The 123,296-nt window shown below is 55.5% G+C and overlaps 2 protein-coding genes across 9 annotated transcripts; both read left to right on the forward strand.

Annotated features, from left to right (window-relative positions):
• The first annotated feature begins 9,727 nt into the window (after window positions 1-9,727).
• On the forward strand, window positions 9,728-38,565 carry KLHL26 (kelch like family member 26). Its single transcript, XM_045992320.1, has 3 exons — window positions 9,728-9,866; window positions 32,200-32,382; window positions 34,581-38,565. Exons 1-3 carry the CDS (start codon window positions 9,790-9,792, stop codon window positions 36,160-36,162), a joined length of 1,842 nt encoding a protein of 613 aa, XP_045848276.1. The 5' UTR covers window positions 9,728-9,789; the 3' UTR covers window positions 36,163-38,565.
• An 8,017-nt stretch (window positions 38,566-46,582) lies between these two features.
• CRTC1 (CREB regulated transcription coactivator 1) lies at window positions 46,583-121,106 on the forward strand. 8 transcript variants are annotated; one of them, XM_045990288.1, is made up of 17 exons: window positions 46,583-46,752; window positions 90,457-90,573; window positions 91,803-91,850; window positions 93,386-93,523; window positions 94,526-94,587; window positions 96,324-96,418; window positions 98,676-98,761; window positions 103,336-103,376; window positions 103,860-104,080; window positions 108,563-108,696; window positions 111,106-111,258; window positions 111,367-111,417; window positions 113,508-113,612; window positions 114,285-114,362; window positions 116,691-116,777; window positions 117,382-117,562; window positions 118,845-121,106. In XM_045990288.1, the coding sequence occupies exons 1-17, from the start codon at window positions 46,627-46,629 to the stop codon at window positions 119,054-119,056; spliced, it is 1,935 nt and encodes a 644-aa protein (XP_045846244.1). In that variant the 5' UTR covers window positions 46,583-46,626; the 3' UTR covers window positions 119,057-121,106. The 8 variants fall into 8 exon arrangements, with proteins under 8 accessions (XP_045846244.1, XP_045846241.1, XP_045846242.1 ...); XM_045990285.1 differs by having other exon boundaries at window positions 111,106-111,417; XM_045990290.1 differs by lacking the exon at window positions 114,285-114,362 and having other exon boundaries at window positions 46,584-46,752.
• Window positions 121,107-123,296: the final 2,190 nt, after the last annotated feature.

Genomic DNA, 123,296 nt, shown 5'->3' on the forward strand with positions numbered 1-123,296 from the left:
GCCCGGGTGGCTCAGTCATGTAAGCATTTGCCTCCCGTTCAGGTCATGATCTGAGGGTCCTGGGATTAAGCCTCGCACGGGGCTCCTTGCTGAGCAAGGAGCCTGCTTCCTCTGCTCCCTCTGTTGCTCCCCTTGCCTGTGCTCTCTCTTGCTCCCTCTGTCAAGGAAATAAATAAAAATCTTAAAAAAAAAAAAGAAAGAAAGAAAAAGAAAGGATGGGGACTCATGTCCTTCCCTCGGGGCAGGGGTGGAGGGACAGTTCAGGCTGGATCCCAGGTGGGGGTTGCCCGGTTCCTGCTCAGGGCCAGGAATGAGCCCAACAGGGAAGCTGAAGCTTGGCGGGGAGGGTCCTTTAGCACGTAACACTGCCCACCACCCCCTTCACACCCAGTGCTGCCAGGCTCCCCGGGGCTCCTGGCACTCTCCCTCCCCAGGATCCCCTCACAGGTTGTTCTCTCTGCCTAAAAGTTTCTGCTCTCTTCCTGGCCAGTTCTTCAGCCCAAATATCCCCCTCTGACCTCCGGGCTCAGCCTGGCACTCTAAGTCACTACGCCCCAAATCAAGCCTCTATCATGTTGACAATTAAGTTATTGCTTCTTTGCTTGTGTGATGATTGGTTTAATAGATGTTCCCCCTGCCAGATGCGACACACTAGCAGTCTCGGTCACAGCTGTGTCCCACACACCAAGGAGGCTGCTTTCAATACGTCATTGTCGACACTCTCCCTTCTCACTCTAAGCCTTGCCCACAACACCCCAGACAATGTGGTCTCATCTCTGTCCCTCAGGCTGTTTCTGGCACCAGGCTCAGACCCTACACATTACTTCCACCTGGAATGTTCTGAAACATTCTGGGCCCTTCTACGATGTTCTGGAATGTCCCAGAACATCTTAGACCATTCTGTCCCCTGCTTTTATGAACGCTGGGACATCACCTTCTCAAAGAGGGTCTCCCCAACCTCCTAGTTAAAGTAGTCCCTTGTCTACCTGGTCACTCTCAGCCCATTGCCTTTATGACAGTTACCACCATTTAGAAAGGCCCTCGTCACTGGCCCATTTGCGTGTCTCAGGTTTGTCTTTCTTCTTGTAATATACACAACAGAGTCTTCTGTTATGACCCCCATGCTATTGAATGGAGGGATCAGGGGTGAGACCAGGAGTTGGGACAACTCTGATGCTCTCCTGCTGGGACCTTGGGAGAGTTACTTACCTCTCTGAACCGCAGGGTCTTTCTTTTTCATCAAGGTGTAATCTGCAAATGGCTAGGTGTGCCCATTTCACAGTTCCACGAATGTTTATACTCCTGTGACCCGAATTCAGAGCACCCCCCAGCCCCCGGGGGACTCCCTCATGTCCTCTTCCAGTTGGTCACCTCCCTGAGGTAGCCCTGGGTCTGACCTCTATCACCTTGGCTCCATCTGACCAGTTTCATTTTTTGTTTGCTTTTTAATAAGTCGGCTTTAATGAGATGTAATTTACATCCAACAACAAAACCATTTTTAAATGCCCAGTTCAACGAGTTTTGACAAATATAAACCTCCCTGGTGCTCCATTGCCAAGACATAGAATGTCTCTATCACCCTAAGTGCTTGTGCCTCTTTGCATAATAGCCTTTCATCCCGGATGATCTGTCCCCTGTGGCCCCAACCTGTCACAGGTTAACATGGCCTGTGTGTGAACTTTACATAAACGGAGTCATATTGTGTGTCCTCTTTGTGCCTGCTTCTTTAACTCAACATTGGTGACATCCACCTGTGGGATGTACACGGTGGTGCTTGGTTCTTCTTCCTTGCTGTATAGTATTCCATTGTGTGATTGTGTCACCGCTTGCTTACCCACTGACCTGTTGACAGATCTCTGGGATATTTCCATTTGGGGCTCTTGGAACCACTTGAGTTCACATCTTTGGTAAAACCATACCTTCCTTTCTGTTGGATAAATACCTGTAGTGGGTTAAGTGGTATCCCCACTTAACTCATGTCCACCTGGAACATTAGAACGTGACCTTATTTGGGAATAGAACCCTTGCAGATGTAATTTAGCTAAGGATCCAGAGGAGATAGTAATAACGGTTTCCTTCCCTTCGGGGGTATGGGGAGAATACACAGTTTGGGGCATTGAAAATACTCTGTAAATGTAAATGATTAAAAAAAAAAAGCGACAACCAAGATGCAACTTGTCTCCATCTATCTTTATGATTTTATTTACTTGACAGATAAAGATCACAAGTAGGCAGAGAGAGAGAGAGGAGGAAGCAGGCTCCTCGTGGAGCAGAGAGCCCAAAGTGGGGCTTGATCCCAAGGCCCTGGGATTATGACCTGAGCCGAAGGCAGAGGCTTTAAACCACTGAGCCACTCAGGCGCTCCTCCATCTATCTTTAAAGTTGAATTTTTCTGCTTGTCCCCAGCTGGAGTCACACACAGATGGGGACCATCACCTCCCGTAGGAAGAGCCAGTAGAGGCTGGGTTCCGGGGTGATGGTGGGGATACTGGGAGGCCTGAGAAAGGCCACAGGGCTGAAAGTGACTAAGGTGAAGCCAAACATAATCAACACAGGAGAACCCCATTCATTCATTCATTCATTCATTCATTCATTCATACATTCATTCATTCACCAACAGATTTGCTGCCAGTTGATGTAGAATGCAGGAGGCTAGAATCCTGGTGAGGTCCCAACCTAGACACAGGCTAGGCAGAAGGAAAATAACCCTCCTCTGCTGGGCAGCCAGGAAGGCTCCCTGGAGGAGGAGACCTGTGGTGGGTGTGAAAAATGTGGGAAGATGTCCAGAGACCTCTGTGTCCCTCACCTCCCTGGAGGCCAGGAGTCTGAAAACAAAGTGTTGGCAGGCATGCTGCCTCTGTAGGCTCTCGGGGAGAAGGTTTCTTTGCCTCTTGCAGCTCTGGTGGACACAGGTGTTCTCTGGCTTGTGACAGCATCACCTCAGTCTCTGCCTCTCTCTTCACATGGCCTTCTCTCTGTTTGAATTTCCCTCTTTTTTGTTTTGTTTTTTTTTTTAGATTTTACTTTTAAGGGGTGTCTGGGTGGCTCAGTCATTAAGCGTCTTCCTTCGACTCAGGTCATGATCCCAGGGTCCTGGGATTGAGCCCCACATCGGGCTCCCTGCTCAATGGGGAGCCTGCTTCTCCTTCTCCCATTCCCCCTGCTTGTGTTCCCTCTTTCGTTCTCTCTCTCTGTGTCAAATAAATGAATAAAATCTTTAAAAAAAAAGATTTTTTTTTTAAATTTTAATTTTTAAAAAGATTTTATTTATTTATTTGACAGACAGAGATCACAAGCAGGCAGAGAGAGAGGAAGGGATGTAGGCTTCCTGCAGAGAGCCCAATGCGGGGCTGGATCCCAGGACTCTGGGATCGTGACCTGAGCTGACGGCAGAGGCTTTAACCCACTGAGCCACCCAGGTGCCCCAGAGATTTTATTTTTAAGTAATCTCTACACCCAACGTGGGCCTGAAACTCCCAACTCCGAGATCCAGAGTCAAACACTCCCGCTCCACCGACTGAGCCGCCCAAATGCCACCCTCCCCCCCCACCGCCCTGACTTTCCTTCTTTTTATGAGGATACCAAGTTATTGGGTTTAGGGCCCACCCTACTCCAGGAAGATCTCATCCTGAGATCCTCACATTAATTGTATCTGCCAAGACTCTTATTTCAAAAAAAGTCTTTTTGAGCCTCCAGGTAGATACGTCTTTGGGGGGACACCATTCACCCAGTATACTGAGAGTGTTTGTTCAATGTCTTTTCAGTGAGACTATTCCCCCCAGGGGCGGGACTCTCTTCCTTTGGTCTGGTATGAATGTCCCACGTCTGTCCGCTGCAGGGTCTGGTGAACAGGAGGCCATCAGTAAGCTCTTGCTGAATGCCTGATTAAAAGAAAGGAGAAAACAGAGCCCCAGCATGGGGCCCTGGAGAGGCCTTGAGCCTCAGAGTCAGAGAGTAAGGTTCCCATTTCTTGCTCCTGAGCCTTGGCAGCCTTCTTCCACTCTCTGTTTCTTCTTTCCCTGTTTTGCAAGGTCATCGTGAGGACCAGAGGAAAAGTCTGAGGGTCACCAGGCCCCAATAGGACCCTAGGAGATGTAGCTGTGGTTGTGGTAGGAAGGGACACAGGCAGGGAATCTTCTAGACTGCAGATAAGTTAGAGAAGGTGGACCTAGCTCAGACCTGCCTTGAAGGACGCACTGGAGGTGCTGCCAGCTGAAGTGACAGAGAGCCCAAGATCAAAGGCAACTGTGTTTATTCTTCATTGAGCCCACGCATAATCCTGGAAGGAAGTGGTCTATATGCTCCTCCTTTTTTTTCCCCATTGAGGCGAGATTCACATAATGTAAAATTCACCATTTCAAAGCACATTCACAATGTTGTCAGGAAGAAAAGAGAGTCCTCACCCCTTGGGGACCTGACATTCCAGGGGGAGGATGGATGGTAAACAAGAAAAGAAAATACAGGGGAGCCTGTCAATGGCTGGGTGGCTCAGTCAATGATGCCAGGGTCCTGGAATCGAGCCCTGCATCGGTCTCCCTGCTTGGTGGGAAGCCTGCTTCTCCTTCTCCCACTCCCCCTGCTTGTATCTTGCTGTATCTCTCTGTCAAATAAATAAATAAAACCTAAAAAAAAAAAAAAAGGAAAGGAAATACACGACAATTCCTTGGAAAGTTCCCCCAAAAGCTACCCTGTGATCTAGCAATTCCATTCCTACAGAGGCACCCAGGAGAAGTGAAAGCAGGACGGGGCTATCTGTACCCACAAGTTCACAGCAGCGCTGGTCACGGTCACCAAAAAGCGAACACCCCAAAGGCTCATCAATGGACAAATGAAGAAATGACACGTGGCCCATCTGCACCACAGGGTATTACTCAGTCATAAAACGGAAGGAAGCCCTGATAACGTGCTACGACGTGGAGGAACTTTGAAAACATGACGTTGAGAAGGTCACGTGCTGTAGAATCCCGCATGTATGAAATGTCCAGAATAGGCAAATCCATAGAGACATGGGGCGCCTGGGTGGCTCAGTCAGTTAAGCCTCTGCCTTCAGCTCAGGTCATGATCTCACGGTCCTGGGATCTGGGATCGAGCCCAGGCTCTCTGCTCAGCAGGGAGCCTGCTTCCCCCTCTCTCTGTCTGCCTCTCTGCCTACTTGTGATCTCAAACTCTCTGTTAAATAAATAAATAAAATCTTAAAAAAATATATTTTAAAAAATGCATAGAGACAGAAAGCAAACAGATGGTTGTCAGGGGGTGGGGGATGGGGAGTGACTGCCCCTGGGGACAATGGGACAATAAAAAAGTTTTTTTAAAGATTTTATTTGTTGGGGCACCTGGGTGGCTCAGTGCATTAAGCTTCTGCCTTTGGCTCAGGTCATGATCTCAGGGTCCTGGGATCTAGTCCTGCATCACATAGGGCTCCCTGCTCAGCAGAGAGCCTGCTTCCCTGCCCCCTCTCTGCCTGCCTCTCTGCTTACTTGTGATCTCTGTCTGTCAAATAAATTAAAAAAAATTTTTAAAAAAAGATTTTATTTATTTATTTGACAGAGAGAGAGACTACAAGCAGGGGGAGTGGCAGGCAATAGGAGAGGGAGAAGCAGGTTTCCCGCTGAGGAGGGAGCCCAATGTGGGGGTCGATCCCAGGACCCCAGGATCATGACCTGAGCTGAAGGCAGATGCTTAGCCGACTGAGTCACCAGGCACCCTTCAATTTTATTTCATTTTAATTTAATTTTTTAAAAAGATTTATTTATTTATTTGAGAGAGAGAGAGAGAGAATGGTGAGGGGCAGAGGGAAAGAATCTCAAGCAGACTCTGTACCGAGTGCAGAGCCCAATGTGGGGCCTGATCCCACACCCTGAGATCTTGACTTGAGTTGCAAGCAAGAGTCTTACTGAGGGGCACCTGGGTGGCTCAGTGGGTTAAAGCCTCTGCCTTTGGCTCAGGTCATGATCTCAGGGTCCTGGGATCGAGCCCCGCATCAGGCTCTCTGCTCAGCAGGGAGCCTGCTTCCTCTTCTCTCTCTGCCTGCCTCTCTGCCTACTTGTGATCTCTGTCTGTCAAGTACATAAATAAAATCTTTTTAAAAAAAGAGTCTTAACTGACTGAGTTCCCTTATTTTTCAATTATTTATTTACTTGACAGCCAGAGATCACAAGTAGGTGATGAGGCAGCAGAGAGAGAGAAGGAAGCAGGCTCCGTGTTCCCAGGACCCCGAGATCATGACCTGAGCTGAAGGCAGAGGCTTTAACCCACTGAGCCACCCAGGAGCCCCATATTTTTCAATTTTAAACAAAGGAAAACTGAAATACCATGCAATTATGGGGGAAAAATCAAGCAGGTGTTGGGGACAGAGAGTGGGCGTGGGAGAGGAAAAGGGCCGAGAGCCGCCGTGGACTTGGGGCTTACCACCTGAGCTGCCCTGAGTGCCATATGTTTACTTCATCCTGGCCTCGCTCTGTCTTGCAGGGATACTTTCCACATGTGGAAACTGAGGTATAAAAAGGTATAAGGTATATTTTATAAGGTATAAAAAGCATCCTGGGGGCGCCTGGGTGGCTCAGTGGGTTAAGCCACTGCCTTCGGCTCAGGTCATGATCTCAGGGTCCTGGGATCGAGTCCCGCATCGGGCTCTCTGCTTGGCAGGGAGCCTGCTTCTCTCTCTCTCTCTCTCTGCCTGCCTCTCTGCCTACTTGTGATCTCTCTATGTCAAATAAATAAATAAAATCTTTAAAAAAAAAAAAAAAAGCATCCTGCCCAAGGACTTGAGGCTTGCATGAAGTGCGTGCAGAACAAAGGGTAATAGCAAAGATAGTGGATGTTTGGGGCTCCTGGGTGGCTCAGTGGGTTAAGCCTCTGCCTTCGGCTCAGGGCATGATCTCAGGGTCCTGGGATCGAGTCCCACATCGGGCTCTCTGCTCAGGTAGGAGCCTGCTTCCCCCTCGCTCTCTCTCTGCCTGCCTCTCTGCCTACTTGTGACCTCTGTCTGTCAAATAAATAAATAAAATCTTAAAAAAAAAAAGATAGTGGGCGTTTGTCTTGTTGACTGTCTCGTTGACAGAGAAGCAAAAGGAGGTGCTGGAAGCATCAGCAGCTTTTTCTGAGGCCTCTCAGTGGGGAAGGGCAGACGGGGCACATGCTGGCCCCAGCGCAGGGCTAAAGGAAAACAAGGCATCCCCAAACTTCCAGGCCTCTATTTCCTCCTCTGTAACACCTGGGGGTTACAAGGAGGCCTCTGAGCTCTGACCTGGGGCTGCAAGGCCCACAGCTGGTGTGGAGCGGGGGAGCAGGTGGAGAGGCCCCCGCCTCTGGGAGAACAATGCCAGCTGTGGGCCAGATGGCGGCCAGACCTGTGGACGCTGTCTGCTGTGTCCCGCTTCCATGCTCTGCCAGACCACGGGTCAGCATTATTGGAGGAGGGTGTGCAGTAGCCTCCGTGGGCCCTCCAGGTCCCCCAACCTGCCTGTGTCCCATCCCAGGTATGACAGCCGCCAATCAGGGTTCAGTCTAGAACCCTGGGGGAGGTCCCCCGCCTCGCTCTGCTTCACCCTCACATCCCATCTGCTGCATCTCCTGTTGGCTTCACCTGCAAAGTACATCCCAGCTAAGACCCCCCCCCCCCAACCTCTCTCTGGCCACTACCTTGGGATGAGCCCCATTGCTTGGCCTGAATATTTGCCTCCTAAGCAACATCCCTAATTCAAGATATTACCCCTGACTGTTGGTGTTGGTTACACCCCTCTGCTCACAAGCCCCCCCCCTCCCCATTTCATGCAAGGGAAATGCTTCCATGGTGGTCCACAAGGTCCTCTGTGACCTGGAGCACACTACTCATCCCCACCCACCCCATCTTCTCCCCTTTCCCTCTCCCTCAATCTTCCCCTGCTAGGCAACACTCCTGCCTCAGGGCCTTCGCACTGGCTGTCCTGTGCTACATGATCTTGGAACACCTAGTAGGTCCCCTGCGCCATGCGTCTGCAGCATGCTACATGTAAGCACACAGCCAGGGGCCCAGGGAACCTCTCCTTGCTTATCTTCAGCTGTATGTCTGTGTGTCTGACATGTGGGGCGAATCTCGGTGTTTATGAAGTGTGAGTGCATATGGATGCCATTGACTGCAGCTGTATGTGTGGCAGGCGTGTGAGCTGTAGGTCTCTGCTCAGCGGAGTTGGATGCTTCCATGGAGTTCATTTGGAACAAAGGCTCAAGTGCCAACCTCGGGTGGGCAAGGGTATGTGTGCAGAGCTTGCCAGAACTTGAGCTGCTCATGCATGCACAATTCAGCATTTATAGAGTGCTTATTGTGTGCTGGAGAAGTCAGCGGGACCCCTCAGCACCTGATATCTGTCAACTTGCACAATGTCAACTCCTGAGCATTTAACACAAGCAATTGAGTATCTACTGTGTACCCACCTGATCCTTAGCGGCAGATGGATCAGTTGAGTCTGGTTCTAGCTGCAGGAGCCCACCCAGGCAGCGTCCTTGCTTCTTCCTTGTCCCATGCATGTCTACCCCTCTTTTCTAGCACTGATTGCAGGGAAAACTCTGAGCTTCATTTGGACACCTGGATCCTGCTCGAGGCTGCACGAAGGGAGGGTTTTCCAACTCAGAAGGTATAAGTATAAACGGGCACAAGGCTGGAGAGAGGATCCTGGGAACTTGGACCCTTCTAGGACGGAGATTTCAGGCTTTCAGTGGATTGGGGGTGGGGGTGGGAAATGTCCTTGAAAGGCTCTGAAAGCTTTACAAAGCACTTGCTGGCCCTGGGCTCCATGAAGTCCAGAGTGGGGAGCAATGAAAGAAGGGAAGGGAGGAAAAAAGAAGGAGGGAGGACAAAGAGAAAAAGGAAGAACATAGATGCACAAATTTAAGCATTGGCTGAAGATTGGGTAACTGAGGGACTGGAATTTGGGGAGTTCAACGCCGTTGGGTCTGGTGGAGTGGGCTTTGGAGGTATAAGTATGAAGGGCCTGTGGGCAAGGATTTGGGGGAGTGGGAGTTAGGATTGGAGTAGAGGATGGGGGAGATAATCTGAGGGGAGGGGTTTGGGGGTGTGAAAACCAGAATTGTGGGTGAAGCAGGAGGCTTCGGGATCTGAGGGCAGATGACTAGGGTCTGAAGGTGGAGGTTTTGGGTTTGAGAGTGGAGTTTTTGGGAGGGTAGGTCCCGGGAGGGTTAGGACCCAAAGCCCGGTTGGAAGTCTGAGGCCTGAGCAAGGGATGAATTCCCACATCCGAGGGAGGTCTTGGGGAGTGAGTGGTCGTGGAGGGGAAGGGAAATTTATCATAGCTCTTGGATCCGTTTCTTCTTGTTCCTCCCATCTCGGCCTTGCCCCTCCCCCTTCGTAGAACAGACTCCTCCCCAGACCTGCCTCACTTCACCTTCGAGCCCGCCCTTACTTTCTGAGCCCCTTCCCAGGTCCCATCAACCCCTCACAACTCGCCTTTGCCCCGCCCCTGCCCGGAGTAGGCCCCGCCACCTAGATAATGCCCCGCCCCTCATCACAGACTCCGCCCTCCACCTAGGCCCCGCCCTCTCCCTCAATGGAGCGGGCCCCTGCCTTCACAGCTCCCGCCCATCCTCAGACCCCACCCTTCTCCTCCCAGGCTCCACCCCTCGGTAGGCCAGGCCCCATCCCGCTCCCAGGGCCCCGCCCCCTGCAGAGCAGACCCGGTGCCGCCCCCCCACCTCCCCGCGTCTCTGTCTCCCCGGCCGGCGCGCGCGGCTCCCGTCACTGGAACGCGCGGCGGTGGCGGCGGCGGCTGCGGCGGCGGCGGCAGCGGCGGGAAGATGGCGGAGTCCGGTGGCGGCGGTGGCGCTGGTGGCGGCGGCTTCGGAACAGGCCCGGGCCCCGAGCGCCCGAGCAGGTGAGACCCGTCCGCAGGGTGGGCAGGCACCTGCCCCGGGGCCAGGGTGACGTGTGGGGAGTCCTGGGGGTCGTGAGTACTGAGGAGCCATCTAGGCCGGCTCGAGGGTCTTTACGGGGGATTGCGGGCTTTAGGGGGTCATGGAGTACTGGGGGGACCGAGGGCTGCTGAGGGGCAGCTGAAGGCGGGCTGGGGACCCCAGGACCTCGAGGTATCTGCATGCGGCCCTAGGGGTCCGAGGAGGCATTGAGGAGCATGGAAGTCTGAAGGGAAAGCCATGGACTCCTGACTGATGGGACCATAGGGGAACTGGGGATGCCAAGGGATCTGGGAGGCAGAGAGGGCCTGAGGAGGGGGCCATGGGCCATCTTGAGCTGTCTTGAGGACTCTAAAGGAGGGGATTGATGGAAGCTTGAGGGGCTGAGGCCTAAGGCTTCCTGGAGGGTGCTGTAGGACCCTGCCCTGAAGTGTCTAAAGGTGGTCCTGTGGGCATGCCGAGGGGTTCTGTGGAAGGCTGGAGGTAGGGCCTCAAGTGAATCTGAGGGCCTGAAAGAGGCCTAAAGGGCCGGAAAACCTGAAAGGGGAGGCCAAGGTCGCCCCCCAGGGGTCCCAATGAATCCTTTTGGTCAGGGAAGGGTCTGGACTTCCCAGGGGTCCTAAGTGCCTAGGGTGAGTCTTGGAGAGTGTGTGGTTGATGAGAAAATCCTGAAAGTCTAAGGAGAGTCCATCCTTGGTGCTCCTGTCTCCCATCCCCATGGGGTTCAAGCTAAAGGACTTGAAGCAAGGTCTTGCCCACAGACCAAGGGGGCAGAATTCACCCCCTTTGGTCAAAGGGAAGCTCCCTTTTCCTTTGTCCAAGTCCGGAGAAGGGTTGATTGAACCCCAGAATTGGTGTAAAAATTGAAGGTGTTGATATGCATTGTTATGGCTTTTCAGAGGGGAGGAACATCTCCCTTAGGTAGCACAATCTCCCTCTTCTCACAGGGCCATCATGGCCCAAATCCTCCCATCCTGGCCTCCCAGGAAAGCCTGCCACCCTCGATGGGCCAAGGAGGAAATCTGGGCTCTTCGTTGATGGTGAGCTTATGGGAACAAATAATTCCAGTGTGAAAAACGATGAAGTTGTTTACTACTTTTGTGCTGTGGAGGCAGTTCTCATTGTGGAGACTTGGGCTGGTGCCGACCTGAAAGACCTGATGGCTTGAGGCATGAGTTGGGCTTTAGAGGCCTACAGTGAGGAGTGAGGAGAGATCAGAAGATTTTAAGACTTTCAGGGGATAGAGTTGGCAGGGCTTGTTGACCAGGCCTGAGGTGACACGTAATGAACAGAAGGGGACAGCTAACCCCAGGTCCCTGCCTTGGGCCCTGGGATGGGATAGTCTGGGGGCAACAGCAGGGTATAACTTACTACATACCATATAATTCACTCATTCTAGCTAAGCATTTGATCGAGTTTTAATTAACTTATGGCATTATGTACCCTTTAAAACAATCCAGTTTTTTGAGAAGGCTTCCATCACCCCCAAAGAGTTCCCTCAAGCCCCTTGCAGTCAACCCTTAGCCTCATACATACCTTGATCTGCTTTTTCTCTCTAGTTTTGACTTTTTAGAAATTTTTTTATGCTGGCAACCCTACAATATGTGGCTTCTTATGTCTGGCTTCTTTCCCTTAACTGAATGTTTTTGGAAGTGCATCTAGGTTGTCACAAGTATCAGAAGTATGTTCTTTTTCATTGCTGCAGAGTATTTCAATGTATGGGTGGACAGTTTGCTTACTCATTTACTGGTTAGTGGACATTTGGGTTTCCATTTTGACAATTACAAATAAAGTCCCTGTGAATATCCAGATATGCGTTTTTTTATTCTCTTGGGTAAATACCTAGGAGTGGACTGACTGGGTCCTATGGTAGATTAGGTTTAGCTTTTTAAGAAACTGCCAAGCTGTTTTCCAGAGTGACTGTACTATTTGGACTTCTACTAGCAAATGTACAGGAGTTCCAGTTGCACTGCATTCTCGTCTACACTTGATGTAGCCAGTCTTTAATTTTAGCCATTTTAAGTATATACTGGTATCTTATTTTGGTTTCAGTTTCTATCTCCCTAATAAGTAATGAAGTTAGACACTTTTTTATGGGTTCATTGTGTATTCATATCTTTGGTAAAGTGTCTTTTCAAAGCTTTTGCCCATTTTCTAATTGAGTTGTCTTCTTATTGTTGACTTTTAAGAATTCTTTATGTATTCTGGCTACAAGTCCTTTATCAGATATATGATGCGCAAACCTTTTCTCCCAGTCTGTGGCTCATCTGTCTTTCATTCATTCATTCATTCATTCATTTTCTTTCTTTTTTTTTTTTTAAAGATTTTATTTATTTTTTTGTGAGAGAGACAGAGAATGAGAGAGGGAGAGAGAGCACGAGAAGGGGGAGGGTCAGAGGGAGAAGCAGGGAGCCCGATATGGGATTTGATCCCAGGACTCCAGGATCATGACCTGAGCTGAAGGCAGTTGCTCAACCAACTGAGCCACCCCGGCTCCCCTCATTCATTTTCATAGTGATATCTTTCACAGGGCAAAATTTTGTTATTTTGATGAAGGGCAAGTTTTTCAGTGTTCTTCTCTTGTGGATTATACTTTTAGTGTCATACTAAGAAATAGTTTCTTTTTTTAAATTTTATTTTAAGCAGGTTCTGTGCCTGGCATGGAGCCCAGCATGGGGCTTGAACTCATGACCCTGAGATCAAGACCTGAGCTGAGATCAAGAGTTGGATGCCTAACTGACTGAGCCACCCAGGCATCCCCTAAGAAATCTTTTCTAAATGGAGGCACTTTAAAATACATGTACTTTATTTATTTATTTATTTTTAAGATTTTTATTTATTTATTTGACAGACAGAGATCACAAGTAGGCAGAGAGACAGGCAGAGAGAGGGGAAGGGAAGCAGGCTCCCTGCTGAGCAAAGAGCCTGATGCAGGGCTCAATCTCAGGACCCTGGGATCATGACCTGAGCCAAAGGCAGACACTTACTTAACCAACCGAGCCACCCAGGTGACCTGGAAGCACTTTTTAAAAAGAAATTTCCCCCACTTCTGAGATTCCCATTTGCCCCCCTCCATCCATCCTAGTGAAAAATTACAGTTGTCCGGAGCAACTGATAGGAGAGGCGCTCTTATCCCTGTGGTGCTTGAGTGAGGCAAAGGGCAAGAATCCCTTAAATGGTGAGATGGATCATGTGGGAAGAGGAGCAGGTTTTTGTTGTTGTTGTTGTTTGTTTTTTAAGATTTTATTTATTTATTTGAAAGAGAGAATACAAGAAGGCAGAGAGGCAGGCAGAGAGGGAGGGGGAAGCAGGCTCCCCACTGAGCAGAGAGCCCGATGCATGCCTCAATCCCAGGACCCCAGGACCATGACCTGAGCTGAAGGCAGACTCTCAACCCACTGAGCCACCCAGGCACCCCAAGAGGATCAGGTTTTGAGGGGGATTGTGGCACACAATATTTTGCCAAGGATCCCTTGAGATATAGAGGCCCTTATAACGTCCATTGATTCCTTCCTCCATTTATTCCAGAGGGGTCAGCAAGGCCTGGTGTATCACTTGCCCATGCCTCATTCCTCTTCATGCTTCTACACTCCGGAGTCATGGTGTCTCAGAGCCATCTGCCTGACCACTGAGCTCAGTTAGCTCCCAGAATGCTTTTCCTGGTCACCTTGGATTGTTTGGTAAAATTTGTATAGCATAAAACTCACGTACTAAAACTGAACAGTTCCGTGACATTTAGTATGTTCACGATGTTGAGCAATTATCCCATCTGTCTAGTTCCAGAACATTTCCACCACTCCAAAAGAAAATTCTGTACCTATTGGCAATCATTCCCCATTCCTCCTACCCCAGCTCCCTACAACCATTCATCTCATTTCTGTCTCTATAAATGTACCTGTTTCATAAATGGAATCATACAATATGTGACCTTCTGTGTCTGGCTTCTTCACTTTGTATGTTTTCAGGGTTCATCCATACTGGGGTGCGCATTAGTACTCCATTCCTATTTAGGACTGTGTGATACCTCACTGTGTGGACAACCACATTTCGTTTAACCGTTTGACCAGCAGATGGACATTTAGGTTGGTTCCACCTTTTGGCTATTTGGATAGTGCTCCTGTGACCACGCATGTTCCAGTTTTTGTTGGAACACTTTTTTTTTTTAAAAAAGATTTTATTTATTTATTTGATAGAGAGAACACAAGCCGGGGGAGTGGGAGAGGGAGAAGCAGGCTTCCTGCTAAGCAGAAAGCCCGATGCGGGGCTCGATCCCAGGACCCTGAGATCATGACCTGAGCCGAAGGCAGAGTCTTAACCCACTGAGCCACCCGGGTGCCCCTTTTGTCAGAACACTTGTGTTCAGTTCCTTGGGGTGTGTATCAGGAGTGGAGTCGCTGGGTCATATGGCTGTTGTGTGTCCTTGATCATGCTATCTCAACCCCATGCTCCTTGGTGGGTTTGGTGGGTTTATCAGCGGAAATGCTAATCTGCCTCATGCCGTTGTGTGCCTGGAGCAAGGGTTGCACAGACAAAGTAAATGTTCGAGAAATATGGCTGGAGGTGGGGAGGGAGAGAGAAAGGGATGGATGAAAGGGGTGTGGAAAAGCTCTCTGGGGCTTGCATTCTGGCGGGTAGGATGTCCCTTCTATGGGATTCGGTCAGTCCTTCGCCTTTTCAGGGAGACTTGGGGGGTTGCCGAAGACTGGGGGAGGCTGGCCTTGTCCATGAGGTTGGTTTTGCGGTCTGCCAGGAAGCGCCTGCATCTGCCTTTTTGTCCCATGAAGGGCTTTGTCATTTGGCCAGGGATGGGGGCGGTTCCTGTCTTCCCCTTGGCCTTTCCAACGGTCCCACAACTCAAGAAACTGTCCTCAGGAGGGACTGAGTTCCTCCATCCCCCACCGCCCCCAGCGTTATATAACTTGTTTGTTCCAACTTCACTTTTCTGCAACCAAGGGGGGAAAAAAGAAAGAGAAAAGCTTATTCTCCTTCCTTCCCATCTCGAGGGATCAACAAAAAACTCGTTGCCTAGTAGAGATGGTTGTTAATAACCACGCCGAAGCTCCGGGATGGTGGGAGTGTGGCTGTCTCAGCCCAGGGCTTGCAGAGGGGAGGCGGGGTCCTAGCTGTAGGCTCACTCACAAGAAAGACACTTGTTCTCTAGTGGCCCCTCCCAGCTCCACCTCAGGCGTTCCACAAGGGTCCAGGCTCAGGAGGGAAGACAAGTTTATGGCCACGTTGGGGGTTGAGTTGGTGGGGGGAGTGGAGGAACTCTCCTGGGAGTTGGACGTCCCCAGCTAAATTCCGTCACTGTGAGGTACCTGGCTGGCTGAGTTCCGGAGGGACCTTCTTGCCACAGAGGCTTTTCAGATGTCCTTGTTGGCATCCTCACTCCTCAGCCCATCTTCCTGAAAGGTGTCTGGAGGGGGCACAGTTTCGCTGACTCATGCAGCTCCCGGGGGGCTGAGACGAAGGCATTGGGTGAGGGACGTGCTTGCCACAGGTGTTTTTTTGGGCAGTTAGGGCTCACAGCGTGAGCGGGTTCGGCACAGTTCAGCGAGGCATCTATCTGCTTCCGGCTTGGTGACCTTTGCTTGTTTAAACTTTCTTAACAAGCTCTCTCTGGCAGTGTCCTAGATTGTCGCCACTCAGCCCCGAGGCCCTGGAAGAGTCCAGTCCCCCAAACCTTGTGTGAAAGATTGGGGGACCTTTTGGCCTTCTAAGAAGGTTCTTGTTCCTTTGGCTTTGTCCTCTTTTCAGCCAGGAGGGAGGTATAGGGGTTTGTCCCTGCAGAGATGGGGCCTCAGCTCGTCCTCTTGAGAATTCTGGGAGATTTGGTGGTAGCAGGTGCCTTATCAGACCCACCTGTGTCTTTGGCCCCTCCTCTGGCGAGCAGGGCTGCCCCACATACTCAGTGTGCACCTTGGGCATGTCTGCAAGTCTCTGTACCTCAGACTGCTCATCTCGGAAGTGGGACCACAGGCCCACAGGACATGGTAGCTGGGATAAAGGAAGCTGGGGCCAGGGTGTAAATGTTAATACAGAAGTGGCTGCGTTAGCCTTCAGTCCTGTGTGCCGCGCCCGCATGGGGCCTGATGGGGCTGTGGGCTCTTGTTGGCAGGTCTTGCCTGCGAGTCAGTGCGGCAGGTGGGGAGAAAGAGAAAGTTGGTGTGTTAGTCCATTCTGGCTACGGAATACCCAAGACCGGGCGGCTTATAAACAAAGATGCATGTTTCTCAAAGTTCTGGAGGCTAGGAATTCCAAGATCGAGGCACTGGCAGGTTTGGTGTCTGGTGAAGCCACTTTCCGGTTCAGAGATTCCTGTTTCTTTAGTGTATCCTCACCTGATTGAAGGGGTAAGGGGGCACTCTGTGATTCCCCCCCACTTTTTAAAAAGATTTTAAAGATTTTTTTTTTAAGTAATCTCTACACTCAATGTGGGGCTCAAGCTTATAAACCTGAGATCAAGAGTCACATTCTCGGGGCACCTGGGTGGCTCAGCCATTAAGTGTCTGCCTTTGGCTCAGGTCATGATCCCAGGGTCCTGGGATCAAGTCCCACATCAGGCTCCCTGCTCCTTGAGAAGCCTGCTTCTCCCTCTCTCATTACCCCCGCTTGTGTTCCCTCTCTCACTGTGTCTTTCTCTGTCAAATAAATAAATAAAATCTTTAAAAAAAAAAAAAAGAGTCACATGCTCTACCAACTGAGCCAGGCAGGCACCCCGGGGTCCCTATTATAAGGGCACTGATCCCATTGATGGCTCCACCATCATGACCCAATCACCTCCCAAAGCACCCACCTTGGCCATCTTAATGCCATCACGTTGGGGGTTCGATTTTAACATGTGAATTTCATGCAGTTGGGAGGATGGTGGCTGCGTTACTGCGTGGTCATGAGAGAGGGTCAGTGGTAGGGGCGGGAGGAGAATGGAACATTCCCGTCTAAGTTGCTTCTGCAACGGATGGCTCCGTGCAAGCCTGGCACCTGACAGCAGTGCAGGGCACAGCTCTGCGGGTCTCTGCAGAGTATTGGGATGGGGGCAGCTGAGTCTGAGGCCAGCTCGGGGGAGCGCGGGGCTGGAGGTGCTAGAGGGCTGGGCCAGGAAGCTCAGCTCCTTCTCAGGGAGAGAGGCGCCCCTTTCCTCACCTTCTCGCCAGCAGGGCCCTGCGAGCTCATGATGTGCAGTTGCTCTGCAGACCGCTCACTTCGCCCCGATTGTGGAGCATTTGTCTCACAGCTGGACCGCTTCCACCTGGTAGCTGCGACTCCCCTGGGGGACGGCCTTCTTGTCGTCGGCCATTGGGGTGGAAAGGTTTTATTAGCCTCCGCTATCATAGTGCCATCTCCAGGGAGCCCGCGCCGTGTGTCATCCCACTTTTCTTCACGCCAGTTATTTTTTATTGCTGATCCGCATGGGAGAGCTTAGTGAGACCAGGTCGGAGGTTTGTGCTCGCATGCCCCCACCGTCCCAGATGCTTTAAAAATGGGGCTTTCTCTGCATTCCTGCCCTTTGGTCTTAGGGCATGTTGCAGACTTGGACTTGAAGGCCCCAGAGGAATAAGGGGACAGGGGAGGAAGGACCCAGAGAGAAACAATTCATCAACGGAGGTGACTTCTGGCATCCCTGGCTCCTTTCTCTTGTGGTCAGGACTCATTTGACACCTTTCTCTTCCTCTGGTGATCGTCGCATGGTTCCTTCGTGCCTGCTGCTGTGCTTGGTGCTGGGCATGTGGACCCCCAGGACAGTCAGGCCTTGCCCACGTGGGACATGCCAGCAGGGTTAGCAAGACAGTTGTGTAATCATTTCTCCATGCTTGCCGTAAATGATCCTGAGGCCAAGTGGGAGGTTCCTACCTTTTCTGGGAGGTTCTTAGAGCCTCCTCATAAATGAGGTTGAGCTGAGTCTAAGGGTTCGTGTCATCAGCTTGGGGGGATGTGGGTCATGGGAAGTAGACGATTTCCTGGGTATAGGCAAGTGGCATGAGTAGGTACTGAAGGACGAGCAGCCTGGCTTTTCAGGGGTCATGAGGGCAGAGAGGAGCTGGAAGAGGTGGGAAGGAGGAGGCTGGGGGCCGGAGTAGGGGATGTAAAATTTGAATGGGGGCACGTACCTGGGTCAGATTGTGTTTGGGAAGAATCCCTCTTTCAAGAGACAAGGGGGACCAGGCCTGGGTGGGAGTTGTAGAGATGGTAAGATAGGCATGGGTTTTGGGGAAGATTCAAAACTGAACTCATGCCATGTGCTGATCACCGGTGGAAGCCAGGCACAGGGTCACTGGCTTTCAGGTTTCCTCCAGGGACGGAGGAGTGAGTGTTGGGGAAGGACTCATCCAGCAGGGAAGCAGGCAGGAGGTAGGATGAGGCCCCCCTTGCCTGCGGCTGTGTTGCCTGTGAACATCCAGCAGAGATGGGAGGCAGAGGTGGACATCCGGCCTGGAAGGCTTGAGGGCTTGTCTCTGCTCTGGAAAGCCCTGTGCCTCTCCTTGCTCAAAGGCCTCAGGTCTTCCAGCGAGCAGTTCCTGGTCCCAGGAACATCCCTTATCCTGAGAAGAGGCTTTGGCCTAGCCTGAGCCAGCCTGGGAGGTCTCCCCAGTTTCAGTTCTGCCCCCCTGCTCTGAGCTTTGCCTGAAGAGCACTCACCACACTTACCATCTCCTCCTCTCACCTGCTGGCACATCGTGCTGGTTCCACCTTTGAGCCACATCCCTGTCTGGTCCCTTCTTCCATCTCTTCCTTATCCCTGCTCTGAGCCACCATTGGCTCTTGCCCTCTAGCCGCTGCCCCACACTCTGGCCAGTGAGTGGGTCCTTCCCAAGATAGGCATCAGACCCCGTCGCTCTGCCTGCCACCTGCCAGGGGGCGGGGTGGTTCTTCACTCTCAGAACAAATTTTACTTCTCCATGTGACCCCCGCTCCCACCCTCATAGTGAGACCCTGCCCACCCGTGGGGCCCTCCGTGTTTCCACAGCCCTGCTGTTGTCCCAGCAGCACTCCTCCGGCACCCCTCCTGGACGTTCGACCCGGCTCTTCCTTGGCTAGAGTGTCCTCTGTCCCAGTGCTTTGCACAGCTCCACCGGTGCCTTCTCGGGGCCTGGTGGCTCTGTCTACTGCATCCGCTGCCCTGTGCTCACAGTACATTCACAGGCTTAGAGACCCACGTCCCCTCGAATGTCTGCTCCCCGGGGCAGAGCTTTGCTGTGTAACCCTGATTTGCTCCAGCAAATATCCCACATATAGTCTGTGACAGGATTTTGGGGGGACCTGGCCTGACGTAGAGGCTTCTAGAAGAGGCTGCTGCACTCTGCTGGGTGGGGATCCCCCTTTTCCTCACTGTATTTAATGGTGTGATCTGGGCAGAGAAACAGAGGCAGGCAAGTTGGCAGTGAATCAGCCCATTAGAGAGAAGCCAGTGAGCAGTGCCCTTTTGCCTTTGCTTCGTGTTGTTAATGAACAGGATCTCAGCCCTGTGTGCTGAGGATGGGAAACGGCCAGCCGCTCTCCCTGTCCAGCTGCCTGCAGTGGGGAGTGGGGGCCAGGCCGCGGGGTCCCCACTGCCGGCAGAGCCGCCTCCCTCCTGTGGTAGCCGCTCCGCAGCTGTGCAGCCGAGCTCTTAACACTTGTTAACCCCGAGTCTCCAGTCTCTTCCTCCTGCCCCCTCCCCTTCCCCGTTTCCCTCCAGGGAGGGCTGCTCAGGATTCACAGAACTCGTCCCCCACGGCTAGGAGAGCGCTTCCCCAGCATTCCTCGTCTGCGGAGCAGGAGCGGGTGTTGGGGCGCCGCCAGCGCGGTTTCAGAGCCCCGGCCGACAACCGGCGAGTGGCTGATTCCTTTGCACACACCATCTCACCGCACACTGAAAATATTGTGATTCGGGAGGAAGTAACCGGCACCTTTGGGGAATCGCAGACCTTTCCTGTGAGGGAAGCGGCTTCCGGAATTGAACAGCTCAGCCTAGAGGAAATCTTGAGGGGCGGACCTTTGGGGTTTTAAAGGCCTCGAGGGGGGTCACCCGAGATCGAGATCGAGGCTGAAGATGTTTTCTGACGCCACAACTGCAGAATTCCACAGGGATCAGAGACGGATCGGGTGGGAGCGGGCTGGGCCGCATATCCGGAGAGCTGTCCTCTCCATGGGATGTTCGAGTTTGAAGCAGCCTGCTGGAGGAAGCGGGAGCAGAGAGACCCGATCTCCAGAATATACTGAGAGACCGGAGCTGCGAGTAGGACAGTCTCCCGAGGTGGAGTTCAGGAGGTGGCGCTGTATCCTGGAGGTGGCAGGCACATGAAGGAGCCCCCCCCACCCCGAAGCCCCCCGAGGCAGCCTCCACATAGAAAACTGACAGGACTGCGTTTGAAAGTTGTAACTGTGTGCTTGCCTCGGTGAAATCTGGTGGGTCCTGGGACGGTGTCTCTTGCTCTCTTTTCTCCCCCTCTCTGTCATGCAAGGCGGTGAGGCAGGGCAGTTGGGAGCACGCAAATGTTTATGCTCCACGTGAGTCACTTACGGAAGCAAGATGTGGTGTTTTTCTTGCTGAGGCTGATGGCATCGCACGGCCCTGCAGCCCCAGCTTGGGCTTACTTCCAGCATTTTAGCATTTAGAGTTGTTGAACTTTTGCAGTGGGGGACACGGGGAGCTTGCTGACCTTTCGTGGGGAGCCGGCTGTCTTGTCACAGGTGGGCAGGACTCAGGCTGGGTACTGCCACTACCCACTTGCTGCAGATCGCCCAGCTTGGACTTCCACCCTGCCCGCCCCCGCCCCCCGCTCCCCCTCCCATCCCCAGAGTAGAAAGCCTGTGTGCAGCGCAGGGAGAGGCGGCAGCTGGAGAAGCGGTAACTCCCTGGTGGATTTTTCAGAGGTTCATCTGGAACGTGGTGGACAGGAGCCCTGGACCAGAGTCTTCTGACATTGAAGGTCTCCTTTGGTTATGAGTGCCAGAAATTCAATTCTCTGCCTTCAGTTAGAAAATAAAAGTTCATTGTTCACATTAAAAAAAAAAGTTCAGGGAGAGTTCTAGTTTTAGGTACATTGAGATTCAAGGCTGAGATGATTCCCTTGGACTCTGTGACTCTTTTCTCTCAGCTCTGCCTTCCCTCCTGGCTCTGCAAGATGACCTGGCCTTGCAACCCCAGGGGAAACACTAATCTCCATTCTGGTCCCCCCAGCAAAAGTCCCAGGGAAGGCTCTGATTGGATCACATGAGTCACACCCCCATCCTGTGGCCAGGGATCTGGGAGGCTCTGATTGGTCATGAATCTCCCTTTTCAGCCCAGAGATGGGGTCTCCTGATTCCTACCCCTGGGGAATAGGAGGTTCTCTGAGGAAAACAGGAGGCCCTTATCAGAAGAGGGCAAGGATGTTGGCACTCCTAAAATGACAGTATTCATGACAGGCCTCTTCCCATGCCTCAATCTGTGCTGCTGTTGGAAGGGCCAGGCTGAGCCATCTCCATATCTGCATCTGCCTGTGCCTGGCCCAGCACCACTGGTCATGAGCATGTGCCGTTTGGTAGAACTGTCCCTTTTGGGGCCTCAGCCCCTGTCCTTGCAGGTGAGGTAGCCGAGCTGGACACTGAGATGCTGGAATTTGGCAGTGCTGGAATCTCACTGGGTTATTGATCGAGTGGTGGTTTGGGCCACGTAGTCATGTCCCTACTTGCCTGACCTGTAGAGTGAAGGGGTTTTGCTTATTCAAGCGGCTCCATCTCCAAGCCCAGTGCCGTGGAGGTAATGTGGGGGGATGGGCTCTGCGCGGGATCAGCCTTGTGTCAGTGGGTGTTAGCAAAATAGGCATAGCCTCAGCCCGAGCCTGGTTCATTAGCTTGTCCCTGCCCCCCCCTCACGTGGAGGCCCTGGCTGGGCTTTGAGGGGGAAAGAGAGGCTGTGGAGAACCCTGGCTGGGTCAGGAGGGCAAGCATGGCCATAGGGGAGACCTTCTCCTTTCCGAAGGCTTGGAGGGTAATGTGGCAGAGGTGCATGGAAGAGCTGGCGGACTTGGAAGTGTGGCATAAGGAGGAAGGTTGGGTCGGGGAACAGGCGGAGTCAGCCCTTCAATATGGGGAACAGTATGAACAAAGTGTGGAGGTCAGACATTCTAGAAAAAATCCTGCTGAGTGCTTCCTGGATTGAACCCAAAGGATAACATACCCAGTCCCAGAACCTGGACCAGAAGGTTGCATGGAGGGGATGAAGAGAGTAGATCTTTGCAGTATATATCTGCAGCGAGCAGAGATATGAGTCAGGCTCCAGCCAGCCCATGCTGCCACCTGGTAACCATCAACCATCTACCTGGCACCTCACCCATCCATCTACCCACCTTTCCACCCACCTATCCATCCGTCCATCCCTCCGTCTACTCACCTACCCACTCAGCCATTCAGCCATTCAGCCATCCAGTCAGTGGGCATGACAGCTCTGAGCACATGGTGCCAGGTGCTGGGACACAGCAGGAGACAGAACCTGCTCTGTCCTTCCCTGGTGAGGCTCCTGTTTCAGCCTTGGAGAGCTAGGCTGGAAACGGATGGTGCACCAGACGGAGCACTGAGAGGGAAGGCAAATAGAGCTGGGCTGGGGTCAGAGAGACACAGGGGCCTGGGTGAGGCTCTTGCAGGGTGACCTGGCAGAGTGGGATTGTGTCCCTCCTAGTGGCTGGAGGGTTGGTGGGATCGTCCACATCCTTGCCCTGCCCGCATCGGGGAGCCACATCCTGCCCTTCCTGCTGGCCAGCTTTATAGGCAGTCATGGCTCAGTGCCCTTCGAGAGTGGTCTCAGCCCAGCTTTGGTCTCCCCATCTGTATCACGGAAGTGATATGGGGCCTACCCATCCGAGGCTACAGAAAGGCCAGCACTAGCCAGGGCCTCTTGTGTGCTGTGTGGCCTTGGGTGGGTGCCCGAACCTCTCTGTGCTTCAGTGTCCCCATCTTGATAATAGTGGTATCCTCCTTTCCATATTGCCCACCAGGAGGTGAGCTGGGAGCCACATCTGTACAACCCTGGCCCACAGCCCTGCATGGAGTAGGTGCTCATTCTGCAGGGCAGGGAGGGGTGGAGGTACTGTGAAGGCAGAGAGCTTGCTGCTGGTGAGGGAGGTAGGGTCTGAGGCTCCACTTTTCTTTCTAGGCTTGAGAAGTGGCCAGAGTGGGGCAGGTTGGGGATTGGAGGAGTGCTGCCCCTGGGTCTTCCTGTCCATCAGCAGGGGCCAGGTCCCTGTATGTCCTAGGCTTGGTCAGAGGCTGGAGTGATGGCACAGGGCCCAGGCAGGAGGTCACAGCCCAGCTTGCGGGACACTGGGCTGACAGTGGCCCATGAAGAAGGAGGCTGTGGAGGACCATGGGGCACTGAGGTGGGAGAGTGAGGGGATTCAACGTTGTTGGCTTGCGCAGGTGGGCAGTGTCTGCAGAGTTCTGATTGTGACCCAGTGAATATTTGGGGAATGCAGGGTTCCATGTGCTTTGTTCCTGTCATAGAAGGGCAGGACAACCGAGCTGGCAGGGTTTGCCTTGAGTGGAACTGGCGCCTAGACTAGTCCAGGCTCTGTGGACATGAAATCTTGGGCGGGCTTCTGGGTGGGCTCGACGGGGCATCGTTGTGAGGCTTGTGCTGTGCGGGGGCAGACCCCAGCCACTACTCGCAGCCCTGAGGAGTGCACTTCTCCGGACGCCTGGGTGGCTCGGTTGGCTAGGGTCTTGCCTTCAGCTCAGGTCTTAATCTCACGGTCATGAGTTCAAGCCCCACAAAGCTTTACTTCTCTCACCATGCTGGGTTCTTGGTCCTCGGGAGGGTTCTGGATGGTTCTTTCAAGGTGGATGGGAGTTCCAGAACCTCTGCCTGCCTGTCTGGATGACCTTTCCACCCTTAAGCTCCCTGGCTGTCTCGTGGAGGCTCTCTGAGTTGCCAGCCCCCGGGGCCTGCAGGGGGCATGGTTACTTCCTCTTGGGAACTCTCTTCTGTCACCCTGTCACTGTTTGGCGAGCCCAGACAGGAGCCAAGGACATTCTCATAGGGAGATGGCTGCAGTGGTGATGCCATGAAGAAGGTGAAGTGAGCAAGTGTGGCCTGGGGCTCTTTGCAGGACCCTGGGAGGGCGTCTCCATAGGCAGCATGTTTCCAGGACGGACTCAGAGGGCTCTGGCCATGCCCACACCTCCGGCACTTGGAGGCAAAGTTGGGTGGTAGGGAGCGGATGAGACTCTGCCCCTGTCCATCGGCCTGGTGCACCTGCCCTCCTGGCACAGATCCACTCACGGGTGCACAGATAAGCTTTGGCTCTGGGCCTCCTCTTGAAAATTATCTCAGAAGATGTGGGGGAAAAAAATAGCATGATGAGCAGGAATGAGAAGTAAACAGCCACTGATGGCATAGAGAGGGCCCAGGCTCGGTGGGGCACATGGGATCCAGGGGCCCTGGCTGGATTTCTTCTCTCCCTTTCTAGGTCTTTGTCTTTTTCCCCCTGGCTGTCTGTCTTCATTTGTCTGGGTCTCAGTCCCTTGCTCTCTGAGTCTTTGTCCCCCTGGATCTCTGCTAGTGCTTTGTTGTCCTGGCCTGCAGGGCCACTGCAGTGAGGACCTTCATCTGCTGCTGGGCTCCATGCTTGTCCACTCAGAAGCCCTGGTCTTTTGTCTGTTCTCCTGGGAGCCCAGGGATCAAGCCCTTATCAGGAGGACAGCCCCAGGCATGGGCCTGTTGCCCTGCGAGGGGTGAGGAGGGCGGGCCTGCCTCTGGTGAGCAGTCCCAAGAGAGCACACTGACGTGAGCATGGGGGCTGCCGGCCAGCCTGAACATTTGAGGGCCCGTGCAAGGTGCCAGAACATGGTGATTCTATCCTTTGGGCTGGGAGCACAGTACCCGAAGCTGTGAAATATTGTGGTAACCGTGGCAACAGTAGCTGGGGGTGTCTGCCTTTGTGGGGCATGTGGGACTTCGGCTCAGATGCACTTTTACCCACGGAGCTGCGTGCCTAGGAGCCAGCGCCTGGGCCTCAGCAGTCAGCAGGTTGTGGTAGAGCAAGAAGTAGAAGCCAGTGCTGGAGCTGCTTGCGACTGGAGGGGCTGTCCTGGGCCTCAGTTTCCCTGTCTTGGAGTGGGATTCATGAAGTTGCATGTGAAGAACCACGCCTGGCCACCTGGCACGCGCTCAGTCAGTGGGCCTGCCTGGTTAAGAGTCAGAGGTGGATGGGAGGGAGAAAGCAGAGAAGTTTCCAGTATGGCTGGAGGACAGGGGGTAGGGGGAGGGTGTTTTGTGAAATAGGGCAGAGGGGTGGACCAGCTGGCCGCCGGAGCTTCTCCACCCACCCCGCCTCTGGGTTCTGTCTCCCTCTCTGGGTCTCTATTCCCCTTTTTCTGGGTTTCTGTTTGCCCCCCCCTTTTCTCCGGTCTCCCTCCCCACTTCATTCTGGGTCTCTGTCCCCTCTCTCTCCCGTGAAGTGCAGCATCTTCCCTGCTGATGCAGCCGGGACCCTCGGGTGGAGTGGCCTGGAGCTCCCTGGTACGACTTCGGCCGGGGTGTGAGCCAACCAGCTGTGCTGTGCTGCTGTGCTCCATCGAGCCACATGGACAATAAAACCAAAATTGGCTTTGAAAGTGGAAGTGCTCTCCGTTTTGAGGGGAAGTGAGGGAATTTGCATGTCAGAACAGTATGTTAAAGGGGCAATACTGTCAGACTCTGTTCTGGCCCGAGCTTTGGGCTCCATGTGGGGGTGGGAAAGGATTTTACAAAACCCCAAAGAAATGTTTCCATGAAATTCTTTCTTGTTCTTGCCTTGCCTTTTTTTTTTTCTCTCGACATTCCAATGAAAAGAACTGTTCCGGGGCTTCAGATCTCTCCTGTAGGGTTGGGAAACCAAGCATGGAGACCAGGGCCAGCAGCCAGATGAGGGCAGGAGTTGGGGAGCACCCACCCCACCAGGTGTCGCTTCCAGGGCAGCCCCCACTTCCACTGTGGGGCCCTGTCACTGGGGTACGGGAACCGCAGTTGGTGTGGCCCTGCACTTCCTGTGGCCTCCCCCACTTGGACATCTTCTCTTGGGCTGGGTCCCCCTAAAGCAGACCCTCAAACAAAGATTCCAGCCCATGGTGTTTTGGGGGTGACCCCACGAAGGACTGGTGTGTTGGGGGGAAGGAGCCCACACAGGGGTGCCCACTAGGAGTTGGAGACAACATGGGCAAAGGGCTTGGCCATCTGAGGACCCCCAGGGGACTGTGGTCATCTTGCCATGGGTGGTCCACTCAGGGGTCTTTACCCTACCCAGTCCCACTTTACATTAGCACTGGCGTAGGGGAAACTCCAAGGGACTCAGTGGCTGTGTCCCCACATCCAGCACAGGCCTGGACCTGGCCGGGGTGCCTAATGACAGTGGCAGGGTATGCACTATGGGAGTAGGGGGTCAGGACAGCTTTGAGCCCAGGCCAGGCCTGAGGGGGCACGCATAGCCCCTCAGAGGCCAGATCCAGGCCAAGGGTGCAGCTGGGGCGGCAGTAAGCGGCCTCCAGAGACGCCCTGACCCGGCTGCTGACGCATTGGCTCCGATGACTCAGTGCGGGTGACCGTGGCTCGGGTGGCCGTCTGGAGACTCGGACAGGCTCAGGGCTGCCGCCGCCGCCTTCCTGGGGGCCCGTGGCCCCGCCGCGCCGGCCGCCCCCTGTCTGGGCTGGCCTGAGTAATGGGTCCTTCCCTTAGTCATCGGTCCCAGGCCTCAGCCCTCCCTCCTCCTCCTGCCCACCTCCGCCCAGCCAAGCCTGTCTGTCCTGGGGACTCCAGCCCCTGCTGGCTTCCTTCCTCCTTCCCTGAGCTCCCCAGAGGCTGTGAGGTGTGTGTGGGGGTATTGATGGGGGCTTCAGGGACAACTGTGCCATCTGTGAGATGAGGGGGAAAAACAACCTCTTGGGTACTGTGAGCCTTGCCAGGGGCATGAGGAGAAGGGCCTGGGGGAGGACGAGGTGTGTACAGAAAGGGGCCATTTCGTCCCCACTCAGTGTATCTCAGGCCTCATACCTTGTAAGCAGCTGTGGAGTGGATTTGGTTGGGGGCTCTGGGTGAGGATGTCCTAACTCCTGGGTGGGAGCATTTTCATGCTTGGAGTGTGCATGGCCTCTGTGCTCAGCTGAAGGTCAGCCCTTTGTCAGAAGGTAAGATAATTCTTTATACCCCTTTGGAAGGTGTTTAGCTTGTTTCTCATCTTTGGCCCCCAGAAACCGTATTTGGTGAATATCCTCCTGGATCCATCATCTTGCATATCTAAGTATCCCTGAGATAAATCTCACCAGACTTGCTGGATCAAAGATGTGAGGCTTTAGAATTTTGCTAGCTCTGTTGAACTGCCTTCCTGGGGATTCTTCCACTTCACACTCCCACTGGGAACTGATGTGAGTGTCTACTGCCACACAGCCAATGCTTCTGCTCACTTAGGGGTGAAGCCACTCCCTTGCTGAGTGCCCTTCCCTTATTGTGAGCCATGCTGACTCTTAGGTCTCTTCAGCCAGGTGTGCTTCTTTTTCTATGTACCATCAGCCCACATCCTTTGTGTATCTTTCTGTGAGATTGCTGGTTTTATATTGAATTTTTGATGCTCTTTATATATGGAGGACCATGGCAGATATATGTCCAGGGACCAACCGGCTCCGGAATGAGGTTGCCCCTGGTATGAAATCTTTCTTCTAGTGGAAGCATGTGTGTGCATGCCATTCCCTGGAGCTTAGAGGAAAGCACATAAAGTCTTCTGGCCTTGCCTCATAATCAATCAGAAACTTCTAAGAAAAACATGAAGCTAGCTGAAAGCAAAATAGCAAAGACTGGGGTGTGGGGGGGGGCACATGTACAAAATCTATGAGGCAAGGTGTCCACAGAGAGGACCTGCCATGTGCCAGTGCTCCGTGGGTGGTTCCAAGCTTCAAGTTTCTAAGCACTTGGCACCATTCAGGGGCATGTGGGTGGCATGTATGGGTGGTGGCGGGATGCAGCCCCTCACTGGGCCATGCCACCTTCTCAGCCCAAAGGGAAGCCAAGGGAAGTATCTGTGGCCCCTCATTTACCAGGAGGTGATGGGGGCGAGGGGGAACCTCACAGCAGCCCTATGACATCCGTGCTTCTGCCTGCCCCATTTGACAGACAAGAAAGTGAAGATCCAGAGGATTAGGATATGTGCTGAAGTCACAAAGCTGACAGATGGCAGAGCAGGGGTTGGAATCCTGCCCTCTGCCTCTCATACCAGTAGCCTGATGTAGCAAGGGCTGTGGTGTGGCCCTGGCAGGCTTCCTGGAGGAGTGCATCTCACTCACTTAGCTGCATCTCCCCACCTTTGCATCCTGGAAACCTTGAAACACTCTGCTTAGGGCCAGGCTCTGGATGTCTGGGATTCTGAGGGATCCTGGTCAGGAAGGTGGGGTGTTGATGCTGTCTAAATGTCACCTTCTTACACCCCCTAGCCTCTGCAATGTGGAGTGGGGTCTATGGAGAATGGTACTGCCATCCCCAGGGTGCCCACACCTGCTGAGTCCAGATCCAGATCTTGATGTGGTCCCTGGTTATTCACACGCATGGTGAAGGTTGAGATACGCCTCTCTCCACTCCCTAGCCCTGCTGGGGAGGCCCCAAGAGGTCGCACCAGCTGTCCCTGGCCTCTAGGCCACTGTGCTTCACAAAGAGGTCGAGTGCCTGCCTTTGGCAGTAGGGGCCTGTGGCACAGGAGAAAGTGGTTCCCGGTGCTGTCTTGGTGTTGGCCGGGCCCCAGGTGGGGCTATAGGGAGAGGGTGGGCTTCTCAGGGTAGGCCTTTTGTGGAAGCCAGGCCTTTAGGGCCAACACCCAGGATGCAGCCAAGCCCTCTGCTCCAAGGAAGAGGCTGGGTGTCACTGTCTAACAGTAGGGGTGGCAGGGCTGGGGACACCCCAACTTTCTGGCCTCTGCACGTTTCTGCTCTAGACTCCTCTCCCCTCCCCAGCTGTGGGACGCTCAGAGCTGTGATGTGAAGCCCCTTCTGGACGTTTGACCGCTCTGGGTCTCCATTCTCCAGACTGTGCAGCCGGTGAGGGCAAGGCCTCTCCATCTCGTTCACTCTGTGTGTTCCCACCCATGGGAAAGGGGCAAGGGGCTGACAATGCCAGTGAAGTGAGAGGAGGGCAGGGGCAGGGGGTGGGGGCTCAGACCTGAGCACCTCAAGGGTCCTTAGAGGCTCCTATGGCATGTGGGCTTATCTCAGGTGGTCTGGAGGCCTGTTGGGGGGGTTGGTGAGAAGACCCAGTGGAAGCCCTTCTGGAGACATCCCAGTCAGGGCTGTACGCTGGAGGACAGCCCTGAGCAGAGGATGGGTGCACTTTGAAGCCTGAGGGTTCATGAACCAGCAACATTCCCTTTATGATCCACAGAACTTGGGTGGATTGTGGGAAACTGGAAGAACAGAGACTTGAATTTCCAGCAGCAGCCGGGTCAGGCACGGCGGTCTGGACGTAACAATATGGGAGGGGAACGGGGGCATGTGAGGTGGGCATCCCCTCCACCTGGCAGGGAGAGGCAACCAGACCAAACTAGAGACTTGGGCCTTCTGGGCCTCTGTGGCCTTCAGGAGGGCTGTATGCCAAATCTTCTGGGCAAACCCAGGCTCTGGCCACCGGCACCACCGGCGTCCCAGCATTACTGGCCCAGGGGAGCACGGTGCTGAGTTCTGAAGCATGCGCTACAGCCTCCCACGGGCGGGAGGTCTGCCAAGTGCAACCATGTTCCCCTGCCTTGTCCCGTGTCCCCCATGCCATGTCCCATGTCCCCTTCTCCTCCCACACCAGGACCCTGAGTACCTTGCAGGCCTGTGGTCAGCACCCCAGGGCCCTGCAGCTCCTCTGGCCCTTAGTTGGTTTGCCCCCCCTTTCCTGAGGCTCTCGTGGAGGAGCCACTGAGCTGGTGGTCTGTGCAGGTCAGGGACCATCAGCTGGCAGCAGCTGCATGGACTGAGCGCCGACAGTGTGCCCTGTGTTTGGCATCAGCTCTTCTATCCCCAATACTGTTTTGGGAGCTGCTGGACAGTGAGGGCTGAGGAGCCTTCTTTCTCCTGCTTTCTTGGAAAGACCAGTGCCCACATTCCTGGCCCTCATTTGTGGGCAGGCGTCAGTCCCAGGAATGGGAAAGCAAGTTCCAGAGAGCTGGAGGCCATGGGGAGAGAGCAGAGTACTTGGCCTTGGCCTGGAGTGGGTGAGGGATGGGCTGGGAGAGTCCTGGTGGGGGTTCTTGACCCCACGGTGGCCTGACCCTAGAGGTGATGGCATTGTTCCCTCCTGTTGTGTTCGGGGGGTGAAGTGATGTATTAGGGTCTCCTAAACCATTCATTCTTTAATATAGTCAACCAGTTTTTCAAGACAAAACAGCAGAGGGGACAGTGGTGCTGGAGGGGAGGGGATGTGGGGGTGAGTAGGGCAAGGGGGGGAATAGAAGTCCTCATATACTGTGAGGGGGCGGGGGCCATGGCGGGTGGCCACGGCAGGGTTTTATGCAGACCTGAGAAAGCTCAGTTATCCTTTTGTTTAGTCTTATTTATTTAGTCTGATGTGAAATTCACATAACATAAAATCTACCATTTTAAAGTGAACAATTCAGTGGCATTTCGTGCATTTACAGTGTTGTGCACACATCACCTCTCTAGCTCCAGAACATTTCCCTCACCCCCAGAAGAGACCCTGTGCCCATTAGCTGTCACTCCTTACCCGCCTCCCGCAGCCCAGCAACCACGAATCTGCTTTCTGTCTCTGTGGATTTGCTTGTTTGGGACATTTCATATAAAAGGAATCGTACAGTTTACGCCCTTGCGTGACTGGCTTCGTTCACTCAGTGTGATGTTTTTGAGGTTCATTCACGTTGTAGCGTGAATCAGCTTCATTCCTTTTTATGACAGAGGACTATTCCGTTGTGTGGATGACCACACTGTGTTTACCCATTTACCCTTCGGTGGACATTTGGGCTGTTTCCTCCTCTTCTCTTTTTTTAAAGTTCATTGTTTGTTCTAAGAAGACCTTTGCCTCCTGAAGGGTTATTTTGAGGCGGAGCAATCTCTGTTTAACTTGTCTCCATCCCCCACCACTGAACTACCCCGATAGGGAAACCCATCCTCTTAGGGTAGATATTCTTGGTTTTGCGGCTTCCCCACAATTTGCTGAGACTCACCCCCTGCCCGCTTCATTGGCCATGACAGATAGGGAGATCCCACCCACTCTGTCCCATCCTGAGCCTGAGTTCAAATCCTGCTGTTTGGTCTTACAGCTCTGGTCTTACAAGCTACTTCTCGTGTCCTTATCCTTGGGAGGTAGGACCAATGGGCTTTTCGCTTCCATTAGACAGTCAAGTAGACCCCAGAGCCCAAGTCTTTGGAAAATGACTTTGTGGTTCTGTGGCTGCCCTCCCCTGGGGTGCTGGCCACCAGGGGCTCATTGGGCAGGTGTCCGAGTAGCTGGGTCTCCAAGACGGTTGGCCTCTTTTGGCCTGTGACCCCCCCCCGACCCTGGGGACCAGAGCTGCCCTCAAAGCTGTAGGTTCCTCCTCCACAGACGCGCTGGGGCTCCGTGCCAGCACCTTAATCCCACCCTCACCCCCTGCAGGGGACAGACAAGGGCTTTGCCCTCGGGGGCAGCTTGCTAGGGCATGGGGGGCAGTGATGTGACACGGAGACTTGGTCTACCCACACTATGGAATATTACTCAGCCACGAGAAGGACGACACGACAACATGGGTGAACCTCGTGACATGCTGAGCAAGAGAAGCCCCGTGCGAAAGGCCACACAGTACCTGACTCCGTTTACGCAAAGTGTCCAGAAGAAGCAAATCCAGAGACAGAAGACACATTGGTGGTTGCGAGGGGCTGGCGGAGGGGGGTGAGGAGAGACTGCTGATGGGGATGGGGTCTTATTTTGAGGGGATGAAGATTTTCTGGAACTAGCTAGAGGTGGTGGTTGTGCAATGTTATGTATGAACTAAATGTCGCTGAATCGTTCACTTTAAAACGATGAACTCAATGTGACGTGAATCCTAGCTCAATTAAAAACCAAAATGGGCATTAGAGCCTCCTCAGATCCTAGGAGAAACCCTGCCCCTTTCACAGGTGGCAAATGGAAGCCGGAGAGGTGATGTCCCTTGCCAAGGCCAGTTGCCAGGCAGGTGGCTAATGAGATAGGGCCCCTGGTTTTGTGTCTGCTTCTCCAGGGCCGGTTCTGGTGATTTGCCTGTGCCTGGGGCAGCTTCAGAGCCCAGGTGGGCCAGCCCAATGTCACTGGGCAGAGATTAGACAGACCTCAGGCCTCTGAGCTCAGCCCCCACCTCTGCTCTCCTGCAGCATGGCTGACAAAAATGGAGCGCTCAAGTGCACCTTCTCAGCGCCCGGCCATAGCACCAGCCTCCTGCAGGGCCTTGCTGCCCTCCGTGCCCAGGGCCAGCTGCTGGACGTTGTACTCACCATCAACAGAGAGACCTTCCACGCACACAAGGTGGTCCTGGCCGCCTGCAGCGACTACTTCAGGTGAGCCCAGGTCTCGGGGGACAGGTTGGAGAGTGCCCCAACCTAAGAGGGAGTGACCTCAGCACCAGCCAGCCAGCCAGCCAGGATGGCTGTGAGGGAATGTGGCTGGTGTTGGCCACACATTCAGTAAATCTGAAGCTTTTTCTAGGTTTGTAACTTTCTCAGACTTTTGGGGGACATGGTGTAGGCAAGCAGAACATGCCTGGGGGCTAGAGGTGGCCCCTGGCACCCAATCAGCTGCTTCTGCCCTGGGGGAGTAGCAGGGCTTGGCCTTGTTTTCATTCTGTCTTTACTTGACACCTGTGTGTACCAGGCCCTGTGCTTGGCTGTGGGGATCCAACAGAGGTAAGACACACACAAGTCTCTGTCCCCATAGGTTCCTGTACTCAGGCTAAGGAATAGGAGGGATGCCCAGATGGGGGTCCCCATGCGTGCTAGGCTGTGTCGTAGTCCCTTCACAAAAGGTGAGGCCTTCCTGGGTGTACTGGTCAGTCTGCTGCGAGAGCCCTTTCCTAAAATCCCCTTCCCTGTGCTGGGCTGTGTGGGGGAGTGAGGGCCCCTTAGAGCAGGACTAGGGACTAGCCGTTCTCACCAGCTGGGGGCTGTCATGGGCTGAGGACAGTCTCCCTCATTTCCTCAGTGACCAGCTGGCCAGTTCCTCCTGCCAGGCTGTGACCCTGCCAGAGAGAGCTGGGGTGCTGTCCTGGGGTGGCTTTCTGACCCTGCTTTGCCAGTGGTGGCTGGGGTGCCCCTTCAGACTGTCTCGCAGAGCCCCAGCTTAGGTGCGTTCCAAGGGCTGCATGGCCCTCGAGGCTAGGGTGGCAAGGCTGGGACGGCTTGCCTGGTGCGCCCCCCCAGCTGCCCGCCCCCCAGGCTCAACAAGGCTGTTCTGGGGAGCCAGAGCAGCCAAGCCATCTGGGGCGCCGTGTCTATTTTTATTCTGGATTTGGGGACGGGTGGGCCGGCCCAGCCAGAAATGCCCTTTAAAGGCTCCTCTGCGCTGGCACTGCAGCCGGCGAGGCCTTAAAAGGCAAAGCTCCCTCCCGTCGCTGTGGCTGCCTCTGCCTTCGATGGGCTGATGGGACTCATGGGGACAAGAAGGGGCAGGGTCCGAGGGGCTGCCCAAGCGCTGCTCCTAGAAGGCTCCATGGTGCCGTTGCTCAGTGTTGGGCACTTGTTAGTTGGCAGCCCCACAGCAGCATCCAGCTCAGCTGTCCCTACTCTGGGACCTGAGCCTAGGCCGCACTGGGTGTGTGACTGGGGGACAGGCATCTGTTGGATGAATGGATGAGGGAAGTTCCTTCTCCAGGGTCAGCCATCACAATGTGTGCTTGCCCCATGAGAGGAACCTCTTATGAACTCCCAGAGGGTGTTGGGGTTCTTCCCCCTCTTCCTGATGGGGGCTCCCCCAAAGGCCAGGGGGTGCTGTGACCCAGGTCCTGTGCTCACGTTAACACCACTTGCCAGAGCAGGACAGAAAGGCTGACAGCAAGTGTCACTCACTCACTGGGGGTGGGGGATATCTCACAGTGAACTAGGGCTCCTGTAGGCCATTCTCGGAGGGCTTTCCTGTCTGGGCCTCTCTCTAGAGATGACAGTGACCTTGGTGGGGCCTCCTAGTGGGTGCTCTGACCTGGAGACCCTCACCCCTTCCCCATCTGTGGGTGATGGGAATGAGACTTGGGCTCGGGGTGGTGGAGCCACATGCCCACATGTGTCTGCTGGTGCTGGTGAGGGGCTGGGCTCTGAGAACTGTGGTGCACATTGTTCTTGGGGTCCCCACCCTCTCCTGAGCCTGCTGTGTATGTGGTCTTAACAGGGCTGGGTGCCAAGGTGGGGCTGGCACTTGCTTCATGGTCAAAATCAACATTTGGCCTTTTCCTGCCCTCCTATACCTGCCCTGCCATGAGTGGCCCCCCAGCCCCCTCCCTCTGAGCCAGTGCTCCACACCTCTGGGTAAGCTGGACGTACCCCCACACAGAGGGACTGAGGCGGGAGCTGCTGTTTGTAGGAAGACACATGGCTTGGGTGGATTAAAAATCCTTCTTTTCTTTTTTATGTGTCTTTAATGAGCATCTGGCCTCTTTCCCCTGGTTGGCTGTGCCCTGCTTGTGGTGTCCAGGGGCCAGTCTATTCCTGGGTGGCCATGAGGCCCCCTTGGCAATCCCGAGCCCACGTGCTGTGTTTCTGAACTTCAGGGCCATGTTCACGGGTGGCATGAGGGAGGCGAGCCAGGACGTCATCGAGCTGAAGGGCGTGTCCGCCCGTGGCCTACGGCACATCATCGACTTTGCCTATAGTGCCGAGGTGACGCTGGACCTGGACTGCGTGCAGGACGTGCTGGGCGCGGCTGTGTTCCTGCAGATGCTGCCCGTGGTGGAGCTGTGCGAGGAGTTCCTTAAGGCCGCCATGAGTGTAGAGACCTGCTTGAACATAGGCCACATGGCCACCACCTTCAGCCTGGCCTCGCTCAAGGAGTCCGTGGATGCCTTCACCTTCCAGCACTTCCTGCAGATCGCGGAGGAGGAGGACTTCCTGCACCTCCCGCTGGAGCGCCTCGTCTTCTTTTTGCAGAGCAATCGGCTGCAGAGCTGTGCGGAGATCGACCTGTTCCGTGCGGCCGTCCGCTGGCTGCAACATGACCCGGCCCGGCGGCCGCGCGCCAGCCACGTGCTCTGCCACATCCGCTTCCCGCTCATGCGCTCGTCGGACCTGGTGGACAGCGTGCAGACGCTGGACATCATGGTGGAGGACGTGCTGTGCCGGCAGTACCTGCTGGAGGCCTTCAACTACCAGGTGCTACCCTTCCGGCAGCACGAGATGCAGTCCCCGCGCACGGTTGTGCGCTCTGACGTGCCCTCCCTGGTGGCCTTTGGGGGCACGCCCTACACCGACAGCGACCGCTCTGTGAGCAGCAAGGTGTACCAGCTGCCTGAGCCGGGTGCCCGCCACTTCCGGGAACTCACCGAGATGGAGGTGGGCTGCAGCCACACTTGCGTGGCCGTCCTCGACAACTTTGTGTACGTGGCCGGGGGCCAGCACCTGCAGTACCGCAGCGGCGAGGGCGCGGTGGACGCCTGCTACCGCTACGACCCGCACCGGAACCGCTGGCTGCGCCTTCAGGCCATGCAGGAGAGCCGCATCCAGTTCCAGCTGAACGTGCTGTGCGGCATGGTGTACGCCACCGGTGGCCGCAACCGGGCGGGCAGCCTGGCCTCGGTCGAGCGGTACTGCCCGCGGCGCAATGAGTGGGGCTACGCCTGCTCTCTGAAGCGCCGCACTTGGGGCCATGCGGGTGCCTCGGCTGGGGGCCGCCTCTACATCTCTGGTGGCTACGGCATCTCCGTGGAGGACAAGAAGGCTCTGCACTGCTACGACCCTGCCACTGACCAGTGGGAGTTCAAGGCACCCATGAGTGAGCCCCGTGTGCTCCATGCCATGGTGGGGGCCGGTGGCCGTATCTATGCCCTTGGGGGCCGCATGGACCACGTTGACCGCTGCTTTGACGTGCTGGCGGTGGAGTACTACGTGCCTGAGACAGACCAGTGGACCAGTGTGAGCCCCATGCGGGCCGGCCAGTCGGAGGCTGGCTGCTGCCTGCTGGATAGGAAGATCTATATCGTCGGGGGCTACAACTGGCGCCTCAATAACGTCACGGGCATCGTGCAGGTGTACAACACAGAGACGGATGAGTGGGAGCGCGACCTGCACTTCCCAGAGTCCTTCGCGGGCATCGCTTGTGCCCCTGTCCTGCTGCCCCGGTCAGGGACCAGGAGGTAGCTCCTGGCACCCCTGGGAGCCAGGCCAGCCTCAGGCTGTCTCTGTAAGGGGTGTGCTGAGCGCACACTGGGGCTGAGAGCCACAGAACCACCCCTGGCCCGTGGGCTGACGGGGTGGGGCCTGACGCCTTGGGGCCTGCTGCATTGATAAGGCCCCCTCCTGGGGTCCCTCCTTCCTTCCCGGAACAGATCCTGAAGGGAGGCTACCCTTCTGAGGGAGGCTACCAGCGATGAGGCTGACGTGTGGTGGCAGCAGAGTCACACCTGAGGTTTCTTTACCTGCCCCATGTCCCCGCTCATGGAGGGAATCGGGGTCTCCTTTGAGATGTGGTTGTGTGGCTTTGCCCCACTTCTCTCCTCTCCTAGCTTGGGGGCCTCAGACATTTGGATACGAGCTCCTTGATGTCGATCCCCAAATCCCTGGTTTGTGCCCTGCCCCCTCCCAAGTTTCTTGCACCATCTATTTTTTAAAATAAACACCACCCCCAATCTCTAACACATGGACCTCCAGGAGCTGGTGAGTTGGCAGGGAAGCACCCAGCTCAGGGTTGACCTCAAGGGTGGACATGTTTCTGCCTCCAACAAGCCCAGGCTGCTGGGGTGGTGGGAGGGTGGCCTTGGAGGAGAGTTTCACACTTGTTTCCATGCCTGTCCTCAGTCCCAATACCTTCGGTGTGTGCGGTTGTCCACTTTCAGAAGGAAAAAACATACCCAGCTCTCAGAGACGGTCGTCACAATTGACCAGCCTTCCATTTGGCACTGGGCATCTCGTGGGGCCTTGAGGAGGAGCAGGCCGAGATGCCCCCATTCCTGTCCTCACCCCCTGGTTCAAGGGGGACACCTGCTTTAGAACTCACAGTGCGTCTGCATTCTCATACTTTTTATTTCCCTCCCATTCTCCAGCCCTCCGCTCCTGCCTTGTCCCGTGTGCTCATTGTCGTGCCTCTAGGCCTGCCTGGGCCCCCTCAACAAGGGAAGTCAGGCGGGTGGTGTGGCCTGTTCTTTTAAGGGCTTCGCGGCATCTCTGGCCACATTTGTTTCAGTGTCAAACCTCTAAAGCTGTTCATTTTTATTACTTTTTGGGGGGGGGTTCTGTTTTGCTTTTTTTAAGACACCGGCATTACTGTCTTATAAATGGGATTTGTACCCTCGGGGCAACTTAAAGTGTCTCTTGCTGCTAATGCACGATTGATGTCGAGTCTCTGTGACCCACTCACCGTGTAAAGAATTGACCTCCTATCTTAGCAGATGTCGTCTCCTAGTATTTTCCTTCATTTAATAAAAATGTTTTGGTGAAAAGATGGAGCAGGCCCAGCACTAAGCTTGTGGGGCCTGATGGGTCACAGATTCCTCATGTCCTCTATGTGGTTAGGGGCTCCCCTCCCCTCTTTGCCTTTTTCTAGCATTGCAGGGGAGCTGGAAGGGAGGCTGGCCTTCGGCTCAGGGTTGTGGGGCAGTGAGGGGTGTGGCCAGAACTCCTACTGGGTGCCTGGAAGATAGAGGGCAAATCTGCCGTGGGCTGGATGGCCTTTGGAGAGACTCTCTCCAGGTTGTTCCATGGGCCTGGTGGCTAGGCCCCTTGCCACCACACAGCCCCCAGCTCCTGGCAGGTTGTCTCCATCTACTCAGTCCTGGGGTGTGAGATGGGGGAGCTGGGGAGCCCCTCTCCCTGGAGGCCATGGTTGGGGAGACGCAGGGCAGGTCCTAAAAGAAACACGACATCATCACTGTTCCATATGGGCATAAGAGCTCTGTGAATTGCCCACAACCCCTGCTCCCGTGGCTGGCCTCGCCGCAAACTGGGCTGTATGTTGGTGGAGAAAGCCTGCTGTTCACGGACAGTTTTCTGAGAGGGGAGGTGTCCAGGATCACCCTCAAAATGCACCCTCAGGCCTGGTGCTCCTGTGCAGCGGCCATCGGGGCCCCAGAGGAAGGCTGGATGTGTGGGTGGGGGGCGGCGTTGAAATAAAAACTTGGTTGGGAACCAGGAAGGAGCCCATGCTGCCAGGGGCATTGAAATGAAAGCAGCAGCCCTTGGGGACTTACCAGAACATTCCAGTCCCTTTTCATCCCCCCCCCACAACCTGAGCTCCCCCGAGGAGAACCCTTCCCTGCTAGAGGCATGGCCCCTTCAGGGGGGCAGTGAGAATCCTTTGCCAGCTGCAAGTCCCCCCAGATCAGCTCACACCTCAGAACATCTTGTCCCCAATGAGCTGGCAGGGGTGCCGGCGCGGGGGGTGGGGTTTGGGGGGGTGCTGCCGTATCTAACCGGGTCGATTGTGCATAACCGTCTGGGCTGGTTCATGGAATGTTCTCAGGGGCCCCCTGCCCCTCCCTCTTCGCCCCCCCCCCCCGCCGGAAGAAAGGAAAATTATTTTTCGTATTGTAAACTTTAAACACGAAAAAGCTGTTTTTAATTTAGCAGAAACTGGCTTGAATCTTCACTTTGTGAACGTTTGTGTCCTTCAGAGAAAGGCGGAACATGCCTTTGCACACACACGCTTACACAAATGCACGCACAGGCGTAAGCTCACATGCACACCTGCACTCACGCACTGTGACATGCACACTCACATGGCCACACTGGTGCTTGCACGGAGCCTTGCTTATATGCCCAACGACATGCTCGCGTGCTTGCTCACACAAACACACTCACACTCACCCTTGGACCAGCCTGGGCCTCTCTGCAGAGCACCCTGAAGGGGTCTAGAGCCTGTCACCTCATCTCCTCCCTTTACCTTTCATCCTGGGCGCTGGGGCCATGAATGGCCAGCCACTGCATGTAGCGACTGAGCTTGGGGAAAGCCCGTCTGCTTCCAGATGGCCTGCTTCCCCACCAAAGCCCTGGATGCAGCCGGCAGGAGCCTCCTTCCACACCTGGGCCCGGGCTGTGGGAAAACACTGTCTCCGGGGACGGTGGGATTCAGGCCCGCTAGAGGCAGGCCAAATGTGACTTCTGGGGCCTCGCAGCAAGAGAGGCCAAGGGGGCCTCCGGGGAGCTGTGTGAGGTGGGAATCTGCCCCGGACCTGGCCAGCTTGGAAACCTGCCCCTGGCTTTGTCTCTGAGAACGTAGCTCCTTCTCCTGTGTTCTCACAGGCCCTAGAGATTTCACTTCTCATGGTGGAGACTCGGTGCACGGGTTTTATTAGGGGCACCTGGCCTTGGAGGCACGGTCCGAATGTTTACCACACAAGCAGGAGCAGAGCTTCATCCACTCCATGGTCTGTGGGTACCATCTAACTGTGGACCCCACGAGCAAAAGGGCCATGAAGCCGCACTCCTGCCTACAGCAAGGCTCCAGCTTACATCTTGTGGCTGACCCTGGTTATTGCCATCCCGGCAGCCATTTCTCCTTCCTTGCCAGCAGAGCCCTGATTTGGTGCCAGCAGCAGCGTGCCCAGCCTTGGGGGTTAATTTAGGATTTGGCTGAGCCATTCTTGGCAACGCCTTTTGCCGGGGTTGTTTTTGATTTGGGCGTGTTTCCCAGATCTGGCCAGCAAGCTTTAAGGGGAGGTCTGGGGTGGGGGTTTCTGGACAAGAGAGAGGCCTCTTTGCCCCCTTCTCTCCCTTACTGCTTCCTGTGAGGACACGATGCCAGGAGCTTCTGCAGCCATCTTGTGGCCATGAGGAGCAAGTTGAGTGAGGTGTAGAGATGCTGCCTCCCAAAGCCCCCAAATCACAGGGCCACCTGTCCCACCCTGGAAACTGACTGCCAGACTCCTTTTTATGAGAAATCACAATGCCTGTGTTGCTGAAGATACTAGTGGTCAGATATTCTGATACTTGTAACTCAAACAGTTTCAAAATTATAAATGTAATATGCCGGGGATTGCCCATCTTATATAAATCAGGGTTTTTATTGCAAGCAACAGAAACTGCCTCGGGCTGATTTAAATGGCAAAAATGTGCATTGGAAGGCTGTTCATTTCCTCACAAAAGAGGCAGGAAGGCTGGAAAACGAGGCTCAGAAAACAGTAGAAACCTAGGGGCGAGGCAGCCAGGGCGATCAGCTGAAACCATGCTGGGGAACTGGTTGGCCGGGACACTTTTGCCATCACCATGGACTCCAGGTGCCTCAATTGGCACTGCCACCTGCCCTTGGCACTCAGCCACAGCTGCCCCTAAAAACCAGATGCCCGTCTGGTTGCTACTTCTTTGCACCACTTGCTCTGAGCGCAAACATCCTGTTGGCCTAGCCCACATCCTGTGTCAATGCTGTAGCTGCCCAGAGAGTGGGGAAAAGGACAACCTCAGTGTGTTAGCTGCCACTGCTGGGTAACAAACAGCCCCAAGTCTCAATGGCATGCAAAAACGGATGTTCATTTCTCGTGTCTGTGACTAGGCTGGAGGGGGCTTGTTCTGGGCTGCCCTCAGCTGGGCGTGCTCTCTACTCCGGGTGGAGTAGCCAGGAGTCTCAGACCCACCTGTCCCACAGCCTCGGACTAGCAGCTGGCCAGCATGCTCTACAGTGCTACCAGAGGACAAGTGGAATCACGTGAGTCTTCCAAGGTCTCGATTGGGAAACCATGTGCTGTCTCTTCTGCCTGTATGCCTTTGGCCGAAGCAGATGACAGGGTCAAGTCCAGAATCAGGGCTGGGGACGTATCTTCAAACTTAAGAAGGTAGACCTACATAGGAGTGTTGCAAAGGCCGGGACACAGGAACAAAGGGGGACAGAGGACCATCATTTGATCAGTCATAACAGGCTTCTGTTGTTAGTGGGGCCTACTCAACACTGTGGGGACTCCCCAGACTTGGAAGGGGACTCAGATACTGGGCCACCAAAGAGAAAAGCCGGCTCCACGACTCCTGCAACCAATCTACCCCCTGGTGGCCGACCCCTTTTCTGTAATGTAGGTTGGGGCTATAAGTGTCCTGGGCTTTTGGGCTGCAGGGAAGGGGTCTGTGTGGGGAGTTCAGTTGGAGCATGTCCAAGTCTCAGGGTAACATGGTGTCATTGGAAGGCCTACCCCAGACATGCCCTCAGCGTAGGTGGTTTCCAGGGAGCCACTGGACTGTTGGCGCTGCCCCTGTCCTGCCATCCCATAAAGCTGTTCCCTGGTTCCCTGTCCCCTAGTTCCAGGTTCTTGTTACCCTCTTTGGCAGCCCCACCCTGTTCCCCCTTTAACCTACAATCAGCCTGGGATGGGGGGACAAGGGGCCTAGGTCCTCAGCAACCCCTTTCCTATTCTATGGTAAAGGGTGCGTTCCATGCCTGGTCATTTCTGACTTCCTTCAGGTTCTCCCCTTTTGCTTCATAATCAAACCTGGTTCTTGCTTCGCCTTTTCAAAACTTTGATGAGGGCCTGGTTTGGAAGTCAAGGACGGGCCCTGGATGGTTTTCCCCTTTGCCTTCCCGCTCCAATGGCCCGAATTCACCTCTATGCAATGTGGGTACCCCGGATTGACTAAGATTCCATATAAGGCAGTGCAGAAAAGCAAGGCACGAAAACTAACATCTCGAGGTAGGGTTTTCTTCCCTAACAGTTATTGAATGCTTGCAAGGAAGCAGGCGCTGAGCTAAGTGCTTTACATGCGTTATCTATTTAATCTTCCCAAGAGCCTGCAAGAAGGAGTACCACTGTTCTCATTTAATACCAGACAGCCTGGCTCAGAGAGGTGAAGTCACTTTTCTGTTGTCACACAGGTGGAGAATTGGTAAGGACTGAACCACAAAGGAATGCTCAGGAGTTTAGGTTTATTTTATTTTATTTTTTAAAAGATTTTATTTATTTTAAAGATTTACTTGTCAGAGAGAGAGAGAGCATGTGCACAAGCAGGGGGGAGCAGCAGACAGAGGGAGAAGCAGGCTCCCCAATGAGTAGGAAACCCAACACGGGACTCAATCCCAGGACGTTGGGATCATGACCTGAGGTAAAGGCAGATGCCCAACCGAATGAGCCACACAGGCGTCCCTAGGTTTATTTTATTATTATTTTTTAGGATTTATTCGAGTAACATCCACGACCCCAAGACGAAGAGTCGTGTGCTCCTCTGACTGAGCCAGCCAGGTGGCCCAGGAGTTTAGGTTTTAATTTAGAATGTATTTAGAAGCTTTTTGCTGAGGAGTGCTATAGTCTGGATGCAGAGGAAAGGCCTTCTAAGCAGGGAGAGAGCCTGTGGCAGAATGCAGCAAGGCTGGAGTGGTGGACACGAGAAGGGGAAAAGTGGGAGCCGATGCTGGGGAAGCTGGCCAGGAACAAAGGAAGCTAGGCAAAACTATGAAGCAGAAGAGAGAAAACCGTATCCTGCATGCAGCAGGAAGTGGCTTAAAAGGACTCACTTCTTAGCTCACACGTGGATGTGCTGTGTAATTAAAGTGGAACTAGTCAACAATTGGGCCCTCTCAGCCCCTTTGGGTCGGGATTGGCTGGAGAAGGACCCCGGGCTGGGTGACCCTAGAGGGAGGAACGCAGCTCTCCTTAGGGTTCGGGATGGACTTTCTGGATGTGGGGGCATTTAGGTGGGTATTGAGGGATGAATAGGAGTTTCCCAGTCAGAAAATTATTCACTTAACAAACACTTCCTAACTCTCCCTCTGTGCCTAGTTTTCTGTTAGCTCTGGGGATCCAGGAAAACGGAATGAATACGCAAGTATAAAATGAGGCTTAGGGGCGCCTGGGTGGCGCAGTCGGGTTGAGCGTCCAACTCATAATTTTGGCTCAGGTCATGATCTCATGTGTTGTGAGATCGAGCTCCTGTGTCAGGCTCTGAGCTTAGCAGGGAGTCTGCTTGTGCGCGCGCGCTCCCTCTCTAAAATAAATAAATCTTTTTTAAAAAATGAGGCTTAAAGTACACAAAAGCTTCAAGGGATAAAGAATAAGCCTTAAGGCTAAAGAATTGGTATGTCTCTGTCCTTTGTGCATCACACAGGGAACTTAAGCCCAGGAATGTTTGGGTAGGGTGAACATACTTTCAGCTTCTGGTCTCAGTTGGTCTAGCAGGGTGCAGACAAGACCCTGGAAACAGCTGCCTTCAGAGAGTGGGATGCCCAGGTCATGAGACACACACAGGGACAGATTTCAGATAGGCCCTCAGGGAGGGTCTCTCAGAGGAGAGACCTGAAAGATGAGAAGGTGGAGGGTGCCACAACGATGCAGAAGCAGTCACCAGAGGCAGCAGTGCATGCCGAGATCTGGAGGTGGTACAGCAAGGAGGTTGGACTGGCTGGAATGAGAGGCCAGGGAGGCGGAAGGGGGATGAGGGCCTCCTGAGTCGCCAGGAGGAGGGTGGATTTTTTTCCTAAGTGTGATGGGGAGCATGAGATCCACCCTGATTTACAGAGACCGTGGGCTGCTCCGAGAAGCCTGCCCGGGACACACTAGCGTTAGCAGCTTTCTTTGATGAGCGAAGAAAGCAAAAACAGCCAGGGTTGGGTTCTGCCCTGGTCACCAGACACTTCAGCCTCGCCTTCCTCGGGACTGGGGGTCAATGGAGCGGGAGGAGGGCTTGGGTCACTGTCCGGCCATTGCACAATAAGCAGGCTCACAGCTTCCTCTGACTCATCACCAGGGTTTAGGACAGATTGAGTTACTGCCTGGGTGTGGGGTGAATGGGGGTGAGTAGGGTGAGCACTGGCTCTTCACCTCTGCTCTGCGGGCATGGCCCGGTTCGGTGACCTGATAACCCCTGCTACTACCAAATCTTTTTTGTTTTCTCTGCCCAGAAACTGGCTTAGTGCAGGCATATGTAAGTGATCAGGATAACCAGCAATTTCTGAGCACTTGTGAGCCAGGCACCAGACATGTATTAGCAGCATTTAAACCTTACAAAATCCAGTGTGGAGAAGGAAGCCAAGCTCTGCTTTCAGACCTGAGGTCTAGTCCTGGCTCTGGCACTTAACTTGGTACAGGCAACTGCCATTCCTGCTCTGTCTCTATTTCCTCTCTAATCTTATAGGATGGTGGCTGGAACTGGAAGTCGTATTTGTAGAATGCCCAGCTCTGCACCTGACTCCCAGAAGCTGTGGTCTTAGTCAGCACCAGAGACAGAAAATAGACCTCAAGCCAACTCCAGCAAAAAAAAGAATAAATTATTGGCTCCTATAACTGAAAACTGAATGTTGACTTCAGGTATGGCTGGATCCAGGAGCTCAGTGTCTCTCTAACTTTGCTTCTTTTTCTCTGTGTAGGGTCACACTCTTGGGACATCTCTCTTAAGTAGTGACATCTGGCACTGCAAATTTGTGTTATCCTTCAAACCAGCCATCCAAGCAAAAAGGTGCTTCGCTTTCCAGTGGTTTAAGCAAAAATTCCAGAATTGCATCTCACTGGGCAAACGGAACCACATGCCTGCCCTAGCCAATCGTGAAAGCAAAGCAATGGGCTCTGATGATTGGGAAAGACTTCCAACTTGGGAAGGCGTGTTTGTGGGGAGAGAGGGTAATGAAGCCCATGCCATCTACATATCATGGACTGAAAATTGCAGGATGTTCCCTGAAGGGCAATTGGTTGTTGGCATCCAAAAGAAGAGGGCAGATGCTTGTTAGTCAAAAAGGTTAGAAGACCACAAAAGTACTCAAAACCATTAGAACAAAAAGGATAAAATAAAGTAGGGTAGTACCCAGGACAATCCAAATTAAAAAAAAAAAAAATATATATATATATATATATATATATACTTAATATGGACATTTCAGCAAATAGTTGTAAAGCGTGAATAAAAGCATGTTCAGAAAATACTGGTGATCCCTCTATGATCACCACTAGCAAATAGTTGTAAAGCGTGAATAAAAGCATGTTCAGAAAATACTGGTGATCCCTCTATGATCACCACTAGCAACCCCTCCAGCCATCCCTTACCCTAATAAGAAGTATGTTTTTAAAAAATGAATCTTTCTTTCCCTTCCTTCTTCCCTTCCTTCCAGTGTGCTTTTTGTTTAATTAGAGGTGTCCTACTATTCCCTAGCTGCCTCTCTTGGCTTCCACCCTGTCTGTGCCTGGAAATCCCTGGAGCCTTCTGAATATAAACCTTTGATATTGGTGGTCATGGTCCCTCTGCTTGGGAAGGAACAGTTAGATGTCAGAAGCTTTTTATTTCCCTGGGTCACCCTCCTGCCACTGGGAAGACCCTGCTACCCTTTTCAGTGCTGGATCTAGTCTAGGTGGGGTTTCTGGACCTTTCCTATAGCACCCCATGGCAAACCTGTGGTCCTTCTGCGTTAAGGATCCAGAAAATAGAAACTGGTCAAATGTAAGGTGATAGGGAAAGCAAGGTGTTAAAGATGATGCCTGGGATTTGGGACCGTGGGGGCTGCTGACAAGGTTCAGGCTTCAGCTCAAATGCCCCCCACCCCCGCTTCCCTGACAGTAGTGGCCCAGAGCCTCCCTCCCTATCATCGATGTCCTGCCAGTCCAGGGGCATCTGGGTGGCTCAGTTGGTTAAGCATCTGCCTTCAGCTCAGGTCATGATCCTGGGATCCTGGGATCAAGCCCCACATCAGGCTCCTTGCTAAGCAAGGAACCTGCTTCTCCCTCTCCCTCTGCTGCTCCCCCTTCTTGTACTCTGTCTGTCAAATAAATAAAATCTTAAAAAAACAAATCCTGCCAGTCCATTACTAGTTTTCTTTTTAAAAAATATTTTATTTATTTGACACACACACAGACACACACACACAGCACAGGCGGGGTGGGGGGGGGGGGGGAAGCAGGCAGAGGAGGCTCTAGAGTCTCCCGGCTCTAGGGAGCCTGATGTAGGCCTTGATCAGAGGACCCTGGGATCATGACCTGAGCCGAAGGCAGAGGCTTAACCTACTGAGCCACCCAGGTGCCCCTAGTTTTAGTTTCCACATCACAATTATTTCCATCAGAAATGTTTTTGGGTCATTTTTTGGTTGGTTGTGTTTGTCCCCCTCCCTAACTGCGCACCCTGTCAGGTCAGGGAGCATGTCTCCTTGCTCACGCCTTTCCCCCACTGTGCCTGGCACATACAGGCGCTCAATAAATATTGTTGAATGAATGAATGCATGAATGAGCATCTCCCTGAATTGGTCTCAAAGCTAAACTAGTCCGAGTCCCAGCTCAGCATCGGGGTGCTACCTGTCCTTGTGGGTTGCTGGCCCCATCCTTGTAAATTGGAAGGTTTTGGGTCCGGCGGTCTCCTTGGGGGCTCTAGGGCCCCAGCCCGCCCGAGAACCACGCTTACCCAATAGCCAGGCGGCCGCTGTCCAGCGGGCCAGGAGTCTACTCACTACGCATGTGCTCAAACCCTAGTCTTTTTTTCCAGCCCCTCCTCACCCCCCGCCTCTTCTGTTGTACCCTAGCGCGCCGCTAGGGCGTGCGCATGCGCTTTCGCCCCCGCGCCGCGCGCCGCTCCCGTACGCCTGCGCCGCACTCACGACCACCAAGGCGCCTGCGCACTGCCCGCCGCCCGCGGGCCCGGCCGGCGCTTGCGCGGTGGCACTGGCGAGTGGGGGGGGGGTGAGGAGGTGGAGGAGGAGGAGGAGGAGGAGGTGGCGGCGAGAAGATGGCGACTTCTAACAATCCGCGGAAATTCAGCGAGAAGATCGCGCTGCACAACCAGAAGCAGGCAGAGGAGACAGCGGCCTTCGAGGAGGTCATGAAGGACCTGAGCCTGACGCGGGCCGCGCGGGTAAGGGGGCTGTCTGCCCCGACCCTTCGGGGCCGGGAAGGAAGGGAGGGAGGGGGCGCGTGTCCGGCGTGTGCACGGGGCGGGGGGCGCGCGGCGGGGGCGGGGCGCGTGCGGCGGGGCGGGGCTTGGCACAGCCTGAGGGTACAGGTGTCCCTCCGCCCCGGGCATCGTGGGCGGGACAGGTGCCCCCCACATCACCGATATCTGAAAGGGCTCAGGTGCCCCCACATCATTGCTACCTGGAGGTTGGGATAGGTGTCACACTATCATTATTATTTGGAGGGGACAGTGGCCTCTACCTCATTACTACCTGGAGGGAGTAGGTGCCACCACATCCTTGTTACCTGAGGAGGGACAGGTGTCCCTACATCCTTGCTACCTGAGGGCGTCAGATGCCTCCATATCAGTGCTACTAGGGGAGACGGGATGACACCGTGAGGTGTATGAACTGGGCGCTGCTTGCAAGCATCATTGTTACCTGGGCAGAGGGCGATAGATGTTCCCAGATTGTTGGTACCTGATGCGGGAAAAGTGTCCCCACATCATTGCGACTTAAGGGGAACAGCTGTCCTCACATCATTGCTACCTGACGGGACGGGTGTCTCTACATCTTTGTCACCTGTACCTTCACTCCCTGGGTATTGGAGGAAGGATAGGTATCTTCATTTGTAATTTGTAGACTTGAGGTAGGGTAGGTATTTCTCCCTTTCGGATTATCTGAAGGAAAGTTTTGGTACCCTCTTCTGTGGGGACCTGAGGGTGGTCAGGAAGACAGATTGTGCGCATCCTGGAGCTTGGAGTGGAGACAGCTACCCCTTCCCCATGTAGCCCATATGGTGGGGACCAGGTTGTGTTCCTCCCACTGAGACAAGGGACAGCTGGCCACGGATGGCTCCTGGCCGCTCAGGACCAGGGTGGAGGGACAGTTCTTCCTCAAGTTGCTTGCTGTGTTTGGCGTGCAGGGGCAGGCCCGGTTACCTGCTCATCTCACCTGGGAAGCTACTGTGGGCCCCGAGAGGAGTTGGAGGCTTGGCTCTTCTCCTGGGCCCAGCTCTCTGGCCATATGAGTCCACTGAGGTCCCAAGCTCCTCAGTACTCTCTTTTGTCAAGTCTGTCTAGCAGGTCCTTCCTTGTGGGTCAAAGAGGAGAGCACGCTTTGCACAGGTGACAGTAAATCTCTGCTGCATTCGTGCAGAGTGGTGAGACCCTCCCTGCTGTCCTACATCCTGAGGTCTTGGGAAGGGTTTGAATGGGAGCTGCAGACACCCATATGGTTGGTTTCTGGATTTGGCCTCTGATCTGACTGTCCCAGGCCGATGTACCTCTGTGACACGAGCCTCAGTCTCTGATTCTTCAGGTGGAATTTTCAGTCATACTCTTTTCTGATTAGCTTCTAGTTTCTCTGTGAGATCATGACCACATAGGCTAGAATGCATATCTTTATTTCTGTGGATTTGTTTGCTTCATATTGATGGGATGCTCACCATTGACCAGGTACCTGCCCCAGCAGCTTATGTTCTTGGTTAGTGTGTAGAGGAGGAGATGGCCGGTGAATGAATGAATGAGAGCAAGCAAGCACCTTGAGTGTCCCCATAAGTTAGGGCTGCGGAGGGCAAGAATGTCCACTTTATCTTGTCTCATGCAGTCGGTGTATGTAGTGTGACAGGAAGAAGAGGGTCATACTAGGTTGATGGCTGTTTTCATGACTGGAGGTCTGGTTTCTGCATTGGGGTTGGAAATGTATTACTGTTTTTTTAAAAAGGTTTCATTAAAATAACAGCTTTATTGAGATCTAGTTCGTGTACTGTAAAATTCACCTGTTGAAAGTGTAAAAATTAGTGGTTTTTAGTGTATTTTACAGACTTGTGCAAATATCACCGGTGTCTAATTCCAGAACACTTTCATCACCCTCGAAAGAAATCCCATCCTCATAGTCACTCCCCATTCCTCCTTCCCTCAGCCCCTGGCAACCACCAGTCTGCTTTCTGTCTCTATGGATTTACCTATTCTGGACATTTCATATACATGGGATCCTACAACATGTGGCCTTTTCTGTCTGGCTTCTCTTCACTCAGCATAGTCTTTTCCAGGTTCATCCACTTTGGAGCGGGTATCAGAGAACTTCATTGCTTTTAATGGCCAAGTAATACTCCCTTGAACGCAGGGAGCACATTTGCTTATGTGTCATCTATTGGTGGTGTTAGAAAAGATTTGTAAGATATGTGGACAGCCATTCTCTTGGTCCTGGTAACCATTTTCTGTCTCTTTCCTCCCTGTCATCTTCCTTTACACGGGGAGTTGGGCGTGAGCCCTGGGCGGAGGTGAGCTAACACAGGATCTTGTGAGACAGAGCAGTATTCTGTACTGGGAGGGGGGGGTGATTCTGTCCCGCAGGGACATTAGGCAGTGTCTGGAGACATTTTGGTTGTCTTGTCTTGGGGGGGGGGCACTCCTGTCATATGGTGGGTAGAGAACAGGGATGCTGCTCAATACGCCATGATTCCCGGATGGCCCCCACCACAGAGAGGGATGCGGGCCCAAATGGCAGCAGTGCTGAGGCTAAATATCCTTCAGTTTGGAGGAAATGTTGGGGGGCGGGCAGGGATACAAGCTTTGCACCTGGGCAGCTAGAGTTCAAAGCTCTGCACCCACCTGGATGGCTGGGCCATCTTGGATTGGCTGGTGGCTTTTCCCACACGTGGAAGCAGGATGGGCAAGCTCTCTCCAGGCCCGTTGGGCTGTTGCGTGTGACGAGTGGCACATCCGCAGTGCCTGGTGCGGGGGAGAGAATCCACGGGATGCGGGCTCCCCTCCCGCCCTCCTGTGGGTGCAGCCTTCCCCTGTGATAGACGCCAGAGCGTTGCCCATACCTGAGAAGAGGTGGGATGCGGCTGGTTCCGTACCTCCTCCTTCCCCTGAATTCTTTAGGACAGCACGCCTGAGTGTCAGTCTATAGTCCTGGGTGGTGATAGGCATGCTGTTACCACGTGAAAGCCAGCAGTAGTGCAGCCTGATGCGAAAATCCGTGCTGTGACCTTACCCAGGGGCAGGGACCCTAAGGACCAGGTCGGGTGTGCGGATGAATTGTGATGTCAGTGAGACCACTTTGAGGTTGCAGGGTAGAAGGGTCAGCACGGGAGTATTCCATTCTTGTCCTCAGACTTGGGGGGACGGCCCGAGGTGCAGGGAGGGCTGCGGTGCTCTGCTGTGTGACTTTGGGCAGGTCTCGCAAGCTCTCTGGGCTTTAGAATCTTGACCTGCAAGGTTGGGGCAGCACATATCAGGGACTGGCCAGGGACCATGTTGGGTGCTGGGGAAACAGCAGCATCTGAGGCATGTGAGGGCCTTGATCTTGGGGAGCCAGTGTGGTTTTAGGGGAGACAGGAGAGAATTGCTGCAAATGAATAAAATGGATGTTCTCAGAAGCGACAGAGTGACCTGCGGGGACTGGCTGGGGTGGAAGGTTGACACCCCGACAGTGAGGTGCAGCCACTCAACATGGGGGAAAAGTGTCCCAGGTGACGGACAGGCAGGCACAGAAGCCCTAAAGTGGAAAGGCTTGGCGAGATTGAGGACAGATCAGAAGACAGTGAGGCTGGCACGTAGAGAAAGTGAGAGTCAAGGTGAGGTTGGCGTGGCTTGGCGAGCCCTGGATTTCACCGAGGGAGGGGCCCCGGGAAGGTTTGTGATGGCGAATGGCTTGATCTTTTGCTTTATTGAGATACATTTCCTAATACAGTCAGTTTGTGCACCGAAAGCGTACCATTCAGTGGTTTTTAGCATGTTCATAGAGGTGTGTAACCATCACCAGTCAACCTTGAAGTGCTTCCATCACTCCAAAAGGAGGCCCCACGCCCTCTCCCCCAGCCCTGGGCACCCACTCATCTGCTTTCTGTCTCTGTGGATTCGTGCGTTCCGGACATTTTATACATGTGGAATCGTGAACCATGTGGCCTCTTGGGGCTGGCTTCTCACGCAGCACGAGGCCTTCGAGGTCCATCCACACTGTAGAGTGTGCCAGGCCTTCGTTCTTTGTAAAAGTAAATTGTGGAAAAATGGATAGATCCTAAAATTCACCACCTTCACCATTTTTAAGTGGACAGTTCCGTGGTAATGAGTACATTCACAGTGCTGGGCACGTGCGTCATTTCCTGTTTAAGGCTGCATATTACTGCTTTTTGTGACCCTGCCACGTTCCGTATACCCGTTCATCCACCGGTGGACGTTTGGGTTGTTTCCACCTTTGAGCCCTTGTGACTGTCCCTGCCACAGGCTTCCGTGCCCGGGAGCTTGTGTGGCTGCAGCCCTTCTTCTCCCTTGAGTGTGGACCAGGGAGCTGAGGTCACATGACAGTGCCAGGTCATAGGGTCACTGTCCGTTTAACCATCTGAGGACTCTTCATGTCTCACGAAGGTGGCTATGGGCTGAACAGGACAGGGCGTGAGAGGGAAAGCAGGCAGACAGCGAGAGGCTGCTGTAGCACCCAGGTCTGGGATCGGGGAACCGGCTTGAACAGGGAGGTGTTTGTGGTAGAGACCAGGGCGAGTGGCTTTGGGTGATACTTTGGCAGCAGAGCTGCCCGGATGTGCAGGTAGGTCTCCTGTAGGGGAGTGAGGGGAAGGAGTATGGGGTGTGTCACCTGCCTGGTGGGGGCTCAGGACACAGCAGGCTCTGTGTGTGACTGATCACTAAGCATTACAGGGAGCAGCCCTTGGGTCAGAAAAAGTCCACACGCAGAGCAAAGCAGTCCGTGGTGGCCCCGCTGGGGTTGCCAGTTATGGCTGCACTGAAGGAGGGTGTTCTCCCGGCCCTACCCTACTACGGGGGTGGCTCTGCACAGGCTGGAGGAAAACGGGTCCCTGGGCGGCAGGCAGAGCGCAGCGGTGGCTCGGGTTCGCTGAGCGTGAAGGCCGCCCCCAGTCCTGGCCCCAGTCCTGGCTTTGGCACTGTTTGCCTCTGTGCCGGCTGCTTCAAGTGTCTGGTGCCATCTGCAGCCTCAACACACACGCACGCAGGGCTCCCTGAGCTGCTCTGTTTGAGAGGCTGGAGTGAGCCATCTCCCGCCCCCAGAAAGCCCCAGCAGGCTCAGTGCTCTCCAGGTTGTGAGCTGCATGCCAAGGATTGGGTTGAATAGGATTTGTCTGTGTCCAGACCCCCAGAAACTGTGGCCGTGACCTTATTTAGAAAAGATGTCTCTGTAGATGAAATTAGGGTAAGGATCTTGGGATGAGTTCATCCTGGATTTATGGTGGTCCTGAATCTTGTGACTGGCGTTCTCGTAAAAAGAGGACACATAGCCACGCGCAGGAGAAGGCCACGTGATGGTGATGATGGAGGCAGAGACCAGTGTGATGCTCCCATGAGCCAAGGATGCCAGGAGCCCCCAGAAGCTGGAAGAGACCAAGAAAGATCCTCCCCTAGAGCCTTGGGAGGAATGCGGCCCTGCCCACACCTGGATTTGAGAAGTCTGTTCTCCAGAACTGTGACAGAATAAAGTCCTCTTGTTTTACATTGCTCAGTTTGTGGTCCTTTGTGACGGTGGCCCCAGGTCACTCTCCCGCCAGGCTAAGGCAGGGTCTGGGTGCCTTGTCGAAACCACCTCGGGATAGTGGGCCTCGGGCTTGTCTGCAGATGCACACATCTGTCCTTTTCTGGGCTGGTCATACAGGTCGTGTGGCCTTTACCATTGAGGCCTAGAGGGGACCCTTCATTCATCCATTGTCAGAAACTGGGGACCCTCACCCCATTGCTGGCCCCGAGCCAAGGGTGATTAAGCCAGAGGGATGATACGAGGAGCAAGGCCCAGGGGCGAGATGAGGGTTTAGTTTATCCTAAGGTAGTGGGTCAAGTTAGCCCTCTTGGTTCCTGATCCCTGCCTGGCACCATGTGGCCTTCACTAAGTCCCCTGATTCTTTTTTTTTAAAGATTTTATTTATTTATTTGACAGATCACAAGCAGGCAGAAAGGCAGGCATAGAGAGAAGGGGAAGCAGGCTCCCTGCTGAGCAGAGAGCCCGATGTGGGGCTCGATCCCAGGACCCTGAGACCATGACCCGAGCTGAAGGCAGAGGCTTTAACCCACTGAACCACCCAGGCGCCCCAGGTCCCCTAATTCTTGATGCCCAGTCCCCCTCAGAGAGGAAATGTTGTCTTCCACACCATACAGATGGGGAAACTGAGGCCCAGAGTTGTGTCCTAGCTGGGAAGAGGTAGAGTTGGTGCTCAGCCCCAAGACCATCACACACAACGTGTCTGAAACAAGGAATTAAAACCGCAGTCTGGAACCTTCTGTTGCTTGCCAGAGCACATGTGGTCTCACTTGGGCCTTGATTTCTCTGAGATGTGGTTGTTTCTGCCGCGAAGCGCATGTTCCTGCTATGACCCAGGCATACATATTTCTTGCCATTGACTATTGTCGCAGAGGTGGTGGCTCTGGGGTACATCAAATGCCCCTTCGTGTGTGACCCATGGCTCTTCTCCCTCTGAAAGTCACTGCCTAGATCAGGCTGGGTGCTCCAGCTCCCCACAGCCCGCAAGAGACAAGCTTCTAAGGTGTCGTTTGGAAGGAGGCTTTACATGGGAGTCCCAGCACTTTCTCAGCCTTTCCATGCATGCTTCCCACAGGTGACTTTTGAATGTCCCCCACCAGCCTGAGGTCCTGTGCAGAGAACCCCTCCCCAAGCTCGCACCTAGCCCCAGACACCCCTGGTTCCATGCACACTACAGGTCCAGGAAGGCCTCCTGGATTCCTCAGAGCAGGTGGACCCCCACCTCTGCGCACCGCCTAGTGAAACCATATTCAGGGCAGTTCCTCTCCTCATCATGTCCCCACGACGTGAAAACAGGGGCTCAAGCAACACTTGCTGGGCGAGGTTCGGGGGCGGGGGGCTGAGAGACAGGCATGGGAACAGAGGGCTTAGTCCTGAAGATGCCTTCTCACTTTCTTGACTGTGACCCAGGTGACAGGGTTAGAAATTACTATTTCGTGGCATCCCAGCACCCAGCAACAAACATCAAATCGAAATAACTTTCTCCAAGGAGTCCTGCCTCCCCGTCCGTGGGGGGAAATTTGATAAAATCCGTTCCCTTCTGTGTAACATAGAATGCTAGTGGGAACTCACTGAATGATTTCTAACCCCACTAATATGGAGTTGAGTGACTATTCTTGTTTTTGTAAATAAAGCTTTATTAGAATGTGGCCATGCCCCTTCGTTTATGCCTCATCTATGGCAGAGTTGAGTCATTTTGACATTGACCACATGGCCTGCAGAGGCGAAAATATTTCCCCTCTGGAGATTTGTGGAAGGTTTGCAGGCACCAGGACAATGGGTCTGGCCTGCAGCTTGAGACCTGCTGACTTAGAGCAACAGGGAAGGTTGGGAAGATGGTGGGCGGTGGTTCTGTCACTTTGGGGGCCTCTGAACCACCTGTGAGATGCAAACTCCTGGGGTCGCCCAAGATTCTGCTTCTGCAGATCCAGATCCAGGTGGGAGCCTGAATTCTGAGTGGGGACCCGAAGAGCCAGCCACACAGGCCTCGCTGGCAGTCCTGTGCCCTGGGGTCACCAGGGCTGTGCCTTGCAGAGGGAGAGCCTTGGCCTTGGTCGGGGTTGTGAACCAGCTGCCTGGCCCTTGCTTGGTGGCACAGTGGTATTTGTCGGTCAATAGAACCGAGGAAGCACCAACTGTCACTGGTCCTAAAGCTGGCCCGGGGGACAGTGCAAGGTGACTCTTGTCTTTGGCTTGGACCTTCTGGTCCTGGTTGGGATTAATTAGATTTCTCTGGGTTAGAGCTGGGCCATTGCAGGCACTGTGGAAGGGTACACATCCGTGCTTTTCTTTCTTTCTTTCTTTCTTTCTTTTTTAAGATTTCATTTATTTATTTAAACAGAGAGTGAGAGAGCATGTGCACAAGCAGGGGGAACAGCAGGCAGAGTACACAGAGGGGGAAGCAGGCTCCCTCCTGAGTGAGGAGCCCGATGTGGGACTCAATCCTAGGACCCAAGAATCATGACCTGAGCTGAAGGCAGCTAGTTAACCAACTGAGCCACCCAGGTGTCCCCACATCAGCCCTTTTCTGCTGCTTTTCTGTCCTGGGAGCTTTCTGGTCTTAGCTCAGGGGTCTGGGGATCCTTCTGGTGCTGTTCCATGAGACAAGGCAAAGGTACCTCAGTGGTCAGGATTAAGAGACTGTGGTGCTAGTGATTTCTTTTTAAATGGGACCCTCTAGAAAATGCCATGCTGATGTCAGGGGTGGGATCCGCTCTGGGGAGAGACTGGCCTGAGCGCAGTGCCAGGGAAGCAACAGAGACAAGTGGCACGGAGGGGCTCGTCCCGGCCTGTTCTGCCTCCAGGGGCATTTGGCAACATTGGGGACATTTGTGGTTGTCCTGACTTCTGCTGGGAGGATGCTGTTGGCCTGTGGTGGGTGGAGTCTGGAGATGCTGCTCAGCACACTCCGCAGTGCCCTGGACAGCCCCAACCCAGAGAACGATGCAGCCCCAGGCATCTGTGGTGCCCAGGCTGGGCAGCCCTGCTCTTGCAGCCCCCAATGTGCTGGGATTGTGCAGGTGCAGAGGGGCCGGGGCGAGGCCCCAGGTCCAGAAACTACAAGTGTGAAGCCTAGTGACAGGTAATAACACCCCTGGGGAGCTGATGGTCTTCTCCCTGGTTTATAGAGCGGAAACTGAGGCTTGGAGAACAGCATTAGAGACAGGTGAGCTGGGATTTGACCTGAGTCTCTGGTGTGTTTTCTCTCTTCTCATGCTGCTCTGGGAGTTTGTCAGCTGGTCAGGGTGGAGCAGAGCCTTTTAGGCTCCTGAAACCTTGTGCTGGAGGAGCAAAGACAGCATGGGCGGAGCAGCTGGGAGGGAGGCAGGGCGGGTGGTGGAGGACCCTGGGCCAGACCCTGTGTGTGGGCCGTGGGGAGCCATGGAATGTTCCAGCAGGATGGCAGCATGAGTGACACAAAGATGCAGGGAGAGGCAGGAGCCAGACTTGCTAGAGCCCGTGTGCATATGCCCAGTGGGTTGTTGTAGAAACCCACGAGGAAGCCTGCTGCTTCTCCTGTTGCACAGATGAGAAACAAGTGGAGAGGTGATTGGCTCCCTGTGCTGAGGGGCTCCCTTTGAACCCATGTCTGAATCCGGGGCTCGTGTTTCTCTTCATTTAGGTACAGAGGACCCTGCTGTATGCTCAACTTCTGTTCATATCCATCTGTTGAGGATCATGGAGGTTATCCCTGGTTTTTTGCAAACCAGACAATTACTACATTTGTCCCCATGGGTACATGCACCCAGCATGGCCCCACCTGTGTGTCCTTTTGCCCCACGGTGGGGAGGGGGCATATAGCAGCTTGCGGTGGGCTGTGGGGCAAAGAGAGGGCTGCTTTGGGATACTTAGTGGTTAATGATGACAGTTAATCAGGAGGTGAGAGGAAGGAGGGCAGGGTGGAGGCTCCCTGGCTGTGGTGGGGGAACCAGAGAGAAAGGGGTGGGGGGGAGAGTCCCGCTTGGCCTTGGAGCCTGTGGGATGGAATGGCCCCTGGTCCTGGCTGGGGTGTTTCTGACTCCCTGCCTTGCCTCCTGCTACCACATCCAGCCCCATCCTGGGGCAGAGGTGAGTGGCTTGCCCTGGCAGGTGTGGCCACGGTGCTGCTAGCTGGATGGGGGTCCAGGTGCGCAAACAAGGAAGCCACGGCCTGCCTTACGGGCCAAGGACACGGAGAGAGTCAATATTTATTTGCTAAATGGAAATGAAGTGCAGAAAGTCTGGGGGGATTTTGTAGCACCTGTGCCCCGCCCAGGGCCACGGCTGCTGGGCTTCTCTTTGCTTCCTCCCGGGTGAGTTTAGACCTGGCTGAGCTTTCTCTGTGCTCTGCTCCCTCTCTGTGAAGCAGGGGTCCCAGTGGTCTTGGTCTGGTCGGACTGTGGTCAGATGTAGGTTAATGCAGGTGGCGCATCCAGAATGGGGCCAGCGGGGAGATGCTCACTGCGTGGTCGCTGCTGCTGCTGAGATTCTGGAGGTGTGTGCACAGTGAACACATGGTGGCGCTCAGTGGGTACTCCTCCGATGGCAGGCGTTCAGCAGGCACACTGTGTGTGTGTGCTTAGCAGGTGCTCAGCAGCTCTTGGCAGCTGGCACACGGTGCACTGCGGGTGAGCACACAGCTTACAGTCAGCAGGCAGCCCGCACACAGTGTGTACTCAGCAAGCATTCAGCAGGCACGCAGTGTGTACTTGTCAAGCGTTCGGCTCGTGCACAGAGTGTACTCGGCAGGCGTTTGGCAGGCGCAGCATGTACTCGGCAGGCGCCTGGGAGGCGCCCGGCAGGCGCGCAGAGTGTACTCAGCAGGCGCCCGGTGGTAGCGCAGCGTGTACTCGGCAAGCATTCGGCGGGAGCGCAGCGTGTACTCGGGAAGCGTCGGGCGGGCGCGCAGCGTGTACTCGGCAAGTGTCCGGTGGGCGCGCAGCGTGTACTCGTCAAGCATCGGGCGGGCGCGCAGCGTGTACTCGTCAAGCATTCGGCAGGAGCGCAGCGTGTACTCGGGAAGCAATAGGCAGGCGCGCAAAGTGTTCTCAGCATTTGACAGGCGCAGCGCGTACTGGGCAGGCATCCGGCAGGCGCGCAGCGCGTACTGGGCAAGCGTCTGGCAGGTGTGTAGTGTGTACTCCGCAAGCAATCGGCAGGCCCGCAGAATATACTCGGCATTCGGCATGCACAGCGTGTGCTAGGCAAGTGTCCGGCCGGTGCGCAGTGTGTACTCTGCAAGCGTCCGGCAGGCGCACAGCGTGTACTTGGCAAGCATTTGGCAGATATTTAGCAGGCACACAGGATGTACTCAGCAGACACGCAGTAGGCGCATAGTGGGCATTCAGCAGGTGCTAAGCAGACACTGAACTGTGACCTCCCTGAGGGCCGGCCCGTCTCCAGTTCATTCTGGAATTGCTCAGGTGCAAGTGTCCTTTAAAAGGGCCAGTTTCCCATCACACAGGCTTCCCTCCCTTATGTAGCAGGAGTGTGATGTGTGTTCCTCTTCACAATCTGGGAAAACATCCGAGGTGCTGAGGAGCCATGGAGCCTGGTGGGGTGCATGGTGGTCTTACTGGAGCTTCAGTTTGGCTGAACAACTTCAGGGAGAAAGTCTGAGTATTGACCAGGCATGGTGTGTTATGGCATGGATTGTAGACCCATACGGGCTTGGGGCCAATGGGCTTGGGGCAGCGTGGTGCCCTGGGATGGAGAGTAAGAAGCATCAGGATTGTCTGGTGAGGTCTCCCTGCAGTGACCAGAATTTGGACTGGAAATTCCATTCGTTCAGTCAGAATTTACTTACTTATTTTTAGAGATTTTATTTATTTGAGAGAGAGAGCACACGCATGAGTGAGAGGCAGAGGGAGAGGCAGAAGGAGAAGCAGACTTCCTGCCGAGCAGGGAGCCTGATGTGGGGCTTGATCCCAGGACCCTGAGATCATCATTCAGTATTTATTGAGCACCTACCTGGTGCTTTGTCCTGGGGAGGCCTTGCAGAACAAGTCAAAGGAAACAGTGGCCAGCTGGTCGCCAGCCCTGAAGTCATGGCTCTAAGAGAGTGAAATGGGGCGGGGACCCTTTGGGGAAGGTGATGTTTGGGCTGAACCCAGGGGATGAGGATGAGCCATGGAGATGAAAAGTGTGAAGCTTGTCATGGGGGAGAGCCTGACCTGACCGAGCTCAGTGAATGGATAGCTCCTGGGCCCTGGTCAGTGGTCAGGGTCTGGTAGTGAGCTGCTCTGGGAAGGTTTTAAGCAGGGCTCTGATACAAGATGTCGGTTTAGCAAAGATCCTTCTGGCTGCCATATGGGGGGTTGCAGGGACCTGAGATGGGGCTGGGGTAAGGGTCTCCCCTCCTCCACCCTGAGATCATGGGCGTTGAATTCATTACAGACCAGGACTTGCTGACCTGGGAGATGTTCTTTCATTCTAGAATCAGGAATCTGATTCCCCAGGAAGGTGATGGGGGCAGTTTATATTACATAGTTTCGATTTTGTGCTCTGGTGGCTCCTGGGCTGAGGAAAGGCATTTTTGCAGTCAAGACCAGAAGTCCGAATTTCATACATGAAATTCCTCTTTGTTTTGTGGTCCCAACCTGACACCCCACTGGTCACAGTGTTTTCCCCCAAAAGGTGGGGTGTGGCATCTGTCCAGAGGAGTGAGTCTCTGCTTTGAAGGACAGATTCCTGTCAGCTGTTCAGTGGACCAGCACCCATTCCCAGCCACAGCCTCAGCTCTGTGGTCCCTCCCTGACTGCCCAGGACTCCACTGTCAAGCGGTGGAGTCCCCTGAAAATTCCTGAAGCTGCCTTCCCTGCCTGCTGGGCTTGTAGGGGAGCTCTCTGTCACACCTTTTTTTTTTTTAAATGAAAAAAAAAATTGTGTTTCAAAACTCCGATGAAAGTTGAAAACAAAACCCAAAGCACTTCCCCTTCCTTCTGTGCATCTGACACAGCTCACCTGGGCACAGAGGGTGGGTGGGTGCGTGCCAGCTGGTCATTTGCCTGGAAATCTCAGGGAGGAAGTGTTGGCCCAGCCAGGCACAGTGCCTGGGGCTGGCTCTGCAGGGCCAGCTAGTCTTTGGGCTGGGTGGCTGGATAGCTGGGGAGGGGGGAGGCAGAGCACGTCCCAGCCTGGCTGAAAAGCCTCTCTCGGTAAGTTCAGTGGTTCTCAAGGAGCTGAAGGAGCAGGCTCCCGCAGCCCTCTTCCGTGGGTCCTTGTGCACCTGTGAGCAGCGTGCTTCCTCAGTCCCTTCGGTCCTCCCAGGCAGGCGGGGTTTGATAGCTGTAATTAGGACGGGAGTGGCTCATTAAATCATCACAGAATCAATGCGGAGCCCGGGGAGTGATTTGTAGGCCCAGCAGCCTCAGTCTTTGCCTGCAGGTGGCGAGGAGATGCTAATTCCCTCACCGCTGGCTCAGCACACGCAGAAGGGGGAGCCCTGGGAGTCCATAGCCGGGCCCTGCTGGGGGCCACTTGTGCCCTAAGAACCTGCCCATGGCCCCGCCTTGTCACCCCAGCGGCTGGCCAAGTGGCTCCCTCTGGCTCCAGCCCTGCCTCTGTTGACTTCCCTCAAATGACTCCACTTCTCAGTGCCTCAGTTTCCCATCAGTAGAGTTGTGCAGCTTAGGACATGCCTACTCCAAGTGCTTGGCTCCTTGCCTAGCTGGCATCAGGGTGCCCTGTGGGGCAGCTGTGAGGGCAGGGTCTTACCCTTTGGACCCATATGCCGTGGCTTGACACGTCACAGATTCCATGACGTGGCTTAGGAACCATTTGCTCAGTTTTATTTGGGGGCCGGGCAGTGAGTGTATTCATTTCTCTTCATTTTTATCTTTTTTCCTTTTCTTTTTTTAAAGATTTTTATTTATTAATTAGAGAGAGTGTGCACGCACACAAGTTGGGGGAGGGTCAGAGGGAGAAGAGACTCCCTACAGAGCAAGGAGCCCGATGTGGGGCTCCATCTGAGGACCCTGGGATCATGACCTGAGCCGAAGGCAGATGCTCAACTGACTGAGCCACCCAGGCATGCCATTCACTTTTTCTTTTGAGATAGTTTTAGATTTCAACGAGGAGTACAGACCGCGTCCATACCTCCTCACTCCCACCCTTGAACATGACACGTGACCAGCGTGGGCTGGTCAAACAAGGACAGCAGTGGCGGCACACTTCTACTGACTAGGCTCCGGACTACGTTTGGATTTCCCCCAGATGTCCCCCAGTGACTTTTCTCTGGCCCAGGATCCCATCCAGGCTCCTGTGTCACATTTGGTCATCATGTCGCCTCGGTCTCCAACCCACGACCATTGCTCAGGGTTTCTGCATCGCCCATGACCTTCCATCCCTGGATGAGAGCTGTTCAATCTCTGTTGTTCAGGGTGGTTTGTCTGATGTTTTCTTGCAATTGAGCTGAGGTGGTGTGTTTTGGGCAGGAATCCCACAGTGCTAATTTTCTTTTTATATTTTTCCTTTCCTCAAATTGTGGTAAAAAATGTACATAAAATTTACCATCTTACTCATTTTTTTAAAAAAGACTTTATTTATTTATTTGACAGAGACACAGTGAGAGAGGGAACGCAAGGGGGAGTGGCAGAGGGAGAAGCAGGCTTCCCGATGAGCAAGGAGACTGATCTGGGGTTCGATCTCAGGACCCTGGGATGATGACCTGAGCTGAAGGCAGACACTTAACAACTAAGCCACCCAGGTGCCCCTTACTCATTGTTAAATGTGTGGTTTGGGGCACCTGGGTGGCTCACTTGGTTAAGCATCCAGCTCTTGATTTTAGCTCAGGTCATGATCTCAGGGTCGTGAGATTGAGCCCTGCGTTGGGCTCTGTGCTCTGCGCAGAGTCTGCTTGGAATTCTCTCTCTCCCTCTCCCTTTGTCCCACCCCGCCATCCCCACTCATGCACATGCACTGTGTCTCTCTCTCTCTCTCACTCTCAGATCTTGAAAAAAAAAAAGAAAGTACGTGTGTGGCTCTTGGGCATTAAACACATTCTTACTGTTGTGGTAACATCCCCACCGTCCATCTCTAGATCTTCAGAGGGAACTCTTCACTGTTAAACACTAACTCCCCATCCCTTCTCGCCCTGCACCTGGTGCCTGCTATTCTGCTTTTCTGGCTCTATGAATTTGACCACTCCTAGAAATGGACTCATAGGACTTGTCTTTTTGTGACTGGCATATTTCAGTCAGCATAACGTCCTCAATGTTGCAGTACGTGTCTATGTTGTAGCGTGTGTCAGAATTTCCTTTCGGGGTTGAATAATACTCCATTACATGTCTGCATCACATTTGATCCATCCGTTCCTCATTCATCTGGGCACTTTTTTGGCTCTTTCGAATGATGGTGCTGTGAACATGGGGGTACGAATCCCTGCTTCCATTTTGGGGGCGTATATGCAGAGGCGGGATTGCTGGTTAATTTTTTTTTAAAGGTTTTTATTTATTTATTCGACAGACAGAGATCACAGGTAGGCAGAGAGGCAGGCAGTGAGAGAGGAAGAAGCAGGCTCCCTGCTGAGCAGAGAGCCTGATGCGGGGCTCGATCCCAGGACCCTGAGATCATGACCTGAGCTGAAGGCAGAGGCTTAACCTACTGAGCCACCCAGGCTCCCCTTCTGGTTAATTGTTTGAGGAATTGTTGGACCGGTTTCCACAGTGGTTGTGCCGTTTCACATTCCTACCAGCAATGCACAAAGGTTCCAGTCTCTCTACAGCCTCACCAACGCTTGTCCTTTTATGGTGGGTTTTTGGTTTTTGTTTTTTGTTTTAGATTTTATTTATTTATTTGACAGAGAGAGATCACAGGTAAGCAGAGAGGCAGGCAGAGAGAGAGGAGGAAGCAGGCTCCCTGCTGAGCAGAGAGCCCGATGCGGCTCTCTGGGATCAGAGACCTGAGCCGAAGGCAGAGGCTTTAACCCACTGAGCCACCCAGGCGCCCCTATCGTGGTTTTTTTTGTTTTGTTTTGTTCTGTTTTGTTTTTGGTATCATATCCCTGTGGCTGTGAGGTGGTTCCCATTGTGTTTTTGTGTGCATTTCCCTAATGATGAATGACATTGAGCATCTTTTTGTGTGCACGTTGGCTATTTGTAGATCTTATTTGGAGAAGTGTCTATTCAAGTCTTTGGCCTGTTTTTGAATTTGTTTTTTGTTGTCGAGTTCTGGACACATGCTGGATATCAATCCCTTATCCAGTGTATGATCTGCAAATGTTTTCTCGCGTTCCTTGAGAACGGGGCCTTTACGCTGTGTCCGTTGTGTCCTTCGTTGCACAAATGGTTTTAATTTTGGTAAAGTCCAATTTATATATTTTTTCTTTTGTTGAGTGTGCTTTTGGTTTTATAGCCAAGAAGTCACTGCCAAATCTAATATTATTAAGCTTTTCCTCTTTTTTTCTACTGAGTTTTATAGTTTTAGCTCTCAGTCTTTGATCCATGTTGATTTTTATATATGGAATAAGGTGTGGGTCCAACTTTATTCATCGCATGTGGAGATCCAGTTTTCCCAGCACCTCGTTAAAAGACTGTCCTTTCTCTCTTGAATGATCTTGGCACCCTTGTCAAAAATCATTTGACCATGCATGCAAGGGTTTATTTCTGGGCTTTCTATTCCATTGGTTTCTAGGTCTGTTTTTATGCCAGTACCACACTGTCTTTGTTACTGTAGCTTTGTAGTAAGTTTAGAAATCAGGAAGTGTGAGTCCGCCAACTTTCTTCTTTTGTAAAGATTGTCTTGGCTGTTCAGGGTCCTTTGAGATTTCATATGAGGTTTATGGTAGCCTTTTCTGTTTCTGCAAAAATCATTGCTGGGATTTTGATAGGGATTGCATTGACTCTGTAGATTGCTTTGGGCTGTGTTGCCATCTTAACACTATGAAGCCCTGTTCTCCTCCATCCAGCTGTGTGACCCTGGCAAGCATATATCTGGGTCCTGTCAGGTTGCCCATCGCCACTCCTCAGATGTGCTTGTGGACGGGGTCAGCTCTGTCAGCGCATGAAGAGCCCTTAGGACTGGACCTGCACGGGTTGGTGCTCTGAGGAGGAGGTGTTGTCTGCGGACTGGCTGAAGGAGCCACTGACTTAGAGGCGAGAACAGGCTATGGGAGGGTGGGGCCAAGCTGGGAGGGCTGCCTGGAAGAGGAGAGCTCTGTGGTGGGACAGGAGGGGGGTAAGGAGGGGAAGGGTCTTTGGGAAGAGGAGGAATGATGTATATGGAGGCACAGATGCTTGAAGAGGGGCTGTCTGGGGCCTGACTGGCATGAGATGAACCTCGGGAGGGGGCGAGTGGTGAGAGAGGAGAGTGAGGGGTGGGAGTCAGATCTGGAAGGGCCCTAAGAGCCAAGGTGGGGAGCTTGGGCACTATCCAGAAGCTAGCCGATGTGGCACGGAAGGGGAGACTCAGGATTAGCTTTGGGTTTTAGGGAGAGTTTGACAAAAGATTGGTTGGGGGGGAACAAGAGACCAGGTGTGGGAGGCACGGGGTCCTGGGGAGCTCAGGAGATGTGAGAGGTGCCTGCCAGGCCAGTGAGGGCGTGAGGCCCGATGGGGGCACGGGCTGCAGCACAGGTAGGTCGTGGTGCCACCTGCCAGGGCTGGGAGGAACAGGAGGGTGGAGTGGAGGATTCAGGAGGACATGAGCCTGGTCAGGGGGCTGCTGGGATAGAAGAGGTTCCTCTGAGCATCGGGGGGCGTTCCGAGGGCAGGGCCAGGTCCCACTCGGGAGCTGCTGGCCAACTTGGCACTCAAGGCCTCCCTAGGAGGGGTGGCACATGAGGGACACAGAGGCCTGAGCCCTTGCAGAGTCATGTTTGAAGGGGTTGGGGGGTACCACAAGGCACAGGCCAGAGGAGGAGCCATGGGGTGAGGGGCAGGAGGGGATCCTCTTGTGAGGGCGGCCATGGGTGCCAGGCTGGAGAGGCTTCGCTGGTGAACGGATGTGTGACCAGTACCTGCTTGGAGCCTGCTGGCGCTGGGAGGTGCGAGGCTGCAACTGCTCCTAGAGCAGCTGGTGCCGGGTGGCGCATGGGGACAGCCACATCGAGCACAGTGGTTCCCGAGTAAGGTGTGCGTAGTGGGTAGGGGGAAGGTGCACCTGGTAGGGGCACAGAAGCTGTGGAGGCTTGGCATGGGGGGCATGTGTGTTAGAAGGCGGGGCCCAAGGGGATGGTCCTGGGAGTTCCCCAGCTTGGTCTCATGTTCCCGCAGGCACAATGGACTTCATCCCGAGGGTGGCGGTGGGAACCCTGTGGTGGGGGGCACAGGTGTTGTGCAGGGAACAGGCGGGGTGATGGGAAGCAAGGACAGCTGTGGCACCTTTCGTGATTCTCAAGTATCCACACTGGACATGAAGGAGAGAGACATCAGGAGGAAGACTGTCCCACGCCTGCATGGGAGTGAGAAAGGGACAGACAGAGTGTCTGGCCAGGGACTGTGTCCTTGAGAAGCTGTGGAAAGGAATTGGGTGAGCTGACCTGCCTGTGGACACCCTCCTGGGACCCTTTGGGAAGCTCTAAGTCCATCCACGGTGCAACCTAGGAGCACTTAGCCCCTGGGACAGGTGTCTTCAGGTTCTTCCTGCCTTGGGCAGTCTTCCTTGTATCCGGACAGAAGCTAAATCAACCAGATGTCCCATTGGGCCCTATCCTGGAAGGTACTAGAGTCAGGGGTCCCATCCCCATCTGCCCTGTGTCCATCTACCAAGAATGAACCACCCTCTCCCACATTGCCTACATCACCCCGGCCCCTCAGTCCAGCTCCTCCTGGCACGGAGGACCCTGTGCAAGGGAAAGTAGCTTGTGTCACTTTGCCTTCAATCTTTCCAGTGGATTCTCATCATATTCAGAGTGAGGTCCCATGAGGCCCTGAGACTGGTGGGCGGCCTGGCCCCCTTGTCCCCTCTATGCTGATCCTCCCCCCATCGTGCTCATTCTGACCCCAGGGCCTTTGCACTCTCTGGGCCTCCTGCCTAGAGTCCTCTTCCCAGCTCCAGTGTTACCTCCTTGGCCACCTGCCTGCTCCCCCCTGCTTCCCCCTCCCATTTCCTGCTTGTTTTCGGCACAGGCCCTCTTACTTGGAAATCCTCAGGCTCCTTCCTTTTCCTCTAGTCTCTCTGCCTAGAGCACACCAGGACCTGTTTGTGCCTTGTGCTTGGGGGCAAGCTCGTGAGCCGGTAGAGCTTGTCCTCAGACACTACAGGCCTGCAGGCTTCCTCTGCCAGCCTCCTTTCCAGCACCTTTGGGTGACAGGTTCCCTCTTTTCCAGCTGCCTGCCCAGGCCTCCTGTCCTGCTGACCCTAGGCAGTGCCCTTTGGACCCTCCCTGGAAGGGACTGGCCCTGTCCGCGGGGCCAGACATGCAGGATTTGCAGGGACAGCTGGAGGGTAAAGCCAGGAGCCAGTGTGAGCAGCTGGGCTTCTGGGCTGTGTTGGGGTGTTCCCTCAGGTGGGTGCTTTGGGTAGGGGTATAGTGTGGGCTGCCCTCCTGGAACCTCCGCCTCTTGAGCAAGCTTAAGGTAGGCCTGGCTGCTGACCCCTCTGCTTTTACTGCTGCCGTGCCCCGCCCCAGTGCTCACTCTACAGGCCTCTCAGCATCCACTCAGGCCTGGGCTGCTAATGGTTAAATGCTGAGCAGGCAGCAGTGGATTTCTTTGGGGTTTTGGCTCAGGGTGAGACCTGCATTCCGGGCCTTGCTTGGCCCACATGCAGCATCCTAGCTCTGCACCTTCCCGTCCCAGTTGGCCTGCTTCTTGGGGTGGGGTGGGGGCTTCCTCCCTCCAGGCCTTGGGTCAGGCCACGCAGCTGCCGAGCTGGAGTGAGGGCAGCAGGGATGAGCTGGGCTCGGAGGCCCCGGGTCTGCAGCCAGCTAGGTGACCTCAGGCTGTGCCGACCCTCTTGGAGCCTGGGGTTGGGTGTGGGGTGCAAGGGGACCCGTGATGCCTTTATGCCTGGCTGTGCGCTGACCGATGAAAATTCACCAGCAGGGAATCCAGGCCCTGAGTTGTTGGCACTTCTGGTGCTTCAGGAGAAGCCAGCAATTCTGGTGTTTTAAGTTAATTTAAAAAAATTTTTTTTCTTTTTTTTTAAAAGTTGGCCACTAGTTCGCATTCTTTAAAATGCTTCTCAGACCTCAGGAAGGCCGCAGCTGCAGCCACCGTGCTCCTGCCTGCCAGGTGGTAGGCTCTGATGTGGGCCAGTGGACCCTGAGGGCGTCTGGGTTGCAATGGACGGGCGGCTGTGTGGCTCCTGGGATGGGTGCCTTGTGGGTCCCCCCATTCCTGGGCTGCCCACGGAGGGAGTGTGCTGTGGACAAGGAGCCACGTGGCCCAGGCCCTCTTGCAGTCCATGGCCTTCCTCTGGGTACACACGTGGGGCCGCAGTGGGTGGCTTCCCAGTTAGATGACACTGCTCTGAGGGCAGGGACGCTGTCCTTGGTGACAGTCCCCTACCCATGCTGCTGTCCCAAAGGCACAGGCTGGGGATGAGATACTCTGGGCCCTGCCTGCTGCTCACCCTCATGCTGACATGCACTTTGCCCTTGGCCAGAACGTTGGGAATGCTGTTCATCTCTTCTTCCTATTTTTTTGTGTGTGGCAGAATTCACTAAACAAAAGTCACCATTTTTTAGCAAGCAGTTTAGTGGCGTTTAGTACATTCACAGTGTTGTGCCAGCACCAAATCTGTGTGTTCCCAGAGCAATTCCGTCACCCCTGCAGGAAGCCCCAGCCCCCTTAGGAGTCACGACCCCTCCCGCAGCCCCTGATTGTGACGAGTGCTGCTCTGAATGTATGTGTAAGTTTTTGTCTGAACATCTGAGTTCTTTGGGGTCTATACCCAGAAGTGGAATTGCTGGGTCTTATGGTAATTCTGTGTTTCACTTTTTGAGGATCCACCAGACCATCTCCCAAGAGCAGATGTATAAACACCTTCATTATTTTTTTAAAATTTTTTAAAATTTTGTGTTTTTTTTATTTTTTTTAATTTTTTTAAGTTAACATATAATGTCTAATTTGCCCCATGGTACAGGTCTGCAAATCACTTCTTCCATGCCCCTGGCTGCACCCCTGCTTGGGAGCTGGGGCTCTCGGCCCACTCCTGGGTCTTCCACCTGCCCTCCCCACACGCTCCTGATTTTATTGGGTGTGTTACTACTTTACGTTGTTGAGGTTTGTGGCGTTTGCTCATGGTCCTGTAATTGTAAAGCTCATGGCTGGTTGGTCTTAGCTCAGTATCCAAAGAATCGATGAAGGTTGGGATTCCTGCCCTGGTGCATTTGGAATATTCCATTTGTGTGCTGGGAAGTGAAGGCCTAGGGATGTGACGCAGCACACCCAGGGCATGGATCGGAGTGGGGAAACCCTTTGTGTGCCCAGGGGTCACTCCTGGTTGCTTATGTCATGGCCGCCCGTGAGTCCCCAACCCAGCTGTGCCCCAGGCCCATGCAGTCCATTCTCTGCCCTAGCGGGAGGGCCTGCGAGTGTGGAGACCCACCTTGAACATAGCAGCCACATGGCTGCCATGAACAGCCTCTGCTGGCCTCCTCCCTGTGCACGGGGGCCTGCCCAGGGACCTCGGAGTGAGGGTGCTGGCCAGGGCCCACACAGCCCCCCATCGGCTTGCAGCCTGTGCCACAATGCCAGGCAGGACATCTGAAGCAGGGGGTCACGGGGGCCCCAGAAATCATATTGGTTCAATTTCCAGGAAGGTGGGATAGTATGCCGACATGAGGGAGCCCCTTCGGGGAGTCTGGGCAGCCTCCCAGGGTGGACCTGGGGATATATTTGCACCAAAGCAATGCTCTGAGAACAGACCAGGGCAGCCTCCTGTCCGCTGATCAGATGTGTCTCCTGGTGGGCCTGTGCCATGCTCACCAGAAGGGTTTCTGCGGAGTTTTCAGTATTGCAGGATGGTGGGATTGGGGCATTGTTACCCTCCATCCGCCGCCCCCAAGGGCTGCTGACGACCTCAGGGGCCTCCATCCCTCGGCCACATCCTATTGCCTGCACCTTCCTTGCTCTCCTTCAGTGCCTCTGAGGGCCCCTGCGGCTCCCCTGGGCTCTGGGGCACATGGCCTGAGGGCAGTCTTGGGGAGATTCTCCTGGGAATGTTCCTAGGGTTCTGGTATTGTGTGTTTTAGTGCCTAGGGGCTGCCGCAGCAAATGACCACAAACCGGGTAACTTAAAATGACAAGAATTTATTGTGTCATATCCTGGAGGCAACCAGTCTGAAATTAAGGTGTCGCCGGGTCCCCTCGTTCCTTCTTGGAGCCCTGGGGGAGGAGCCTTCCTTGACCTCTTGCAGCTTCTCGTGGTTCCCATCGTCCTCCGCCTGTGGCCACATCACTGCGATGTCTGCCTTCCCTGGCATGTCTCTGTCCCATCATCTCAGAAGGACACTCATCAGGGCGCCTGAGTGGCTCAGTGGGTTAAGTCTCTGCCTTCAGCTCGGGTCATGATCTCAGGGTCCTGGGATTGAGCCCCACATCGGGCTCTCTGCTCAGCAGGGAGCCTTGCTTCCTCCTCTCTCTCTGCCTGCCTCTCTGCCTACTTCTGATCTCTCTCTGTCAAATGAATTAAAAATTAGAAAAAGAAAAAAAAAAAAAAGGACACCCATCATCGGGTTAGTGCCCACCCCACTCCAGAGTGGCCTTGCTTAACTTGATTATATCCGCAGATAACCCCATTTTCAAAGTCACATTCCCCTGTCCAGGCGTTAGGACTTGGACATCTCTTTTTGGGGGGACAAAATTCAACCAGCAACAGGAGCTCTGTGAATGAGGCAACAGTACGGTGAAGCCTCTGAGCCCAGCTCGGGGTAGAGCATCCCCCTCGACTGCCTGACACCCTCCACGGACACCCCCGTTTTCCCACTCCACCACACTCCTCGGTGCACTGGCATCACACTCGGCCTTTGTTACAGAACTTTCAGAGCCCAGAATGGAGTGCTGTTTGCCCGTGTGCAGGTGGACCCCCAGGTCTGGCGTCTTTCTGAGTTGGCCCGGGACTTGCGGTTCGTCTTGGCCGAGGAGTTAGCATGCCTGCCCTGCTTGGCGCCGGCTCGCGTTCCTTAGTCAGGTTTGCCATGGTTGGTGCTCCTGCCCGGCGTGGCTCCCGCTTTGTTGTGGTGCAGGGCTGCCCCGTGCATCCCTGTGGTCCTAGCCCGGGGCATGCATGCAGCTGTGAGATGCAGGGGGCCGCAGAGAGGGGGCGATGCTCTGGCCAGGCCCCACGCTGGGCTGCAGGCGGGGAGAAGCCTTGGGGGCTCTGAGGATTCCACAGAGGGCACAACAGCCGTGGCCTCCCCATCATGGGTCCTGCAGCCCAAGGAGGGGACCTTGGTCCAAGGATCCTTGTTAGAGGTAGTGCTGACACACAGCTTCTGTGGAGCCAGGGGTAAGTGTTGTGGGGGGGGAGCAGGGCCTGTGCTGGTAGAGTGGCTCCTGGTGGCCAGAGGGCCCAGTGAGGAGAGGCCCTCTGCTCAGGTAGCCAGTTGGGCGAGACTCTGGCTGCCACCTGCAGAGGGGGTTGGGGGCTGCGGAGTTCGTTCAGTGCCCAGGCGGGAGACTTCTGCATTTGTGGGGCCAGAGGTGCTGGGGCTCAGACCCGGTGGGTCGCGGTGGGAGCAGGTGATGGCTGCGGGTGGCAGGGCCTGGCACTAGAGCAGGTGTGGGAACGAGTCGGGGGACTGTGTCCCAGGGGGCAACGTGAAGGTGTGTACAGGTCAACGTGCGTAAGTGAGTGAGCATGAGCATTTGTAAACAGGTGTGCACACAGGAGTGTGTGGAAAGTAGTGTGCACTTGTGTCTGTGTGTATGCCTTTGGCAGCTGGGTGTGTATGATCACGTTTGTGTTGGTGTGTATGCCTGGGTGCGCATGCGTGCTTCTGTGCATATACATGTGAGCGAGAATGTGTGCATATGCTCGCCTGGGCTCTCTGTACAGCCTCCTCAGGAGCATGGCAGGTGCTGGGTGGGGGCTATGAATTTGGGGGCTCCAGAAGGATCCTGACAAGCATGAGGTGGGGCAAGAAAGAGGGCTGCTGGATCAGGGAGTGGGCATCCAAGTGGGCTTCAGTCAAGGGCCAAGGAGGGGGTCCCCCTACCCGGCACCCGCTCCCAGGGGGTCTTCTAGTTTACGGGGGGTCCAGGGTGTGTGGAGCTCAGGACAAGGTCTGTCTCTTACAGGTTCTCTGTCCTGGGTGCATTAATAGCTTTCAGATGGCAGTCCTCGGGGTCAAGCTCAGCTTCAGTCCTCTCAAGGGTCCATGAAGAGGATCAGGGTTGCCACTGTACCCCGCATGCAGGGGCAGACCCACTGTGCACTGGCAGAGCCAAGGGGCCAGGCCTTCTTGTCCTCAGGGGCAACCCCCATGCTACCCCCAGGCAGCTGTGACACTGTTCCTGTCCTCCTGGGCCCAGGGAAGGAGGTAGGGAGCTGATGAGGCTTGGGGATGAGGCAAGGCTTCTTGGAGGAGGGGGCTCAGTGTGCCAGCCCCAGGCTGGGGCACAGCCATCCCAGAGCTGGGCAGGTGGAGGGGCCGCCACAGACAGAGGCCCCGAGGGCGAGGGACTTGGCTATCTCCTGGAGCAGGACCCGGGAGGTGGAACAGGGAGCAAGGGCCAAGATGGCAAGGCTCAGCCAGCGTGGTAATGGGGTCTGGTTTGATTTGCCTCGGTCTTTAAGAGAACATAAAATTAGCCATTTCAGATGAACAACCAGTTGCCACTTAGGACATTCACAGTGTTGTACAGCTGACACCATCATCTCGTTCTGAAATATTGCTGTGACCCTTGAAAGGAAACCCCACCCCCACGAGCAGTCACTCCCTGCCCCGCTCCCTCAGCACCTGGCACCTGCTGATCTGCTTTCTGTGTCTGTGGACGTGTCTGTTCTGGACGTTTCACATACATGGAATCATGAACCATGTGGTCTTTTGTGACTGGCTTCTCTCACTGGGCATGGGGTTTTTGAGGTTCTTTTGGGTCGTAGCGTGTGTCCGGGCTTCGTTCCTGTTTATGGCTGAATAGTTCCATTGTGTGGATGCCCTGTGTTCTGTTTATCCGTTCATCCGTTGGCAGACCCTTGCGCTCTTCCCACCTTTCAGGCCGCTGGGAACCTGGGTATGCAAGTGTGGGTGTAGCTGTTAGTCTTCGTTTTGTTGGGGTGTGTGCTGAGGAGTGGAGTTGCTGTGTCGTGTGGTGACTCTGTTTAACGTGTTCAGGAGCTGCGAAACTGGGGTTGGGTTTTATTTTAAGTAGGGTGGCAACCTACTGGTGTGTTTAAAACAGGAGTGTGAGGTGGTTTGAACTTCATTCTTTTTTTAAAAGATTTTATTTATTTATTTGACAGAGATTACAAGTAGGCAGAGAGGCAGGCAGAGAGAGGAGGGAAAAGCAGGCTCCCTGTTGAGCAGAGAGCCTGATGTGGGGCTCGATCCCAGTACCCTGGGATCATGACTTGAGCCGAAGGCAGAGGATTTGACCCACTGAGCCACCCAGGCGCCCCTGGTTTGAACTTCACTAATCAAGAAAAGGAGAGTTCCTGGCAGTGGTGTGCAGGGAAGAAGGCTTCGGGCAGATGAACTGGGGAGGAGGTGGTGTGGGTGTCCTGGTGTGAGATGACACGGGCTGGGACCAGGGGCGAGTTGGAGGTTGAGTTGCTGGGACTTTCTCCTGGAAGGGACAAGGGGGAGAGGGAGAAGGGGGCCTGAGTAGACCCCTCGGCATTCCCCTGCCAGCTCTTTACCTCCTCGGGGCAGTGCTCAGGCTTGACCCCAGCCCATCCCGGCAAGCCCTCCAGCCTCAACTCTTCATGGTCTCTCTGCCATGTCGCCTGTCCAGGTACCCGAACCACACATGGTTCTGTATGGGGCCCGTTTCACCAGGCTGACCTTCTGGTCTGAGGGCAGTGAGGCAGCCGGAGGGCCGACCCTGCCCCATCCCCTTGCCTGCAGTGGGTGCTTCCCTTAGGTATGTGGGGTCTTGGGGGGCTTGGGGCAAGACAGGTACCCAGGGGGGACAAGGGGGGTCTGGGTGGCCTCCAGGATCCTGCCTTCCAGACCACAAAATGGCTTTCGTTGTTATTATGTAACTCCATAGTTGTGCTATGTCTAAAAAATGGAGCATAAAGCTATTTTGGGCCCGTGGTAATGAGGGCATCTCGCTTTTGTCTTATCTTCCCGTGGCCCCTGCCAGCCATCTGGGGGGAGGCAGCATTGAAGGAGCTGCTTGCAGGAGGTGGTTTCCTCCCAGAACCCCAGCAAGGCTATGTGTCAGCATGTGGGTGCCGTTTTCAAAAATCATTTGTTTGGTATCAGCCCGCGGCAGCTGCTGGCAGACCGCCCTGCGGTACCTGGGACAGGGAGGCCGGTAGGCGGTGCCCACCTGGCAGGGAAAAGGCTGACTTCCGTGTCACCTCTAGGACCCCCCCCCCCCCCGAGGCCAGTCGGACACCTGTCAGAGACACAGCCTGCTGTTTTCCAGGTGGGCTGGGCCGGGGAGGTGTGGGACCTGCTCCCACGGCAGCATCCCCATCTGGCTCCCTGCCTCAGCAGGCCGGGGGGCCACTCACTGGGAAGCAGCCCCTGTTTCTAGTGGCCGGCGTTCCGGCTGGTGATATGTGCTATCCAATTGGTGACGAGATTTAAAATTAAACTGCGAAGGATCTGTTCCCTCGGCTACAAATAGAGACGAGTACTCGCTCACTCCAGAAGCTGCGTGCACCTTCGGGGTGTGTTCAGAGTCAAGGCGGAGAAAGGACAGGTTTTAAGTTTTCTCTCGCTCTCTTCTACGTACCGCACGCACGTACGTGTGGGGTCTCGTGGCCGTTCTTAGTGTCCTGGGGCCACCGTAATAAATAACCACAAAGTGGGGGGCTTAAACACCAGAAACTGATTCTCTCACATTCTAGAGGCCAGAGGTCCAAAATCAGGGTGTCGGCAGGGCTGTGCTCCCTCCAGAGGCTCCCTGGGAGAGATTCCTTCCCTGCTCCTTGCAGCTTCTGGAGGCTCTGGCATTCCTCGGCTTATGGCTGTGTCACCCGGTCTCTGCTTCCGTCTTTGCGTGGTCCTCTCCGTGTCTGTGCGTCTCTGTCTGCTCCTTCTCATAAAGACACCAGTCAGGGGATCAGGGCATGTCCTACTCCAGTATGCTCTTGTCTTAACTAATGTCATCTTCAGTCTCCAAATAAGGTCACATTCCCAGGAACAGGGTGGTCAGGACATGGATGTAGATTTTGGGGCGACACAGTTCATCCCACAACAGATCCTCCACCGGTGTGTCCCTTGACCCTCTGTGAGGCCCGCGGAGAGGTACGGCGACATACCTGCCTTACATTCAAGCACATGGGGTTTACCTGGGTCATGCTGAGGCCAGAGGCTCAGCCAGATGTGGGTGGGGTCTCTGCTGTCTGGGCCCAGAGCCATGGGTTTTGTGGACAAGTGCTGTGGCCCCTGATGTCTGTGCACAGGCTCACTGCATCCTGGTCACCACGTGACGCTTTCTATGGGAGAATCATCTGTGCACTCCGTCTTACCGGAGAGCCCTGTGTTGCAGATGGGAAAACTGAGCCCAAATGATTACAAACTGGGCTGTGATCCTTGGCCAGGGACTGGCAAGCCAGGGCAGGCCAGGACACAGGCCATGTGCACACCAGACACCCCTTGCTCCCCGTCAGCCTCACAACAACCCTGGTGGAGCGGGTTGCATGGTATCCCCCAGACACCTGTGTCCGGGTCCTAAACCCCAGAATATGTGGCCGAGACCCACTTTAGAAAAAGGGTCTTTGGAGATGTGACTAAGTTAAATATCTGGAGATGAGATCATCTGGAGTAGGGTGAGCCCTGAATCCAATGACTTGTGTCCTTCTAAGGCCACGTGAAGACAGAGGTGGAGGTTGCTGTGAGCGCATCCACAAGCCAAGAAGCACCAAGGATTGCCAAGAGCCCCCAATGTTTATTTTTATTTTATTTTATTTTTTTAAGATTTTATTTATCTATTTGACAGAGAGAGAGAGATCCCATGTAGGCAGAGCAGCAGGCAAAGAGAGAGGGGAAAGCAGGCTCCCTGCTGAGCAGAGAGCCCAATGCGGGGCTCAATGGACCCCGAGATTATGACCTGAGCTGAAGGCAGAGGCTTAACCCACTGAGCCACCCAGGCACCACCCCCCCAGTTTTAAGTTAAGATAAAACTTAACATATATTTTTTTGGAGATTCACCTCCTTTATTTTAGAGGAAGAAGGCAGGCATGTGGTGGGGGGGGGCGGAGGGCGAGAGACTCTCAAGCAGATGGCCACCACATCCTCGCCCCCCTGCCGAGTGTGGAGCCTGACGTGGTGGCTTGATCCCATGATCCCAAGATCATGACCTGAGCTGAAACCAAGAGTCAGACGCTCAACCGACTGAGCCCCCAGAAGCCCTAAAATTCACCGGTTTTTTTTGTTTTTGTTTTTTAATTTTTTATTTTATTTATTTGACAGAGAGAGAGATCACAAGTAGGCAGAGAGGTAGGCAGAGAGAGGAGGAAGCAGGCTCCCTGCAGAGCAGAGAGCCCGATGCGGGGCTCGATCCCAGGACCCTGAGATCATGACCTGAGCCGAAGGCAGCGGCTTACTCCACTGAGCCACCCAGGCGCCCCAAATTCACCGTTTTTAAGTGAGCAGTTTGGTAGGGTTCAGTGTACTCACAGTTGCAGCCATGCTGTCTGTCTCGTTCCAGAACATTTTCATCACTCCCGAAGAAGACCCTGTCCCCGCGAGCATTCATTCTCCACTCCCCACCTCTTTGCTCTTAGCCCCTGGCATGCACGCATCTGCCTTCTGGCTCTGTGGATTTGCCTATGCTGGGCATTTCGTATACATGGAATCACACATGATGTGGTCTTTTGGGTCTGGCTTCTCTCACTCAGCATAAAGTTCCCAAGGTTCGTCCACGTTGTAGCATGTGTCTGAGGTTTCCTCCTTTTTATGGCTGAATGATGTTCCACTGTACGGATGGGCCACGTTTTAGTTACACCTTCATCGTGGGGTTGTTTCCCACCTTGGTGGTTGTGAATGGCCCATCTGTGGTTTATACATTTATTTACCCCTGACCTTCAGCCTCCCCACCACATCTGTCCCTGTCTGCCCCCGTGTTCCTGCCCCTGAAGCCGGTGCTCAGGAAGTACCTGGGAGCCAGGTGTGGATGCAAGAGGCCCTGGGAAGGGTGAGTGTCCGTTCTCCTAAGGCCAGCAGGTACAGAGCACCGTGGGGCCATGGGGCCGCCCAGCCTCGGGACATGTAGCACCACCACACCCCAGCTTAACATGACAGTTTTAACGTGACACAGTTTAACATGTCAGACGTTCGTGGCTGTGGCCGCTTCAGGGCGGCGTTCCCAGCAGTGGGCTTGGTGCCTGCTGGCTGGGGGACCCTGTGGGGAACTCTAGGGCATGTGCTTCTCTGTTTGGTGTTTCCTGCCTTGGGGCCCTTTGGGGGTGGGGATGCCTAAAGAGCCATGAGCCCTTCTAAGCGGGGGGTGGGGGGGGCTTCTAAGCAGGAGGGCTGCAGGGCCCAGATGGACGGAGAGGGTTGCCCGCTGGCCGCCATTGCCTCAGAGCCCCTGGAAGGCCAGGCATGAGTCAGTGTGTCAACAGTCGTGACCTCCTGCATCACGTGGAGGGACGCGCGTAGTGCAAACACAGGTCACCGGCGGCCTCCTCGGGGCCCCCTCTTTGTGGAGGCCAAGATGACAGGACAGTGACAGCCGTTAGGTCTCGGGCTGGGGCAGAGGTATATTGTTTTTTGTGCTTGTGGGATGTCAATTTCATGTTCACGTTAAAAGGAAGAGGTAACGGGGTGCTGTCTGTGTTGGGGGGGTTGGGTTTCCTGGTATGAGTTTGGGCTTCAGGGCTTACCCACCTGGCCTCAGCTTCCCCTGGGCAGGGGAAATGGCAGCCGTGTCCTGGCTTAGGGGCGCCATGCCTGTGCGTGTCTCAGGGCTGCTATAACGAGGGACACGCCGGGGACTTACAACAGCAGAAGTTTGTTATCCCACCATCTGGAGGCCAGAAATCTGAAGTCAGGGTGTCACAGGGCCACGCCGTCTCCGAGGGCTCTGGAGGAGGATCCTTCCGGGACTTTTACAGCTCCTGGGGGTGCTGGTAGTTCCTGGCTTGTACCGTGTGACCCCAGTCTCTGCTTCCATCTCCACATGGCCTTGTTCCTGTGCGTCCTTATAAGGACACTTGTCTTTGGATTGAGGGCCCACCTGGAAAACACAGGAAGATTTCTTCTTTCTAATATATTTATCTTAATTTACATCTGCAAAGAGCCTGTTTCTTTTTTTTCCCCTTTTTTAAAACATTTTATTTATTTATTTGACAGAGAGAGATCACAAGTAGGCAGAGAGGCAGGCACAGAGAGAGGAAGAAGCAGGCTCCCCGCTAAAGCAGGGAGCCCGATGTGGGGCTCAATCCCAGGACCCTGGGATCATGACCTGAGCTGAAGGCAGAGGCTGTAACCCACTGAGCCACCCAGGTGCCCCAAAGACCCTGTTTCTAAATAAGGTCAGTCACAGGTTCCAGGGGTGAGGATGGGGACATAAGTTTTCCAGGACTCACGTGAACCCACTGGACGTACCTGAGTTGACCCACCTTGAGTGCTTCAGTGACACCCGCGTGATAGGGAGGCACCGGCTGGATCTTACTGTTACTGTGTTCTTGACTTTGTCAGTTTAGGGGTTTCCAACCCTGTTGCCGGCCCACCCCCCACCCCGTTTGCCTCACCATGGTTACCTGCCCCTCCCATCCTTGTGCCCTTTTTGGGGGGGCCTGTCCAGAGCTGGGGAGGCCCCTCTGTTTTGAGTATACCAGGGTGATGTCTGTGACCTGCTGTCCATATGTGGGATCACACACCTGCCACTCCCCTGACCCCTTGGCCTGAGTAGGGGGAGTCTCCTCTCTAAACTCTGTGGGGCCTCATGGGGCACCTGGGTGGCTCAGTCATTAAGCATCTGCCTTCTGCTCAGGTCAGGATCCCGGGGTCCTGGGCTCGAGCCCCGCCATCAGGCACCCTGCTCGGTGGGAAGCCTGCTTCTCCCGCTCCCACTCTCCCTGCTTGTGTTCCCTCTCTTGCTGTCTCTCTCTGTCAAATAAATAAATAAAATCTTAAAAAAACAAAAAACCAACTCTGTGGGGCGTCTGCACCCTTAGCATCCCCCTTCCCAGCACCATCCAAGTGGGGTGTCCCTCCCCAGGGTCTTCGGGGAGCCCTCCCCATTCTTACAGAACCCCTCACTGTCCAGATCATCGCACTGGCCTTTGTTCGGGTTCATGTCAACCTCTGGCCTGGAGGGGATAACATGGAGTGTTGGGCCCTCCTTTGAGCTTAGGTGGCCTTGGTCACTCCAGTTACATGGTTCTCCACAGCCCTTCCTGTGTTCTGGAGAATTCCTCTCCTGTCCCAAGGGGCATTTATGGGGCTGCTGGCCACCCTACTCCCCAACCTTCAGCCCTCCCCCACTCCAGTGTCCAGCCCCACTTGGGGACGTCCCTGGAAAGGAAGTGGCCTGGCCTTATCCTAGGGCTGCCTGTGCCTGCAGGGACGGATCTTTGCAGAAGGGGCCTTCCCTCCATGGAGGCACATGTCGTCTTCTCTTCTCCAGAGTGGAGGCTCCACCCTGGCCTGGCTCGGTCCTGCAGCACAGTTTAGCTCCTTGCTCTAAGGACTGACGGTGCAGGAACATCTTTGTGCATAAATCCGCATTTTGGATGTTCTCCCTCAGGAGAGCTTCCCAGAAGTGGAATTACTGGGTCAGAGGGCAGGAACGTTGTTCAGGCTCCCTATAGACCCTGCCAAATGACTCTCCAGACGCTGCCGGCCACCTGCATGGCAGGGTCCCAGTTGTGTCCGCGGTGGCTGATGGGTTCTGGGTGGGTCCACATGCCACCCACCTTTACCCCTCTACCTTCCACTGACCAGCGGAAGAAATGGAGGCTCAGGAGGGGTGGGCGCTGCCCGAGAGGCCCAAGGATTTGCTGCAGGAGAAAGCCGGGGGCTTGAGCAAGAGGGTGCTGCCGTCATGGGACGTTCTTGGCAGGGGGTCCGCGGCAACACAGGATGGGGTAACTATGATGGGTTGAAGAGTGTCCCCTGTCCCCCAAATTTATGTCCAACCAGAACCTGCAGATGAGACCTTTTTGTAACTAAGGTCTTTCAGATGTCATCAAGTCAGTGTGAGGTCGGCCTAGAGTAGGGCGGGACCTCAGTCCAGAGACCGGTGTCCTTACAAGAAGACCGCGCGGAGACACACAGCCAGAAGGCTGTGTGAATGTAGAGGTGGGGGTCAGAATGAGGCGTCCACAAGCCCAGGGACACCACGGAACTGCTGAGAGCCTCCAGAAGCCGGGAGAGAGGGCTGGATAGATTCTCCGACAGGCCTCCGGGAGGGTCCAGCCCTGCCACACCTTGATTTCAGTTGTCTGGCCTCTGGCCTGCTGAGGGAATACATTCCTGTTGTTGGAATCCCTCTGGTATGTGGTCCTCTGTCACGGCAGCCCCAGGAAACTTGTCGAGTGCCCAAGAGAGGGAGTGGACAGAGAGCCTCTGGGGTCAGGATCCCTGCCCTTGGAGAAGCTCCCCTTTCCCAGTGCCCTGCCGCCCACCCTGTCCTCACCCCCTCCCTCTTTCTGGCTCTTTGTTTTTGTTACGAGGCGAGGAACTTTATTGACCTTGTCCGGCACTTTATTCCCAGGCTTTTTCAGCTTGATTAGCTGTGCAGAATGGGCGGTGGGGGAGAAAAGCCTGGAAAGAGCTGCAGGGTCCAAATGGTTTGGACTTAAAAATATCAGCGATCTAGATCTTATCGGCTCCCGAAAGCAAGTCACACTTGGACGTAGTCATAACCAGCAGCTCCAAGAGACTTGTTTAAGCCTGGTCTTTAGAAGTTGCCTTGATGCCATTTGCCTCCTTCCTGAGGCCCCCTGGCCATGAGTCGTCCTCCAGCCCTGTGGCCTCCCCAGAGCCTCTCGCTGAGGCTGGGAGAGCTTCCAGAAGTCACAGGTGAAGCCAGCTGCCGCTGGCCCTTTGGACAGGGCCTTGATGTGTGCCGGGGCTGGCTGCCTGTCTCAGGGGACGCTGGCCAGCAGCGAACATGCTCGGCTGTGCTGTGGGAACCCGGCACTCAGATGGATGGGGGGTGGGGTGCCTCTCGGGTGTCGGTCATCCTGTCCCCTCGTGAGCCAGTCGGCTTCCTCTCCCGTGGCCACCGTGACGTGGAACTAGGGGGAGCAGATAGGGGAATGTAAAAAGCCGCCAGAGCAGTGCGGGTTGTCTGTGGCCTCCAGCAGATGACAGCAGAAGGCGGCTTTCGTCTGTTGGCTGTGCTGATGGTGCTGGGCTTTGCTTTTGAGCCACGTGTGGACCCTGTCGAGTACTGCCCCGTCTCCCACTTGGGGCCCTCACGCCTCCTCCGGGCCTGCCTGGGCTTATACAGTGCAGAGACGGGTGAGTGAAAGCTAGACCCCCCCTGGTCTGCTGTGCGTAGCCTCCTGGGGGTCCAATAACGACGTCCTGCGACCCTGCAATCAGTGTGTGGGTGAGGGAATGGGAGGGGTCGTGCCACCCAGGCCCCAGCTCACCAGATCCTACCCCAGGCCTGTAGGCTGTGGTGCCCTCACGCAGGCCAGAGGGAGGCACATGAGCCAGGGCTGAGCTGTGTTTTCTGTGAGACCCCACATTCTCCTCACTCCACCTCTTGCAGCCCCCAGCACCTGGGGCTGGGGTTGGCATGAGGTCATGGATGGAGGCTCCCATGACCTAACAGGGAGGTGTGTTTGGGGGATGGGCCCTCCCGCAGCCGCTGATGTGCCAAGACTCCCTTGGCTGGTGAGCCCACTGTGGTGTTACCAGCCCCCGAGTTACTGTCCCTCACGCTGCCCTGGTCTGGGCCCCAGCGCTGCCCAGCCTGCCCCTCTGCAGTGCGTGCCCATCAGAGCTGGCCTGGCCTTGTCCGTCCTCCCTCTCTCCCTGGGCCTTCACTTCTGCCCCTGCTGTTCCCTCTGCCTGGTCCCTTCCTAGCTCATTCTTTGAGGGTCCCCATGGTCGGCTCTCCCCAGCTGTTTAATTTTTTTTTTTAAAGATTTTATTTATTTATTTGACAGACAGAGATCACAGGTAGGCAGAGAGGCAGGCAGAGAGAGAGGAAGGGAAGCAGGCTCCCCGCTGAGCAGAGAGCCCGATGCGGAGCTTGATCCCAGGACCCTGGGATCATGACCTGAGCTGAAGGCAGAGGCTTTAACCCACTGAGCCACCCAGGCATCCCCCCCAGCGTTTAATTTTTGGGTCCCCTCTTGCCCCAAGCTTGGCTCTGAGTGGCCCTGCCTCCCCCTGGACCCCCATGGACACTGCTCTGTAGCGGTTCATTTCCTGGGGCTGCCACAGCAAAGAACCGTCAGCTGGGAGGCCTAAAATGACAGAAATCTGTTCTTTTACAGTTCCAGACAACAGAAGTCAGAGATCGGGTGTGGGCAGCATTGGATCCTTCTGGGGCTCCTGCAGGGGGATCTGTCCCAGGCCTCTCTCCCAGTTTCTTGAAGCTTCCAGCAGCCTTTGGGATTCCTTGTCTTGTGGCTACATCACCCTGATCTCTGTCTCCATTTTCACGTGGCCTTTTTCATGTCTCTGTGTCCTCTTATCTTTTAAAGAATTTTTTTTTTTAAGTAATCTCCACACCCAATGTGGGGCTAGAACTCATCACCCCAAGTCTGAGTGGCATGCTCTACCGACTGAGCCAGCCCGGTGCCCCTCTGTGTTCCCTTCTTATAAGGACAGTGGTAATTAGGGTTTAGGAACCTCTTTAAAACCAGGATGATCTCATCTCAAGAGTCTTAACTAATTTCGTTTGCAAAAACTCTCTTTCTGGACAAGGTCCCATTCTGAGGTTCTGGTTGGGTGTGAATCTGGGGGGCACTGGTCAGCCCAGTGCAGGGGCTGAGCTGATCCAGCTCAGGCTGTTCCCGCTCTGTCACACACCCTCGCAGCCGCCTGAGCTGCTCTCTGGGTACTCTCCCCGCTGCGCCAGCCCATAGCCCCGGAGAGTAGCCGCCCCATTTTACATTGGGGCAGTGGTGCCCCTGATTTCCCACCATCGCGGCTTGCTAGCCCAGCAACCCTAGGGGAGCATGCGCTATTTGTCACCCTCACCTCACGGACCCTGGGGCTCTCCAGGGCCAGGCCCCAAGCAGGTCTTTCCTCATAGACCGCTGCACCCTGCACCTTGGGGGCTCCTGCTGGGACACTCCCGGGGCCCCCAGGCTTTGTCTGGGACTGGCTTGTGGGGGGGTGTTCCCAGAGGACTCAGGCTGAGGTTTCCCATTCCAGGGGTCACTTCCTGGAGGTAGGCTCTGGTCCCTGAGGTGATCACAGGGACCTGTGAGGACAGGCCGGCCTGCCGGGCAGACACCGGCAGGCAGCATATCTGTGAGAGGGTGTCGTGCACTGAAGTGTGTCTCGCAGATTCCTAAGTGGAAGCCTCAATCACCAGCGTGCTGGTGTGTGGAGACAGGGTCTGTGTGGAGGAGGTGACTGGGGTGCATTGGGGTTATAAGGGTGGGGTCCTGATCTGCCAGGACAGGAATCCTTACGAGAAGAGGGAAAGCGAAGAGAGAGCATCCTCTCCACCCACACGCACCACCCGGAAAGGCTACATGAGGACACGGAGAAGGTGGCTTTCTGCAAGCCAGCAGGAGGGCTCTTACAGGGACGGCACCCTGGTCTTGGACTTCTAGCTTCCGGAACTGGAGAAATAAGTGTCGTTCAAGCCGCCCAGTCTGTGGCATTTTGTTAGGGCGGCCGGAGTGAATACAGAGGGCTATTTTAGAAGGAGGGGGTTGAGGAGAGCTTCTTAAGGAGGTGATGTTTGAGCTGAAACCTAAATCATGAGAAGGAGCTCCATGGAAGTTTCCAGAAAAGAATGAGTTGGGTGCAGGGGCCCAGAGGCAGAAAGCAGAGCATTTAAAAGGACCTTGTGGGCCTTGCTGAAGAAAGTCCCTGGATTGTAACTGAGGCCCCCTCCTGTCACCGAGTGACCTCAGGGCAAGCCTGTTGTCCCGCAGTGTTTCGGTTTCCCCCCTTGTAAAATGGAGGTGAAGCTGTGTCTCCCCGTCCCAGAGCTGCTGCAAGTCCCCACCCAGGTTTGGCTAGCAGCCGGCTGGCAGGGCCGGGGTCTCGTTCACAGGGAAAGAGGCCCCCATGAGCCAGCTGTGCTATGCTCAGGCCCCGAGGGACCCTTCACACATCCTAGCCGGAACGTCTGTGCTCAACAGCCGCCACCAACAAGGGAAGCAGAACGTGCTCACAGAGGACCCTCTGATTCAGCCGGGGCTGGGAATTTGGCAGCGGCAGCGGAGCCTGATTAAAGGCATTCCGAGGCGCGCTCGGTGTTTGTGTATCTGGTTCTGTATTTACACTTTGGGAACGAGTGAGGAGGCAGCTGGGGAGTGTCTCAGTCGGCCGGGGGGCCGGGGGCAGGGGTGACTCAGCCTGGAATCCACGCTCGGCCACACGCCTGTGACGCTTTCATTCATTCCCTCATTCATTCAGTATTCCCTCCCGCGTTCAGCGGACGCTAGATGAGCCACTCTCGCGTACCAGCACGCTTCTGCAGGGTCAGCCGGGTGCTCCTCCCTGCAGAGCTCTCTCGGGCTGCCAGTGAGGGGGGACCGCCAGCAAGGGGGGACCAGGGCAGTGAGGGACTTCAGAATTAACTCACAGTGTACCGAAGAGCTGACTCTGAGATCTAGAAAGCTCCTGGAAGGAAGCATAGGTGTGAATCAGCCCAGACTTAGCTGAGGAGATGGGTTTTTATTTTTTTTAAGATTTTACTTACTTGTCAGAGAGAAAGTGCAAGCAGCAGGAGCAGGCAGAGGGAGAAGCAGGTTCCTGAGCAGAGAGCCCAATGAGGGGCTCGATCTCAGGACCCTGGGATCATGACCTGAGCAGAAGGCAAATGCTTCGCCGACTGAGCCTCCCAGGCGCCCCAGGGTGATGGATTTTTAGATATGACAGTAAAACAATAACAAGGGCACCTGGGTGGCTCAGTCGGCGAAGCATCCAACTCTTGATCTCAGCTCCGGTGTTGGTCTCAGGGTGGCGAGTTCGAGCCCTGCTTTGGGCTCCATGCTGGGCAGTTCATTCCTTAGTTCACTCCTAGCCGTTTACCTAGAGATTTGAGGACAGGGACTCAAACGGATACGAGTACTTGCCTGTTCCATCGCAGCAGCACTGGTCACAATTGCCAAAGGGCAGAACCAGCCCAAATGTCCATCAGCAGCTGACTGGAAAGCAAAATGTGGTCCAGCCCTGTGATGGAGTATTACTCAGCCACAAAAAGGAGCAGATCCCCGACACATGTTACAATGTGGATAAACCTTAAAAACGTGGTTCTGAGAGAGAAGCACCTGGTTGGCTCAGGCCGTAGAGCACGTGACTCTTGATCTTGGGGTCATGAGTTCGAGCCCAAGAGTTCGAGTTGGGTGTGGAGATTACTTTGGAAGACAAATCAAAAAAGTGTTGAGTGAGAGAAGTCTGTCATAAAAGGTCACATGTTATGTGATTCCATTTAGGTGACACGTCCAGAACAGGTAGATCCGTAGAAACTGAAGGCAGGGTGGTGGTTGCCAGGGGCAGGGGGATGGGGAGTGGCTTTTGATGGGAATGGGGTCCCTTTTGGGGTGCTGGAAATGTTCTGGACCTGGACGGAGGGGATGGCTACAACTAACACTGCTTGTGTACTGTGTGCCGCTGGACCATATGTGCGGAAAGGGTGCACTTTCTGTTGTGTGACTCCTACTTCGATGAATAAGTTGAGAAGGACAGGAAAAGCCATCATGGACCTTCCTGGTCGGGCACCCGTGCATGCCCAGCCATCTCCCCCAGAGCCCCGGGTGCCCGATGCTCTCCAGAGAGTGTTTACTCTGCCTCCTTCTCCCGGGTGGATCTTTGCCTCTGCACTTGGGCAATGGCCCTTCTCCCTTGGGCCTCATTTTACCAGTGGTGGGGAGGGCGTCCAGGTAGTCCTAGGTGGTTGTGGGAGAAAAGGGGTCCCTGCTTGGTACTCAGAGTACACCTCAGTACATCCTACACTCACGTGTTTGTCCTGACAGAGGTTCCCCCTGTGGATGCCAAGCCCCTCCATTGTGCCAGGGTCCTTGTGGGGCTGACAGATGAGAGGAGAAGGACCTCAGTCCAGTGGGTTTGGACACTGAGCTGTGGAGGAGGGGATCCCGTGCAGGTGCACGGCATTGGGGTGACCCAGTGGGGGAGGGGGTGCCAGTGTGAGCACCCGAGGCAGCGACCTGCTCTGGTGGTGGAGAGCAGAGGGCTAGACCATGCATGCCTTTTATGGTGGTGGCGGGGGGTGGAATCAAGGTCCATTTGGCGCACACAGCTCCTCCCTGGGCCTCTGCAGCATGGCCCCCACGCTGGCCTTGGCTTTGCAGAGGACAGAGCTCAGCCTTCAGCAGGTCTGTTCCCCTTAATCTTATTAGAAGGCCAGGCAGTTGCCATGGCGATTGCTGGGCCGGGTGGGGGGGGAAATGGGGAGAGCCAAGGGCAGCTTCATCTAGAGGGTGAGGACTGGGCGGGGCTGGCAGGTTGGGGTGTTGCTGCACCCTGCGCAGTGTCCTGGAGGACTGGGGGGCTGCCTTGGAGAAGTGTGGGTGTTTGTCATGGCAGGCCTTTCCAGGGCCACTGGCCCCCATTCCCCAGTCTCGTGGCTTCCCCTCTGCCTCGCTGGAGATACCAGCGGGTGGAGGCTGTGTCCAGCAGGCCAGCAGAGGGTGTGGGCATGGACAGAGGTGGGGGATGTGCACTGTGCTAAAGGATCAGCAAGGTGGGGGCTGGGAGAGGCTGGTGAAGCTGCCGTTTACGTAGGGCTGGCGTCAGGTTGGGACAGGGAAGGGGACTTTGTGTGGGATAGTGGAGGGAGGTGGTCTAGGCCTGGGCTGTGTCAAGAAGAGGGGATGCCCTGTCCAGAAACAAGGGTCCTCAGGCTAAGGCAGGAACCCAAGTGGCTTTGTACGGAGAGACTTGTGTTGGGTCCCACCTTGATGGCGTTAGTGTGGTAGACTTGTCATCAGAGCGATGCTCTGACAGGAGGCTTCCCGGGGAGCAGGTGTGCTCTTATCCTTAATGCCACATGGCCTCTGACACTCTGGTCCAGCTGCCTCCTAGTCTGTGGGGGTCACACAGGGGTCAAGTTCCAGAAGTAAAGTATGTGCCCTGCTCAGCCACTCCCAGGCTGGGTGGGTAATAGCCTTAGGCAGTTCTCTTGCCTGGCAAGTCTCGCTTTTCCCATTTGGAAAGTGGCATGTGCTGGTGCTGCTCTCAAAAGGCCTGTCTTGGGAGCCTGGGTGGCTCAGTGGGTTGGAGCCTCTGCCTTCAGCTCGGGTCATGATCTCAGGGTCCTGGGATCGAGTCCCGCATCGGGCTCTCTGCTCTGCGGGGAACCTGCTTTCCCCCTCTCTCTGCCTATTTGTGATCTCTCTCTCTCTCTCTGTCAAATAAATAAATAAAATCTTTAAAAAAAAAAAAAAAAAAAGGCCTGTCTTGGTTGAATTGTATCCCTCCAAAACCTCTGTCCATGTGTTTACCCCAGAACCTGGGTATGTGCCCTTATTGGCAGGTGGGTCTTTGCAGATGTAGGTAGAAGGCTCAGGATGAGATCATTCTTGATTGGGGGAGGGGGGTCCTGAATCCAGTGACAGGTATTATAAGAGAAAGGAGAGGGAGATTTGAGGCACACAAGGGGGGAAGGTCACATGGGGATGGAGGCGGAGACTGAAGGGATACGGCCACAACCCCAGGAACCCTGGAGCCACCAGGAGCTGGGACAGGCCTGGGACAGACTCTCCCTCAGAATTTTAAGAAGGAACCAATCCTGCCCACACCTTGATTTTGAACTTCCGTCTCCTGAACTGTGAGAGAGTAGATTCTTACTGTTTTAAGCCATTACGTTTGGGGTCATTTGTTACGGTAGCCCTGGGACGCTGAAGGTGGTAGCATTACTGTGATTGCTTAAATGTGCTGAGAAGGACCCGTGGTGGGCACTCAGGGACACCCGGGGTGCCATCTGTAACGCTTGGGGTGGGGAGTCGTTGAGCGCAGGGTGGCCAGGGTCTGTGCTGTGCTTCTAGGCCATCTATCGTGGATCAGATACCTCTGACCCCAGGGCCTGCTGCTGCTTGCCCGGTCAGTTCAGACCTGAGAGCAAGGGGGTTTGAGAGGCAGGGACGGCGCATGTTGTTCTGGGAAGATCTGAGGCTGCGGCAGGCTTGTGGGAGGTAAGGCAGACACGTGGTGCTACTTACGGGGCATCTGTGACCACGCACAGTCCTGGTGCTGGACACAGTGTGACCAGCAAACTGTGAGTCTTGAGTCCCCACTATTTGATGGGGCCCGGATGGGGATGGTGGACAGGGTCCTGGAGCAAGGGCATTTCCAGTGCAGCACCCACTGGAGGCTTCACGCGAATGGGTCTGGGTCAGCCAGGGATGCCAGACCACCTCCACTTTCCTAACTTTGTCCCAGTAAGGCAGGAGGGTGTCTTTAGGGGAAGTTGAGTGAAAGGTGTTGTGGAACAGTGTACCATCTTTGCAGTTTTTCTGTAAATCTAAAACCTCCGCGATGAAAACTTTATTAATAAACAACACAAACCAAGCTGGAGGCTGATGTGATAGTGACTTGGAGGGGCTGCTCTCTGGGTGGGGTGGTGTCAGGGAGGCCCCTGTGGGATGGGTATGGAAGCGGGGCTGTCACAGGCCAAGGCCCTGAGGGTGCACAGACTCGGGGTGCTTTGGGGCCAAGGGGTGGGGAGAGCAGAAGGCAGGAAGTTCAGGTACAAGCATGGGTAATGAGGCACCCACCCACTCTCAGCCCAGGCCCTCTGAATCTGGAGTGGAGGCCACTCATAGTCGGGAGGCGCAGACTCCTGCCCCAGGCTATCAGACCACAGGCCGCAAGCACGGGGGAGCCCTGAGAGATGCAGGTCTCCTCTTCTAGCACCTGGCCTCCAGCACGTGATGGCCTCATGTCGGCCTCACTTCCCCATCTGCACTTACCTTTACAACAGCCATGAGGCTGGGGTGGGTGTGGGGGGGTTGGGGAGGGAGGCATCCAAGCCCTGTTTGACCTTGAACCTCTAATTGTATTGGGAGCCATGTGGGCCTTCTGATAGGCGCTTGTGCGGCCTCCAAATGGGCCTGTCACCTGGCTTGTGAATGTTGGCCCTCAAGAGCAGGAACAGCAGTATTTAGTCACTCCCTTACTCATGTGTCCACACGTGTATTTGTTCCATGAGCAGGTGCTGCTGAGCGACATGTCCTGGCTTGGATGCTGGGTTTATGGAGCTCTGTTGGTGAGGCTAGGGGCAAGTGCCATTTTGGGGGGACACAGAGTGAGGACTGCTGGCTGGAAGGATGCGTGAGGGGCTGTGGCTTGGCTCAACCTGAGCTGAGGCTGGAGCTTCAACCTGTAGCTCATCAGGTCCTGCCTGGTGGTGTCACTGTGCTGTCCTTCCTTCTCAGGCAGCAGGTTCGTGGGCAGGGCCCCAGGCTGGCATCTTCTCACCTCATTTCCCGGCTCCTGGGGGTTCCTGGCCAGGCCTGGAAGGGCAGTCAGCTCCTGCAATGTTGGGGCCCCAAGACCACACTCAGGTCAGCAGGTCACTCGAGGGACACAGGATTCATGGAAGCTGTTAAATGCTCACAGTTAAGGTTTATTACAAGCGAAAGGACACAGGTTTCAATGGCAAAGGGAAGGGGTGTCTAGGGTGGCGTCCCAGAGAGTTCTGTGCGTGAACTTCTGGGTGTCCCACGTCTGTGGAGTCGTATGGACGGCTTTCACTTCTCCCAGCACCCCGTGTGGCCACACACATGGTGTATTGTCGTCCAGGGATGCTCCCTGAGCCTCAGGGTCCAGGCTTTTTACTGGGGTTTACACAGACCTGGCTGACTGCCTCTCTATCCCTACAGGGGGCGAGCTGATTCCACGTGGCCCAAGACCTGTCTCCTAAATCACACTTGGCATAGACCCAGTGTGGCTTGAGAGTGCAGGCAAACAAAGATAGTCTTGTCAGGCAGAATGTTCAGAGGGCTTCCACCTCTCAGGCACTGGGGACAAAGGCCAGACCTCTCCAGGCCAGGTGGACACTTTCCTGTGTTGCCAGAATGCACCTGTGGACAGGCACAGGGTGCCCCAGAGAAGTGCAGGGGCCCACACACCTCCCACTCCAAACCCAGAGGCTGTGCTCCAAAGCCTGACAGTCCTGTAGCAAAGCGGGGAGGCGGGTGGGAGGCCGTTGCTAGAAAGAAGGGTGCAGAGGTGGGGCCTGGGAGGGCTGGTGTCCCAGCAGCATGCGAGCGTGGGCTTCCCGTCACTCCCCAGTCCTGTAGATCATCCTCAGCACCAGGCTCTCTCTGGCCTGGAACATGGCAGCTCTGTGGAGTGCTTGAGCCGGATGCTGGGGCTCCCTGAGCTGGCAGTTCAGCCTCTGACAAGAATACTTGTTTTGTAAGCGCTTCCTGTGCCACATGCCAGGTGTCCCTACCCACTCTGGGACTACTGGGAGGGGGAACCCGAGGCCATGAAGGGCGGTGGGGGGGGTGGGGCACAGGGTTCTTGAGGGTTGGCTGCGATGCAGGCTTCTGTCACAAGGCTCAGACACAAGCCTGTGGGTGTCTTGGGTCTGAGGTGACTCGTGCCCAGGCAGGGCTGGGGGCCCTACCCTGCTTGGTCCCCCCCTTCCTGTGGCCGGAGGCTGGCCTATTTCATCTCGCATGACTGTAGGGTGGGAGGGACACAGTGGGGTATTTACGGTGAGGTCTCCAGCCATTGGAGACGGATCCTGGGCTGGGCCCCGCAGACCCCAAGAACCACCCGCGAAGGATGGAATGGGGTCAGTCTCCCTCCTGACTCCGCTGTCGCTCACAGGAAACAGCTGTTTACCTGGGTGAGGTACTCTCCTGGGCAGGCGGCCAGTTCCCGAGTCTCACTTCCCCCTCCAGGATCCTGGGCCCCCCCCAGGAAGCAGGGGCCGGCGTGGGAGAGTGGGGCGGCGCGGGCAGCCAGCTCCCGGAGCGCTGCCAGGAGCTGTTTGTGAGGGAACGTGAGCCGGCCTTGTTGTGTACACAGTATCGACCCTAGCAACCGCCCTGGCCAGGGCCAGAGCGGACGCCCACCCTCCCTGAGTGCCTGGCCACCACCTCTCGGACACGACGCCTGCCTCCCAAGGGAGCAGGACAGGTGTCGTGGACCATCAGCCCTGCAGGTCACGAGTGGTGCTGACCACACCAGGGACCCAGGAAAGTGGAATCGGCTATTCGAGGGAGAGGAGGCCAGATCCTAGCCTCACCTCAACCCTGCTTGGTCTCCCCCTTCCTGTCAGGGAGCTGGGCTCCTGGGTCTGAGGTGTGGCCCAGTGGGACAGATCCCCATGTGAGTGATGGGGGGAGGCTCATGCAGGCATCCAGCCATCCCAGATGAAGGCCCTCCGCTGGGCCCAGCTCCAGGGAGGCCAGCAAGAGAGGCAGAAGGAACCTGGGGGCTTGGGCAGGACCCCTTACCACTCGGGCGGGATCTGGCCGCCCTGCTTGCCCCGTGTGTGCAGCCGGCGGGATCATACACCCTGTGCTTTGAAAGGTAGCACTGGGCTTCTGAGCCAGCCCCTCTGCTTCAGGCCATTGGAAACAGTTCCTCGTGTGTCCGGGTGTCGGCTCCCAGCCTCTGGCCTCTGCCCCTGGAACGCAGTCTTTAGCTGTGATAAGAAATGGCTCCCCTGCGAGGGTGAGGGCCCTTCTCCACGGGCTCTGGGCTCCAGGTCTATCCAATATGTTTTGCTCGTTCACAAACGATGCCCGGGAACCAGCAAGCCTCCCCCGAGTTCATGGAGGCAGTCCCCTCAGGGCCCGCTGCCTTGCCTGGGGAGAGCTGCCTGGGGCACCGTGGGTTTCTGGTTCTGCTCTTTCGGGTGGAGAGACATGGGGCTCCTTTGAGTACGTGAGTCACAGGGTCCCACACCCTTTGTGACTGGTGCCATCAACCCCTTTGCTTGGTACCTTTCTGGGTGCCCCCTTGGGGTGGCGCTTTTCATGATGTGCTCAGGAAGGCGTCGGGCCCGCGTTGCAGCTGCCAGCTTCTCTTACAGCTCCAGCTCCAGAAGTCTCAGTACCTGCAGCTGGGCCCAAGCCGGGGCCAGTACTACGGTGGGTCCCTGCCCAACGTGAACCAGATCGGGAGTGGCACCGTGGATCTGCCCTTCCAGGTGAGCCCCCGCCCTCCCCCGCTACAGCCTCCCCCTGGCGCTCCTTGTATCCCGGCCCCACCCTGGCCACAGAGTGCCATAGAGCGACCGTGTGTGTCGGCCGCTGTGGAGAGCTGGGGTCACCAAATAATTGACGCAGCTCGCTTCCCCTGCCCCCACCTACTCTTTTCCTGTCCCTGGGACAGCTTGGCCAGGCCTTGTCTGGATCCCCCTGCCTGTCCTCTGTCAGCAGAGCCCGCAGCGAGGCTGTGGTCTGGCCAAGAGCGTTTCAGCAGCCGCTACACCTGTTGGCCGGCTGTGCGGCATCGGGAACCGCTCGGGGCCTCTGGGGCTTGGCTCCATCCTGCCTCACTAATCCGCAAGCCCAGCAATTCTCAGAAGGAGGCCCTGTGGCCTGACCCCACTTGTCTGCAAACGTTTCTTGGCAGGGACGCACACAACACGGCTCCCGCAGGCCACACAGCCGCCGTGCATGTCCTTATCATAAATAATGAGAGATAAGGCCCACCGCCTGGGTGCAGGGCTGGCCTTTTACCCCAGACTGTGCCCTGACCCTGGTCTGCAGATGGAAGCGGGGTGAGGTGGGCCTGGGAGCGGGGCTGGGAGCTGGGCCACCCCTAGCTTGTCTGGGCTCTGTAGGGACAGGTCCACCAGACGGCCACACACCTGCCCCTTTGCTGGGACAGGGCCTCAGAAATAGCCATGTCTATCCCTGTGTTGACAGGCCAGGTGGAGCCCAGCCTGTCCCACATGGAGCTCAGTCCCCCACCCACCTGAGTCACTCCCCAGTTTCTCCTCCTTCCACACTACTGCTGGAATGTAGCAGGGCACTGGCCTGGGTCCCCTAGGCTGGCTCAGGGTACACTTGGCTCAGCCCTGTGTCCCTGGGCTTCTCAGAGTGTGGCCCTCCTCAGACGGCCCCCTTGCAGGAACAGACACATGGGGCCGTTGTGCCGATCCTTAATGTGTTCCAAGAGCCTGACATCTTTGTCAAGGCCCTTCCTAGTTTGCGTTTTTCTCCCCTCTTCCTCCCTCTCCCCTTCCTCTGTTTCCCCCATCTCCCTCTCCCTCAAGGGGAGCATCTCTCTGGGAAGCCCCCGAGTACGGCCATGGCTAGTGCTGGCATAGAGCCTCCTTGGGCCAAGGGTGCACTGGGGCCTATTGGGCATCCCACTGGGGGGCCGGACGAGGCAGGAGTGTCTCAAAGTCTCGGTTCTTTGCATTTTCAGCCCAGCGGATATCTGGGGGAGGCCCTGGCGGCGGCTCCTGTCTCTCTGGTAAATGAGCCCCTGGGCTGAGGCCTCGGCGTCCCTGGCACGTGTGCGGGTGCTGGGTATCCCTGTGTGGCCACCCCAGTGGCCTGGCGGGAAGTGTCCTGTCTGCCAAACAGAAGCGGACCCACGCTGCACCTTCTCCTGCCCTGTGTGGGGGAGCGCGCGTGGTTGCGTCACGAGGCCCCGCCTGGAGGATCCGAGCATGGGCGTCAATGCTGCATGGTTCGTCCCTGTGACACATGCACACGTGTGTGTGTGGTCCCAGGTGCGGCCTGGTGAGCCGGGCTGTGGCCGGGCCCGAGCTTCTCTCTGCCTCTGGCTCTGCTTCAGCTGCCTTGGTTTTCCCCCCGGCCTTCTAGGCGTCTCTGGGAGGAGATGAGCAGCCCCTGCCCTCCGGTGTTTGTGCCAGGATGGCAAGGTTCCCACCGTCCCTCAGTCTCTGAAGTCTCCAGGCCCAAGGCCTTTTGGAGGCAAAAGTGCAGAAAGACCCAAGCTGGCAGGATTCTTTCTGGGTCAGGGAGAAACAGGGGGGCCCCAGACTCCAGGGAGAGCTGTCAGCCCTGAACACTGGCCCAGGCGTTCGGACGGGTAGGGAAGAGCAGTGTTTCCAGCCAGTGACAGTCTTCCGGAAGGAAATTGCTTTTGCCTGGCTGCCCAGAGAAGGCAGAAGGGCCCGAGGGCCAGATGGCGGGGCGGGGGTACTGGCTGCCTCCAGAGCTGGCTAAGGTTGCCAGTCTCACCCCAGTCAGATGGCAGGGGGCCTGAGGGGTCCAGAGCCCCAGGGCAGGCAGGGAGCAGACTCCCAGGGGCCCCAGGGGCATGGAGCTGGGAGAGGGAGCAAGGTCTGGCTGGAGGCCTCGTGCCAGCCCCAGGTGCTGGAAGGAAGCCCCTTCCGGCCCAGCCGTGGGCCAGGGCTCCGGAAAGCGCTTGCACTTGGCTCCCGTGGTGAAGGGATGAGGTGGTGGGGGAGGGTGTGGGGGGCTCATCTCAATCAAGACCGGCCAGGGCTCAGTAAGGAGCCTCTGGGGAGTCAGCACTTGGCCAGGTGGGCCCCTTGACGTCCTCAGCTGGAAGCCCTGGGGGCTGTCTTTTGGCAGGCCCCTCTAGGGATGACGTAGGTGGGGAGAGGAGGCCAGCCAGGCCGAAAGAGAGAAGGCGGAGGCCTGTCTGCACCTGGCGAGGCTGGGGGGCGCTTGGGCCGTCTGCACCCCTGGCACCCCAGCCGGCACCGGGCCCCAAGCTTGCGCTGCCTTGCCTGGCCCGTGCATGCCAGCCGCACTGCACGCCTGCCGCCCGGCGCCCAGGATCCCCGGCTCACCCCTACCCCGGCAGCACTCAGAGTCTGGGGGCCCTGGCTGTAGGAGGAAGCCTGTCTGGGCCGCAGAATGGTGACAAAGGGTATCTCAGGATTGGGGGGCCTTGAGGTCAGATCCTGGGGGCAGAGCTGGGTTGGGTCTCAGGCCGTGGCTGATAATTGTTTGGGTTTCTCTCTCTTTTCCGGTCTCCTTCTCCCCACCTTCCCACCCTGCCTCGCCCAGACACCCTTCCAGTCCTCTGGCCTGGACACCAGCCGAACCACCCGGCACCACGGGCTGGTGGACAGAGTATACCGAGAGCGTGGCCGGCTGGGCTCACCACATCGCCGGCCCTTGTCAGTGGACAAACACGGACGGCAGATATCTTTTACCCGGAGGACGGGAGGGGGCTACTGGTGACTGCAGGACCCGGAGTCTAGCTGGCTGAGCTGATAAGGGCTGCCCCCATGCTCTGGGGCTCCCGGGCAGCCCCGGGGAGGGCGCGCTTGTGGGGCAACCCTGGCAGAGGCGGTGTGGCTAGCCGAAGGGCCTTGGGCTGGGGCCGGGGCCCACGGGACTGAGGCCCTGGGCTGCTGGGGCGTGCGGGCTGCGGGGAGGGTTGGGGAAGGTAAGGTCGGACCCACACTGTGCTGGACGCCTGGCTGGGCAGTGGAACCCAGAAAGACTGTGAGCAGGGTGTCCACATGTTGGGGCCATGCAGAGGGCAGCCCAGCCGAGGCAGCCGGGCCGAGGGGGGGTCTGAGCCAGACCCAGACAGATCCAAGGGAGGCTCCATCTGAAGACACAGAATTCTCCTCTGCACCTTGGCCAAGCAGAGATCATCAGGAGTTTCTCCCCCGCCCCCAAGACTTGGCCGCCCCTTGGTGCTTGGCCAGCCAGCACGCACCCCCCCCCCATCACCAGAGTCTGAGCGGCTGCTCTTGGGACATGCACCCCCCCCCCAAAAGCATTCGAGAACAGAGAAGCCTGTCATTTCCCGCTTCTCATTTCCGTGGCTGGGGCAGTCCGACCAGCTGGGCCCCAGACAGAGCCCTCAGGCCCTGGGAGCCACCCTGTCAGCCTAGAATTAAGATTCAAGACCCAGGTCAGCTGAATGAGACTCCCCACTGCCCCCCACGGGCCCCAGTTTCTCAGCCGAGGCCCCTCTTGGAAGGGGCGCAGCCCGCACGTGTGCTTGTAGGGGGTGAGTGCTGAGTGCTAGGTGGACAGGGCCGAACCCCGGGGGCTGCTCGCAGCCAGGCAGGAAAGGCCCCCGCCCTGTAGCCCCAGCTGTTTGCAGGCTCCCAGCAGCCTGGCCACGAGGTTCCTGGGGCTCGGGGTGGGGCCTGAGCCAACAGTGCTGTCCCCTTAACTCACACTCAAGCGGACAGCTGCCCATACGGCACCGTGTACCTCTCGCCGCCCGCGGACACCAGCTGGAGAAGGTCAGTGACCCAGAACCGGCCCTCAGCCGTCTTGTTGGAAACAAAAACAAACTTACATCATGCTTGTGCTTGGAAAACCAATATGCAGTCACTTTAAAATGACAAAGCTAAGAAGTCTTCAGAAGTTTCTAGAAATCAGCTCTATCCTTGTAATACCAAGGTCATAGCTTTGGAGTCTTCCAGGGATTTTTTTTCTCTTTCCATGACTTTTTTTTTCTTTTATAGACAGAGTTGGGATTAGGTTGGACATTTAGTCTTGTAACTTGCCCTTTTCCATTTAATGTTATATTATGAGTGGTTTCTCATATTGCTGAACAGTCACTGAAAATGTGATTATACAAATATTATATATTTATTAGCAGAAGTTTAGGAATACATATAAGGGTACCTAGCAGGGGAAAAAAGTCAATAGTGCCATCATCTACAAAGATTTAGAATAACAATAATATAGTTAATGTTAATGCCCACAGCAAATAGTGGGATGATTGTGCACCAGTGTGAATATGCTTATATCATGGAAGTGTATACTTAAAAATGGTTAAAATGGTAAATTTTATGTTATATTTGTTTTATCACACATAAAAAAATATATGTAGGTGATTTCATCGAAGAGTGAAAGTAAGTTATTAAAAAAAATGTATGTATGAAATATAATTATATGATGTATCATTCAATAATGTACTCCTGGGCACGTATCGTATATCAGTTTTAACCATCACAGTTATTAACTGATACAAAATGCACGGAGCTTTGTGGAGCTTGTGGAGTCGGCACTTTTATTCTCCACATTTTAGATATAAGGAAAGTGAGCACAGAGAGGTCAGAAGACTTACTCAAGGACACACAGCTGATGGGGGGGAGCCGGGATCCAGACCAGCTTCTTACTGCTTGTATGGCCCTAGGGTCAGAGGTCAGGTGGCCCGATCCTTTGCAAACTGCTCATCTTCTTGAACTGAGTTTCCTCCATGTCACTCTCCGTAGCTAGGATGTCCCTTTTGGATTCATGCTGCTCTTTCATCCCCAGATTGCCAGCCGTGTGGCTAGACCTCCCCAGCTCCCCTTGGGTGCCCACAGTTTTCTGGGTACCCGAGGGGCTCTTCTGGGGACCATCCCTCCAAGCACGTGCAGCTGGGAGTACACTGAGTTACTCCATCCCTGGTGCAGAAGGCAGAGCTTCTAGCAGCTCTCATGCCGCACCCCTTCCCCAGGGCTGCATTCTTTCTGGGTCGTTCTCTGAGCCTCCTATCGCTGCCTCTCCTTTTTGCTTATTACACCTGGTTTGCAACTGAGCATCCTGGGGTGGCACAGTTGCCCACTGGTGTTTGTCTCCAGAAGGGGATGCAGTGATGGGCTGGGCCTTATACTCCCAGGGCTGGGCCGATGTGGGACTGTGGGGTTTCAGAGAGTTTCAGGAGGAAGGCACCATTCTTTCCCCTAAAGCTGAGAAGCCCACGGACAGGGTGGTAGTGGGGAGGACCTGGTGGGAATGGAGGGGCATTTCTACTGCAGCTTTTTGTCTTCAGTGGGCTTTGCAGATGAAAATCAGGGTCACTGCTGTGCTGCTTTTGAGAAAAGTGTGCCTGTGGTTTTATGCAGGTATAACAGCTCCCAAATACCACTCACCATTCCCACCCTGTCCCATTGAGCATATCCTGGATAGAGTGGGGCCAGGACTATCCCTTCATCCTGTTGGGGCCTCACTGTCACAAGCCTCACTGTCTCTCTCTTCTTCTCAGGACCAATTCTGACTCTGCCCTGCACCAGAGCACAATGACACCCACCCAACCAGAACCCTTCACAGGCGGGTCCCAGGAAGCACACCAGAAAAGAGGTATTGGCAGGGCACGTGGGCTTCTTTCCTTGGGTAAGGCGAGGCTAGTGGGTGGCTCCTGTGCTCCCAGAGGTCACAAGCTCATAGGTGGAGAGACCTGCCAGGGGAGAGTCAGTGGGTGGTATGGGACAAGGGGAGAGGCTTGAACATGTTCAGAAATGGTGCTGCTTGAGTTGGGTTTTGAGGAGTGCATAGGAGTTTTCTGGGCAGAGAAAACTGCCCCTGCAAAGACACATTGGCTTCCATTCATGGATTCAGAGCATGGCCACACAGTATGCGGGCCTTGCCGGTTCTTTTGGTTGTAGGAAACAGCCAGCCCCACCAAAAGGAGGCATTTATCAGCTCATTACCAAGCAGTCTAGAGCTAGATGTCTACTTTAGGTGTAGTTCAAGTCAAGGCTTCATGCTGTACCACTTCCTGGCTCTGCAGCTCAGAACCCTCCTGGTTCACAGTCCCTGGGCCCATTCTGCCTCCTGTGGGTGGAAATGGGGCCAGTCCTTTCTTTCCTACCTCTTCCCTACTCTCCTCTCTGGGCTCCGCGTACCAGTAGCTAGGGCAGATCTGTACCCAGGCCCCCAGCCTCTCCCCAGAGCTGAGCGCAGGGACAGTGTCCCTCGGACCTTCTGGGAGGGTGCGTGCCATCTTAAAAACTGGGCAGTGTCACCCAGAGAGGGGAGCACAGTGCTGTGAGGCTGCGGGAAACCCCACCCAGGCTTGATCTGCCCAGAGAGAGACACAGAAGGCAGAGAGTTAATCACATGCAGTTAAGGTCTAAACACTTTCCAGTTTTTTGGGTAGCATTGCCCTGTGTGAATGTGTGAACATACCAGGGAGATTCTGCTGGTAGAATGAGGATTATCAAGCAGATCTTCACCCCTTGAGGGGGGGCGGCTGTGCATGTGCCATTGTCCCGGGATCCCCGCTCATCAGTGAAGGTGAGATTGCAGAAAGAATGGGCTCCGTACTAAAAGCAGGAATTCCAGGTGCCCCGGGGGTGAAGAGAACAGGGTGCCAGATGCTGCCCTCCTGTTCCCAGTGTTAGGAGCCATTCTGAGGGGGCCGTCTCCTTGGTGGGCTCTCCAGGAAAGTGAGACTTTCAAGGTAGGCTTTCCAAGGCAAATGTCATTATCCCTCGGGGCTCTGTGACCGTGGAAGGGAGCTGCAAGGCAGGGGCCCTTGACAGTGCAGAGTCCAGTTGTCCTTGGGGTGGAGAGAGGGGAGACATGTCGCCTGCTCCCATTTCTCTGGGAGGGACCCAAGCAGTGACAGGGTGAGGAGTTAGCCTGGCTGCCCTCCCACCTGTCACAGCTGGTCTCTCTGGGTTTTAAGGAGGAGGAGGAGGTGACCCATCTGGCTGTGTTCAGTGTAGCTCTGTTGCAAGCAAAAGACTGAACCTCCAAGAGGCATAAAGAAACTGGGTCTCATAAAGAAAATGTTTAATCTCACCTTAACCAAAAGGTCCAAAGAAAGGGGCCTTCAGGCATAGCTGGTTCCAGGGCCTTAAATGATGCCCATCCAGTCCCTCAGACCTTTCCTCCCCTCCTCTTCTCCTGGGGGACTGGCTGGCATTGCAACTAATTCGTGAGGCCGCAGCTACAATGAGTAGAACAGTCAACCTCCAGCTGACACTAAGCATCATGGGCTAGGAGGCAGGTGACCACAAGGTGGCAGGTGGGGCAAGAGTCTGGAAGAATTTCTCTTGCTGTTCTCTGCAGCCTGAGACCTCCAAAGCCTGAACTGGTCCCATGGGAGGCAGAAGTAATACATGTCCTCTGCTCCAGAGCTCCTATTTTCATTTCTTTTTAAGTCACAGGGTCTCTGGTTTATTAATTTATTTATTTATTTATTAGATTTACCTATTTGAGATAGAGAGAGAGAGAGCATGCTCATGCTTAAGCAGGCGGTGGGGCAGAAGGAGAGGGAAATAGAGAATCCCAAGCAGTCTCCCCACTGAGTATGGAGTCAGATGTGGGGCTGGATCTCATGACTGAGATCATGAGATCATGACCTGAGCCGAAACCAAGAGCCAGACCCTCACCTGACTGAGCCACCCAGGCACCCCACTTACTTATTTTTTTAACTGTCCTTCCTGTTCTTCGTACTTGGGTGCAATCCCCAGAAGTTACTGTTGGGGCAGTTACACCGGTGTCACGGTCATGATTATGTATGTCGGGGCAGCTCCCCCCTTGGTGCCACATAACTTCAGAGTGAAAAGGGTCTGATCATCCTTCTCTCCCCCACCCCACCGCACCCCAGTCTTACTATTAACAGTTCCAGGAATGGAGGAGACCACGTCGGAGACAGATAAGAATCTTTCTAAGCAAGCATGGGACACCAAGAAGGTAAGAGAGTCCTAAGGGCTTTCAGAAATGATTTTCCTTCTTGATCTTTTTTTTAAGTGTAGCCTGGCCCAAGGTGGAGAATTAGCCTACTGGGGGAGTTTTGCCTTCCCTCAGGTGTAACCTTCACGCAGATTTGACCAGTCGTATAGGCCTTTTTAACATGAACGGCAGACCTGTCAGGCTGGCAGAAGCAGTGAAAACTGAAAACCCATGTTTGCCATGGCCGCGTGTATACTAGAAGTGCAACGGTTCAGAGCTCAGCGTGGCCGCTCCCCAAGAATGCCCAGAGTGCCCAAGAATGACGTGCAAATTCGTGAAGCATTCACGGATTTCTGTGTATGGTATTGGCTGTGAACTAGACTTACTGTGGTGACCACTTCCCAGTACATACAGATAGCGAACCATTGTGTGACCTGAAACTAATACAATGTTATAGGTCTGCTATAGCTCAAAAAAAAAAAGAAGTCGAAGCTATGGAGGTTAAGTGACTTGTCCAAGGCTATGAAGATACTCAGGGTTTAGAACCTGTACCTCCTAATTCTGAGCCTGTGATCTTCCTACTAACCCCTAGTATTGGGTCATCGTCAATGTTTATAAATGTTGACAGTCATCCTTAAAACTTCTATTCATCTGCACAATAACTACAACGTTTATTAGACTACAAAATCTACTTGGAATTTCCAATTGAGTTGGGATTTCTATATTATTTCCAGGTCCAGAAACAAATTTCTGAAGTTCAACCTATAAAATGTCTAGTGGTAAGATAGAATTTGTGCCATGAATACAGATTTCAAAGAATTTGCATAGAACAAGATACTCTTAAAACCAGAGCTATTTTGAATATTAAAAAAAAAAAGAACTAAAACCCATTGCTGGTCAGGTTGTGGTGAATGGGGCAGCAACATGAATTACTCATCCCCTTCAAGGAATCGTAGGGAGGTGACAAATGAGCAAACACCGATGTGTTCCTCAAAGGCATATGTTAGAGGGACGCCTGGGTGGCTCAGTGGATTAAGCCTCTGCCTTTGGCTCGGGTCACGATCTCAGGGTCTCGGGTCACGATCTCAGGGTCTCGGGATCGAGTCCTGCATCGGGCTCTCTGCTGGACGGGGAGCCTACTTCCTCCTCTCTGTCTCTCTGCCTGCTTGTGATCCCTGTCTGTCAAATAAATAAATAAAATCTTTAAAAAAAAAAAAAAAAAGGAATATGTTAGAGCTTTTGGAATAAACTGGAAACAACCTGAATGTTCAACAGTAGGGGATTTATAATGAAATTCCCACATGGAACTTATAATGAAAGTTCCACATATGTGGAGTTGGGATTTTGTTTTTTAAGTAGGCTCCCTGCCCAGCATGGAGCCCAGTGCAGGGCTTGAACTCATGACCCTGAGATCAAGACCTGGAGTCAGACATTTAGGGATGCCTGGGTGGCTCAGTCTGTTAAACGACTGCCTTCAGCTCAGGTCTTGAAGCTCAGGTCCAGGGATTGAGCCCCGTGTCAGGCTCCCTGCTTAGCTGGGGAGTCTGCTTCTCCCTCTTATCCCCCTGTTCATCTTCTCTTTCCCTCTCTCTCTCTCTCTCTGTTTTTTTCTTTTTCTTTCTTTCTTTTCTTTCTTTTTTTTTTTTTTTTTTTAAGATTTTATCTATTTATTTGACAGAGAAAGAATGACAGTGAGAGCAGGGGGACTGGGAGAAGGAGAATCAGGCTTCCTACTGAGCAGGGAGCCCGATGCGGGGCTTGATTCCAGGACCCTGGGATTATGACCTGGGCCGAAGGCAGAGGCTTAACCCACTGAGCAACCCGGGCCCCCCCCCCCCTTAAAAATAAATAAATCTTAAAAAAAGAAAGAGTAGACATTTAACCGACTGAGCCACCCATTCGCCCCTGGAATTAGGATTTCTGATGGAATTTTGAAGGCATGAGTAATGCTTCTTATAATACTGTTGTGTGGAAAGAACAGGATGAAGCTGTTTAGAAAGGTGTACAACACTTAGAAATGGACAGGCACACCACATTTTATTGCACTTTTCTTTACTGTGCTGTGTTTTTTTTTTACCAGTGGAAGGTTTGCGGCAACCCTGTGTTGAACAAGAACATTGGCGCCATTTTTCCAACAGCAATTTTCTCACTTTGTGTCTCTGGGTCACATTCTGGTAATTCTCACGGTAGTTCACGTGTTTTCATTATTTTTTTTTAAGATTTTTTTAAAAAAGATTTTATTTATTTATTCGTCAAGAGAGGGAGAACACAAGCAGGCAGAGTGGCAGGCAGAGGCACAGAGAGAAACAGGCTCCCCACTGAGGAAGACTCCCGATGTGGGACTGGATCCCAGGACCCTGGGATCATGACCTGAACCAAAGGCGGCGACTTAGCTGACTGAGCCACCCAGGCGTCCCAGATTTTTTTTAATCTATTAGAGAGAGAGAGGGAATAAGTGGTGGGGAGGGGCAGAGGGAGAGGGAGAAAGAGAGAGAAGCAGACTCCGTGCTGAGCAGGATGCCCAATCTGAGCTGAAGGCAGGTGCGTCTTAACCAACTGAGCCTCCCGGATGCCCCTGTTCTCATTACTGTATTTGTTGTGTGATGTTTGATCCGTGATTACAACTCGCTGAAAGCTCAGATAATGATCAGCATATTTAATTAAGGTACATAAGTTGTTTTTTTGTTTTTTTTTTTCATAAGTTTTTTCAGACATAGTGCTGTCGCATACTTAACCACTGCAGGAGAGGGTAAGCGTAACTTTTATATGCACCAGGAAACCAAAAAATTCACTTGACTTGCTTCGCTGTGATACTTATCTTATTGGGATGGGTCTGGAACAGAACCAGCGTATCTCCCAGATACACCGTCTACACACACAGATGCCTGGGAGATGGGCGGGGGGGGGGGGGGGCGGTGTCCTCTCGCGTGGCAGGTGTGGGCGCCACCGGCAGCCCTTATCCCTGTCTACATCTTCCAGTTTTAGATAGAGAACGTGTGTGATTTTCGACATATTCAGGGAAGAAAATAACTCAAAAAGAATTTCTAGCAACCTGGACAGAATTGTGGTTGCAGAGAGGTGGGTAAGGACGGACATCAGGATTCTTCCGAGTGGTCAGTGTGCCACTGAGCCCCCACGTGAAGGTGGCGAGTGTCGGTGGAAACACACTTGACATCCAGGGAGTAAGGAGAGGGTAGCAGACCTCAACATCGCGGCCTAGCTTGTAGCCGCCACGTGCGCGAGATGCATTACGGATGTCGGCAGAGGGATTCCGTTGGATTCATTGGGAGTGGGGTGGCATTGGGGAGACAGCCATGATGGGTGAGTTTTTAATACTGTTTAGAAATCTGCTGTTATGTCCATAATGTTCATGGGAATGCTTTTGAAAAGATTCTTTAGAAAGTCATTGTCTTCGTGCTTTGCAAAAATCTGGTAATGAAGCGAGTGTTTACTCACAGAATTAAGGAGCCCATGGCCAAGTAGCAACCCGTTCCTCTGGCATGCTCTGCAGAGGCTTAACCCTGCTGGTCGCACACCACCCCTCAGGCTCCCCAGTCACTGCTGGCACACCCCCGCCACCTGCCCCCGGCCTCCCCCGACCCCATACAGGCTGTGCCTGCGCATAGAGGCTGCCAGCCCAGCCCCCCGCCAGTGCATCCACCTTCTTCTAGCTGATAATCCCCAAAGAACACATCAGCCCGCGGGCCTGCGAGGCGGATGGGGAATTAGGGAATGTGACACAGCTGGAGCCCTCCTGTCAGCACGCGGGCTCTGTCCAGTCACGTCTGCCGCTGTCTGAGGAGTTCCCTCCTTTGTCCTTGCATGAGAGTCTAGGGGCTCTGCCTAGAGCCTGTAGTTCTCAGGTGACCTAGTGGCCCCAGCTCGAGAGGAGGAAACCAGGGCCTTGCTGCCAGCGGGCTTTCCATGGGGCCCCCTCCCCAGCCCACAGGGCAGCCAGAGTCTTCGACCTTCGACCTCAGGTGGTGGGGACATGGGCTCCATGGGTCCCTGTGAGAGCCAGAACTGGGGGACCACTGGTAGGTGAGTCCATTAGGGGTGTGGGCAGCACGCTCTGTGTGTTCGTCATACTGTCCCGCACGAGGTACAAGCATGCTGAGCTCCTTCCTCAGGAGCTCTACCCGCTCTGATCTAGAAATGGAATGGGGCACCAGCCTTGGGTGCCTGGGTTTCCAGTGGCGCCATCACTGAGCCGGTGTCTGACTCCCGTGGCATGGCCCTGGGGTTTTCAGGTGTAGAGTAGACAAGGCACGTTCTCCCTCAGATGTCTGTTCTGACAAGGGACCACGTCACCCCTGTCTGCTGCACCCACCTTAGGGGCAGGCCAAGCTAGGCTGAGATGTGCCCGTCGCCCCCAAGGGCAGGCGCTGGTGGTGGGAGCCATAGAGACTCCTCTGCGTTTGACTCTTGCTTTTGCCCCTGCGCACGTCCAGGACAGACCCCTTGGTCTTTGAGGCTGCCTTGTGAGACATCATGGGGCCTGATAAACTTGCCCTCTTGTTGGCATGGTCAGCTGCGCCCTGAGGAGCCACGGTGCGTGAGGAGACCCGCTCAGCCTCTGCTGTGTTTTCTTTCAGACGGGGTCCAGGCCCAAGTCCTGCGAGGTCCCCGGGATCAAGTAAGTGTCAGCAGGGCCCGCCCTGCATGTCCAGGGCTGGTGGGGCTGCTCCGATGACCCCCGGGCTTCCCGTCCGCTCAGGAGACTACAAGTTCTGACAAGAGGGATGCCCCTCGCTGGCGGCTGTCTAACAACCCTCACCGGGTGGGGGAAGAAGGGGCCCTCCTACCCCTCCCTGCCTGCAGGGACTGAGCCCCCTCTCGCCGCCACTCAGCCCCAGCTGGCGCGCTCGTCAGCCCCAGCCTGTCCCGGACCAGGAGGACCCTCACCCCAGCCCCCTCCTGCGTAGATAGGCTGTTTCCCAAGGTCCCGCTGGAGGTGCAGGCCGAACATAGCAGCACCTGATCCCAGGGTACCATTCTCTGCCTCCTGATGTTTTTGGGCCAGTCTCCCCCCACCCCCTCACCCCCCACCACAGCTCTTGGGGGAGAATGGGCCGGGGCGAGAGCTCACCTCCCCCCCTCTGTCTGGCCTTCCCCCCAGCATCTTTCCATCCGCTGACCAGGAAAACACTACAGCCCTGATCCCTGCCACCCACAACACAGGGGGCTCCCTGCCCGACCTGACCAACATACACTTCCCCTCCCCCCTCCCGACCCCGCTGGACCCTGAGGAGCCCACCTTCCCCGCGCTCAGCAGCTCCAGCAGCACCGGCAACCTCGCAGCCAACCTGACTCATCTGGGCATCGGCGGCGCCAGCCAGGGTAAGGCCAGGCCAGGCGGGGGCAGAACTGCCTTCCCCGACAGAGCGCAGCATCTAGCGAAGACGACACGTGGCTTTGAACGATGATTTGGCAAGGTCCCCTCCAGAATGCTGGGTACCAAGTGGGAGCCAGAACCTATCCCAGGGGCTGGGCATTTCCCAGCACTGCCTGGGAAGGCATCCCAGGTGGAGGGCACACAGCCTAGGCAAAGGCCTGGAGGTGGGAAACCTCCCAGTGTCCCCAGGGATCAGACAGTGGTTCGATGGGGAACTGGGTGAGTCCAGAACATTCTAGGAGGGGAGTCCTCAAGGGTTTCACTTGTGGGATATACCAGGCTTTCCCCCTGCCTCTCCTTGTCCTCAGCTCTTCATGGAGGGACGGGACCAGGCCTGACCTGCTCCGTCCACTCTCCCTTGTGTCCAGTGGCTGACGGTGTCCTCTGCTTGGGACACTCCAGCCCAGGCCATGTCCATGGGGACATCCCATGGGCCCATCACCTTCTTCATACCTTCCGGTGCTGCCCACTCCATCCCCACTTACACCTCCTCTTCTTGGTGAGCTATCTTGGTCCCCTGCCCACACAGCCTCATCCCCGGTCTCACTCTGCACTGCTTTTCTGCACTCACCCTGCTGCTCTTGAGTCACTCCTTTGCTCAGGCCGAGCTCTCCTGTGTCCCCACTACGACCCTGCTGTCCCCAAGTCCCTGCTGTCATTCTGCACCCATGTGGACTATGGGAGGTGCGTTAGCATCCAGGGAGGAGATAAGGCAGCCCCAACAGCCTTGTGGCGGGACAGGCAGGATGGGCTATGGGGGAACCCCTCTGTGACTCCGCACATGTTAGGACTTGGCGGCCAGTGCAAGCACAACCTTGCTGTGCCCTCCATCCCGCCCGGGAGCCAGCGCTCATCCCATCCATCTGCGTGTCACACCTCTGCCCTAGGTGTGATGGGCAGCACCATGCGGGGTTTCATCAGGGAGAACCACGTGCTCCAGTTCACATCTGCCACAGCCCTTCTGACTCTGCAGGGAGAACGGGCTATCGGGAGAGGTGGCAGCGCTAGGGCAGGGCCCCATCAGACGCTCTAGAGAGACTTCCAGGTGAAGTTGGCTGGCTTGGGAGCTGGGTCAGTGTGGGGAGCAGAGGACTTGAGGAGCCCAGAGTCGTTCCTGGCTTTGGTGCTGACGGGGCAAGAGGCAGGGCAGGGGTGCTGAGAATAATGTAGGTGTTCCTAGGATTCTAGACAAGGACATAGAAGCCGGCACAGCAAAGGGGAGCAAGACCCTGGCCTAACACTGAGGCTCTGTTCCTGCTTGTGCACCCCTGGCCCCGTGCCCACCCAGGCTCAGCCACCAGGCAGAGGGTGCCAGCCCCCGCTGTACTTCCCCCAGCCCCAGGAGGGCCTAGAAGACAAAATGAGCAAATTCAGGAGAGCCTGGGACCGACGGCTCCTGAGAGGTGGTTGGGCAGGCAGCATCCACACAGGCCTGCATGAAGCAAGAAATCGGAAGGTTGGCTCTGGGGATGCCGGGGGGGGGGGGGGGGCTTGTGCAGATACCGCTGTTTCCTGGCCTCCCGTCTTTCTCCTCACGTCTCCCCTTGGCCTCCAGAGCACTACCCCCTCCTCCAGAGGGTCCTTGGCAGCCCCCCAGCACCCGCCCGGGAGCTGTACACCTCCGGCCCGCGCCGAGTCTAAACAAGCACAGGAAAACACAACACATGTGAAAGCCATAGACGCGGGAACAAGCGCAGACCCCAAGTGTGGGGCCCAGACCCTGGCCCGCCTGGCTGGGAGCGTCAGCCCAGTAATGTCTGACATGTGTTCGGTTGTTTGCGAACCTGCCGCTCCAGCAGCTCGCCTGGCAGGGGCTTCGCTTTCTGGGCGCATTTTAAATCAGGCCGAGCCGCCGGCCCCTGGCACACGTGGAGATCGCCAGCCCCCCCCAGCCCACCCGCCAGTCAGAACGTGAGCCCCACGAAGAAGAATAGGAGGTGTCCGCCGCCAGGGAGACAGCGGCCCCTCTCGTCTTCTTGAATATTTGCTGAGGTCGTTTTCCTGGTTGTCGGCCAGAACCCGGAGGAGGGCAGGCCCGGGTCCTCCTTCCTGGCATGGCTCCGAGGCCTGCCGGCCCCGCACACAAGGCTTGCGTGCCTGAGGCTGGGCCCCTGCCACCTGGCCTGCCCTCCCCTGGCAGCTCTCCCTGCCCGCCCCAGACTTCCCTTCCAGCTGGCCTCACTCCTTTTCCCAAAGGTGATCCAGGTTGCCAAAAGGAATTCAACAGCAAGGCGTCTGTCCGCCCTCCTGGCCCAACTGGCCTCTCCCGGGGTGGTGGCCCGCCCAGTGTGAGACCAGGAGCTCACCCTGCAGCCCAGCCGAGGATTAAAAACCCCCTTGTATTCCGGATAGACAGAGGCTGGCAGCGCAAGCGCAGATGCAGCCTGCCGGTATGTTTTGTCTGGCCCGTGGTTGTGTGCGTGATGTCTGAATCAACATTTAAAAATCAGGAAAGTACATGTTAAGACTCGGGATTTCTGGCTTCTCTTGAAGAATTGGAAGGCCCAGCAGTGGTGGGTCGAGGTTCTGTGCCTTGAGATGGTCCAGTTTGCCCCCAGACCCTGTTGTCCCCCTGACCCTGTCTCTCCTGGCCTTTGCCTCTGCTGCTACTGAGTCCTGACATCCTGGGTGTAGTGTGTTCTCAGCCTGGGGGCGTAAGAGGCCGTGGATGCTCAGAGAAGGGGAGGGAGCAGCCCGTGGGCCTGACTCTGAGTGTCCTCCTACCAGGCATCTCCTGGACTCTGCCTGCTCAGGCTTCCTGTCCATGCTTTGCGTGCAGCAGCATGGTTCTGGGGCCCAAGGTCTGTGCATAACCTGGAAACTGGGGCTCTGCCTTGGGAGCCCTCTGCAGTGCCGGGCCCTCCTGCGGTGCACGGCTGAGTGGAGCTGCCAGGGCGACTGAGGGGAAGTGCAGGTGTGACCAGGCTTGCCTCGCACAGTGAGCAGCTGCCCAGGGTGGAGAGAAGGCTGCCCATCCTCTCCCCTCAGTGCATGCTGGGTGTGCTCCCACCGACCTGGAAGCCCGCTGTCTCACCCACTGGAACCAGGTTGATCTGATGCCGTTGGCAGGATGGGCCCAGCTACCCTGGGTGAGTCAGGCTCCTGCATTGGCCTTAACTGGAGGCCAGACTGTCTTCCCAGCCTGCTCCCAGCCTCACCAGGGGCCTCACGGTGAACTCCTGAGGGCGGCTGTTACCATCTCCATCTCAAGGACACCAAATCTGGGAGATCAAGCCAAGCCCCCAGGGCTCTCCTAGGCATCATCAGGAGGCCTCTTGCCTCCCTGGCACAGTGCCCCAGGATGGGGCAGGCCCCAACTGCTGCCACACTGAACTTGACCTCACTCAGCTCCTTCATGACAGACGTATCCAGGGATAGGATTGCTGGGGGATGGGCTCAGGATGAGGGAAAGGGCAACATGGAGCCTTCCTGACAGAGCTCAATCAGGAACATAGGTATTGTAAGAAGGTAGAGAGTAATTGAATTTCTAGCAGGACTGGTGGTCCAGCATGGAGAGCACAGAAGGTGGAGAGGTGTGGGGGAGGGACCGAAGGAGCAGTTACAGGAAGGTACAATTTTGTTGGAAGAGGATAAGGAGAGCCTGAGGCTTTAGAGAAACTGCAGCCTCTGGACAGGACCAGCTTTCTTTTTTCTTTTTCTTCTTTTTTTCTTTTAAAGTATTTTATTTATTTGAGAGCAAGCGCACACAAAGTAGCCGTGGAGGGAAGGAGGGGCAGAGGGAGAAGCAGACTCCCAGCCGGGCAGGGAACCTGACTTGGGCCAGATCCTAGGATCCTGGGATCAAGACCTGAGCCAAAGGCAGACGCTTAACTGACTGAGCCACCCAGGCGTACCCAGGAGCAGCTTTCTTGAAGCTAACCCATCCCCAAGCCAGTGTAGGCAAAAAAGGGCACTGATTATCTCCCCAAACCAGGAAGCTCCAGTATGGCCGGATGCAGGGCTCAGGTGCCGCCTCTACCCCTCAGCCCCTGATTCTCCAGCTGGCTCGTCCACTTGCAGCCACGTGATGCCTCTTCCTACACAGCTCCAGATGTCCCTCCTTGGATTTCATCAGAAGTCCCAGGGCAGGCTCTCATTGGGCCAGTCTGGTAACACGTCTATCTGGGAGCCAGTCATGTGGTGGTCCAGAGGCAGGGAAGTGCTGATTGGCAGGGCCTGTGGGTCACACCCCTCTTAGAGGGATGAGAGGATCAGTGGGAGAGTGTCAACCAATGTGGGGATAGGTCAGGAAGGAGAACAGAGCCCACACAAGTATTGGGGCCTTAGAGGGGGCACCCTGGGTTTGGTGCAGGACACAGTGGATTCTGTCTGATTGATTGGGCTGTTCTCAGCAGTGATCGTGGTGTGTGAGCGGCCCTCTGGAGGCTAGAGTCACGCCCACCCTTCTCTCCTGTCCTCCTTTTCAGGGATGAGCACACCAGGCTCCTCACCGCAGCACCGCCCGGCTGGCGTCAGCCCGTTGTCCCTGAGCACAGAGGCGAGGAGGCAGCAGGCCCAGCAGGTGTCATCCACCCTCTCCCAGCTGTCACCCATCACTCAGGTGTGAGGGCCTGGTGGGGTGGGGGAGGTGTGGCCAGCTCTATCCCTCTGGGAGACCTCCCCCTCCTCCCTGGGGGTCATAGACTCCTGAAGACAAAGGTTCCCAACGCTTTCAGCTGTTTGTGAAATTTTCAAACACATGGAAATGGAGTGTTTTCTGGCCTGTGTGTTTTCTGTGTGTGTTTTCTTGGCCTGGAGTCTCCCATACCTGTCATGGGCAGATTCGTGTGACTGAGCATTCTTCATGGTGTTACTTTCCCTGGAGGATCTGGTTGAAATTCTCTGAAATAAAAGTTTAGAGTTATTTTGTTAAACTTTTTTTTTTTAAGATTTTATTATGTATTTGTCAGAGGGAGCACACACAAGCAATGGGGAGCAGCAGGCAGAGGGAGAAGCAGGCTCCCCGCCAAGGAAGGAGCCCAATGCAGGACTCGATCCCAGAACTTCCGGGATCATGACCCTAGCAGAAAGCAGACGCTTAACCAACCGAGCCACCCAGGCGCCCCTAGAGAGCTTTTTATTTGTTTGTTTCAGTTTACCATAATTTTGTTTCATCTGCTTTTTTGGTAGCTCGTGTGTGTTTAGGAATTGGTCTCTTTCATCTAGGTTATCTGTTGTGCTGGCATACGATCGTTCATAGCACTCACAATCATTTTTCTTTTCTTAAGTCTATAGTAATATTCCCACTTTCATTTTTGATTTCAGCAATTTGATTCTTTTTTACTTAGTTTATGCCCTCAAAACAAGTTAGGAAGTGTTCCCTCTTCGTCTGTTTTTTTCCCTTTTGGGGTGGGGGGAAGTGTTTGAGAAGGACTGGTGTTGTAAACTCTTTAAATATTTGGTAGAATTCACCAGCAAAGCCACTGGTCTGAGCTTATCTTTATGGGGAGGGCTTTTTTTTTTTTTTAAGTTTTCCAGGGTGCGTCATACCATGTTGTAGCAGTTTCAGGTGTGCAGTATAGTGATGCATCCCTTCCACACATCACCCCGTGCCCATCACAACACGTGCCCTCCTTAATCCCCGTCACCTATTTCCCCCATCCCCCCACCTACCCCCCCCCCCCCCCCGTAACCTATTGTATGTAGTGGAGTCTGTTTTCTTGGTTTGTCTGTCTGCCTCTCTCTTTTTCCCCTTTGCTTGCTTATTCTGTTTCTTAAATTATATATATGAGAGAGATCATGTGGTATATGTCTTTCTCTGATTGACTTATTTCGTTTAGCGGTACAGTCTCTAGGTCCGCCCATGTTGTTGCAAATGGCAACATTTCATCTTTTTTTAATAGCTGAATAATATTCCATTGTTTATATACCACACTTCCTTTACCCATTTATCAATCAGTGGACACTCGAGCTGCTTCCATAATTCGGCTCTTGTAGGTAATGGTGCCATAGCATTGGGGTGCACGTATCCCTTTAAATAAGTATTTTTGTGTATCTTTGGGTAAAACCCTAGTAGTGCAGTCGCTGAATTGTAGGGTAGCTCTGTTTTGAACTTCCTGAGAAACCTCCATACTGTTTTCCATGGTGGCTGCCCCAGTTTGCATCCCCGCCAACACCTGTTGTTGCACATGTCGTTGACTTTAGCCATTGTCACAGGGGTGAGGTGGTATCTCACTGTAGCTGTGATTTGCATTTCCCTGGCGGTGAGTGATGTTGAGCGCCTTTTAACGTGTCTGTTGTCATCTCTATGTCTTTTTTGGAAATATGTCTGTTCATGTCTTCCGCCCATTTTTTAATTAGATTATTTATTTCTTGGGTGTTGAGTTTTGTAAACTCTTCCTGTGTTTTGGAAACTAACCCTTTATCAGATATGTCATTTGCACACATCTACCCTTGGAAGGTTTTCGATTACTGATTCAGTCTCCTTCCTTGGTGCAGGTCTATTCAGATTTTCCATTTTTTCTTGAATCAGTTTGATAGTTTGTGTGTTTCTAGGAATTTTTCCATTTTTTTAATCCCTAAAAGATAATATTTTTGTTGTTTTTGTTTTGTTTTTTGAGTGAGTAAAGTGATAGAAGTTTATTAAGTAAAGATAGAAGAAGCTCTCCAGAGTGAGAGGTCCCAACAGGGTCACCCACCAGGGACCTTCTGAGCCTGAGTAGGTACAGAAGGGGGTGCCCACCTCTCCGTGTGGGACACAGCCGGAGAAAGGCTCGTTGGGAGCTGACCACTTCCAGCTAGATTGGAAGTCTAGGCCCCATCCAGCTGCAGCCTAACCCCCTGTGGCCCTGGGCAAGGCCTGCCCTCTCTCGGCCTGTGCTTTCCCAGTCTGGGCTCTGGATGTACGTTTGTTTCCCTGTGACATCTTTGGTGAGCATGTCAAGCATGGGGTGTTCCCAGGGACCAGGTACTCCCAGCCTGGCCCCTCCTGTCTGGTAGCCTCCCCACTGACGCCCTCCTCTTCCTCCAGGCTGTGGCCATGGATGCCCTGTCTCTGGAGCAGCAGCTGCCCTACGCCTTCTTCACCCAAGCAGGCTCCCAGCAGCCACCGCCGCCGCAGCCCCAGCCCCCTCCACCGCCGCCACCCGCGTCCCAGCAGCAGCCGCCCCCCCCACCCCCGCAGGTGCCCGTCGGCCTTCCCCCAGGCGGCCCCCTGATGCCAAGTGCCAGCTTGACACGGGGGCCCCAGCTGCCCCCGCTCGCGGTCACGGTACCGTCCTCTCTCCCCCAGTCCCCCCCAGAGAACCCAGGCCAGCCGCCAATGGGGATCGACATTACCTCGGTAAGCCCAGGATGGGGTTTTGTGGGGCCTGGCTGGGGCGGCGGTGGGGGCTCATGCAGGAGTATCCCAGAGGCTGTGGGAGGCCCCCACTGGGCTCCCATGACCCAGAGACACTCAGGCATCTGGCTGAAATTTCCTCGAGGTTCCACTTCAAGTCCAGCTTGGCCAGGGTCAGGGCTGAAGCAAATACTGCTGGGCTGAGGTCGTCATCTCATGTGTATAGATGGAGAGCTGAGATATGAGCAGGGATCATTTGACCCAAACTTCACTCGCGATGGGCCACCTGTGTCTGGCTGCCAAGGCTCCCCCATGGTCCTTGATGCCCAGTGCTTCAACCTTTCCCACCTGAAATGGCCCCTTGAAGGCAGGGAGGACGCAGAGCTCTTGGGGCCTGGGGATAGATTCTGGGAGCCAAAGGCACAGGGGGAACTTGGAGGAGAAGGGATAAAACTCCCCTGTGGCTCAGGCAGCATGGTGCAGGGGCCCAGAGGTGCAGGGTAGCCCATGGCCTGGGCCTGGGTCTGGGCTCAGGGAAATGGGTGCTAGGTTTTGACATCTGCACCCCCAAAGCTTCTTGTTCTGGCTTTTGCCCTGGAGGCAAGGGGCTGATCATAGCTACCTTTGGCCATATCCAAGGAACAGGGACCACGTTTGGGGTACAGCAAGCCCTCTCCACTCAGCCCTTGGCTGTCAACCCCAAGATAAATGTCTTCAGAATATCCTGTGCTCTGCAAAGACTAGACCCCCCTGAGCTGGGCAGCCTGGTTGAATGGAGACCTGTTTCCAAGCTGCTCTGATCCCTCCTAGGGCAGATCCCAGGGGTCCCCGGCCAGGAGAGTGTTCCAGCCTTTCCTTTGTCAGACGCACAGCTGGTGTGGGAACAGTCCTGATGGTGGAGCCTGCCTGGGGCACCTCATTCCCGGAGCGGTGCCTCACTTCTGAGCTGGGCAGACAGGGGAGGCATGGGTGTCCGGGCCAGGGGCACAGACATCACCACCCCAGGCTTGCAGGCCAGCGCGTCTGCACCCAGGCACCTTCACCAGGGACTTCCTGGCTTCCTTGGGGTAGGGGCTCTGGTGGCCACTTCCTTGGGTTTGTGCTGACTCAGCCAAATAAGGAGACTGTCCCTCTGGACATTTTCCTCTTTTCAACTCTGAGAAGGCCTGGGCCAGTCATTGCCAAGTGACCGTGCTAGTGCTTCCAGCACTGAAACCCTGTGAACTGAGCCCCCGTGCACCCACCCCCCAGGCTCCACCCCGGTCCCAGACTACTTGGAACGAGCCACTGAGGAAATGGGGGAGACTGAGCGCTTATGGGGCCCTGGGCTGGTCCTCTGGGCCTCAGTGAACAACAGGTCCGGAGAAGTCAGGCAGCCTGTCCAAAGGCACAGAGCAGGTCCTGGCTGGACTGGGAACAGAGCAGGGTCTAAATCCAGGTTCCCGATGCAGCCCATCCTGTCCCTGGGGAGAAGCCAAGCCGCCCTCCCACCCCCACTCCTTCCGGTGAGGAGGTTGCTACCCCGTGGAGGTCTCAGGACGGCACACCCATCAGGCTTGTCTCCAGTGACGCTGCTGATCGAGACTGCCCGATGCTGGCTGTCCTGCAGCATGCCCCGGATGGCCTTTGCTGTCGGTCCCACCAGCCCTCGAGGTGGGCAGGATGTGCCCGTGCCCAGGGCTAGAGCTCAGAGAGCCGAGGGTGCTGCCCAGAGTCGGCAGGGAAGGCAGCACCTCCCTGCCCTGCCCTGGGCCTCCTGTGCCCTGCTGTGTGTGGTTGTGTTTGTACACACATGTGGCAGGGTACACACGTATGTGGGTGTGGGTTGTATTCATGTGGGTGCTCTGGAGCCTGCCGTGCCCCTCCCACAGCCCTCCAGTGTGATTCCAGGAAGCTGGATTCTCTTGACACTGCACCCCTGGAACCCCAAAAGGTGCCAGGCTCAGACAGGGTTCAGGGACCCACACTTCTGGCAGGTGCTCCCCTGCCAGGTGGAGGGGGGGTCTTTGGGGGGGGTGGTCACTGGGGAGTGGCCAGTCCTAGGACGCCAGGCCCGGGGCCCCTCGCGCGTCCTGACCTGTCTGTCGTCACAGGCGCCGGCCCTGCAGCAGTACCGCGCTAGCGCCGGCTCCCCGGCCAACCAGTCTCCCACCTCGCCTGTCTCCAATCAAGGCTTCTCCCCGGGGAGCTCCCCGCAAGTAAGGGACGCCGCCTCTCCTCTCCCAGTGCCCTGCACTCCAGCCCCAGCATCGATCCCCCCGCCGTCTGTGCTGCGCGCGCCTCATTCCATCCCATCTCGTCCACTCTGGCGGCGGGGAGCAGAAGGCCCTGCCACCCTCCCCCGACCCAGCCCAGGAGCTGCCACGTTCCCGCTGTGTCTCTGTGGCCTCTGCAGAGCCCCCTGCCTGGAGGTGGCGGGCTCCTCACTCACATTACTAGTGATCTTAGTATTGGCCCCACCCTGGTCCCTTGCCTGGCAGGTAGGGACACCTCCGCGAGCATGTATCCCACAGCCCTGCACCCATGTCCCCGCCCCCGCACCTGCCCACACGAGGCTGTCAGCGGTGGGGAGGGGTGTTCTCCTCCCACTTTGGGGGCGTAGCAGAGGTGACAGCTGGCCTGTGATTGGGGCTCCGACTCCTCAGGTTCTTGTCCTGTCTGCCTCGCTGGAAGGCAGGTCCTCACAGGAAGCTTCTCTGAGTGGTGGTGTAGCCTCTCAGGGCCCTCTGTCCCCGTCTCAACAGATGAGGAGACTAAGGCTTTCTCAGGCAGCGGAAGGGCTTGACCATATCCATCAGACTTGGCTTCCCCCCCAACACCATTGGACCCCAGTTTCTGACACACGGACATGCACACATACCCCCCTCCAGGTTCCTCAGAGTTTGCCTTGGTGCCGCTTTCAACCCATGGCTGAATTCTATCTGGAACATTCCACCAGAAGAGAAGAGGTGCCCACAGAACTACATCTGGGCTCGAAATTTCCATGCTACAGAGCCTCCTCAGGACCCCGCCACTCCATCCGCAAAATGACACCGCAAAATGACATCTTGGGAGAGACTCCCAAGAGCCGCTGCCATAGGGCAGTGCCCAAGGCTCTGAAGCCTCATTCTTGGCCCAGAGGGCAATAGGACTTTCCTTCCCTGCTGAAGAAGGGAGAGGAGCTGTCCTACCAGGCAGGACCATGCAAGAACAATGTTGGGCTCCCGTGTCCCAGGGCATGTGCCCTTCTGTCCCCATCTCCCCAGTTCCCAGAAGTACACCCAAATCGGGCCCTGTGTTGAGATTGTGGGTGTCCTGTTCAGGAAGGCTGCCCTCATGGTCCCATCTGCCGTAGGAGGGGCTCTCCTGGGGCCCTTCCTCCACCACCCCACAGTGGCCTGGGGTCCTGCTGGGACCATCCGTGTGCAGCTTCTTTCTCCACAGGCAGGGCAGGGTATCGGTGAGCTCAGAGAAGCCAGAGGTCAGCCTGGGGTCTGCCAGCTCTAGATCTATCCATGTGGGCTCCCAGCGCTGCGACTCCTGAAAAGTGTCTAGTCAGGTCACATGGTGTCACAGGATGCTGAGGGAAGGGAGAAGCAGGTCCAGGCAGGGGAAGGGGCAGGTGCCGCCTGTTCCTGGGGCTGGACCTTGACTCGTCCCTTTTTACATAGGAAGCAGGACAGGAATTCAGGGGTGGAGCCAATCTCCCGGGAGAGGTTTGCGTAGACCAAAGTGGGTTCATCTGTCCTAGGCAGACAGTGTGTTGTCATCTCGTCAAGCCCACGTCTGTGTGTCTGTCAATCTGTCCATCCATTCACTGGGGGCTGGCGAGGAAGGTGGGCCGCTTAAGAGGCTGTGAGGGCTTTCAGGTTGTCCAGACTCAACCAGACCTGGGCTTAAGATGGCCCAGAGGCTCGCTTGGGGGCAGGCTGTGCTGGGTGGAGGCCAGGCCTGGCTTCGCACTGCAGCTGGGGCTCTAGGTTGCCTTCGGTGGCCCCATGGGCCAGGACCTCGCATCCCCAACCTCCCCAGCCTCTCGGGTGCACGTTGTATCTGTCTGACTGTACCCTGGCCCTTAGGCAGCTGGCCTTCGGTCCTGTGTTCCTCCCTTCCACTCTGAGTGGACCTTTCTGGCAAAGTCTAATGGCAGCCTCACAAAAGAAACCTTAGTCTGGGTGCCCTGCTTGTGACGAGCCCCTTTGAGGCCAAGGCCATGGAGATACACAGAGATAACCCATAGACACAGATAACCCAGGACAGGAAGCCGTCCTCCTTTATGGGGAAACCCAGCCACAACCTTGCAGCTCCCTTTTCCAAACCTGAAGCTGGCTGTATTTAGGACAAAGGGGGCTTTTTTGCCACATGGGCTGTTTTTCTTTCTGCTCTCAGCTCACTCACCAAGGAGGAAGCAGTGTTGGGTCTGGGCTGCGGATGTGTTTCCTGAGGCCTGGTGCCAGGGGTGAAGTCTGGCCACACTGTCCCTCCTCCCTTGCACATTCCACCAGGCTCTATCCTGCCATCTCTCTTTGGCATCATGGGAGTAGGCAGGGGCTCCCAGCTCCTGTCCTACCGTCTCTACTGCCTGTGAGGGTCCCCAATCCCCTGCTCTTCTCCCAGCAGCAGACCTGGCCCCCGACTGGCCTTGGAAGAGCAGGAGGTGGGCTCCCTGCCCACCTATGGGCCCTGGGGTCCCCCAGGAAGGCAGTCAGGGGGAGATAGCCGGGCAGGGGGCTTTCCGTGTGACTGTCCTGCGCTCGCTCAGCTGGCATCTGGCTCCGTGCACCTGTCCTGTCCACGTGTATATGGCCTGCCACCATGTCCCATGTCTCCCTGGGGGCCTGACAAGGGTCACCAAGTGCACTGCCCATCCTGAAATTCAAAACACCTCCCTCCTTGGCCCCCCACGTGTTTTCCTCTGGAACTTGTTGTGGGGGGGCGGTTTCCTGATCCCTATGGGCCCCCTGTCTTCTATCCAGTGGAAACAGGTTCACCTGTACTTGGGCTCAAGCAGAGGAGATGGGGATGGTGCCTTGGCTCTTAGGTAGAGAGGCGCTCCAGGAGCAGGCGGTGGAAAGAGGCATCCTGAGATGGGGGGGCACCCCTCCATCCTGGAAGGTGTGGGCTCTCTCCCAGGAGGCCTGTGAAAGGTGCTCAGCCTCCTTTTTCCTGAGCACCCTCCAGGAGGTTCCAGGGGCCTCCCTATGGGCACAAGCAGCCTGTGGGAGGTCCCCTGCCCCAGCAGGCCCCGACCTGGTCTTGGGGACCATGATGACAGCAGGCCTTTCTTCTGTCTGCAGCACTCCTCTACCTTGGGCGGCGTGTTTGGGGACTCGTACTATGAGCAGCAGATGGCGGCCAGGCAGGCCAATGCTCTGTCCCACCAGGTGAGCGGGTGCCCGGGTCACAGCGCCCACAGCAGACGCTCACCCGGACCCCGCCCGCCCCTCGGGCGTGAGCCTCGCTCCTAAGGCTCCCTCCTGTCTCCAGGCCTTGGAGGGGGTGGCTTGGCTTCGCCTCCCCGGGCGCTTGTGCTGCGCCCACAGGATGAGGCCAACAGCAGGGGGGTGGAGGGTGGGCAGCAAACACAGGGACAGGCAGCGGCTGTAGCATCGGCGCCTCAGTGTGGGCCGTGCATGTGGGTTTGCTGGGGAGGTGGAGCTGGCTTTGCGTGGAGATCAGGGTCAAGGGCATGTGGGCATGAGAAGGGTTGGCCGCTTCCTAGAGCAGGTCACTCACCCATTCATCCTTCCATCAATCCATCCATCCAGCAAGCCCTGAAGGGGCAGTGTGTGGATAGGCCCGGGCAGGGTCAGAGAGGGAGGAGGGGGAGACCCTAGGCCATACGGTCTCCTAGTCAACAAGCCCTCTGGGCACAGGTACTAGGCATCCCCCTGAGGAGCTGGTCCCGGCAGCTGCAGGACAGGCCAGCCAGCAGCAGGCGGGGGCTCAGCAGGGCTGGCCTCATGCCTGTGTGCTTCTGCCCCCCAGCTGGAGCAGTTCAACATGATGGAGAATGCCATCAGCTCCAGCAGCCTGTACAGCCCGGGCTCGACGCTCAACTACTCGCAGGCAGCCATGATGGGCCTCACGGGCAGCCATGGGAGCCTGCCGGACACGCAGCAGCTTGGCTACCCCAGCCACAGCAGCATCCCCAACATCATCCTCACAGGTGAGGTGCCCCTGGCCGTGGCATCCTGGGGAGGGGGGGAGGGGGGGAGTACTCTTGGGCACAGTGCCTCGATTGGGCATGGCAGCTGCAAAGGGTCTCATCCCCAGGAGAGATGTCCCTGCCCTGCAGGATGAGCCATGCCAAGACCAGGCCAAAGGGAGTCAGACCCCACTGGCCTTGACCTGTTGCTGGGGTGTGTGGAATGGGCCCTGGGGGACACACTGCACCCTGAACCAGGCTTCCTGTGTCCCATGCTCAGAGCAAGAACAGGACAGAGCGAGTCACTCACCCAGCCCTGCGTCCTCTGCTGAGGTCCCTCCACCCCATTAGCTGAGTATACTGGGGTCACGGTAACGGGGTGGGCCCTGCCTGGCAGGGCTCTTGCCATGCAGCCAACGTACATGCAACTGCCCTGACACTGCGATGAGCATCCCCGAGCAGCCCGAGCGCAGTACGTGTAAGCAAGTCCCTGCTCTGTGCAGCAGAGAACCCAGACCCTTTGCTGCCCCCGCCCCACCCTGTGGGTTCTGGGTTTTACCGAAAGAAGCGTTTTCTTATAAGCCAGCACTGTCTGAGGATTGAGAGTGACACCCCCTGGTGGTCCCACTGACATCTCCAGGATGGAGGAGTCCATGCCAGAGCCCCCCCACCCCACCCCATGCCATGGTGCTTCCTGCCTACCTCGGGGGGTGGGCAGCGGCCCACAGCAGGTGCTCTGGGAGCAGTAGTTTCCGATGCGTGAGAAGGCTTAGACCCCTGTGATTGCCCCAGTGGCCCAGAAAGACTAGGATTTTCATACCCATGTCTCAGGTTGGGAAACTAAGGCCTAAGGGGGCACTGCAAGTAAAGGAGACAGCCCAGGGTTGACTGGCTCTTTGGGGAGTGGGCGGGAATTCACACACACCCCAGCCTACTTGTCAGGGATGCACGTGGAGGCAACGTCCTGGCAGAGCCTGGCAGAGCGGGAGAGGTCCCAGCCCAGGGCTTCGCAGCCTTGGCACTGCCAATATGTGGGGCTGGATCTTTCTCGGGGTGGTGGGGCTCCCTGTGCATTCCAAGGGGCTGAGCGGCATCCCTGCTCCCCACTCATGACAACACAAAATGCCCCTAGTTGTCGCCAGTGTAACCCCCAGAGGGCGAACCCCCATGTAAGTACCCTGGGGTGGCCCGAGCCCCTCTTCCCTGAACATTGACAGGAGGCCATGGAGGCACAGGGTGTGGGAACAGAGAGTCAGGGCCGTGCTGAGACTTTTGTCCTGTGCCTCCCCCACCCCACCCCCAGTGACGGGAGAGTCCCCTCCCAGCCTGTCTAAAGAACTGACCAGCACACTGGCTGGGGTCGGTGACGTCAGCTTCGACTCCGACAACCAGTTCCCCCTGGATGAACTCAAGATTGACCCCCTGACCCTGGACGGACTGCACATGCTCAACGACCCCGACATGGTCCTGGCCGACCCGGCCACCGAGGACACCTTCCGGATGGACCGTCTGTGAGCTGCACACCCGGCACGTCGCCGCCCAGCCCCCGGCTCCATCACCCCGCCGGTCAGTGGTCCCGACGGCATCTCCCTGAGCCCAGGGACGGCCGCGCTCCGTCCCTCGCAAACGGCCGAGCTTGTGATTCTGAGCTTGCAATGCCGCCAAGCGCCCCCTGCCCACCCGCCCCCCCCCCCCCAGCTGTCCACCTCCCTCGGGAGGCCGCGTGTCACCCCTGCGGGGCCTCCGTGCGCGTGCTCTCTCGCCCCCAACCCTGGGCCATGAGCCGTCCCCCTGTAAGATGCGGAAAACGTGTTGGGCAGGGCCGCCGGCCTGGAGGGGGCGCTGTGGTCCACGGCGGCGGTGGGCTGAGGTGCATTTTCCGACTGTTTGTCCAGCTCTCACTGCCTTCCTTCGTTCCTGGTCCCCCCATCCCAACCCGCCCGCCACCCCCAGCCCGAGGTTAGGTAGCGAGCCAGCCCCACCCTGCCAAAGGGAGAAGGTGCCAGAGAGAGGGGCAGACACAAAGTGAAATAAACACTATTTTGACTGCTGTCTTTTATATTTCTGAGCACATTCAGAGAATGCTACGCTCCGTCCCACGGAGGTAGAATATCAAAGGTGTGAACAGAGCATGGCAAGCAGCTAAATCTTCCTGGGACCCGCGCTCCTGCTTTGCCCTCCCCTAGCCAGGTCCCTCTGCGGCCGCCTTTGCCCCAAAAATGAAGCCCCTGGCCGGGATGGAGGGGCCGGCAGTGGGGGGGGGGGGGTGCATGTGAGACTGCGCGTATTTCTGGGGGTTATTTTCATCTCTCAACTTGTTCTCATCTTTTCTTCTCTGTACTGTGGTCACTGTTACTGTTGTTTAAAGAGCAGGGTGGGGTGGGGACTGCCAGGGCGGGTTTTGTTGTGTTTTTGTTTGTTTCTTTTGGTTTGTATTTATACTTTGGTTGTAGACGAGTAGCTGACTCCTTCAATCCAGTACTTTCCTGAGAGCATGTTTTTATTCCAGAAATCCCATGTTACATATTTTTTAAGCTAACTGGACGTAGCCGGCGGCCTGCGGGGCCTGAGCCGAGTCTCCGGCCGCCTAGCTAAGGTTGAGTGAGGGCAGCTGGGGCCTGCTGGGGCCCCTGGCAGAAGCTCCAGGTGGTGGGGGGTGCCTCCCCTCCAGCCACGTGACAGACTTCCAGGAAGGAGCCACGGCTTTTATTAAGGGTCCCTCGAAGGCCCACCCCTGCCTGGTGGTCCTCAAGGTGCCTGCCGCTCCTCAGGAAGGACTAGGCCCAGACTCTGAGGCTGGCGGCAGCAGCAGCCCATCTGCCTCCCCTCACCGCCCCCCTCCCCTACCAGGGATAAGGCTGTCCTCTCACCCCGCCCTGCCCCGAGAACTGGCTGACATTCGTCCCCTCCAGCCGCCCCTGTCATGGCTCCTCCCATCAGGGCTGGCTCCGGAGGCCAAGGAGGCCAAGAGCAGTGTGTGTTGTAGGGGCAGCCTTCCAGGAGGCCGAGGTGACCCTCGGGGCTCAGCCACCGTGCTGGGGGCTGTCCCTGGGCCTGGGAGGGGGTGACAGGGCTGTCTTTATTTTCTGTCAGCTGCTCTGGGATGGGGACTGCTGTTTCAGTCCCTCCAAAGCTGCACCTTGAGCGCTGGCTGGCACTGCGGCCTGCAGGCCGGGCTGGCACCCTCCACTCGGTGCGTTTCTCTGTGGTGTCCCACCACTGTCTCTAGGTCTTTTGAGCCCTCGGCTCTGTCTGCACGGGAGCCAGATTCCATCCTAGCCACATCCCTCCCTCTCTTCCCCGGGCCAGGCCATTAGCATCTGGCCAAGTGACTGGGCAGCCCCAGGCGTGAGAAGGCCCCGTTCTCAGTCAGTTGACCCCTGCTGCCCGCGTCTGGGCTGGGGGACACGGGGTCGGTCCGTCCAGGTCGGGGGCCCAGCCTCTTACTGAGGCAGGGGCTAGGAGCAAAGAGTGAGACGACGACTTTTTTTTTTTTTTTTTAAAGAAAAAACTACATGTACATAGAAGAGTTTGATTACCATTAGACTTGTGTGTAGAACTTTTTTAAAAATGGCCTTAATAAAACTACAAGCAACCTTCCTGGATGCAATTTTCAAAACAAGGCATTGGGGACCCCCGTGAGGGAGCCTTGTCTGCCCGTACTTCCCGCCTGCTCGGCGCCTGGCTCTCAGCGCAGGTGGGCAGGAGAGGGTGGACGTCCACCCCTGCGGCCGTGTCCAGCAGCCCCTTGGCTTGGGGGGGGGCACAGGAGACATTGTATTTATGTGGCCACTTTCGCCCAGCAGGGGCATAGGTGCAGTTTTCCGAGGGAGGGGGTCCCGGCCAGGAGCCAGTGGCCAGGCGTCCAGGGTTCACACCCCTGCCTGGGCCTGGGCAGGCCTCCTGAGGTCGTATCGGGGGATTTTGCTTATTTCGTAAATATTGCTTCTCTACTAAGTATTCTTGAATTGCCAAGTTTCCTGAAACAGGACAGCCTAAGGGAACCAGCCCTTTGACTTGTGATGTGAAATACTGTGATTTCAGGCGAGCTGCGCCGTGAGGGGTGGGCCGGGACCCCTGAATATTGTACATAGACCCGCCGCCTGTGTCCTCGCTCGTGTGCTCGGGACAGGCCTGGATGCTCAGCCCGCGTGAAGTCAGAGGCCAAGCCAGTCTGTCCCTCCACCGCTGCCCCCCCCCCCCCCCCCCCCCCCCGCCGAGTGCTCCTGATTTCAGTCCCTTCAGCTGTGCGACCTTCTGCCCTGGGAACAAGCTGAACAGTGTGTTCCCACCTGCCTCGGTTTACCCTCTATCCCCCAAGCCCCCAGGACAGTGAGTTGTTTACCCCCAGGGAGGCTTGTGGGCCAAAATAGAGCCCGGGATCAGCCCCTCTGTGTCCTCCAGAGAAAAGGGCTTCTGCCCCTGTTCCCTCAACACACACCCATTAGAGTCACCCCCCCCCCCAGTGTCCAGGACTCACGTGGGGGAGGAGAAGGGGTCTTGTTGGGACCGTATTCCCTGTGACAGGTACCCATGCCAACCTCCATCCCCACTGAGTCCTTTCCAGGAGGAGGACAGGCAGTGCTCTTCAGGACGTACTGTGGCCCCCTCCTTGTGCTCCTCATACCCCCCGGCTTCCTCCCAGCGCTCTTCTGGGCAGGAAGGGTTGGGGGTTGCCAGCCCCTTGGGGCAAGGAGCCCTGAGACCCTCAGTGGAAAGCTCAGGAGGCAGGTTGACCCTTCCACAAAATTTAGGGGCCCCCAGCTGACAGATTCAAGAACTGTGTATGCTCTCCTCTGGGGGACAAACCAGAGCGGAAGGTGCCCTAAATGGGGAGAGTCCAGTCCCCCCTGCAACTGCACTCCAGAGGACTCCCTGGGAGCAGCCAGGCCTAAGGGAATGCCATCCATGTGTGTTTGTGGCCCTTTCCCCAGACACACCTCCATGCAGACCTACCTGTGGGCTTCTGAGCCACCTGCCTGCCCCAGGCTTGTGCCTTGAGGGCAGGGGTCCTGCCTTTGCAGGCCTTTTCTTGTCTCTTTTGGGACTTGGGGGGCTGGGAAAAAGGGTTCTGATGTCTGTGTGTTTGGCCTGATTTCTTTGGGTGGCTGAGCTCCCCAGAGAGTGCCTAGCCGGGTGGGCCCTGTTGCGAGGCCCATGTGTCATAGTGGGGCAGGCAAGGAGGGTGAGAAGGCTCCACGTCCATCCAGATGTCCTGGGGTGGTGGTCTGGCTTGTGGGCTGTGTGCCAGGTGCTAGCTGTGGCCTGGTCAAGCAGGATGGGAGCCAGTACCCAGGCTCTGGGGAGCTGGGCTGCCTACCCCCATCCAGCATCCTGGACCTGGTGAGCCCCTATGAGGGACTGTCCTTAGAGGGGCCCTCAGTGGAACCGCGGACACGTGGGAATGTCCCCCCCCTCCCCTGGCCTCCACATCTCAGCCAACCCTGAGCTGGTTCATAACCAAACATCCTTCCAGACTCCCACCCCCAGCTGGATTCTGGGTTTTCTGCATTTCCAAAGAAGGCATCCCCACTCCTGGGTACAGGCTGGGTGTGATAAGGCCTGGTGGTATTGGGAGGCCTTCCACCCCCTACCCTGGTCCTGACAAAGCAGCAGCAGCACCCATCACCTTCCCTGGGATCTGATGGAGCCCTAGGTCAGAGGCCACAGAGGTTCTCAGTGTGGGGGTAGAGTGTGGGAGCTGCAAGGTCAAGGGTACCTTGTACCCCTGGTCTTGGCCCATCACTCCTGCAGG

Source organism: Meles meles, chromosome 20, assembly GCF_922984935.1.
Source record: "Meles meles chromosome 20, mMelMel3.1 paternal haplotype, whole genome shotgun sequence".
NCBI lineage: Eukaryota > Metazoa > Chordata > Mammalia > Carnivora > Mustelidae > Meles > Meles meles.

Bases quoted from the DNA above. Each gene is read 5' to 3' on its own strand.
- KLHL26 (XM_045992320.1), top strand. From the start codon at position 9,790: ATGGCGGAGTCCGGTGGCGGCGGTGGCGCTGGTGGCGGCGGCTTCGGA. The intron at 9,867-32,199 runs GTGAGACCCGTC...GCTCTCCTGCAG, and splicing joins GGCCCCGAGCGCCCGAGCAG to CATGGCTGACAAAAATGGAG. The intron at 32,383-34,580 runs GTGAGCCCAGGT...TCTGAACTTCAG, and splicing joins GCCTGCAGCGACTACTTCAG to GGCCATGTTCACGGGTGGCA.
- CRTC1 (XM_045990285.1), top strand. From the start codon at position 46,627: ATGGCGACTTCTAACAATCCGCGGAAATTCAGCGAGAAGATCGCGCTG. The intron at 90,574-91,802 runs GTGAGCCCCCGC...TTGCATTTTCAG, and splicing joins CCGTGGATCTGCCCTTCCAG to CCCAGCGGATATCTGGGGGA. The intron at 96,419-98,675 runs GTATTGGCAGGG...ACCGCACCCCAG, and splicing joins GGAAGCACACCAGAAAAGAG to TCTTACTATTAACAGTTCCA.